The sequence below is a fragment of the Pongo pygmaeus genome, chromosome 8 (assembly GCF_028885625.2).
Source record: "Pongo pygmaeus isolate AG05252 chromosome 8, NHGRI_mPonPyg2-v2.0_pri, whole genome shotgun sequence".
In the NCBI taxonomy this organism is placed as follows: domain Eukaryota; kingdom Metazoa; phylum Chordata; class Mammalia; order Primates; family Hominidae; genus Pongo; species Pongo pygmaeus.
This window is the reverse complement of record NC_072381.2, coordinates 55,719,647-55,826,470: the sequence shown is the minus strand read 5'-3', so window position 1 is coordinate 55,826,470 and position 106,824 is coordinate 55,719,647. Positions and strand designations below refer to the sequence as shown.

At 52.3% G+C, this 106,824-nt stretch overlaps 1 protein-coding gene and 1 pseudogene across 12 annotated transcripts; one reads left to right on the top strand and one right to left on the bottom strand.

Annotated features, from left to right (window-relative positions):
- Positions 1-914: 914 nt before the first annotated feature.
- Positions 915-1,753, bottom strand: LOC129006299 (large ribosomal subunit protein eL8-like; annotated as a pseudogene).
- Positions 1,754-24,694: 22,941 nt separating this feature from the next.
- On the top strand, positions 24,695-106,418 carry LDB3 (LIM domain binding 3). 12 transcript variants are annotated; one of them, XM_063669872.1, is made up of 25 exons: positions 24,740-25,074; positions 26,301-26,446; positions 28,179-28,312; positions 28,631-28,834; positions 29,435-29,606; positions 30,033-30,197; positions 31,346-31,453; positions 32,312-32,492; positions 33,725-33,868; positions 36,843-36,897; positions 38,714-38,829; positions 49,418-49,569; positions 50,127-50,202; positions 55,754-55,776; positions 57,166-57,369; positions 59,382-59,396; positions 62,013-62,182; positions 62,649-62,685; positions 76,613-76,801; positions 79,948-80,093; positions 86,393-86,813; positions 88,006-88,186; positions 88,769-88,889; positions 96,149-96,264; positions 102,899-106,418. In XM_063669872.1, the coding sequence occupies exons 1-25, from the start codon at positions 24,931-24,933 to the stop codon at positions 102,986-102,988; spliced, it is 3,510 nt and encodes a 1,169-aa protein (XP_063525942.1). In that variant the 5' UTR covers positions 24,740-24,930; the 3' UTR covers positions 102,989-106,418. The 12 variants fall into 12 exon arrangements, with proteins under 12 accessions (XP_054291344.1, XP_063525942.1, XP_063525943.1 ...); XM_063669873.1 differs by lacking the exon at positions 76,613-76,801; XM_054435362.2 differs by lacking the exon at positions 59,382-59,396 and having other exon boundaries at positions 102,899-106,417.
- Positions 106,419-106,824: the final 406 nt, after the last annotated feature.

Below are 106,824 nucleotides of genomic sequence, written 5' to 3'. Positions count from 1 at the left end.
TCTATTTTTATAAGAGATATCACTTTCACCAAAATCTCGGATATTAACTTAGAGCAAAGATTTAATAGTTTTAAAAAATCAGCCATAACAAAATAACAAAAACAATAATATAAACAAAACCAAACCTACCAATCAAGAAATTATAGAGTATATTTTCATAATTTCATAGACTGCCCAAGCATTTCAGCAAAGCAAAGCCACACTGAAAAATATTGACAAGTTTGTGTGCATAAAACTGTAAATCTTGTTTATAGGAAAAAATGCAATAAGCAGAGTTAAAATTTAAATGACAAACCAGGAAAAAATATTTGTGATTGTGTATGACAAACAAGAAGTTAATATTACTTGATGGGATCTGAGCTCTGCACTCTTTCTCTAGCACTGGGCAGCTGTTGAAACCTCTGGTCAGTGCTTGCTTTCCTCTGGATTCCTTGGAGTCTTGCCCTGTACTGGTGCAGCTTAGGAGTCAGCCAAGAATTCGAGAGGAGTTATATACAGATTTGGGGGTTCTCCCTCTGTTGGTCTCTTCTTTCTGGAATTTCTCCCCCCCTCCTCAATTTCAGCTGCTCTGGAAGCCCTGATTCTAGCCTGATTCTTCATCCCAGCCTGTTGGCCTCTTTCTTCTGGAGGTGTATCCACACCTCACCCCACTCCCACCTACATCACTCCAGACCCCCAGCACCGCAGAGTCTGGGGAGTAACCTCAGTTACTGATCAAAATCAGTTCTTTAAATGTTTAACAACATTTATTGAATAATCAATCCTTTATTCACAGTTTAAAAGTGTAGCTCTGTCATATTTAGGTGACTAGATGTGCTGATTTGTTTCTGATGTCTGTTCGTTCTGTTCCCTTAATCTGTTTATTTATCCTTCTGCTAGTCTCACAATGTTTTATTACAGTAATTTTCTTGAAGGAAAATTTGTATTATTTTAATTATTTTTATGTACAGAAAACTCAACAGTGTACATTTAACCCAGTTTAGTGGCAAATTCTTTAGCCTTTGCCTTTTTGAGCTTTGCGATGCGAACCACAGACTTGGGACCCAGGACATTGCCGCCGCAGTAACGGCGGATCTCATCGTATCTGTCGTTGTAATTGGTCCTGATAGCTTCCACCAGCTTAGCCAAAGCGCCTTTGCCTTTTGAGTTAACCTGTGTGAAGGCGACAGTGGTGCAGGTCTTCCTGTGGACTAGATGGCCCAGTCTTGCCTTCCCCTTGGTAATGCAGTAAGGGACCCCCATTTTACGACACAGGGCAGGCAAGAAGACAGCCAGCTCAATGGGATCCACGTCGTGTGCAATCACCATCGGCTGGGCTTTCTTGTTCTCCACCAAGGTGGTGACCGTATTAACTCCTGCTTGAAGGACAGATGGTTTCTTAGTGGGGACGTCCCCTTTGCCAACAGCTTTCTTCTCGGCCAGGGCCAACAGCCTCTGCTTCTTCTCTTGCTTTGTCTCTGGTCTGTACTTGTGAGTAGCTGTTTGGTGGTCCAGGGCCTAAGTGAACTGGTTAATCGCAGAAGGCACTTTCAGCTGCTTATAGAGTGATGGCTCTCTGCCTCTGCAACCTGATATAGCGGGGCCATTTCACAAAGCGGGTGAGGTCTCTTCTGGGCTGGATGTCCTGTCCAATGACAAAATTCTTGGGCCTTTTCTCAAACGGGGGATTCACCACTTTCTTGGCCTCCTGCTTCTTCACGACAGCAGAAGCCGGAGCCACCTTCTTCCCTTTGGCCTTCTTTCCTTTCGGCATCTTGGGCGACAGGAGGAGAGACTATTACAGTAATTTTATGGTACTTATTTTATTTGTGTCTGGCAAGACACGGGCCTCTGCTTGTTCTTTTTTTTTTTTTTTTTTTTTTCTTTTTTCCTAAAATTTCTCCAGGGTTTGCATGTATTTAACCCTGAAGATAACGTTTACAATTAACTTCTCAGGTTACAGACACTGTTTGTGCTTATGTTCATACTGCATCAGATGAAAGGTTATTTTGAGAACCTGGATACAGTACCGTGCTTTGGAACTCGTGGGAGAGTACAGGGGACGGGATGGGCGCAGCGAGGTTGCAGGGGGCGTCTACTGCTGTGGTTCCGGCAGCAAAGCCTCTCTAATGGGATCCACCACTTCTCTAAGGCACCTGCCCTCCTCTTTAGCCCGCGGCCGCAGACTCCAAGGCCCCGGGATAGCTGGGGTCAGAGAAATGCAGGGCTCTGGCCAGAGGGGCCCTTGGCAGCGGTCTTCGGTTCCCATGAGGCCCAGGCAGCGGTTCCAGGCCTCCCGCCAGGGCCGCTCTCAGACTGGAGGGCGCGGAGGATACACGGAGCCGTTTGCCTGGGTTCGCGCTTGGCTGTCCTAGCTCACGGGGCGACCTCGGGGACGTCCAGCGTCCGCCCTGTCCCCCTGCGCCGCGTCTGAGCAGCCAGCCCCGGGCCAAAGGGTCGCGTTGGTTGGGGCGTGGGGCAGCTGGAGGGCTGCAGGTCCCCAGCGCCGCCTCCCGGGCGAGGGGCGGAGGCGCGGATCGCCGAAGTCAGCCCGACCCAGGTTCCGCGCCCTGGAGCCGGAATGCGTCCCAGGGCCCGCCGCACCCGGCGCTGGCCGGCGGCCAGTCCCCCAGCCGGTGGCTCCAAGATGCACTTAACGCCGTCTCCTATACCCCAGAATCCTCCTTAGAAACAGGCTCACCTTGCCACCCATTCCCCATCTCCCCACACATCCCTGCAGGGCCAGCCTCAGAGGTGCATGGATTTACTCCGCAGGCGCAGCAGAAACAGAGGTCAAAAAGCTGACATCCTGGAAGGATGCCTTCCTATGTCAGGAACACTCATGTTACCTAAACCCAGCTTCCCAAAAGTTTTATCATCATGGCACAGAGAAACCATGATAGTCTATGTAAAACACTATGGCTAAGCTGATGAGGCTTTGCAGAGGGCCAGGGAGCACAGGCCCAGGGGCTCCAGCTACCTCCAGCCATTCCCAATTCCAGGAGGGCTAAGGAACTCAATTTCTGAGCTCCTGAGCCCACTTGGGAAAGCTCTTGCCTGGACTCAGTGCCTCTTCACCCCACCTGATCACATGCCTCTCCGCAGTCAGGCACGTGATGCCCAGCCCCACTCCCAGTCCTGGGAACCTCTATCTTTGTGTCATCAACAGGTACTGGACTGAGGAGGGAACCCTGCCCCTTCAAGGGCTCAGAGGTGGCCAAGGCTCACAACCAGGTCCCTGGATCCCAGCCTCTTGTGGCACTAACCAGAGGCAGGGGCAGGAAAATCCATGACAGAGAGAAATGCAGTTCAGTTTTCTTCCAGGAGGTTGAAAACAAAATACTCAGAGATCCCCAGGCCTGGACTCTTTCTCACGGGAAAATATCACTTCTGTGCAACAAGTCTAAAGTTCAGAAACCTGAACCCAAGGAAACTGTAGTTCAGGGCTGGGCTACTGGGCAGAGGGGTCGGAAGCTCCAATTTTGCTTTTTAATTAGTCCTGGGATTTGCGGGGGAGGGTGCTGTGCTTAAAAAACCTTTAGGTGTTTGGGCTCCGGGTTCTGTAAAGTCAAATAATATTTTCGTTTGGGGTCCCCTTTGCTTTAATTTGGGCTTTTCCACTCAGTGTAGTCTGAGCTGCTGCAGAGCGCGGCAGTAGCTGTGCCAAGTGGAGGAACCACGCTGCAGAGGGGAGCTGGGGAGGGTGGGAGACTCCAGCCCTCAGAGCAGGGGCCAGATCCCTGACCAGCCCACACCCCGAATCTCACTGCAGGCATCTTGGGAAAATAAACCTCAAGAAGGTCCAACTTTGATGCACAATTATGTTTCTGGAGACACTTCCAGGTCATGGATTACCAGTCAATGAAAATGTCCTCACACTTTCCCCCAGTAACTAACAAAGTGGGCTACAATATAAATAATAAAAACCCAGCCTGTTGATTAGTTAGCCATTTTTAGAAGACAGAGCAAAAAACAGAAATCCTTATCAAAGACTGGCGCTGCGTTAGGCCAGCAATTCTGTTCGTTATGGCTAAATGCTGTCCCCATCTCTGTTTTCACAGCCTATGAAAAAGGGGAAGTTCCAAAAAATACACGGCCTCATATTGTGTCTGTATGGAAGAAACAAACTATTTTTCCTTTGTGCTCACATCACAAAAATCAGTACAGAAGACTTCTGTGACCAAAATGCGTGGGGCTTTCTCCCCATCAATAAGCAAGCAATCAGTTCCGCAGCAGACACCAGCTGGAACCTCCAATTTAATTCCGACACTACCCAACTGGAGATGGCATCAGATCCCACAGTTTGAGGGCTCAGTCCTCAAGACAGCCCCCATTTCCGATGCCAATGGCAAGCCACTGGCTGTTTTACCTGTGCTTCTGACCAACCCATGCTAAATCAGGTTCCCATACCCCCTCTTTGGATTCCATTATTTTGCTAGCACAACTCACAGAATTCAAGGAAACACTTTGCTTACATTTACTCATTTACTATGAGGGATACTACAAGGGATACCTATAAAGAGATGCACAAGCTGAGGCTTGTGGGAAAGGAAGGGGTGCGGAGCTTCCATGCCCTCCGACGCCACCCTCCAGGAACTGCCATGTGTTCAGCTCTCCGGAAGCTATCTGAACCCTGTTCTTTTGGGTTTTTTGGAAGCCATGACTGATTAAACCACTGAACATTGGTGATCAACTTAACCTTCAGCCCCTCTCTCCTCCCCAGAGGTTGGTGGTGGGGCTGAAAATCTCAGTCCTCTAATCCTGCCTTGGTCTTTCTGGTGACCAGCCCCATCCTGAAGCTACGTAGGGGCTGCCAGGCACCAGTCAACTCAGTTGCATACAAATGACACTTATTACTTAGGAGATTCCAAGGATTTTAGGAGTTGTATGCCAGGGAACAGGGACAAAGACCGAATATATATTTCACAATATCACCAAATCTCAGAAACAAAGCTAAGGGGGCCAACGGCAAGTTTGGGCTCCTCCGAGGTGGCCTTGGAGGGCTGTTGAGCAACTCCACCATGTTCTTTCCAGAAGCCTCTTGGCTTCTACTTTAGGGCTTTAGCTGACAACAGGAGAAGTCCCTTTGTACATCTTCTTAATAAGATTCAACCGTGTGAGCCTTTTATTTATAATCATTGAGATAAATAGCAGAAGAAATACTAGTGGGTTGAAAGTGGAACTAGTGTCAACCTAAAATAATCAAAAGGGTCAGAATCTAGTGTTTTTGCTGAGCGCCATGGCACATGCCTGAAATCCCGGCATTTTGGGAGGTCGAGGCAGGTGGACCACCTGAGCTCAGGAGTTTGAGACCAGCCTGGGCAACATGGCAAAACCCCGTCTCTACCAAAAATACAAAAAATTAGCTGGGTGTGGTATGCCTGTAGTCCCAGCTACTCAGGAGGCTCAGGTGGGAGAATCACTTGAACCCGGGAGGTGGAGGCTGCAGTGAGTTGAGATTGCACCACTGAAGAATGAGACCCCATCTCAAAAACAAAAACAAACAAAAAAAACTATTTTTTTTTTTTTTTTTTTTGGTAGAGACGAGGTCACACTATGCTGCCCAGGTTGATCCCAAACTCCTGGCTTTGAGTGATCCTCTTGCCTCAGCATTCCAAAGAACTGGGATTACAGGCATGAGCCACCATGCCTAGCCAGAATCTAATTTAAAGAGAGTTTATTGAATCATAAAGTTTGAGGAAACACCCAGAAACACCAACTCCAAAGGAATGGAGACAGCATTCCAATGTAGGGAAGTTAAGTTTTCCTTTACAGAGACAGAGGCGTTTTTAGCAGGATTACATTTTTCACACAAGGTTGACTCATGCTTACAGCACTTTGCCTGGTAGGCAGTGTTTTTTGTGGGGGAAAGGTACATTTTGCATTTTTTACAGAGGATGCAATAGTCATGTTTTCTCTCATCTCATCTAAGCAAAGCAGAATAATGAAGAAGAAATTATATAACAAGGGTCATTAATTAAGAAGGCAGGTTTTTGTCCCTGATGTCGTTTAATTCTCTCTAGTCATCATACAGAACCAGAAAAATAAGAAATTGAGTAAATCTATAATCTGAGAAACTCATCTATTATGTAATCTGAGAAGCTAATCTATAATCTGAGAAGTTGTAAACATATATGACTCAGATCACAGCCACATCTCTCTCAAGGTTTAAAGTGTTTTCGGGGTTCCAACAACATTTTTGTTTCATTTTGTTTTGTTTTGAGACAGAGTCTCACTCTGTTGCCCAGGCTGGAGTGCAGTGGCGCGATCTTGGCTCACTGCAACCTCCGCCTCTCAGGTTCAAGCTATTCTCCTGCCTCAGCCTCCAGGGTAGCTGGGATTACAGGCACACGCCACTAGGCCTGGCTAATTTTTGTAATTTTGGTACAGATGGGGTTTCACCATGTTGGCCAGGCTGGTCTCGAACTTCTGGCCTCAAGTGATCAACCCACCTCGGCCTCCCAAAGTGCTGGGATTACAGGCGTGAGCCAGCACTCCTGCCCCAACAGCTTTTAAATTATATTTATTTTCACATTTTCTCCCTCCTCTTTTTGCTAAGAACTTTGTAAGAGAGCATTGTAGATGAACTCAATAGTTTGGCTTCTTTTATGCTCAGGAATTTAGTCCCATGTCATTAGAAAGCCTAATTCCTAGGATGTCATAGCCCACTGGGAAGGGAGGAATGGACAAACTATGAAGCTGATGGAGTATTAGCCAAATTTAAAGCAACATGAAGGAAGTGACTTTGTGATCTGAGTCAGGTTACATGAGTATTTCAGTTAATGTCATCTTTCAAGTGGCCATTATTTTAGCCTTTCTAGTCACATTGACTCAATTGTAAAGAAATGTTATTACAGCAGTGTGGACAAAAACAGTACAAAACACAAATGATTATAATTCTCAGAATAAGGAACAGTTTTTGTCACCAAGTTTCCCAAGATCAAAACCAGCTATTTAGCCAGTTGCATGGAGAAGATTTTGGATCCGAAAAGTTTGTTATTTGGGTTTTTTATTAGCCATTAATTTAGTGATATTGTTTGATTTATCAGGGATAGAGACACAGCATTTAGCTTTTATGATAGCTCAGGTTCCCCTTGGATTGCAATAAGTTTGTCTAAAGCTATATAGCTTTGTAATACAGGCTTTCTCATGAGAATACTTTATTTAATCAAAATATTCATGTGGCTATTATTTAGGGCATTTTGTGCATAATTGGCTAGGATCTCTACATGTCAAATGCCACCTTCAATACCCAGTTGGGCAGAAAGATGGCAGCTAAGGGATCATACCAATGGAATACAAAACAAATCCAATGAAACTATAAATGAGGACAGTTTATGGAGTTGAAAGGGTATGAAGTATGTGAGCTCGTGCCCAGGCATAACCCAAAGAACACTGTCCTAACCATCTCAGGGGGTATTACCTTCCGATGAAACAGTTCATTAGGAGGCTCAGCCTTCTTCACATGTGAATCCAAGAGTCTGTATCTTCTAATTCTGCAGTGTAAGGGTTAGTAAGGAGTACCTGATAAGGTCCATACCACTTTGGTTTAACGGAGTTTTTTAAAAAATATCATTTCCAATGGATGAAATCTCCTGGTTGAAGTCCGTGGTGCTTGAAATTGTTGTCTCCCTGGAGCTCACTGTGAAAAGATTCATTTTCCAATTCATAATTTTTAGTTAATTTCATAATAAGGCCATTGTAATGGCAAAATATGCCTCCCTTTATTATTAAAGACAATTTCCTAGAGATAATTCCTTAGGTAATTCCTTAGATAATAACTAGTGTTTACCAAAAGGTGTTGACCTTAGATTAAGCAGAACCAGAGGAAGAGCTTTTGGTCAAGGAATTTTGAAAGCTTCTGTTTATTTTGCCAGTTAGGTTTTGATCATTCTGTTAGTGCATTTCACAAACAGAAATGACTAGAAATTTTTTTCTTTCCTTCCTTCCTTCCTTTCTTTCTTTTTTTTTTTTTTTTTCCTGAGACAAGGTCTCACCCTGTCACCCAGGCTGGAGTTCAGTGATGCAATCTCAGCTCACTGCAGCCTTTGACTCCTGGGTTGAAGCGATCTTCCCACCTCAGCCTACTGAGTAGCTGGGACTATAGGCACACACCACCATGCCTGTCTAATTTTTGTATTTTTTGTAGAGATGAGGTCTCATTATATTGCCCAGGCTTGTCTCAAACTCCTGGGCTCAAACAATCCTCCCACCTCAGCCTCCCAAAGTGCTGGGATTACAGGCCTGAGCCACCACACCTGGCTGGAATAATTTTTTCTAAGATAATTTTATTCACTTCTAAGGCTGCTGTTTTTCAGCATGGAAATTCTTCTACCCAGTGAGGAATTTCCATGCAAATTATTACCAGAATGTGTTTGTGTCCTTGTGATGGTGGCAACCGAATGAAATCTAATTTCCCTACCTGGAAAGGGCCTTAGGGAAAGGAAAATTTCCTTGGGAACTGTGTAATGGCTTCCCTGGGTTACATTTTGGACAAATGTGACAACAATCATGTACTTATGAGCTATAGTCAAAGAAGATTTCCAAATATATTGTTTGTCTGAAGCAACTGTTTTGATTAAGCAGGGCTCCAGTGAGTTAGGTCCTGTCAATGGGTTAAGAATGATGACTGTATCAGCAGGAAGCATAGGCCCGTAGCTCAGCCCGTACCTTACCTCATCTTTGGGAGAGCATGTTCCCCCCCTTTTCTCTTCCAATTTTCCTGCCCAGATTTTGGAGCTCTGGATTGAGTTAATTTTCTGTCAAATTCAGGTGCTTCTTTAAAAGTTAATATAGATTGCTTTTCCTGTTTAGATGCATTTAGAGCAGCTCTTTTTGCCACCTGATCAGCTAGCTGATTTCCTTGGCTTTCTGGTGTATCTGATTTGGAATGGCCTGAATTTGTCATTATGGCCAGTGATTTTGGTAATAATACAGCCTCTAACAATGGTGGAATGAGGCATCCAGTTTTTTTGACCAGAAAATGTTAAAAATTATCTCTGTTTCCATAGCATTCCAAAATCATGAGCTGCTCCAAAGGCATATCTACTGTCTGTATGAATATTAGCAGTTATTCCTTTTGCCAATTAGCAAGCCCTGATCAATGCAATTAATTTTGCTTGTCAAGCCAAGGTGGTTTCTGGAATGTAAGTACTTTCTATTTCTTCAAAGATACTATAACATAACCTGCATAATAAGTCCTAGATTCATCCTTTAAGTAAGAATTACTTGTAAACCAAACATCAGTATTGGTAAGGGGAGCCTTTTGCAGGTCCATCCTAGGAGAGAAAAGTTGATCAGTTAAGGCTATGCAATCATGGGGCATTTCATCTGAAGGTGAGGGAGGAGAGTTGTAGGATTCAGACTGTTGCTCCTAGAGATTGCAATATAAGGTGCAGAAAGAAGAACTTCATAACAAGCCAATCTATTGGTATTAACACTAACAGAATAATGATGAGTGTGGTGTGATTTTCTTTTTTCACAAACCCAATGTTTTAGGAGTGGTGTGAATTTAAGAGTGTTTCCACAGAGAATGGAACAGACAGTGAGCAGAATTCCCATGACCATTTATTCCATTGCTCTTTCTAACTGAGCAGTGGCATCATTGCCCTTATGCAAGGTGGCAATCCTTTAGCCACAGGGTCCAGTTGCTGACTGTAGTATCCTATGGGTCTGTTTTGGTCTCCATGTTTTTGTGTCAGATGGCCTAAAGTGTTTTTTTGATTTTCATGAACAAATAATGAAAATGATATATTGTAATTCAATTTCCTAGAGCTGGGGTATCTATAAGGCTGTTTTTTGTGATTTTTTTTCTTGAGACAGGGTCTTGCTCTGTTGCTCAGGCTAGAGTGCAGTGGTGCAATCACAGCTCACTGCAGCCTCGACCTCCTGGGCTCAAGCAATCCTCCCACCTCAGCCTCCCAAGTAGGTGGGACTACAGGTGTGTGCCACCACCCCTGGCTAATTTTTGTATGTTTTGGAAAGACAAGGTTTCACCATGTTTTCTAGGTTGAGAACTCTTGGCCTCAAGTGATCCACCCATCTCAGTTTCCCAAAGTGTTTTGATTACAGGAATGAGTCACCACACCCGATTGTTATAAGGCTCTTTTTGATCTCTTCCAATGCTAACTGATTTTTCCTCAGTCCATTCCAGGGTGCCTGACTTGTCTTGTTTTAAAGAGTATATAAAGGTTGAATTTTTAGGGAGAAGTTTGGAACTCAATTCCTACAGTATCCTTCTGACCCAGAAATCTCTTTGGTTGTTTTTTAAGTTATGGGGGTAGGGAAAGCCAATGTTTTTTTATACTGCCTGGATGGATGAAAAGACCTTCCTTTGATATTAAATGACCTAAGTATCTTATTTGTTTTTCTCAAAACTGAAATCTTTCTTTTGAGGTCTGCGTCCCTTTAAGCTCATTGTTGTAAAAAGTGCAGCCCATCTTCTATAGAGGCTTTGCCTAGCCTCTGAGCAGAGGAGTAAATCATGTACATATTGTGAAAAGTATGTTGGGCTTTGGATGTATCCCTGGAGCAGGATGTCCATGTGTATTGTTTGTTTTCTCAAGTGAGAATGAAAACAAATTGACTGTCTTTATCCACAGGAGTACTAAAGAACACACTACATAAATCTATCACAGTAAAGAATGTGCCTTTGGTAAGAATGGCATCAACATGTGTGGAGGTTTAGCACTCCTGGATAATGAGGAATGACTATGTTGTTAATTGTTCTCAGATCCTATGCAAACTTCTATCCTCTACCATTTAGTTTCCTTACAGGAAGAATTGGAGTATTACATGTACCTCTTTTTATATAGCCTGGAACTACAGGTTTTATTCCTTTTATAGCTTCTACTTTTAAAGGGTACTGGCCAGATGTGGTGGCTCATGCCTGTGATCCTAATAGTTTGGGAGGCCAAGGCAGGTGCATTGCATGAGCTCAGGAGTTTGAGACCAGCCTGGGCAACATGGTGAAACCCCATCTTTACAAAAAATACAAAAATTTAACTAGGCGTGGTGTTGTGCACCTGTGGTCCCAGCTACTGAAGAAGCTGAAATGGCAGGATTGCTTGAGCCCGGGAGGCAGAGGTTGCAGTGAGCCCAGATCACATCACTGCACTCTAGCCTGGGTGACAGAGTGACATCCTGGTTCAAAAAAAGAACAGTTCACAGTTAAGTTACATAAACATCTGTTAAACTTAACAAAGTCACTCAATCCATATGTGATGAATTTAAAATACTTTAAAAATAAATAAATAGAGGGTATTGCTGAACGTTTGGCAGGCGTTTTGATGGATCTATTTGAACTTTGATTGGGGAAGCCAAGATGATTATTCCAGTATCAGCAGAAGTCTTTAACCACAATTGATCAGGTACTACCTTTAGCAGGTTTTGTAATTTTCATTACTCAATAATTCAGTGTCTACTATGGCAATATAGATTGCAATTAAATTAGATTTTGAAAAATTTTTTTGTCCAGTAACTCAGTTTTATCATCTAATTCTAAATACATTTTCCCTTTTTGGGAGAAAGAAGTGTATTATATAATTCTAAGTCTTTTTCTATAAGATGGATGGGAGCTGATTCAACCAAAAGGAAAACATAAGTCCCTTGTAAGTGACGTAGCTGAAAAGCTACAGGCTGAGATTTATAAGCCAATACAGGAGTATTTGTGACACCCACCATTTGAATTTTTTGTTTACTCCAAGGAATTAATCTTGTAATAAGGTGAGATTTATCACAGATAATGTGGCTCCAGTGTCAACAAAAGCTTGTGTTCATTCTCCATTTAAAATAATTATTTTTCCCAAAGTAGAGCCAGGGTCCTAAGCACAAATATTTAATTTAAATTTCCTGAGAAAACCAATTTCCTGGTCCTGGTGAGAATCAGGAAATTCCTGAACTACGTCTTTAAGTTTTACCTTTGACCATGATTGAGAAACTAGGGTAGGTTCACCCCTACCAGACACTGGCTGTTTGAGAAATGGAGCCAGAACAGTAGAAGCAGAAGGAGGAGGAGGTAGATCTGGGCAAGGTACTAAAGGATAAAGAGAAGGAGGAGATAATAAAGGATAATAAAGAATAAAGAGACAGAGGAGCTGAGGGAGGAGGATAAATTTCAGCAGTCTTTAATTCAGAATTTTTTAAGACAACTTTTTGTTCTCTTGTAAAGAAATGACTTTATTATAACCTCTTTAGAAGCTTCCAAGTATCATTGAAAATAACTCTCCCAATTATTTTGTTTTATCTTATAGCTGGCTTTTTCTAATTGAGCACACAATTAAATTAGTTTAGGCATTTCAAAGGTACTACATTTTGTCCATTGCAAATGTTAGGATTTTCTTGGGTCAAGTAAGACCATTTTTCCAAATATTGACAGGAGGTGGTGCCATAAGTATTGTACATAAATCCAGCTGGAGTTTCTAAAGATGGATTCTTTCTTAAAGAGGACTCAGTTTTAGATGGAAGATGGACCATAATTTGGATTTTCTTTTTAAGTGACCAAAGACTCAAAGAGAAAGATGTCTTATTTTTTAATTTTTAAATTTTATTTATGTATTTATTTTGAGATGAAGTCTCTCTCTGTCACCCAGGTTGGAGTACAGTTGCGCTATCTCAGCTCACTGCAACCTCCACCTCCCAGGTTGAAATGATTCTCCTGCCTCAGCCTCCCAAGTAGCTGGGATTACAGGTGCCCACAAGCATACCTTGCTAATTTTTGTATTTTTGGTAGAGGCAGGGTTTCACCACGATGGCCAGGCTGGTCTCGAACTCCTCATGTTGGGCTCCTTCCCCCTCGGCCTCCCAAAGTGCTGGGATTACAGACATGAGCCACCATGCCCAGCTGGGAAAGGTGTTTTGGATCTGGTATTCTGCTTAACAGGGATTACTCCTCGAGGTGTCACCCATGAGTCACTTCTACTCTCTTATGTGTTTCAGTGAAACCCAGACATTTCTGGAGGCTTAGGGCCCTGGGATACCAACCCTTCATGTATGCCCAACAGGTTAATCAGATTTCCCTGTATGTTCTTCCTTGGGGTTTCCCTGTAGGACCCTTACACAGCAGAAGCTATGACCTCTGACAATCCTGTGTGGCCTCAGTTACCTAAGGTGCCTTTCAGCTGGGAGGAACAGTGGCCATTATTTAGGACTTTCTCAGGTCAAGTAAATCACATCCTCAGACAAAGCCTTTTATGAATTTTTGGTCACTCAAAAAGAAAATCTAAATGTCAATTTTAACCAAGCTCCAAAACCTGGTCAGTTTAAAACCGCACATTGAGCTTAAGCCACAAGCATTCACTTTCTCTTTTTAAAAAGAAACTGCTTTCTATTTAACCAATTTTTTTTTAGACAGAATCTCACTCTGTCACCCAGGCTGGACAGTGGAGTACAGTGTGTCAGCTCCCTGCAATCTCCACCTACTGGGTTCAAGCAATTCTCGTACCTCAGCCTCCCAAGTAGCAGGGACCACAGACATGCACCACCACGTTCAGCTAATGCTTTGTATTTTTAGTGGAGATTGGGTTTCACCATGTTGGCCAAGCTGGTCTTGAACTCCTGGCCTCAAGTGATCCAACCGCCTCAGCTTCCCAAAGTGCTGGGATTACAGGTGTGAGCCACTGCACCCAGCCCCAAATTTTGAATGGGAGAAAAGTCGCAAACTTTAGCAAGCAAAACAGACAAAATCTTAACCTCAAAGGAAAGTAAAACTACAAACTTGCAAATAACAGAATCTCTAGAGAAATAACAGTAAAGTGGCTACCTCAAAGCCAAAAGTTGAGCTTCAATTCTAGCTCTGTTGAGTGTGGAATTGGGTTGCTTGAATAAAGTCTGAATCTCAGCCAGAACTAGGAAGATATGAAACCTGAGATAAGTCTTACCAGAGACCCCCGCCAGCTCTGATGAGGTCAGACGAGTAAAAGCCACTCATGCTGGTACTAAATCTCCGAATGCCAGCAAAGCAACGAGGATCGCAAGAGGCTTGTTTCAGGTCCTATCTGCAGTTGCCAAAATGTCAACTTAAAATAACCAAAAGGATCAGAGTCTAATTTAAAGAGAGTTTATTCAAATACAAAGTTTGAGGATGGCCCACTCAGGCACATCAACTGTGAAGAGATGGAGGCAGTGTTCTGAAGTAGAGAAATTAGGATTTCATTTATAGATGCAGAGACAGAGATGTTTTTAGCAGGATTACAACACTTTTCATATGAAGTTGGCACATACTTCCAGCAATTTGATTGATGATAGGCAATGCATCCTTTTTGGAAAGGGTACATTTAGCATTTTTAATATAACGGGTGTAACAATCAAGGGTTTTCTGTCATCTGGTTTAGGCAAAGTAGGACAACAAAGGGGAAGTTAATCTATAACAAGAGTCATTAATTAAGAAGGCAGGAGGCTTTTGTCCCTGATATAATTTAATTCTCTCTAGTCATTGTACAGAACAAAAAAATAAGAAAACAATTTAATCTATAATCTGAGAAACAGAAGTTGGAACCATATGTGACTGAGATCACATTCACATTTCTCTTAAGGTTTGAAGTGGGTTTTTTTGGGTTCCAACAGCTTTTAAATTATATTTATTTTCACACGAGAAAGCAGGAGGGATGGGACCAGAAACTGCCTTTCAGTGCTATTTCATTTTTAAAGAATGTGCTTGCATCAAGTAGATCACAAATGAAAACCACAACAAACCCAGAAACTCCCTTGTTCTGACAAGAGCTCTCATGCATCAATCTCATCATGTGGTGACTCGCCCCTGTCCCCTGCTGGGGACACAGAGTCCTTGGTGGGGACGCACGGGCAGGAGCAGCTGCTCTTCACACTGGTGTGAAATTGTAGGCTTCTGGTCCTTGGGGAGAAGCTGTGAAGTTTTTGCTACCAGAACTAGGATTCTAGGAGGCTTTTAGATGACCAGGAAGAGGCTGAGACTCCTGGTGGGGACTCCTGCTGGGGAGTTTCTGGACCACAGCCCTCTTGGTATGAAGAGAGCAGAGGACAGGACCAGGCTAGAGTGTCTGTACTCTGGGGCTGGAATTGGGGCCCAGCTCTGGGCCTCCACTCTCAGTGTCAAATGTAGGGGCAGCCTCCAGCGTTGGAAGTCACCCTGCACCCTGGCAGCTGCTTCTTGGTCTCTGTCTCCCATGTCGTGCTCTCTGCCCCACCGTCCTGGGAGGGCCCAGTAGCTTCCCGCCAGGCCTGCAGCAAAGGCTGCTCCTGTCCCTCCAGTGAAACACTGCCCCAAACGTCACTTGCCCACTCAGGCTGTGCCGTGGGGGCAGCTGCCACACTCTGGGGTTCCCTGGTGTCCCAAGGAGTCCCCACCCTCACAGAGTGTTGGTCAGCTCTTCTGGCTCTGAGGAATTGCAGTTTACCTAAGGAAATGGGAAGGCCAGAGTTGCAGCCACGTGCCAGGGCTTAGGGGTCTGGATGGACAGGTGAGGCCTCGAGGACCAGGTAGTTCTTTCAGACTCAGGCTGGCTTGGGGGACCCAGACAGAGTGAACAACTAGGCCTGCAAGGGGCCAGGGACTTGGTGCAGGGCAGAGCCTAGGAAGGAGCAGCTCATAAGACCCCTAGGCAGTTCCTGGGGAGACCCAGAGCCACGATTAGGTTGCTGCCCTAATCGTGGCTCTGAACACCCCTCATCTCATTGTTCATAGCTCTTAACTTTTTCTGTGCCAGGAACCCCTTGGAGTCCTATGCAGCCTATAGAGTCCTTTTCAGAGGTGCTGTTATTTTATTATATTTTTAAATCTTTTTATTGAGACAAGGTCTTGCTCTGTCACCCAGGCTGGGGTGCATTGGCATGATCATGACTCACTGCAGCCTCAACCTCTCAGGCTTGAGCAATCCTCCCACCTCAGCCTCCCAAGTAGCTGGGACCACAGGTGTGTGCCACTATACCCAGATAATTTTCTGTAGAGATGGGGTCTCACTATGTTGCCCAGGCTGGTCTCGAACTCCTGGCCTCAAGTGATCTTCTCACCTCAGCCTCTCAAAGTGCTGGAATTGCAGGCATGTGCCACTGCACCAAACCCCAGAAGTGCTTTTTTTTTTTTTTTGAACTAGAGTATTGCTCTGTTGCCCAGGCTGGGGGGCAATGGTGCAATCTCAGCTCACTGCAACCTCTGCCTCTTGGGTTCAAGCGATTCTCCTGCCTCAGCCTCCCTGGTAGCTGGGATTACAGGCATGCGCCACCACGCCTGGCTAATTTTTGTATTTTTAGTAGAGACAGGGTTTTGCCATGTTGGCTAGGCTGATCTTGAACTCCTGACCTCAGGTGATCTGCCCACCTTGGCCTCCCAAGGTGCTGGGATTACAAGAGTGAGCCACTGTGCTGGGCCTAGGAGTGCTTTTAATGCATAAGATAAAATATATAGGATTGTAAAGTAAGCCAGTGACATTAAACTGTTGTTACCAAAATATTAAACAATAAATTTGTAATCAGGTAAACTATGTGCTTCTTCATTTAATGAACCAACCACAGAATCTGGCGGCAGGTCTACACAGGACTGTGATTTTGAGGTAGTGATGAACAAAACCAATATTGCAAGTTATCTGCAGCAACTCTGCTGTCATATAGAAGGAGTGATGATTCCCAATGGTCACAAAGTCCCAGGAAGACTACTGCAGGGGTTTTGCACTTGTCCATAATGGAGGGAAAACCTACATTTCAGCTAGAGATTACTGCCCTGAATTCTACCCACAGACCCCAGGCCTCCTGGCCCCTCCTATCTCATAGCTTCTGCTCCTATGCCTGTCTGCCCTCGGCACCAGGTGCCTGGATCCTTCATCACCACTGCTTCCCCACACTCTTCAGTGGCTTAGGTCCTGGCAGAGGCCTGAATCCAGCTTGGGCCCCCACGCTGCAGGCCGTAGAAGAGGGGAGAGTTTGCTCCCTGGCCCAGCCACAAAATAACAGCAACATCCAGAGCAGAGATGGAGCTAGGAGCCGGGAGAGCTGGAGCGAATGAGGCGGGGGAATGGGAAACACATGTGGATCCATGTAGGTATGTGGCTGAGGCTGGCTATGGCTTTGTGTTACACTGCATTTTTAAAAAATCCCAGTGTTTAGGCTGTATCCCAGGCCAACTAAATTGGAGTCTCTGGGGGTGGGCTATCATTAATAATCCAGGTGGCATAACTTTTTAAATTCCCAGGTAATCATCTGGGGGGTGTGCTGTACAAAATGGAAGCCCCACGGGCACCAGGATGTTGCCTCTCCTGCTTCAGCAGCCTCTGTAAGATTGGAGCCTGGATTCTGGGTGAGGCATAAGCTGAGTACTCTGCATGCCTTCTTATGAAGCCACTCAGAAGCCCTGAGAGGCAGGTGTTAGTATCTCCATTCTACAGGTGAGGAAACTGAATCTCGGAGCTATGTGGTTTCTTGTCACTTCCCAGTTCCCTGTAGCAAATATTGGCAAGGCTGGGATGCCCGCCGAGGTTGACCTGATCGTGTTGGGCCTGATGGGAGATGGAATTTACACTGTTTTTACAGCTTGGGGAGTTTGCTTGCAATGCTGACATGTCTACAGTCACAAATTCGAATGCAGAGTTTTCTTTTTTTCTTTTTTCTTTTTTTTTTTTTTTTTTTTTGAGACAGAGTCTTACTCTGTTGCCCAGGCTAGAGTGCAGTGACTTGATCTTGGCTCACTGCAACCTCTGCCTCCTGGGTTCAAGCGATTCTCCGGCCTCAGCCTCCCAAGTAGCTAGGACTAGAGGTGCCACCACCATGCCCGGCTAATTTTTGTATTTTTAGTAGAGACAGGGTTTTGCCATGTTGGCCAGGCTGGTCTCAAATTCCTGACCTCAGGCAATCCACTCGCCTCAGCCTCCCAAAGTGTTGGGATTACAGGTGTGAGGCACTGAGTCTGGCCCAAATGCAGGGTTTTCATTCAGACTCTTGCGTGCCACTCATGCACTGCTGAGATCAGTGGGGGGTTGTGGGGCAGTCACAGAACAGACCCAGAGACACATCTCTATGCCAGAATGGGTCTTCACTAAGAACATCTCTGATGTTTCCTGTAGATTTCCATCCTGCTTCATTTGTCTTTTACACTTCTCCTCTCTGCGAGGTCAGAAATTGCCTTGGGCTGTCATAAATCAAAGTGGGTGACTCTCTCCCTCAGACAAATGCCCCACTTTGTAGGGAATGACTCGGACACTTGATTATGATCACCTATAATATTTTGAGAAAGAAAAGTGCGGTTCCAACAAGTTACCAAAAGGACAGGAAAGTATATAATCCATGGGTCTCTGTGTCTCTCTCTGTGTACCCCAAATTAGAGTGCTCCGTGTGCAAACAAGGACATGTCAAAGGTGCTAAGGAAAGAATTTCTTTTTAAAAATCCAGTAGCAAGCCTCGATTTCTGCTGGGTGTGCCCAAAGCATGTGAAATACAGGACCACCCACTGGCTGGGTTTTTTTTTTTTACATCATATGCCTCTCTCAGGAGTGGTAAATTTTCACATAAAAGTTTGTTCTTTTAGCCTTCCTCCTGTTTTCCTCAGCCATTCTGTTTCCTAATTCCTCTCTCTCACCTGATCCCCTCAAAAGAAGCCTCCAGCAAAAGGAGAAACAGGCCACTCTGGGGCATGGCTGTGTCACCCCTCTCCATTCTACATTAGGCTCGCCTGGGGTGGCCGTGGTGTCTTAGGCAAACCGGAGTGTGGCTCGGTGCTGTAGGAGTTTAAAGAATGCATGGCACTCAGATGGATATGATGTTGGAGCCCCCCAGACTAGACTCGCTGAGATGATACATGCAAACTTGGCAGGCCGGACACTGGGGATAGCCCTGAGCCTCCGGGGTCAGCACCCCAGGCCAGGGGATGTGGGTGCCATCAGCGAGAAATCAGGTGGTAGCACAGGTGCTCCTGTCAGGACAGGAAATGGCCTCACCATGCTGTGCAGACTCTATCCATCATCAGCCCTCCTTGGAGCCGTGGCTCTGTCCCTGCCAGTTTCCTTTGGCCAGGATAGGCTGCACAGGGGGGAACGCAGTGGGAGCACTCCTGAGTGGGAATGAGGGGAGGGAGGAGCCATGGAGAGCAGGGTGGGCCACGGGGACTGACAAGACCTCGGAACATTAGCAGGGCCACCGGGTCATTTGGCTGGCTCCCAGCTGGCAGGCCCACACTTAGGAGGCAGGGGTGGTGTCCCCAGGCCAGGGGCAGGTAAAACGGCAAAGCTGCACCTGGGGTTCTACAGTGTAAGGCAGCAGAAAAGTAAGAGTTTTCCAAGTTTCTGTGTTTCTAACTCCTCCCTTCAAGCCATAGCGAAAAAGTTCCCATCCCAAAAGGGTTTGCCGGCTTCCAGAGGAGGGAGGGAGGCCCCAAGTGAGCTGCTGGCCAGAGGCCTACAGGACTGTGCTTGCTAAGACATTTAATATTCCCCTGGCAACAGCTCCTGGGCATTTCCTAGGAGTCTCTGAATAACCAGATAGCCTCTTCCAGCCCCGGGATGAGGAAACCAATCCCCAGAAGTGGACAGGATGGGCATGGCACGGGAGGGGCATAGCAGTGTTGCTTGCTGGGCTGGGCTGGGCTGGGCCAGAGGGCAGGGAGCCCTGTCTGCTCTCTGGACAGTCGGTGCTGTGGCCAGAAATACAGAAATGCAGGGTCCAGGAGCCTCCAGGGCACCTAGCTTTTCTATCAGCTCTTCTTGCAAGGGCTTTCAGAAAATATCTACAGGGGACAGGAATAATGGGGCCCATAGGCCCATAAGTAAAGTCAGCATCTGTCGGGGGTTGTGGGCAGTGGCCAGGACAGCTGGTTGATTCCAGTCCCCCAGAGCGCCGTTATGCGTCTGCCAAGGGCCTGCTATTGAGTCGTTTCTAAATAGCATACTTCCTGTCCCTGCTGCCCCGGCCTGGACCTCGACTCTCTCTGCAGCCCCAGGGCAGCTCTCGGGCCTCCTGCTCTTGTGGCCCTGCTACTCCCCTGAGGATGAGGGGCTAGAAAGCTTTTCCCACCTCCAGCCATGCCAGCGAGGTGTGAAGAGCAGGCGGCAGTCAGTGCAGAGGTGTGGGCTGGGGGGACATGTACTACTGCGCACACTCAGCCCTCTGCGTCTCCCTGGAGCAATGAGGGGCAGAGCAGAGGTGATGGGCCATAGACTCCTAGGCCAGGCTGAGCAGAAGGGTAGCTCAGGCTGATCCAGAGGCTGGCCAGGCAGAGAGCCGCCAAATGCTGCCCAGCCAAGAGCCCCTGTGGGTTACATGGGAGGGCTGACCTGCAGGCCATGGGCCAGGGACACACCATCTACTGGCTACAACGGCAGGTGGGGGTGGGTGGAAGGAAGGACATCACGTCTGTAGTGACAGCTGTCATGTGCTCCATCAACCTTGCCCTGCTCTGCTCTCTGTTGCGGGAACCACATCTCCCCGGTTTCCTTCCCAGGCTTGTGGGTAGGCCTGACCATGGTGGGACTCCTGCGGAAGATGGGAGGCCAGAGTGGGCAGCGAGGGCCCCACGCCCCTGCTCTGCTCACCACACACCTCTCCAGCAGCCAGCCATGCCTCCTCGTGAGTGCCCTGCCTTGGTGGCACCCAGCTGGAGAGGCCCAGCCCCTGGAATCACAGCAGCCCCTTCCTCCTGTGGTCCTTCCAGCCTCGGCCACGGCAGTGTGCTCCACTGGCACTAATCTCTAGGGTGCCTCAGTGTCCCCTCAGATCGGCTCTTCCACCACCTGTTATCAACCCCTGAAGTCCTCCCAAGCATCTACACCATCATCTCTCCCATTCAACATTAGGATGGACACACATCGTGCGTCCACACCTGAGTCATATGTCTGGGAAGTCTGAGTTTCTAACAAGCTGCAGGAAGGGTGCACATCAGCAGCCAGTCCTCCAGCCACACTTTGAGAAGCAAGGACCAGGGAAATTTTGGATTTCCTGATACAATGTGTCAGGTGCTCTACTAGGCAGTGGGTCTCAAAGGTGAACAAAACCGACCTGTTTGCATTCCAAGGAGGGAGACAGACACGATCAGATGACAATCACTGCAAATGACACTATCACTATCCGTGGATGCTCCGAGGGATGGACAGGAGGAGGTGAACAGCTGGGCCCTTGGCAGTCTGGGGGAGGTGGCATTTGAGCTGAGACCCAGAGCAGGGGACAGGGGAAGGTTTCAGGAGCAGTGTGTGAGCAGAGGCTGGGTGACCAGAGAAGCTGTGTGCCTTCGGTGGTCTGAGAGGAGGCCAGCCTGGTCTCCAGGCACGGAGCTAGGCAGGTTCAGTGGCTCCTCCTCTCTCAGCAAGAGAAGACTCACCTGAACTCAGCTCCCCAAGGGATCAGGCCTCCTCTCCCGCAAGGCCTAATCCAGCTTCCAGCAAGGTCTCCAGGTGCTGGCAGCTGGAGCTCTCAGACACCTCCCCAATCAGCTGGCAGCCACACCCAGACTGCCTGGCGCCTGAGCTCGGCTGCTTGTCCCGAAAACAAGGCTACTCTGGAGCATGCATGGAAAAGGGGCAGGAGAAAGGGCAGGTCCCTGGGGACACTGAGCCCCATGCAGTGACAGCAGCCTGGCCCATGCACACATAGAGGAAATGGCGTGCCTCTTCTTGCTGAGCCTCAGTGTATGTGCTTCCCCCTAAAGCCCACTTCTTATCCCCACATACCAGGTGATGTAGTACCTCCCTCCACCCACCGCGCCACGTTTGGGCTCTGTCTCTGTCTTAAGAGCTGTGGAAGCCACCAAAGGGTTAAGTGTGGGATTATCTGGAATTTGTGTTTCCACCTGCCTTTAGGGCTGCAGCAGGAAGCAAGGGCTGGAAGGGAGGAACCAGAGCAAAGTGGGGCCACGGAAGGGGAGATGTGGGTGGCTACCTCAGCCCCACTATCAGCGCAGGGGTCCCTGGGACCATCAGCAAACCCGGCAGCAAGCACTGAGGTCAGCTTGCCCCTGGGAATGGCACCGGGGGAGGAGGAGATGCCCAGGACAGTCTCCGAGGAAGTGGGCACCAGCCAGAGCGGGGACTGGGAGGACTCTGAGGACCCCTTCCACACTTTTCCCTGTGTTGTGATTCTTGGATGGCACAGGCCTATGAGACCGTCAATGATCCCAGGTCTCAAGAGGCCGGGCCCCACCCTGAGCCAAGCTTGCAGAGGAGGAGAAGTGCCGAGGGAAGGTGAGAACAGCCAGGCACCCAGGAAGACAGGAGCCACCTGGTCGGAGGGGAGTGATGGAAGGCCAGGGTCCCCACACATCAGACCACAGCTTCCAGCCAGGACAGCTCGGGCAGCAGTAATCATAGGAGACATCTGGAGGCTGAGGCTGCCCACGCAGCCCTCCTGGCTCCATTGGATGGCAGGCTCCGGGCAGACGAGCTGCCAGGTGGGTGTGGGGTGCAAAGGTTGGGAGCAAGAGTGCCATGGGCAGCCTCCCCAGTGGGACAGAATCACAGGAGTGAGGGGGTTGGGCCCTGAGGAGATCTCAGTGTCACCCGCAAGGGCTGCAGTGTGCGGCCCATGGAGAAAGGACATTGTCAGGTGAGACGTGGGCTTCCAAAGGCCCCAGGTTGGGGGCTCCGAGTCCTCCGATCTTTCCCTGAGGTGCTCCTCTGAGGCCTGTGGCACCCTGGGTACATGGATTCCCGCCTCGTGTGTCCACCTGACAAGCACTTCTCCCCTGGACTCCTGTGCCTGCTCCATCACCTGCACCCTCTCTTAATTAGCAGGTGGGAGAGTGGGGTCCACATTGAATGGGACATTGTGTTGACTCAGAATTGCTCCCAGCTGCGAGGAATTGTTAAACCCCTACATTAAAACGCAAGCAGCTGGCATTGAGCCTAGGGACAGAAAGAAAAGCTGGCTCCTCAGCCTCACCCTGCCCCCAGGGTGGCCTCTGTGAGCCAAAACTCTGAAGTGGAAGAGCCTCAGGAGGAGGGTAGTCTGAGCCATGGGCTGGCAGCTGCAGGAAGTGCAGCTCCCGCTCCCAGTGAGGCTGCTCCCACTTCTCCTGCTCAAACCTGGGGCCCTGGGAGAACTGTTTGTAAAGACTGGGGGAACTTCTGGAAGAGGAGTGATATCTCTGTCCACTCCAGGGCTCCACCACTCTCAGCACTGTGCCAGGACATGGCCCCCACATAGGATGACCGCTGCCCAGTCGGGCTCTCCTAAACACAGCCTCTGTGGCAGGCCTAGCCCAAGCGGCCCTCCCTGGAAGCCGTGTGTTCAGCTTCCCTTCTCTCCAGCTCCTGCTGCCTCCTCTAAGACAGGGCAAGGGGCAGGCCCGGGGTCCCCTCCACTTCTGACATCCAGTCAACTTGGATCAGGCCTGCAGGCCTGGGTGAGTTCCTGGGACGCTCCCAATAAGGTTTTGAAAAATCTTTATACTTTAAAAATTTCTGCCGGGCCCAGTGGCTCACGCCTGTAATCCCAGCACTTTGGGAAGCCGAGGTGGGTGGATCACCTGAGGTCAGGAGTTCGAGACTAGCCTGGCCAAGATGGTGAAATCCTGCCTCTACTAAATATACAAAAATTAGCTGGGTGTGGTGGCAAGTGCCTGTAATCCCAGCTACTCGGGAGGCTGAGGCAGGAGAATTGCTTGGACCTGGGAGGCGGAGGTTGCAGTGAGCTGAGATTGCACCATTGCACTCCAGGCTGGGTGACAGAGCAAGACTCTGTCTCAAAAAAAAAAATAAAAAAATAAGTAAAAACTTTCTTATCAAAAAACAAGCAAAAGCCGCCTCGTGATCTGATCTCACCCTAATGCTACATCCTCTTAGTGTCTCTATCTGTGAAGGGGTGACCAGCCTTGGTTCTATGCAGGGTGGCTGTGAAAATGCCATGGCTCATGGGGGCCAAATATGGTGGTAGGGCCCACTGTGAAAAGGGGGAGGCTGGGCTGCGCAGGCTCAGCTGCCCACAAACAGCTCTGGGGGCTCTTGGGATGGCTGAGGCTGCTCTTGATGAGCTCAGGGAAGAAACACAACAGAGACTGGTCAAAGGAGAGGACACAGCCTTCTGCCCAATGTCCAGGAGCCCGAGCCCAGGAATCTCCCTTGAAACACACACTCTCACACACACTCTCTCACACACACACATGCTCTCACTCACTCACACTCACACACACGCACATGCACACACACTCACGTACACATCGACACCACTGTCAGCTCAGAAATCTCCCTTGAAACACACACACACTCACACACATACACATTCACACCACCATCATCCCAGAAATCTCCCTTGAAACACATACACACTCAAACACACACACACACACTCACACACACACATTCCCACCACCATCCCAGAAATCTCCTTTGAAACACACACACTCACACACCCTCACACACACTCACACACACATGCACTCATTCATGCCACCATCCCAGAAATCTCCCTTGAAACACATACACACTCACATACACATCACCCCATCATCCCAGAAGTCTCCTTTGAAACACACACTTTCACACACTCACACACACACACTCACACACACATTCACGCCACCATCATCCAGAAATCTCCCTTGAAACGCACACACTCACACACACATTCATGCCACCATCATCCCAGAAGTCTCCCTTGAAACACACACACAGACACACACACACACACTCCCACATACGCATTCACGCCACCATCATCAGACCTTCGTAGATAGACACCCAGGGACCTTGGTCCAAGTGAGCTGGAGGCATGGAGCGACTGAGCATGTGCAGCTCCCACACCGCTATATAAAGATGGGGATGGACTCTGGCTATGAGTCACCATAATTGCGACACTCACTCCTTTGCGCTTCACCAGACACAGAGCAACCGCGAGCCCCAAGAGCAGCTCCAGGCTGGATCTGCGCCGGACACAGGAGAAAGCAGCGGGCAGGCTAAGCAGAGGTGCTGAGGATGGAGGAAAGTTGGGAGGCTGAGCACAGCTGAAGTCCTGAGCTCCCTGTGCCCTTGACTTCTCTGCGGGCTCGCGCAAGGACCATCCCAACTCAGGATGAACCCTCCTTCTGGGCCAAGAGTCCCGCCGAGCCCAACCCAGGAGCCCAGCTGCATGGCCACCCCAGCCCCACCCAGCTGGTGGGACAGCTCCCAGAGCAGCATCTCCAGCCTGGGCCAGCTTCCATCCATCAGTCCCACAGTAAGCCTGGGCGAGCATGTGCATGCACAGAGCCTTCCCTGACCCCTTCCTGGTCCCCTCCTGGCCACACGCAGGGGCTTTGACAGGGAGATAGAAAAGGTCTGAACTTTGCTGTGGGGACCTGAGCCATTACTGGACCTCTCTGAGCCCGCCCCTGATAAACAGGCTGATAGAGGAGGGTGCACGCAATGTCCTTCCTCATGGAGCTCATTCAAGGAACAGAAATGCCAGCCCTGAGGACAACGGGCTGGAATGGCCAGACCTGTCCTTGGCTGCACTCATTCCTTTCAGAGGTTGCTCGGATGCCCCATGGAGCCCTCCAGGGAGGAGGGCACATCCTGGGCCTCTGGATCCGCCAAGCCCACAGTGAAGCCTTGGGTGCCTTCTGCCACCTCCATCATCCTAGCCCAGGCCCAGGGCCATATTCCATCAACACCACTGCTACCTGGGGAGGGCCGAGGGAACCCTCAGGACCTGGTGATGCTGGCCCAGGTGCTGGACAGGATGGGAAGGCTCCGGTAGCTATAGGGGCCACTGGGGCAGGACAGAGACCAAGCCACCCTCTCTTCCCCAGAAAGGGGTTAGGGTAGGAGGAGTCTTTAAATCCCTTTGTCCTGACCTGATATGGTCATGACCTCCCTTCAGTGACCCTGGGAGGCCTAAGCTTTCTTTCTAAAGGGAATTCCCTTCATTTTCATGCCAGGCATCAAGGTCAGCTGTACCCAGCTATGCTATAGGGCAATGCAGCTTCTCCTCTAAGGCTCAGTAGGGGACGGGACTCTTGAGAGGGGCTCCACCCAACTCACCACCCCAGCGTCTAGAGGCCTCAAACACTGTCTTGGGCCCTTGGGCTGGAGTCCATACTGCAGGCAGGGATGCACCCAGGAGTTGGCTCTGTCTTCTCCCTAAGGAAAGATAGGGTGACCGGGCCATGTCCCTGCTTGCCAGGCACATGTCTGTCTGTCCTACCAGCCTCCAGCAGGTGATCTGAGCCCACTCCTAGAAGGCCCCTGTGCCATGTTCTAGGAGCTTGGGCTAGACTTTAGAAAGGACCTGCACTTCCATTCTGCTTTTGGCCACTTGCGAGGTGTGTGTGCAACTGGCTTTGCCACTCTGAGCCTCAGTTTTCCCACCTGCCCTGTTGAGAATCCTAACTCTTCCTTCTCAGGACTATTTGAAGGTGAAAAGGGATAACGTGATTCCCTCATTTCTCTGTCTCTCCGCAGGCACCTGGGACTTGGGCTGCTGCCTTGGTCCCCTTCCCCACGGTTGATGTTCCAGACCATGCCCACTATACCCTGGGCACAGTGATCTTGCTGGTGGGACTCACGGGGATGCTGGGCAACCTGACGGTCATCTATACCTTCTGCAGGTGCCTGGTTGGTGGTGCTGGGCCCAGGGCACTGAGGGTGGCAGCCATGCAGACAGGGAAGAAAATGCGGGCAGGAATGTTGGCTCTAGCTCTGGCCAGGGCACTGTTGAGGCTAGGCAAGGAGGGCAGGGCCATGCCTTCCATGATCTCAGGCCCAGACCTTCCTCAAGGTCACGGAAAGGGCCAAAAATGGTCCAGGGAGACTTGACTGACTGGCACTAATTGAGACCCAGGTGCATCCTCTGTGGAGGGTGTGTGTGCCCAGAGTATGTGGGTCTCTGACCATTCTGCCCTGCTCTCAGCGCACCTCTGCCATCACCTGCCCCAGAGAGCATCCTCCCCCTGCCTTGAAGAGCAGCTCTAGGCCAGGCGTGGTGGCTCCCGCCTGTAATCCCAGCACTTTGGGAGGCCAAGGCGAGCAGATCACCTGAGATCAGGAGTTCGAGACCAGCCTGGCCAATGTGGCGAAACCCCATTTCTACTAAAAATACAAAAATTAGCCAGGCATGGTGGTGTGTGCCTATAATCCAAGCTGCTGGGGAGGCTGAGGCAGGAGAATCGCCTAAACCTGGGAGGCAGAGGTTGCAGTGAACCGAGATCATGCCACTGCACTCTAGCCTGGGCAACAGAACAAGACTCCATCTCAAAAAAAAAAAAAAAAAAAAAGAGCAGCCTTGGGGACCAGGATCCTCAAGTCCCTCAAACACCCCTGACACCCACCCCCAGTGTCCCTCTCCATCTGCCCCCTTGCCTGGCTCAGTGGCTGAGACAGGCAGGTGGAGAAGGGAACCCAGGCTGCAGGGCCACACAGCCCCCTGGCTCTCCCACTTGCCAGCTGAAGGACTGGGCACGTCATTTCTCCTCCTTGAGCTCACTTTTCTTTCCTGCAAAACAGAGCTGTGCTTCGTGGAGTCACTGTGTTGATGCAGTAAGTTCATGGATGTGCGTTGCCCCACAGATGAGCCACTTACTGAGTGCTGTGCACCGGAGCAAGTCACTTCATGAGTGGGAGCATCTTGTCTGGAAAATGGGGACAATGACGCCTCCCTCAGGGTAGATGCAAAGATGGATGATGACAGGAGCTGAGGCTGGTGAAAGTGCCTGGCCCAGCCGTGGTGCACAGCCATCAGCTCCTCTGCCATTTGCCATCCCCAAGGGTGAGGACTACAGAGACAGTGTGCAGGGCAGGGCTCAGGCAGGACGTGACACTGGAGGGAGGGTGGGAGGGGGACCCGAGGAAGAGGGAGGCATGAGAAGCCATGGGAAAGTACAGTCAGGGCACGCAGGAGGAGGAGCCTGGGGAGAAACCTCTAGGGAGACCTTGGCCTGGAGGGACTCAAGGAAACCAGTGAATTGGTCAAGAAGATGGTGTGAGTTGTGCAGAGGAATTTAGAGGGCAAGAAGAGGAAACGGAAGTGACCCAAGAACTGGCCTGCGCTGGGCCATGCCTCAGGTTTTGGAGAGAAACTGCCCCCTGCTTCTCTCTGAGGGAGCTGTCTTGGGGTCTTCACTCAGCAGACACTGCTGGGTTCAACAGCTGCTTGGCTGGTCCCTGCCGGACAGTGGGATAGCTCTGTGGCCCGGCAGCTCATGCCTGTTTGCTTGCCCATGTGTGTGTGCATGTGTGAGTGTGTGGCACGTGTGTGCACATGCATACTTTAGGGGTGCGGGAAGCTCTCCATAGCTCTGGAGGTGTCAGGAAGCGCCTCCTAACAGCTTCTGATCCTCCCAGGAGCAGAGGCCTCCGGACACCTGCCAACATGTTCATTATCAACCTTGCGGTCAGCGACTTCCTCATGTCCTTCACCCAGGCCCCTGTCTTCTTCACCAGTAGCCTCTATAAGCAGTGGCTCTTTGGGGAGACAGGTAGATGCTGGGGCTCCTTTTTGCTGGAGGGAGGAGGAGGGTTTTGACCTGGGGATGCCCTCAATGGAGGGTGGCCCAAAGGAGGTGATTTGCTGCTCCTGGGCAGAGAGTGGGTAGCTGCCCTCAGTCCTGTGAGTAAGCAAGAAGGGAAGATGCAGTGTTGGTCCTAAGGCCTCTGCCAGCCTTGGCCAGATGTGTCAGGTGGAGGGGGTGGAGTGCGCTCAGTCCTGCTCTTCCTGTGAGGTGAGGGCCAGAGCGGAGTCTACCCTATCCCCAGACCCTCCTCCCCAGGACTCACAGCAGGGGCTGTGCCCACAGGCTGCGAGTTCTATGCCTTCTGTGGAGCTCTCTTTGGCATTTCCTCCATGATCACCCTGACGGCCATCGCCCTGGACCGCTACCTGGTAATCACACGCCCACTGGCCACCATTGGTGTGGCGTCCAAGAGGCGTGCGGCATTCGTCCTGCTGGGCGTTTGGCTCTATGCCCTGGCCTGGAGTCTGCCACCCTTCTTTGGCTGGAGTAAGTGGGCTGCTGGAACTGGAAGGGGGGCAGATGGGCTGGGAGGGGCCACATTCAAGCGGAAGTAGGTGGACTTGGGTCAGCCAGCTGGCGGGGGCAGGGGTGCCCAGGAGCTACCTGAGCTTCAGGTCAGATGGACATTCAGGGGACGTGACTGGCAGCAAGGGAAACTGACACTGCCCCATCAGGGGCCAAAGGATCTCCTGAGCAACTGATCCCAAAATACAAAGGCTTTCTGGGTGGGACAAAGTGACAGGTACTTCTGTTGCTGTGTCAGACTAGGCAGGGGGCTGGGGTGTGAGGCCTTTGAAGGTGGAAGGGTGGAGAGCAAGGTGGTAGTCCTCCTGGGGCAAGACCAGGCCTCTGGCTGAAGCCTTGGCAAGCACAACCTTGAAGTTATGGTGAGCTTTCTGCTCAAATCTAGCAGGAATGGGAGGCAGTGGGCTTTGCAGGCCATCCCAGTTCCCTCCAGCTTCCTCACTGCACGGGACAGGGCCAGGTCAGGGCCAGGGCTGTGTATGGGGACACACAAAGCTCCTGCCAGATAAGGAGCCCTGGTCAGTGCTGCCCCGAAGGCTGAGCACCTGCCCTGGCTCCCAGGCGCCTACGTGCCCGAGGGGTTGCTGACATCCTGCTCCTGGGACTACATGAGCTTCACGCCGGCCGTGCGTGCCTACACCATGCTTCTCTGCTGCTTCGTGTTCTTCCTCCCTCTGCTTATCATCATCTACTGCTACATCTTCATCTTCAGGGCCATCCGGGAGACAGGACGGTAAGAGCCGAGCATGGAGGGGGGCTACAGGAGGGGAACCGGCCCCTCGGCCAGGCGGCCCCTGCCCCACCACTCACACCTGCACCAGCCTACCAGAGCATGCCCAGTGGGTGAAGGCAGGCTGAGCACGTGCTTATGGAGCAGCGGTGTCTAGGGGAGCCTCAGGAGACAAGGGCTTCTGGGGCGGGCTTTTCAGCATGGCCAAGGGAGCAGAGAAGGCACACAGAATCAAGAGGGAGTGGGGGACGGCTGAGACCTCATGTCACAGAAAGCTTTCTGGAAGTCAGGGCTGCCTGCACTGGAAGGAATGACACTCTCCCGAGTGCCCCGCAAGGATAGTCTAGGGAGGCTCCCCAACAGCAGCCGTGACCCTGGTGCTCACTGCCACCCGACTAGGGTCAGACCTGGACGATGCGTCCTTCCTAGGGCTCTCCAGACCTTCGGGGCCTGCAAGGGCAATGGTGAGTCCCTGTGGCAGCGGCAGCGGCTGCAGAGCGAGTGCAAGATGGCCAAGATCATGCTGCTGGTCATCCTCCTCTTCGTGCTCTCCTGGGCTCCCTATTCCGCTGTGGCCCTGGTGGCCTTTGCTGGGTAAGCAGTGGCTAAAGGGTTGGGGAAGAGGCTGAAGGGGTGGAGGCAGGAGCAAGAAGCCTGGGCAGCTTCTCCTTCCCAGCCCAACCCCAGCCAGCCATCCTCGCACCCTAAGACCAGCTTCACAGCTTATTCTCTCCCTGGGTAAGGTACCCAGCCCTGGGGTGGGTCGGGGGCCACCTAGTTCCTGGAAGCACCAGGGCACATGCAGAGGAGCTCTGGCCCCACAGAGCTTTGGGCGGGCGGCCTGCCAGCCCCCTTTGGAACACACAGTTCCTCTTGAGGTCTCCTCCCTCTCTGCCTGGGCTGTGGTCACATGACCAGAGGTGCTGCCCGTCTCCAGGAATGGGTCCCTGAGAGCTGCCCTTCTAGCCCTTTGTGGCTAGAGTCTGGGGATTGTGACATCTGCAGCAGCACAGATGCAGGCTCAACTTCAGAAGTGTTTTTGAGAAGTGAGGGCTATTAAACCCTGGAAGTGTTTAGATAGGAGACCTTCTTGTGGAGGAATGGCCTGGTCCCCCTAGGGCCCTACTGTGGGGTTTCTCTACAATAGCCAGGGCAAGAGCCAGCATCACAGTTGGGGTGGGGTGTGAGAAGAGCTAGGCAGAGGGTCCGAGGGCCAGAGTCAATGGGGGGAAGTGGGGTATCGCCAGCAGCACAGGCTCCAAGGAACAGTGGACCTGGGAACCTCCACCCCAAATTCGGCACGTCTTCCTTCCAGAGCCGCACCCTCAACCACCCACTGCTCCCTCCTACTCACTCAGATCAGAATTCTCCTGGCATAGGCCAGGCATGGTGGCTCACACCTGTAATCCCAGCACTCTGGGAGGCCAAGGCAAGTGGATTACCTGAGGTCAGGAGTTTGAGATTAGCCTGGCCAAAATGGTGAAACCCTGTCGCTACTAAAAATACAAAAATTAGCCAGGTGTGGTGACGGGCACCTGTAGTCCCAGCTACTCCGGAGGCTGAGGCAGAAGAATTGCTTGAACTCAGGAAGCAGAGGTTGCAGTGAGCTGAGATCACACCACTGCAACTCCAGCCTGGGCGACAGAGCAAAAAAAAAAAAAAAAAAAAAAAATTATCCTGGCATTGCCAATTCTTCCCTATGGGGCTGACTTAGCTTGGGGACCACACCTTCTCTGTCCTAGGTACGCACACGTCCTGACACCCTACATGAGCTCGGTGCCAGCCGTCATCGCCAAGGCCTCTGCAATCCACAACCCCATCATTTACGCCATCACCCACCCCAAGTACAGGTGTGGCTCTTTTCCAGAACCCCACACCTTGGCCTCCAAGGGCCTGGCCTGCAGATGAGGGAAGAGGCCACCACCTTTCCTGTCTCTTGGATGTGTGTTGGATGGGGGCCACCAGCAGCTGGGAGTGGCCTGTGACACTGAGTGGGGTCTGGAGTTGGTGTGCCTCCCTCCCCCGTCCCAGCTTCCCAGGGGGCACAGTGTGGAGGAGATCAGGGTTCCCTGGGCAGTATCCAATCCTAACTATGAGACCTTCAGACCTGGGGTGTAGGGCAGCCAGGACAGCCGTGTGAATTTAAGCATCCCTCCGCCCCACCTTCCCCGATAGTGTCATCCTGAAGAGATCACAGCAGGGAGAGCTCAGCTCTGCTCCCAGGGCCTGGCAGGAGCCCGGGGTGGCTCTGGGCCAGTATGCATGCTGATAGCAACCCGGCAAGGCCGCTTCTCCCTTAGTGCTTCCTTTTGCCTGGTGGTGTCAGTCATTCACCACCATCCCACGGCCAGTGGCAGGCCTGAGCCCGTCCAGTAGAGGCTGCTCCGGAGTGTCCCTTGTCTCCGTTACCAGAGATGTGGCTTCAGCCAGCCACTGAGGGCTGGAACTCACATCCCCAGGCTCTCCCTGCATGCCTACCACCCAGAATCTCTGTCCCTCCCAACCAGCCCTGTGAGCCTGTCAGTCTCCCCACCCAGCGTCTCTTTCTGTCCTCATCACCTGCCATGGTTCCCAGGGTCTGAGCCTCCTCATTTCCCCAGAGGCTCTCAGTCACCACACATTAGGCCTGTACCAGCCTGTGCATCCATCCCCTCCCCTGCATCGGTCTGCCCATCCCCTGGCCCTAATCAGATGTGCGGCCCCTGCAGGGTGGCCATTGCCCAGCACCTGCCCTGCCTGGGGGTGCTGCTGGGTGTATCACGCCGGCACAGTCGCCCCTACCCCAGCTACCGCTCCACCCACCGCTCCACGATGATCAGCCACACCTCCAACCTCAGCTGGATCTCCGGACGGAGGCGCCAGGAGTCCCTGGGCTCGGAGAGTGAGGTGGTAAGGACACTGGGCCCTCTCCAGCTTGCGCCTGGCCATCCCTTCCTCAGGCAACCCTGGGGCTCTGGGGAAAACATAGGCCCTGGCAGGGCTGCCTCTGAGACTCAGGGACCCTGAGGACGCTGGCACCCTGGCAGGAAGAGCCCCTCCCAACACCCCCATGGAGTTCATAATCCTCCCTGATAGGCAGGGGCACTAGGGACAGAGAGGGCATGGTTTGGGGGTTCCCAGGAGCGGGGCCAGGATTGAACACAGGTCTTCCAACTCCAGGCCATCCTTTTCCATGCTGACACTCTCCCTAGAGCCGCAGCCTGCCGAGATCAGCACATCTGGCCCTAGATAGGGCTCCAGAGAGACAAGGCTGGAGTTAGCTTGGAGCTCCTTGCTCCTCAGCATTAAGCCCCCTCCTCCTGGGAGCCTTGAAGAGCTCATGGGATGGGCATGGGCCCTGGAGATGGGAGATGTGGCTTTGAGCCTCAGCTTACCATGTGCTCACTGTGGGAGCCTGGGCAGGTCACTTACCCCCTCTGAGGCTCCACGTCCTCCTCTGAAAGGGAAAACAGGCTTCTCAGATCAACGCTGGCCAGGTGTGCCCAGGGATGGGTGTCAAACTTCCTCGGGGCCAGGTGTGCCCAAGGATGGGTGTCAGCCCTCCTCAGGGCCTGCAGCTCTGCTTCCCCTAGATGTCCCTAGGAAAGCTCCGTGCGCCACCAGCTCCTGTTCCCGCCACACTTGGGCTCCTCCTTAATTCTACCTACAGAGCCCTCTATGGGCCTCAGCAAGACTGCCGCCGACTCCTCCCATTGCTGCAGCAATCTCCTCCCACTGCCCACATCCCTGGGGTTCTCGGTTGAGGGACTGAGAGAGGAGCTGTCAGGGGTCCCTCCTGTAAACCACTGTAGTGAACAGCAAGGAGAACTCTAATCTGTTAATGGAGGCCTAGACCCTCGTGAATACCACCCATCTATTCAAAAATATAAACAGCCACTTGCTTAGCAAGGTGTGCCGATGTGCAGATGGGGAGCAAACCTGCACACACATACACACACCCTAGCACAGGCACGCACAATTTACGGGGTTTATTTGGTGACCAGCAACAGTGCAAATGGTGTCAGGGGCCTCCCGCAATGAATACCTGTTGGGAGGATGGAGGAGGGCCTGGTGGGGTAAGGGCAGGAGCAAAGCTGTGGACTGTCCCTCTCACCTCACAGTCACTCTCTCACCTCCCCCAGGGCTGGACACACATGGAGGCAGCAGCTGTGTGGGGAGCTGCCCAGCAAGCGAATGGGCGGTTCCTCTACGATCAGGGTCTGGAGGACTTGGAAGCCAAGGCACCCCCCAGACCCCAGGGAGAGGAAGCAGAGACTCCAGGGAAGGTGACTGGGCCCGGTACCTGCCAATCCATAAAGGGGTGGGGGTTGCGGGCCAGTAGCCCAGGGAGAGGCCAGGAAAGGGAGACTTGTTCTCATGGGCAGGGGCGATGCCCTCCAGGAATCACCTGCTCCCAGCACCTCCCAGCTTTTCCTTGTCTGCCTGGGGGTCTCTGTGACTCTGAGATGCTCTGAGCAGGGCCTGCATGTGGTCTGCACGTGTGTGTGTGTGTGTGTGTGTGTGTGTGTGTGATCATGCAACTCTGACTCTGCATGGTGCTGTTGGCTGTGCTGTGCCATGATAAGAGTACATGTGTGTGTTGATGAGGGTAGGAGGTCTGCAGCTGGCAGAGCATAGCTCGAGCATGTGTGTGGCCATGCGCCCGGCACATGCTCTGTCACTGTAACACCCAGCGACACGTGACTAAGCATGCCCCAATGTGTCTGCTTTAAGCTGTGCATGTGACTGAGTGTGGGTGGTGTGTACCTCTCTGTGTGACTGCGAGGTTGGACATACCTGGGGAGGAAGGGGCTGTAAGCTGTGGATGTGCTCACCATAAATGCCCTAAGATCAGGATGTCACCTGGAATGTGGCTATTAAAAGAAGGCCAGCTGTCGGCCCAAGTGCCTATGGAACGGAATGTCGATGGCGATTAGAGAAGGCCATATTCTGGAACACTGGAAGTGTTGTGTGCACAGACGCCCAAGCAGCCCTTCGCCCCAGCTGACAGCTCCCCATCTGCCCCTCCTGTCACACCCACACAACACCCCCAGCTCAGCTCCTGGGCTCTCTCCAGCTTCCCTAGCTAGTCCAAGGCCAAAGGCACATTCCTGCCTGCCTTCCTTCCTGAGTGCTGTGCCCCTGTGCATCCAAGAACGAAAGCCCGGGGCTGTACCCGCAGCTGGGGAGCCTCAGCCTCCCTCAGCATTCCCCCCGGGGGCACCGCCTCCTGTCCTGGAGCCCAGGCACTGTGCATGCCATAAATGCCAGGACAAAGGCCTGGCAGTGACCCCCAGGCTGGCCAGGCACTGATGAAAGACACAGTGCCTGTCTTGGAGGGATAGGCTGGGGTGGGGTGCTGAGCAGCCATCAACAATCACCAAACACATGTGATAAGCGCTGCCATCGAGGTGTGAGCACGCAGGGTACTGAAAGCACAGGCAAGTCCCTGAGGTTCCCCAGGAAGGTAGAGGTGAAGCAGGGATCTGCAGGCAGCAGGGGTGGGGAGTGGGGGGAGCACTGAGCTGTCCAGGATGAGGATACAGCCTGTGTGACTGTGCAAACACAGGGGCACAGGGGAGGGAGCTCAATATGTCCTGGAACAGGATGTCTCTCTGTGACCCTGGGAGCAGCCAGAGGGACTCTGGGGATTGGCAGTGGGGGACATAGGAGAAGGGAAGAGGGGCCGGAGGTGGTAGGAGCAGTGGGAAGGCCCCATCAGGGACTGGCTTAGGTGTCTCCAGACCTGACCTGGGGACAGGAAGCCCTGGGAGGCGGTTGGTTAGCTTTGCAGGGTGAAGACCAGAGAAGGAGGTGCTGCAGGGCAGGCAAGGAATGACCCATTTAAGGACAGCAGGAGCAGGGGTGATGCCAGAGTCTCCACATGGGGAGAAGAGGAGAGGATTGGATGGTGGGGGTGAGGATGAGTTCAGTTGTGACCCCGGGAGTCAAGAGCCCTGGGAGCATCCCAGGAGATGCTCTGCAGGCAGCGTTAGGCGTTACCGGCTCCTACTCTGGGATGTGGACTCTGGGAAGGCCCATCCCTGACCCAGGACACAACCTGGCCCTTCCATGCAACCTCCCCCACTGCTTGGTGACCCAGTGTGTGGAGGGTCATCGGGAGACTGCCCCCAGTGAACTGCTCCTCAGCTAAACAGATGTGTGCTGTTTGTTTGCAGACCAAGGGGCTGATCCCCAGCCAGGACCCCAGGATGTAGGACGCCCACTGGCTCTCCCTTTCTTCTGGGACACATCCAGCCCCCCCACGTCTCCCTCACATACACAGACCCAGGATTACGCTGTGAGCCTGAAGGCTTTGGAAGTGGCCCTGTCACCCGTGCTGCATGGGATTCGCAGCCCCAGCCCCATGTCCCCTCTCCACACCTCAAAACTCCTGCCCCACAACGTCCTCCGCACCCACTTTCCAGCTCAGCAGCCACACTCCAGGCTCAGCCTGAGGGGTGTGTGCCCAGGCCCTCCCACTTCCCGAGTTGTCTGCCTCTCCTCAAATGCTGTGTGCTGCAATTGTCCAGGCGATGACAATGGTGACGGCTCCAGAGAACACACCAGCTATTTATGAGTCTCTGCCCCCAGGCTGGGCCTGTTACTGGCATAGGAAGGCCAGCCCCGCATCTCCCACTGCCAACAGCTGAAGCCGAGCACAGACCTCCCCTTGCACACTGGAAAAGTTACTCACCTGTGGCTTCTTCCCCTAGCGTACCGTTCCACTGTGGCCCACATTCTTGTGCACACGGGCATTTGCAGGCACGCTCTCGCGTAGTTACCTATCTGAATGCACACCAAGCACACGCGTGCACACTCTGCGTCTGTGATTCGTTTCATGTAGTGGTCTAAGCTCCTCCCAGGGCTGTGTGGATCTCACAGGGTATAGGAGAATAAAAAGCGGAGAAGGTGTCTTCAGGCAAATATGGTCTCTACGTGTTGGTGCTGCTGTAGGAGAGAGTACCAGGGCCTGGCCTCTGATGCCTCCAGCAACTTCACTTCCTCTCCTCCCTCTGTCCCCACTCTTGGGACTCTCACTCTGAGGCCCACCTCAAACTGCAAGGAGTACAGCAGAGAAGGGACAAAGGCCAAGCTGGCCTCCATCCCCACTCACTCCCCAGTGAGCCATTGAGCTCCGCCCAGACCATGGGTACCAGCTGCTCTCTGACTGGCTTCACGTCTCCCAAGGGAGGCAGATGGAGGGAGGCCGGCCTTTGCCTTTAAGAGCACTCTCCTGCCACCCCTCCCTTTCCCCAGAGGCGAGCTTCATCAGGCAGGAGCCAGAGGCCAGAGAGAGAGCGTGCAGCTCCAGGTAAGGCCTCCCCCAGCTCCCTGGCCCTGGGGGTGGGCGCCTTCCTTCTCCCACACTGGTTATGCCCTGCTCCTGAGTCCTCCCCAGACTGGCAGGATGGACAGACACCCCTAGGAAAGGGAATAAGGCTGGAGTTAGGGATGAATGACATGGGGCTTTTCAGAGAGGGACAGGGAATGGTACGGGGAAGGGACGCTGGCCATGGACTGCTGGCCTCCTGGGCTGGGCTGCGTGATATAGGGTGAAGGAGGTGATTAAGCGGGGGAAAGGACACAGGTCTTTTCCTGGCTTCTTCCACTTGATAGTTTTGTGACTTTGGGCAAGTGACAAAACAACCCCGTAAGATGGGTGATCCTACCTTGTACCTTGCATGTGCCAGGCCCCAGGAGTGAGGCTGGAAGCTGAGAAATGACTCACACCCAGGACTCTACTGACTCCTCAGGGTCCAAGCCAGAGCCCTCCAAGAGGGCCAGCAAGCAGCCAACCCAGTTGCCTCCCCTGAGCCTCAGTTTCTCCAACCAAGGAGCCAGGGTGGGCCTTGATCTATCTCCAGACCACATAGGGCCTGAGGTCTTTCTTGGGGAAGGGGTTGGCCCAAAGACCACACTGGCAGAAGTCCCAAGGTGCTGAGGCCCCCATCCAGAACATGCTGTCTCTGGGGTACAGGCTGAACATGCCACACGTGCTTCCCCCTCCCTGCCCCTCCTGGCCCTGTGTCTAGCAGCTGAGCAAATGGCATCTCCTCCCTTCTCCCTGCCCCCTGCCATTCCTGCGCAAAGGGCACGGGGCCTGGCGTGTGGCACTGGCAGCTGGAGCTTTCCATGCTGCTGTCAAGTTTTCCAGAGCACAAATGAGACAGGAGAGCCAGGAATAACTGGCTGGGCCCCCAGAGGGTCTGGAGGGGATGGGCCTGCCTCAGACCTGCTTTCAGACCCTATGCCAAGGGGTGCAGGCAGAGGGCCAGCTGCCCAGGACCAGTGCTTTGGGAGGCTTCTGTGGCCATTGGGAGCCCATTATCTGGCATGCATCCTGTAGGAATCAGCCCAGGCTCCAGTGTGACCTGGGTCCACTCCTTGTGTGACCTTGGAGAAGTCATTTAACCTCCCTGAGCTTTGTCTCCTGTGGGCCCAGGTGGCAGCTTCTCAGGATCCCAGGGAGTGAAGGGCCCATACTGAGGTTGGCTATGCCCAGAGCTGCTGCTATGATGATCGTTTTTATGGTTGGACAACCCTGGGCCAGTCACAGACCAGCTGGAGGCTCAGCTCAAGCCAAGGAGGTGCCCCACACTGGATAAAGCACAACCCCAGAATCCTGGGCAGGGACCACACGGCAGCAAAGCCTCTGCTCAAGGGAGCTCAACTCCTGGTCTTCTGAGCAAGAGGATGGGTACCACTGGGCAGGAAGCGGGAGTGTCTACGCTCTCCAGAGGACACAGGAGCAAGGAGACCAGAGCATTCTCACCAACCTGGCCAGTCCCCCTTCCTCCCCCCTGGGGGGTGCTGGGTGCCAGACAGCCCTCCCCAGGGGCTATATTAGCTGTGTGAGTCATGGTGGACCGGCTGGGAGGCCGCGGGCAGGCGGGCACAGTGTAGGGTTACAGTCCATTTATGGGCGCAGCTGAGGGCAGATATCAGTGTCGATGGCATTCGCTCCCAGCTATTCTTAGGAGCCTCTCAAGAGCTCCACACAGCCCGGCTGGGCAGCAAGGGACAGAGCAGGCAAGGCCAGGGGGCAGGGGCAGGGGCAGAGGTGTGGACCGGGCAGGCGGAGTGCCTGAGTGCCCTCTCACTCAACCCTCTCTACCCTTTGTCTGCAGAGGCGGCCGCTGACAGCACCAGCATGTCTTACAGTGTGACCCTGACTGGGCCCGGGCCCTGGGGCTTCCGTCTGCAGGGGGGCAAGGACTTCAACATGCCCCTCACTATCTCCCGGGTGAGTGCACCCTGCCACAGCCTGGCACCCGATGGGGCGGGCACGCTCAGAGGAGGGCGTGTGTGTCCGTCTGTCTGTCTGTCCTTTCTGAGCCTCTCAGAAAGCAGAGCATGCCCCATCCCCTGGGACTGGCCTGGTCCTCTGGTCTCAGCCACAGCTGTTTGCTCACCAGAGCCCACTGGCCTGTTATGCATGTGAGACATCATGAGCAGGTGGTGGGTGTTTTTAGCAGAGAAGAAAATGCTGAGTTTTCAGGCAGGCAGGCAGGCAGGCAGGCAGGTAGCTGGACAGACAGTACAGCGCCTTCCTGATCCCTTTACTGTTTGAGTGGGCTCAGGGTGCCCCCAAGCCTTGATCATTTCCCTAGATGTGGGCAGCTACTTTGGGAAGGGAGCATTCCCAGCATGGAGAGGGCAGGTGATGGGCAGTTGGATAGATGGACAGACAGGCATTTGACCTTGGCTGCCCAGCTGTCACAGTGTGGGGCTGGGCTGGACTGAGTACTGGGCACCCGCTCCATCCCAAACTTGAGACACCAAGACCCTGGCTCGTGGGGCTGGGCGCTCCTCCCCATTCACCATGGCTGCTTTGTCTGTCTCACGTCTTGTTCCCCACAAGTGCTGGGGCCTGGTGAGATGGCCCCCTGTCCTGCAGTGTCTGTGATGGGGAGCAGCATGGCCTGATGCAGATGACACAGAACATCAGGGGTTGTCTGAGTAACTCTACCGCCTGGCTGGAGACAGCAACACCAGAGAGGCAGAAAGTTAGCCATGCTCCCGAGGAAGCACTCCAGGAGCAGGGACTGATGGGGGAACAGCCCCTAGACCGTAGTAGGCACTCCGTCAGTTTCTGTCAAACAAAGAGACTCCCCAGCAAGGCACTGGTAGACCCAGGGCTGAAGGCCCCAAGGCTCAGGGTGAACTGTGAGGCATACAGGGCAAGGACAACCCTTCCTGGTGGCTGAGCCCTGGCCGTGCTGTTCTGGGCACAAGGCGGGAGGGGGAGGCCCCCAGGCTGTCACTGGAAGGTGGTGGGTAGGCAGGGGTATCTGGGCTACTGCCCACCAGGGGAACAAGGGGACAGTTTCTTCTCTGGGGCGTTAGGGACTTGCCTTGGGCCTGGGGGCCGGAGGAAGGGGTTGGAGGGGAAGCACTGAAGTGGGCAAGGCCTGAAGGGGCTTGGCAGAGGGGCCAGGGAGCCTGGGCAGTGGGTCAGGAGCCAACGCCCCCACTGGAGGAGTAGTCTCTGTTTTTGTTGCATGGGTACTTGGGGGGACCCCAGAAGTAGAAGCCCCACCCAGGGATGCCGTGAGAGCCTTATAATAGCCATAGAGGCCACATGCTTCCAGAGGGGGTGCTGGCCTGGCTCTGGTGCAGGTAACAGGCCCTGCCCTCCATCCTTCAGTTGGAGATGTGGCTTGTTCTAACCCAGAGACTCCACCCCTCCAGATCTACTGCCGTGGAGACCACAGGGTCCTGGACACCCACAGCCTTGCACACTTTGCATGAGGTGGTGACCTGTGGGCATGTGAGCCCCAGTGGATTTCCCACTGCCCTTTCCCACAGCTCCCCACCCCCATGCTTGCAGGACTCCTTCCTGTATAAGGTGGAGCCTCTGTGTGCTCTCTCATGGGCCCTGTGGCCTCCCCTGCCTGGGACTGAGCCCACATCTCCCCCAGCTCCACCATCTCGAGGCCTCCTGCTGGTGCTCCCTGTCCTATCCCTACGGGTGCAAATTGGCTGCTGGGCTCAGTGGCACTCAGGATAGCCAATGACCTCACCCAGGGTCTATGTGCCACCTGGCCCCGGCCAGCCAGGGGCTTAAATGGCAGCCCAGAAGCCTTAAGCTAGATAGCAGGAGGAATGTCCTTACTCCGGGGAGGGGGTATGCAGGGATATGCTGGATCCAATGACTGGGGGGACTTTTAAAAATAGAACCCGAAGCTCAGGCAGGGCATTGGGGGATGGGCATGATATGGCCTCTCGGCTTCCTTTAGGGGCATACCCCAAATCACCTAAGCCGTGGAGCAGGCTGGACTGAGTACTGGAGCCTTCCCCAGGGCTTGGAGCCTCTTGAGAAATTTTGGTGGTAGGCTGCTGATAGCTTGGGCTTGTGTCCTGATTCAGTGCCGCTGGCAGGGCAGGCCTTGTGGACACAGCCCTGCCATCCCACCGGGGCTGTAGGATTTACTGCTGGGGCTCGCAGGGCCCTTCTGCACCAGAGACATCCCCCTACGGGGGAGGCATGGCCAGAGCTCTCTGGAGGAACCCCACTCCCACCCCAGCCAGGACCTGAGCCTGTGCCATAGGGCACCAGAGGCAAGAGTGTGTGACCCTGTGGGGTGGGCAGGCAGGTGAGGCTGGGATCGTTACCTCACTTCAGAGCCTGGCAAACCGAGGCTCGAGTTTGCTCGCAGGACAGGGATGGCCATGGGTGGATCTCCTGTATCCTGTCACTCCTAACTCCCATGCTGGCCTGCTCGTCCCTCTAATTGGGACTAATAGAGAGGCACTGGGGAGGGCCTGTCTGTCTCCTCTCAGCTGCAGATGTGTGCTGCAGCTCCTCCTGGAAGGACACGGACCACCTGCAGGCTGGATGGTGGCTCCCGGGAGCTCATGGCAGCAACCTTGGGGCAGCAGCAGCCCCTCAAGGCCTCCCTTCAGAGGGTCTCTGCTTGCGAACCCACAGAGAAGGGAGTTCAAGAGGGAGACTGGGAAAGGAGGGTGGCGGGGAAATGCCTTTATTTATCCTGGACAGGTGTGGCTGGGCCTGCAACATGAGCGGCCCTTTCACCCCACCCCAGCCAGTTCTCCAGGAAGTGGGGAAGGGGGAGCAGCCCAGAGAGGGAGCAGCTCCAAAGGCCTCTGCCCTGGCAGCTGGCCAGAGGCTGGAGCCGTGGTCTGGGGTCTCACCTCTTCATGCCTCTCACGCCCCCGCCTTGGGGAAGAGGAGCATGCTTTGTTAGGCTCTGCTGCTCTCAGCTGTGTCGCCTCAGAAGTCTGTTTACCTGCTCAGCCTCAGTTTTTCTCACCCTTAAAATGGGGATGGCAGGCTGGGCGCGGTGCCTCACACCTGTAATCCCAGCACTGTGGGAGGCCGAGGGGGCAGACCACTTGAGGTCAGGAGTTTGAGACCAGCCTGGCCAACATGGTGAAACCCTGTCTCCACTAAAAATACAAAAATTAGCCAGGTGTGGTGGCGCATGCCTGTGATCCCAGCTACTCAAGAGGCTGAGGCAGGAGAATAGCTTGAACCCAGGAGGCAGAGGTTGCAGTGAGCTGAGATCGCACCACTGCACTCCAGTCTGGGGGACAGAGTGAGACTCCATCTTAAAAATAAATAAATAAATAAACAAATAAAATGATGCCTTCCACACCTGTGAAAGCTCTTTCTAACAGGCACTTGTGAAAACTTTCCACCTGTTGTCTACCGGGACTGGTTGTGAGACTGGTGGAGTCGGGGGCTGAGCCTGGGCCCAGGAGGGGCCTGTCTACTGGAAGCCCTCTGTTCCTAGGGTCTCAGCCACCCCCTGCAGGCTTACCTGGAGCACCAGCTCAGAGGCCTCTTCTCTGTGGGTTTCGGTTCCAGTATTTATCAGACTCTCCCAGCTGTGGTGGGAACATGCTGAGGACAGAGGGTCTCTGGGGAGAGGAAGGGGGACAGGCTGAGACTATTCTGGGGTAGCTGTGCCGGCAATTCCTGGAATTTCGGGGCCGCTGGAGCACGCAGTGCTGTTTCTTGGGCAGCTCTTAGCAGTGCTGACAGGCCATGCTGTTTATAGCCGCACTGAAGGTCAGGCAAGCCTCCGAGGGCTTCTGTGGGGCTGGCAGGGGCCTCCCTGCAACATCCATCCATCAACAGGGGAAGATAAACGGCCAGAGGCTCAGAGGCTTACAGCTGGGGAATGCATTCTTAGAGGTCCCCCAGACCAGGTCCTCCCTGCCGCTCAGAACTGCATCTAACTCTGTGAGGGATCCAAAAGGAGAGGACATGAGGCTGGCTGGGTCCTGGGGAATGAATTGGACCCTTGGAGGCCCCCAGGCCAGGACACCGTGCAAAGGAAGCTGCATAAGCAGCCCCAGGGCTCCGGGGCTACAGGTATTGTGGGGTAGCCAGTGTCAGGACTGCAGGGCTGTTTGAGAAAGGCTGGGCCAGGCTCTGCTGGAGGCTAGCTCCCCAATTCCCTGAGTCTCCTTCCCTTTCTACATGGTCCCCTCTCATCCAGAGGCTGCCCCTGACTGCAAAGACCCTCCTCTACACCGAGCCCTCCCACCCCCAAACACAGCTTTGGCACCCCTTTGGGACCAGGCTCCACCTCTGCCCAGGAACCATCCTTGGACACAAGAATGGGCCTTGCTGGGGGCCCTTGAGAGCCAGTGCCCATGAGGGCATTTTACTGGCCACACCCAAGACCCAAATGGAACTGTGGACCTGGACAGGACGAAGAGAGGCAGGAGAGGCTCAAGAGACACTTGAGGAAAGCCAGGGGAGGTGTGGTCAGCTAGAGAGGGGGCAGTGACCCGTGGCTTTGGACACAGAAGGTCATTGATATGCGTGGAGTAATGGGGCCAAAGGCAGACAGCTGTGTGTGAGCAGGTGGGAGGCAGTGGCAGTGGGGGCAGGATGAGCAGGTCACTTCTTGGAGGAGTCTGGAGGTGCAGAAAGGAAACATGACGGGAGCCAGTTGGAGCCACCCAGGCAGGCAGGGAGAGGCTTTTTGAGCATTGAGGGGACTCCGGCTTATTTATCGGCCAGGGTGGAGTTGGGGAGTGGGACCATGGGGAGACAGAAGGTTCCAGTGAGAGGGTGAGCATGAGCTAAAGCCCCAGGGGAGGCCAGATGGGAAGGCAGCGGAGCAGGACAAGACAGTAATTTAATCATACAATGAAAATGCACTTTGTCCCACCTGCCCCAACCCAGGCAGGCAGCCTGGGAGTGTGGGGAGGGGGAGCTGCTGAAACTTGTACCCTTCCTACTTATCTGCCACCTGCCCCAGCCTCCACCCACCACATCTACACTGGCAGATCTAGAAGAGGAGGAAGGCAGGGGCCTGCCTGGTTTGAACACCGGGAGTGAATGATGGCCAGAAACGTCTGCGGAGCCCAGCTGCTCTCTCTGCTGCCAGGGAACTGGGGAAATAGGAGCCGATGGCATGGGTGCGTCTGAAGCCTCACTGGCGCCTTCTTTCCCCTGGGCCCTGGACAGAACTTTCCTCCCCTTCCCCCAACACCCAGGCCCCTCTAGGGACAGCAGGCTGGCTCAGAACTGGTCAGTCAGGGCTGGCTCCTCAAGCTCCACCCTCTGCCAGCTGTGGATCTTGTTTCCTGTGGAGCCCGGGGATACAGCCAGCCAGCCTTGCACCTTCTGGGGGTAGCAGATGGGGTCAGCACTGTGCCTCCTGGATTTGGAGTTTTCCTGAAACTCTCTCAGCTCTGCACCCTCCTTACATAATCCCCTGTTTAACGACATAATCCTCACAACAATCCCGAGAAAGGCATTGTCATTCTCTTGACACTGGAGGGCTTGGAGGCTGGCACCGAAGCCAGGGGCCCGGCCCATACTGGCACCTGTGCTCCTCCTTTGCTGCTTCCCCGCCCCCAGCCCCCAGCACTCACAAGTGGCTCTGGCACCAGCTCTCCCTGGGCTGCCCTTGGAGGTGCCCTAAGACGTTGGCCCAGCAAGGCGGAAGGCTCCTGGGGGCAGGGAGCTGATCTTGGCCTCCAAACACCTGCAGCCTTTCTTGGGGGCTTTGGAGACAGGAGCTCAGTGCCCCATCCTGAGGCCATTCTAGGCTGTGCCCAGGGTTGGGTTTCCAGGGTTTAGAGGGGCCCATTGGCGGGAGAAGACTGAAATGTGAAGTGGGAATGAAACGCTCATTCAAGGGAGGCATTTAAATGCTCAAAGGCGGATAGAAAGATTAAAAAGAAAAAAACCACAGCTCCAAAGATTTAGGTGCTTTGGGCCCTTTCTGAAACACAGAAAGGAAAGAGGAGGATGGAGTCAGACAAGACAGACGAGGAAGCATTGTGCCTGGACTGCACTCTCCATGAGCCCTGGGCTCTGGGCAAGGGTCTGAGGGTGCCCCCCTCCAACCCACCCAGGCAGGCTGCTCCTGAGGTGGGGTGAAGGCATCTGATGGCTCCTGATCATCCACAGGGTCCCTGCCTCCATCCTGCCTGGAGCACCTCCCTAGAGGAGGATATCAGCACCCCCAGCCCCCACCCTGAGGGATGTTGGACCCTACTCGGGGCAGCCAAAGGCCAGGCCAGCTGAGCCCTAACAAGCAGACACAGCTGCAGGGGAGAGGCACAGGGCAGGGGATCCAGCTCAGCCACTGCCCTCTGGTCAGAGGCTTGGCTACTGACCAGACCCCAGGAGGCTGAGCTTTCCCTTGGGAGCAAGCATCCCCTCGGCCCATACCTGAGGATGAGGGAGAGCCAGGCAGGTCCAGGTGAGGGGAAGTGAAGAGACCTGGCAGGGAGGGCTGGTGCCAGCTGACCCATGCCTGTGGGAGAAAGATGTCTCTGAGGCAGCTCCAGAGGGAGGACAGTCAGATAGCCCTGCAGAGGGCCCCTCTGATCTGGCTCTGGCCTCTCTTGGATATCATTCTGTTGCCCTTGCTCATGCTGTCATCATGATCTTCTGGACACAACTCCCATCTTTCCTGTCAGCGTCTCCTCTGTGACCAAGGTCATGGCCCTTCTGCGTGGGGTCTGCAACGACCCAGCCCTGCAGGGGGACGACCCCTTCTCTGTAGGTGGGCATTTGGGGGTGCCCTGCCGTGAGAGAGCCTTGCTGTGGGGGTGTCCTGCTGTGTGGGAGCCCCATGGGCGGTTCACTAGGACAGAACAGACATTACAAAATTCGCCCTGGAAAGAAGCATGCTGGTGCCTGCAACTTTCTTTGAAATGCCCGGCAAATGAGGTGGATTGATGGATGTGGAGGGATGGAGTGTGATAAAGCAAAGCGAGTGAAATGTTATGGTAGAGCCATGGTGGCGGTGTTCAGGTGTGCACTTTAGAATGTTTTCTACTTTTTCTGCCTAGAAATCTGTAAAAATGTCTGTAATAAAATGTTGGGGATCACATAGAGGAGTAGGGAAACTTGATTTTCTGCAGGACAGGCCTGGCTGGGCAGCTCAACTTGCCCCCAGGAGTCCCCTCTCAGTCTAGAAAACTCTTTTGCTTTCCTTCGCTGATGTTAGTTTTTACCCTTTGTTCACCTCTACACTCAAGGCAGCAACACACTCCTGTCATAAATAGAGGCTATGGCAATGAGTTTGGGGGTAAGGGCTATGTGTGTTTTAAGAAATCTCAAGTAGCTCTAAGATGCCCCTGTGGAGCCTGAAGGGCAGGCTGGACTTTGCAAAGCAGATGCTGTGGCTTCCTGGCAGTCCAGGCGTCTGTTTCTGTATTGTCCTGTCCTGTCTCTGCAGATTCCAGGGCAGGGGAAGGGGTGCTGTGGGCACAAGGTGGCCAGTACTTTAAGAGGGCACCACAGGCTGGGTGTGGTGGCTCATGTCTGTAATCCCAGCACTTTGGGAGGCTGAGGCAGGCGAATCACTTGAGGTCAGGAGTTGAATACCAGCCTGGCCAACATGGTAAAACCCCATTTCTACTAAAAATACAAAAATTAGCCGGGCATGGTGGCATGCGCTTGTGGTCCCAGCTACTGGGGAGACTGAGGCAGAAGAATCACTTGAACCCAGGAGGCGCAGGTTACAGTGAGCCGAGATCATGCCATTGCACTCCAGCCTGGGCAACAGAGTAAGAACCTGTCTCAAAAAAATAAAAAACAAAAAACAAAAAAGAAAAAAAAAAAGAGGGCACCATAGCCCCTAGGGCTGAAATGGCAGGTTCACAGCAATTGGAGAGGGCTGTCCTGGTCTTGCTGTTATCACCCACGTGGTGTAGGGCAGTGTTTCTGTGACCTGTAATGTGGTCATGCAGAAACAACTCAGTTCCTGGGCTGCATCTGCAGAGCCCATCTGGGAATGGGCTGGACACTGGTGACTGGTGACTGCAGGGCATCCTGGTTTGGAAGGGACTTCCCTGTGAGGGGACTGGCAGGAGCTTCCACTCATGTCTGTAAGCCCAGGGCCTGGCCAGAGGCCCACCCAGGCTTGGCACCTGGGGCAAGGGACTGTCCCCAGAGCCTCTCTGGGCTCCTTCTAGGATGGTTCTCGGGCCTTGGCCTGAATCTAGCTTCTGCCAACACTAGGAGCTGGCTTGGTCGTTGGATTATAGCCAGGAAGGTGACTGGGATGTGCTCAGAGAAGCCCAGAGGACTGGCAGGTGGGCATGTTTGGGAGGCAAAGCCAAGGAACACTTCCAGCCACAGCTTGTTGGGGGTGGGGTCCAGAGCCTCCTCTTTCCTGTGATGTCCCTGAAGGCCAGGCCTGCATGGCACTCCTCATGTGTCATGGAGGTTGGGGACCTCCAACATGGTGTGGTGGGAGTCAGGTCATAAAGCCTTTCTATGTGATATTAGCAGGGGCCAGCCCCTTCCATGTGTTGTCACAGAGGGTACAGCCAGAGTCTCTGGCATTCCATGAGGTATCTTTAGGGGTGGGGCTGCTAATGTCACTAGGGGCCAGCCATCAAGCCATTTTAGGTGACATTATTAGAACCTCTGGAATTTTGCATCTCATGTGATATCACTGTGGGCAGGGCCGCCACAGCATTCAGTGTGCTATTACTGGAGGCCGGGGGTGCAGAATTTGGCATCGTGCATGATGTCCCCAAGAGTACAGTCTGAGCCATGACGACATCCCAAGTAATGTCCCAGGAGGTGTGGCCTTCCTGAGATCCCATGGGGAATTCCCAGGATGGAGTTGCAGTGGCATTCTTCTGTGTGGTTACACTGAAGATGGGGCCTCCAGACTGTAACATTCTGTGGTATTATCGGGGCTCAGGGTTTGGGAACTGGCCCCCACACATGCACCCTGCCTTCTGGAGGTATGACATCAACTACAGAACCCTAAGCCCTGCCCCATTTCCCAGCTGAGTTTGCTCACCCAGGCAGGGTTGTCGGCTACCTCACTCTCTCCACATCTGCCAGGTAGCACAAAGCACCTGGCACTAAGATGCTTTCGAGTGGGTGCATTTATCCTGCCCTTCAGCCTGGCAGTGTCTCTGGGATGCTGCTGTGTCTTAGCTGCTGCATCTCCCTTTTCTCCTGGAGTCTGAAAAGTGCTCCATAGCTTTGCAGGGTGCAGGGGTTATAAGAGGCTAACCAAGGTTACAAATAGCCTGCAGTTTTTTGTTTGTTTGTTTGTTGTTAGACAGAGTCTCGCTCTGTCACCCAGGCTGGAGTGCAGTGGCATAATCTTAGCTCATTGCAACCTCCACCTCCTTGGTTCAATCAAGAGTTCAAGCAATTCTCCTGCTTCAGCCTCCCGAGTAGCTGGGACTACAGGGACACACCACCATGTCCAGCTAATTTTTTTGTAATTTTGGTACAGACGGAGTTTCACGATGTTGGCCAGGCTGACCTCAGGTGATCTGCCTGCCTCGGCCTCCCAAAGTGCTGGGATTACAAGCATGAGCCACCACACCTGGCCACCTTTTTTTTTTTTTTTTTTTTTTTTAAGACCGAGTCTCCCTCTGTCACCCAGGCTGGAGTGCAGTGGCGCAATCTCAGCTCACGGCAACCTCCACTTCCTGGGTTCAAGCAATTCTCCTGCCTCAGCCTCCCAAGTAGCTGGGACTACAGGCGCCCACCACCACGCATGGCTAATTTTTGTATTTTTAGTAGAGACAGGGTTTCACCATATTGGCCAAGCCTGGCCAATCTCGAACTCCTGACCTTGTGATCCACCCACCTCAGCCTCCCAAAGTGCTGGGATTACAGGCGTGAGCCACCACGCCCAGCAGATGCCTGCAAATTTTTAAGAGATAGGGTCTTCCTCTGTCACCCACGCTGAAGTTCAGTGGTGAGCGATCATAGCTCATTGTAACCTCAAACTCCTAGGCTGGAGTGACCCTCTCACCTGCCTCCTGAGTAGCTAGAACTACAGCCATGCACTACCACACCCTGCCAGATATTTTTATTTTTGTAGAAACAGGGTCTGGGCTCTGTTGCCCGGGCTGGCCTCAAGCAGTTCTCCTACCTCAGCCTCCCAAAGTGCTGGGATTATAGGCATGAGCCACCATGTCCAACAGCCTCCAAACCTTAATGGCTCAGAACAACAAAAGTTTCTCATTCATGCAATGTCCAATACAGTGCTCCTTAATCATCTCTCCTCCTCTCCATGCCCTGCATTCAGTCAGTCAACAAGCAGAGAGTGTGCAGGATCACAAGGATGGTTGCTAGAGGCAGACCTGGAAGGAGCATACATTGCTTCCACCCTCATTCAGTTGGCCAGAGCTAGTCCCAAGGTGCAGTCAGACACAAAGCTCTAAGCAATGTGGTAGTCATGTGCTGGAAAGAGGAACTAGGCTTGGTTAGCAGCTGGTACTGGCTGTAGCAAATGAAAAACAAAATGACGGCTTCTGCTGAGTACTCCCGGGTGACTCTTCCCCAAGGACTGGCCCTTCCTCAGGACCACCTTCCTTATGCTCACCCACCACCTCCGCTATCCAATCAGATCACACCAGGCAGCAAGGCAGCCCAGTCCCAGCTCAGCCAGGGTGACCTCGTGGTGGCCATTGACGGCGTCAACACAGACACCATGACCCACCTGGAAGCCCAGAACAAGATCAAGTCTGCCAGCTACAACTTGAGCCTCACCCTGCAGAAGTAGGTGGGAGCTCTCCAGAGCAGGGGGTGGAGGCTTGGGTGTGGGCATGGGGCAGGGGCCAAAAGAGGGATTGTCCCATAGCAATTGAGTGGGCCCAGCCCTGGGCTACAAAACTGTGCAGGAAGATAAGGACAGCCCTGGGCCAGAGGAATGACCAGGCCCAAGTCAAGCACCTAGAGGCAGACATTACTGCCTCACTTTACAGATAAGGCTGAAAGGGTGGTCCTGGTGCTGCCCGTACGTGGGCCATTGGTCCTGGAAGGCAGGTCTTACCTACTTCCACTTTGCCCAGGCAGCCCCCAGTGACATAGCAGGGGCCCATGGATGCTGACCAAAATGCCCAAGGGCCATGACTTCTCCATCCTCATCGGGCCCAGGGCCTTCTTGGGGAGATCCAGCCCATGGGGTGGACAGTGGATCTGGGGCCCTCTGACTCAGCTATCTCTGAGAGCTGACTCTGGCTCTCTCTTGCCCTCACCTCACCAGCCCCGCCCAGGCAGGAGCTTCTGGCCCCAGGGGCAACTTCCTCACCTGGTCTCATTTCTGGTTTCTGCAGATCAAAGCGTCCCATTCCCATCTCCACGACAGCACCTCCAGTCCAGACCCCTCTGCCGGTGATCCCTCACCAGAAGGTACGTGCTGACTGTGGCAGCGGGGTCCACTCAGCCCTGGTTCCTGGAGTGCTGGCCCTGGCCAGCCTGCCTGGTCTTTGGCTGGCCCAACTGGGATGAGGCCGTGGGATCAGCCCTGCCCTATCCCTGCCCCTGCTGCAGCTGACCCTGGGGAAGTGAGGCAGCCCCTCGGGAGAGACTTTCAAGCCCCTCTTGAACACTGGATATGGGAATGAATGCTTGCCTGGGTGCAAGCCAACTCTGCTATGCCTCGTGGCTGGGCTGATAGGAAGCCAGCTTGGGCAGCAGTGTTCCCAGGAGAGGGGTCACCCTCCTGGCCAGGCAGGGGACGAGTGTCCAGGCTCTGACCCTCATTTGCCAAGGGTGCCGCAGCTGGATGACTGGCTGAGGCCCAGCTTGACGAGGACCTCCAGGTGTGGAGGGGCCTGCTGGTCTCAGGCTTTCCCCCACCCAGATCTCTCTCTCTGGTTGCCACTTCCCCACCTGCCCGTCCCAAGTGCATGCCCCTGTAGCCCTTAGGACATGCTGGCAATGGCAGGCACGGGGGAGAAGGGAGGCCAAGCCCTGGCTCCAGACCTCACCACTGCCTGGGCCCTTCCCAAGGCCCTGCCAAGCAGCTCGACCCCTGAGGGCTCCCTGCTCAACTTCTTCCCCTGTGTGAGCTGATAGTGACCCCACCTGTCCAGTGGGGCAGATTGGGCAGGGGAGTAGGGAGAGGGGAGAAAAAGAAGCTGACAGGGGTGGGGTAGGTCACAGACTGGGGAAGTGGGTGGAGGGCTCCTTGGGAGATGCTTGCAGAGGTAGACTGAGGGGCCCAAATGTGAGCTACCCACTTCCTCAGCTTCCCTCCTCACCTCCCCACCACCTGCCCACAACCAGCCCAGGAACTTCATCTCACTGGCAGTGTGGGGTCAGTGGAGCAGGAGGCTGGGCTGTGCCCACTGGGTACCCACTCTCAGGGGCAGGGGGAACAGACACAGAACGGGCCATCCCCTGACCCCTACACTCACTTCCTCGGGCCCTGGGGGCAGAAAGCTTGGCTTGGCTTCCGTGCAGGGCTTGGCACTCTGCCCAGCTGGATGCCAGCCTCAGGCCAGGCCAGGAGCCACATGCCTCCTGTTCCTCCGCCAGGATCCTCCCCTCCAGGTGCTGCGCCCAGGCGCTCTGGGCTTCAGGCTGCGGGGCTCACACTAACGCATCTGTTGCAGGTCCACGCAGGAGCGCTGGGACGCGTGTGGCTTCTAACCGCTCTCTTCTCTCTCCCCTGCATGGCCTGCCCTGTGCCAGGACCCCGCTCTGGACACGAACGGCAGCCTGGTGGCACCCAGCCCCAGCCCTGAGGCGAGGGCCAGCCCAGGCACCCCAGGCACCCCGGAGCTCAGGCCCACCTTTAGCCCTGCCTTCTCCCGGCCCTCCACCTTCTCCTCACTCGCCGAGGCCTCTGACCCTGGCCCTCCGCAGGCCAGCCTGAGGGCCAAGACCAGCCCAGAGGGGGCCCGGGACCTACTCGGCCCGAAAGCCCTGCCGGGCTCGAGCCAGCCGAGGCAATATAACAACCCCATTGGCCTGTACTCGGCAGAGACCCTGAGGGAGATGGCTCAGATGTACCAGATGAGCCTCCGAGGGAAGGCCTCGGGTGTCGGACTCCCAGGAGGGTAGGTAACGGACATACAGCTCTCCACAGGTGACCTGGGCCACCTGGGTCCTCGGTGCTCGGCAGAGACCTGGTCAGGTGGTCAGAGCGAGGCACTGGCCCCAGTCCAGCCAGCTCCGAGCCCATGAGGCCAGCAATGATCCTGCGGCGTTTGCCATGAGCCGGGCATGCTAGCGATTTATACAACCAGCCACGCTGGGGTGACATGTCGGATTTTGCAGAGGAGGAAACTGAGGCTCAGAGAAGGCTAAGTCACAGTCCGTTTGTCCAGCTACCATGTGGCCGAGCCAGTCCTGAATTCAGGAGACTCTGACTTCCAACACTTTTTCACTAGGCCACTCCCCAGAACAGGACAGCACAGCCTACAGCCTTCAAGAGCTACGCACGGGTCCCCACCCCTCTGGGAGGACAGAGGCAGGAGCACGGGAAAGTTCAAGAGGTGGAAAAGCGAGTTATCTGGGACTAGGAATAGTCTGGGAAGCTGCCTGGAGGAGGGAGCCCCTGAATTGTATACGGAGAGACTCTTTGGCAGTGGCGTGCAGGGAGCAGGTTTGCAGGAGTGACCTTGGCCACAGTGGGGTGGCGAGGAAGCAGGACCCCAAGGAGAAAGGGGCTGTGCAGGAGAACAGCAGCTTCACCCCCAAGGTCTAGCTGGCAGGACTCTGGGAGCACAGCAGTTAAAAGGACATGGGACTGGGGCACTGTGCGCGGGGCAAGGGAACGGAGTCCCCACACTGGGCCTGTGTTAGCTCTGAGCCCTTCACGCTTGTTCTCTCACCCTAACTTCTACTCTCGCCCTGTGCAATTGACATAGCCCTCTCCAGGCAGGGCAGGCTGAGTCAAGGCAGTAGAGCCTAGTGGTTCAGGGTTCCTCCTCCGAATTGTGGAGGAATCACACTGTCCATGTCTCAGGGTTATTGGGAGGATAAAGGACCCAACACTTGTAAAGCTCTGAGCTTTGTCTGTCACCCACTCACTGCATGACACCTGGTATCATCACTGCCTGGAGCCACCCAGAAGAGTCACAGTAGGAATCCGGTCAGTCTGGCCCAAGCCCATGCCCTTGCCTTTGCCCTTGCAGCAGAAGGCACCTGTGCCCCATCAGGTCACTGCTCCCTGTGGCCCTCAGCTTCTCCAGCTCCCCAACTCTTTCTGGAATCCTCAGTGAAGCTGATCTCTGGCACCACATGGCTTGCTTCCCTTACCCAAGGTGACAGAGCCGTATATGCCCCCAGGGTTCCCCAGCAAAGGACTTTTGCCAGAAAACTCAGTGAATAGTAGAACAGAGATGACCTCCTTGTCCTGCATTTGTTGGGCTGGTAGGTCTTCCTGGTCCTTTCCAGGGACTGGCCTCAGGCAGAGAGGTCAGCCTCTGGTGACCTGGGACTCCCAGGAGACCCACCTGCAATGATGATAATGTCTCCCCATACTGACCCTGCACTCTGGCTATGGACCAGCTAACAGTCCACATGCCTTATCTCTCAGCAACTCTCTCTAACACAACTCTCTCTGCAACTCCAGAGGTGGGTGTGATTTTCCCCATCTTATAGCTGGAAAATAGACGCTCAGAGAGAGCAAGTAATTTGCCCAAGGTCACACAGCTAGTAAGTGGCAGACAGAAGTGGCACGCAGGTCTGCCTGACTCCACTTTGCATTGAGACAGGGACTTGCTGCCTGCTCAGGGAAGTGAGGGGCCAGGCCCACCTCTGCTTCCCATAGTGCCTAAGATACTCTGCTGTTGGTGCAGGGGCTGCCCAGACCCTGATGAATGTGTAAACTATTTCTTGGTGCTCAGAGCAGCAGAGTCTGACGTTTCCTCCAAGGGATGGTGGGCTAGGGGAGGATGTGCAGTGGGTGCTTCCTCCAAAGTAAAAGCTGATGCTGCTGTCCCAGGCAATGCCAGCAGGAAGGGCTGGAGCCTCTGACCTGGGCTGGCCTAGGGCAACCTCTGCTGGCCTGAGGCCACCACCTATGCTAAGTGGGTCAGCAACAGGGTCAGCAAGGGCTAATCCCTGTGCTTATCCATGGCACACTTCTCCCATGCTGAGCACCTTAGACTCACGACCCGTTCAGTCTGCACAACCCACCTGTGTGGTAATTCTCAAGAATTAGAATTAGGAAACAAGCTGGGACAAGTGGGTCATTTGCCCGGAGTCACAGTGCTAGGAAGAGGCAGGGTCACAACTTGAACTCTGTCCTGTCTGGCTCCAAAAGGAAGCCTCTTTCGCTGCTCTCTCCTCTGGGCAGCTTGCAGTGCAATTCTTTGGCAGCTCGTATCCTCTTGGAAGGAGGAAAGAGAAACAGATGTGGTGCAAGGGCAGACAGGCATAGGCATCCCCGCAGCCCCCTTCTTCTCCTCCCTTCTGGTGCTGGCACTGAAGGGCAGTGTCCCTCAGGCCACTCAGTGCAAGGGCCCCTGGGCAGGTCTTAACATCTTTGGCTCATCTTCGCCAAGACCCGGGCACTGGCTCCTCTTAGATGTGTCTGCTGCAGCCATCCCAGCCCCAGGTCCTGGGTGGGAGAAGCTGAGCAGGAGGCAGGAATCAATGTCAAAGAAGGAGCAGGCTGCCAAGGCACGGCGGACACAGCTCCTACCCCGCCAGGCCAACACTGCCCTCCGCAGGGGGCTGTGGGCTGGTCAGGGCAAGAGATGACCCTGCAGCTGTCAGCACTGGCCAAAAATGGAGAAGGAATGGAGCTCCGTGCTGGCCCTTTCCTAATATAGCTCCACTTGCAGCTATTTTGAGCCTGGGAGGATAGAGGGAATTTTATCAGTTCTGAGGCAGTGGCGGGCCTGGGGCAGAGCAGGGCCACTGTGCTGCTCCCTGGGACTGGGGACCACTGACTTGATCCTGGCTCCCCAGGGTTTGGCTGCAAATGACCAGGGCCAGGCTGGCTGGGGCCCAAGCTCACCCAGCTAGAGCCCACACTGGGCAGATTCAAGAAGGGGGCAAAGTTTGGGGACAGAGCCCCCCACCTTCCACACTGTCTCCCTCATAGGCCCCAGACAGGGCCGCTGGCCACAGGGTCTGCCACTGCAGGGAATTTGCATTTAAAGAAACACGGGACAGACACTGCTTTCCCTACAGAGACCATGCTCTGGGAGGCTCACTCTCAGGTCAGAGTGAGATGAAGGGGCCTCTCACTTGTGCTGTCCGAGCTGGGCTGCCTCGGCTGGGCGCTTTCCTTCAGAAAGCCTAGAGCTCACACTTCTCCCTGCGCCTCCTCACTCCTCCATCCTGCCTCATTGCTGGCCCAAGGGGCCTTTAGGAGTGGCCCCTGGTGACTGTGCACCCCACTCCCCTAAACCCCAAGAGGAGCAGCCAGAGGTGCCTGCGTCTCTTCTGGGAGGGAAAGGAGGTCAGGTTTGGGGGGGCATAGGTAACCCCACACACACCCTGCCCCCTTACCACTGCAATGCCTGCTCAGGACAGAATTCCAGAGCTGCCCCCACAAAACAGACTCTCAGTTCAGAGCTGCTGACAGGCAGGGAGGCCCCTGGGCCTCAGCCTTTTCCATAGCAGCCACAGCTGGTCCTGTCTCCACCCCTAGCTTCCTCTCTGGGGTCTATAGTCAGGTTTATATGTGGGGGATTCACGTATGCGGTACGAGTGTCCCTGAAGATAGACAAGAAAACCCTTCTTCTGGCAAAGCAGAGGGCACTGGGGACCCCTCAAGAGGGAAACATTGCTGTGTCAGTCTCTGAACCAAACCGAGGGTCCCAGTAGCTGTGATTCCCGGCTCTGAGCTCTCCCTCCTCACTCCTTACTCTCCTCACCCATTGCGGTTTGGGCTGGTTCTGCCTCCACAATGACCAGGCTGATGATGGCCCCGGCGCTCAAACTGCCCCTGGTGGAGCCTCTCTCTGACCACCTTCTTTGCCCTTTTCCTCCCCAGGTGGTAGTCAACTCTCCAGCCAAGTTAGTATCAAAGGACAGCATGTGTGTGCGCTTGCGTGCCAGCCCCAGCATGTGTCTGCGTGTGTCTGGCGTGGATAGGGTGTGCCTGCTGGCATGTGTACACGTATGTGCATATGTATGAGTGGGGTACACTTGTACCCCTGGGTGAGCCTGCATGTGTGTGAAGCTGGAGTAGAAGCATTTGGGGGTGGGAGTGGGGGCTCCATCCGATGGTTCTAATTTCATTCCCAATTTCCTGCTGCAGCAGCTGCTTAAAATGTGCCTGGGGTTGGTGACGGTGGCGGGGGGCGGGGGTCGGCAGCGAGGGGGACACAGGCTATGCTGCCACTGGGCCTGTGTGAGCCTGAAGACCTTTCTGTCCTGGCGACCCCTCAGAAGGGCTGCACTGGATCTTGTCTGCCTGGGGAGCGCACCTATCCATTGGAGGGAAGAGCCTCCTGTGGGTAGAGGATGGCCAGCCACTCAGCAAACTGGACTTGAGGGGGCCTGGGCAGCCGGAGCCCTGCTCTGAGGAAGAAGCACATTCCCTGAAGCATCTGGAAGATCAGAGCCCTGGGCCACCAAGGGGGTGGCCTGTAGGAAGAGCCCCTTCACGGAGAAACCTTGCTCAGAATCCCTGCAGGTGCCAGTGGAGCCGCTTTTCGCCTTTGGGGCATTCTGGACTCAGCTTGGGCTGCTGCTCCTGTCCCCTACCCCCAGCCCCACGCCCGCGCTTCCCCTGCTGTGTGTAGTGGGAGATCTCTCAGTGCCTGGCAGCCCCTGCAGACCCTGGGAGGGAGCTCAGGCTGAGCCAGGCACTGCAGGGGATCTGGGAACGCCAAGATGGGCAAGGAACCCCTTCTATGGCCAGGAGTGGTGGCTCATGCCTGTAATCCCAACACTGTGAGAGGCCAAGGCAGAAGGATCAGCTTGAGGTCAGGAGTTCAAGACCAACCTGGGCAACATCGTGAGACTCTGTCTTTACAGAAAAAAAAAAAAAAAAAAAATAGTGGCATATGCTTGTGGTCCTAGCTACCTCAGGAGGCTGAGGTGAGAGGATCACTTGAGCCCAAGAGGTTGAGACTGCAGTGAGTGGAGATCACACCACTGCACTCCACCATGGGCAACAAAGCGAGACCTTGTACCAAAAGAAAAAAAAAAAAACAAGAAAAAAGAAAACCTTCTGCTGCACTGGGCTTTGGGGGAGGGTACCAAGGATTTTCCTGAATAGACCCAGACCACCCACCATCGGGTGACTTGTGTAGCCTATGGGAGTTCAGGGCCTCGGCTCTGGGAGATCTCTCTCGACACCCACCGCGCCCAGCCCTTGCCTTGGTCACCCATGTAACCACCACCTGTTGCCCTTTTCTCCTCCCCCTCCCTGCCCATACTCCCGCACCCCTCCCCCAGCGCCGACTACCAGGAACGCTTCAACCCCAGTGCCCTGAAGGACTCGGCCCTGTCCACCCACAAGCCCATCGAGGTGAAGGGGCTGGGCGGCAAGGCCACCATCATCCACGCGCAGTACAACACGCCCATCAGCATGTACTCCCAGGATGCCATCATGGACGCCATCGCTGGGCAGGCCCAGGCCCAGGGCAGTGACTTCAGTGGGTAAGCGCCTCCCTCCTCCACCGCCACTCAGCGCCTCCAGAGCCCGAGGGGTCTGAGCCATTGGGCGCCATCGGGACCAGCTTTCTTCCCTCATGTTGGACCTCCTGGAGGCATGGCCCTTGGAGGGGAACCAGCCTTCACCAGGGCCTTCTGGAACGTGGGTATCCTCTCTTCAGGCCCTCTCCATGGTCAGCTATAGGAGAAGGGTGGAGAAATGCAGAAAATGGTGGCTCCTCAAAGTGCTTTTCACAGCCTCTGCATTTTCCCAGGCTCTATGAGGAGGCTGGAAGAAGAGACTTCTACAGTCCTCTTAACAAGGGGACCATTCTGGAGGCCCCCAGGCCTCTCACAGCAAAGCTGTCCTTTAAGGAGGGGAAAGTTACCAGGTTCTTCCAGCGATGAGAATGGATTCAAATACACTGGCTGGGTTTCTGGTTTGGGAAGGGGTCTGCGACCAACCACCCACACTACTGCTGGCAGTCAGTCCCACAGATGGGAGCAATCCCTTCCTCTTTGCCCCAGGAAGCCCGGCCTCAGGGTAGTGGCATTTAAGACATCCTTGGTTCCTGGAATTCACCCATTAGCTATGGTTGGGGAATTTGAGGGTTGGTAAAGAAATAGTTGGCTGAAAATCATTTGTGGATGAAAAATCCTAGCAATGCAAACATTCATGCAGACAGACCTCTCTCTGTGTGTCTCTGTGTCTCCCTCTCTCTGTGTGTCTCTGTGTCTCCCTCTCTCTGTATGTCTCTTTCTGTCTTCCTCCTTGTTGCTTTTTCTGTCTCTCCCTCCCCCGCCCTTGTGTGTGTGTGTGTGTGTGTGTGTGTGTGTGTGTGTGTGAATGTGTCTGTCTATCTGTTCTTTCTTACACACATACACATAGTTCCTCACTGTTTTCTACTTGGGAATACCACTGTGTTGGCTGATTATCAATCTGGGCAACATCTTATCCCTGGGTCAGGATCCCCTAGCAATTCAAGGCAAAAAGTCTTGAAATGACAGCGATGTTTTTTTCCAAAGCCAGGAAAACAGATGTAATAAGAGGGATGGAGGGATTAAAAAGTCTCAGAGAACCCAGTTGCGCTTGGTTGTTCCAGACCCCAGCCCTTGTAGCCATGATATGCATGCGGGTTATAAATGGCAGGCTCCCCAGCCCCAAGGGTGGAACAGTGTGGGCTCCCTGGGCTCTGCTGCAACTGAGGAGCCTGGGGCCCTTTTGGAGATGCAGTACTTCCTCTAGGCCACCAGGGAGCAGAGGTCACCCGTCCTGGAGTTTCAAGTCGAACTCCCAAGGCTCAGAGCTGCTGCTCTTCGCCTAATTCTGGGCAAGGTTGATTGAATTCCATCATTCAAAGCAGAAAACATGACCACGCAAGTTTAAAAACACAAGCATTAGCTTATGTGTACCCAGAAAAACAAGGCTGCCTAAGCCCAAGAGCTAACAGGGATTTCCTGTTAACATTTCTTTGTCACGTGTGTCCTTGGTGTGCTCTTAAAAGTAGTAGCAATCGCCAAAGGAAAGTTCAATGGAGAATAATGAAAGAACTGCTCTTCACTAACTTTCTGTTTTCTGCACGTTGGGAAGACTGCTATCATTTGGTCTCACCACTAGGGCACCCATCAGTTTTGGAACTGATGCACTGTTGATTAATCGAGACTTCACGAAGGACCTTTCCCATCTCCCTCCTATCCCCTCCCATCCCCTCCCTATTCCTCCCCTGGTATGCCTGGAAAGGGTCCTCTTCTCCTCTTCCTTTTAACTCAGCCACGCTGAGCTGACCATGCCGTGGTGCCAGTGAGTAACCCTCTTGGCCATAACGTGCTCCCATTTCTGCTGTTAATTTCCGTGGTTCCTTCCTCAATGACCGTGTTTTTTCTCTTTTTCTTCCTCCTTCACCCACCCCATTCCCATAACTCATTTCTGACCCTAACCTGGCTCTCTTGTGTGCGCTGCCCCTCTGCTATCCCATGATGGACGCGCACTTACGGCTGGGTTTTCCTCTGCTTGGCAGGGCGTCACCGCTGGCGTAAGTAGACCCCGCAGTGTCTGTCCAGTCATCCGTCTGTCTGGTTGTGGGATGGTGTGTGGGTTTGGTGGGATGTGTCTGAGGACCAGTGGTCAGCCCACGTGCTCTGTCCACGCTCCTCCTCACACCCACCTGTCAGCCAAACGACATCCCTTGCAGCCTTTACAGGCAAGTACTTGTCTCTTGGGGTTTGTCCAAATAATGTCACTGTGGTCACAGAAATCACAGAGTAATGACACTCATGCTGCAGGCCCAGGCTGGGGGTGCATACCTGTGTTCTCCTTGCCAAGCTTTGGGGTAGCTCCCCCCGCCTTTCCTATCTGCACTGGGACAGTGTAGACCCGGACATTAGAATCCACACTGGGCCATTATTCAGGGCTAGAAGGTGACAAGGTAACCTCTTGGAGGCCACTCCCCAGAATCCTCATGGGAAATGTATCTGCAGGAGCCAGTGCCTGCCATGACCACCCATGGGAGGGGAAAGATGAATCAGATTGGGGGCTGCACACAGTGAAGCAAATCCAGTGGTGACCTGATGTTGTGGTGACTGTGGAGTGTTTTCTGGGGCAAGAAGAACAAGCTGAAAGTGGGTCCAGAGAGTGGACTCAGGCCAAGGGCCAAGGACTGCAGGACCTGTTCCATCTTCTCTGCATATATTCTCCCTGAGCCTTGGTGTCATGAAAGGCACAGCAGTTTCCTCATCTGACTCCCAGTCTTGGTCACAGCAGCAACAAGAGTCCCTGGTCTTTGCACAGGGTTGTGGGAAATGAAGCCAGAAATGCTCTCTTGAACTCTTGGAGCCAAGAAAGGCACAGGGGAGCTCCTCCTGGGCACATTCCAGGGAAACAGCAGCAAACACCTTCCACCTGCTCTCTGGATTGCAAAGCTCTGTAGAGAGGCTCAAGGGCCTTGCATCCACACATTCCCTCACCCACTGCACAGTTCACACTCCCTCCTTCCCTCCCCTCCCAGTGAGTCAGGAGCCAGGACCAGGGAGACCTGGTTGTGCCTTCCTGTTGCCCATCTCACCCAGACCTTAGGAACCTTTGGGACTCCTCCCTATGCCAGAAATGGTCTGTCCCAGCAACAGCAAGATCCCACCCTCTCCTTTGCTCCCTGGGCAGCTGCAGGCTCCTCCCTGGCTGGACCCTAGAAGCCTCTGCTGGTCTTTCCCAACCGATCCCAACCACAGGCTGCCAGTACCTATAGCTCTCTGGGCCAGGGCAGGGCCTTCAGGGAAGCCAGGGCAGCTCCACCCAACCTCGATCACCGTTCCCCACCTGTGCTCTTGTAGCCCACCCTGAGCCAGACCCAGGGACCAGTCCTGGGAGACAAGGTCAGTTCCCTGTCACACTCCTTGCAGGGAGCGTATAAGACATGGACAATGGGGAGGTTCCTCCCAGCCAGCCAGCCCTCTGGGGGAAAGGGAGAGGCAGGCAGGAGACTGCTGGACAGGGCATCTCTCCAGGCATAGGTCCAGGGCCTCCCACTGGGCAGAAGTAGCCTTCTTGAGCCCTGTGACTGCAGGGACCCTAATGGAAAGGACACAGGGCTAGCAGCCAGGAAACCTAGGTTCTCACCCAATGGGGCCCCTATCTGCTGTAACCTGGAGCTAGCTGGCTGGCCTCTCTGGACCTCAGCTTCAGCATCTGTAAGAGGAGAGGGCTGGGCCAGCAGTCTGTTACTGTTGTGGGCTTCACCTGAGCCCTCCCAGGCCTCCGAGAAGGTGGGCTTGGCGGCTTGGTCCTTCGGCTCTCCGGCCAGGGCGGGTGGGCTGTAAGGCTTTTGACCATGGCCTGCACTGCAGTCTGATTCAGGCTGGGAGGCACTGGACCCAAGGGGCTCTTGGGTCCCTTCTGGCTCTGATGTAGGATTTGTTTGTTCAGCCAAGAGTTTTGGGCACCTATCACGTGCCAGACTCTGGGAGCCTAAGGGAAGGTCACCTGGTCCTCCACAAAGGGCTGCACTTCTCTGGGACAGAGGACCAGTGGCTTCCATGCAGCCCCACTCCCAACTTCCCTAGGCCAGAAATCCCCTGTCCCTACAGGCCATGCCAGGGCCGTGCCTTGCTGCCTTGTTTCTTACCACTTCCCAGCAGAGTCAGCCTACTCGCACTGAGCCCAGGGCCCCCAGTCCTTTTCCAGGGCAGTGACAGCATTGGCAGCTCCTTGTTTGGATCCAAAAGTGTGAGGAGGGCAGGAAATGGATTCTGAGGAATCTTCTGGGTCCCCCAAATGGCCTCTCTCCAGCCAGCCCCAAACTCACGGCCTGCTCAGGGAGGTCAAAGAAGACCTGTTCTGTTTCCTCCCTCCGTAAAGGGGATCTGGGGGTGGAAATGTCTCCGGCCTAGGCCTGGAGTTAGCACTGGGGAAGGGCAGACCTGAGGGATCTGAGCCTCCTGTCTCTCATGAGGGAGGGGAGTCACTGCTTCACTGCAACCAACCTGAGCACTGAGGGCATGGTCATGCCCATATCTCAGGTTCTCAGACAGCAATGGATAAAGGCAAGGTGGGGACAGAACAATAGGGGCCACCAATGGGCATGGAGCAGGGACCCAGCAGGGTGGGAACTGGGCTCCAGCCTAGCCCTCGCCCACGGCCTCTCTCTGCATTGCAGGAGCCTCCCTATTAAGGACCTTGCCGTAGACAGCGCCTCTCCCGTCTACCAGGCTGTGATTAAGAGCCAGAACAAGCCGGAAGACGAGGCTGACGAGTGGGCACGCCGTTCCTCCAACCTGCAGTCTCGCTCCTTCCGCATCCTGGCCCAGATGACGGGGACAGAATTCAGTGAGTGCAGGCTCTCAGGGTGGGTGCAGAGAAGGGAGATGCTGAGGGGCCACCAGGGGCCTGGGCCCAGCACTGCAGAAGCCAGGGAGTCCTGCTACCTGCCCTTGAAGGTGGGCCAGCCTTGATGGTTTGTCAGCAGCTGGCAGGGCTCCTTCTGGGCCTCTCGGGCAGGCAGTCCGGTGAGAGCAGTCTGCTCCAATGCCAACTCCAACAGTGGGCAGCAGGCTTGGTGTGCAACTTCCAGGCGAGATGACTGCCCAGGGCTGGGATGACGCCCTCTCAGGCCACCCCCTGACTCTTTCCCAATGTCCTCTGGGGCCTCTGCCCAGCACACAGTGGACAGGTAAAGGGGCAGTCACCATGTGGGGTCTGGCTGAATCCTGGGGACTCAGTGCCCACTGAGCCCCAGCAACTTTCCTTGCTGTGTCTCCTGTGAGTTCCCTGACCAGTTCCTTTCTACCAACAGTGCAAGACCCTGATGAAGAAGCTCTGCGAAGGTCAAGGTAAGCGCCTGGACTCAGGCTCTGTGGCCTTGCCCTCTAGCCCCATCCCTCCCCGGGCAGCCCCCAGGTCACATCACTCATGGAAGGGACCTCTCAAGTTCACGGATTTGGAAAGCCTGGCCTGCAAAGGGCTCCAGCTGACACTAGCTTGAGGCAGCATCCTGGGTCAGTGAGGCGGGCACCTGAACCCGAGTCTCTGTCCTCCAGGCCCAGGCTACAAGAGCGAAGGCTCTGGGCTCTCCCAGCTTCATCCCTGGGCAGGGGGCAGGGCTGCTTTGGCCTTTGCTGGGCTGTTGAGAATGAGGGCATCTTCCCTGTGAGGACACCCAGCTGGCCACCTTGCCCACCCACTCATCTCAGGGCCTGTCCCCCTATGATTCTGAATGCTAGGCACTGGGAAACAGGCACACAGCGGGCTGTGCTGGACATGAATGCCTGACCCCTGGACTCACCTTGTCCAGACCCACATTGAGGTACCAGTTCTGTAAGTTGCTCAAAGCAAAATAGTTGCTGAAATAAAAGAACAAGCCCTGGACATGAGGATGGGTTTGTGCCAAGCTGGGGGTCTTAGAGCATGGTTTCCCCATCAGTTGCAGGTCTGAGGCCACAGCCACCAACCTACCATTGTGGCCCATCAGGTGCTCATAGCATGAGGTGGGCATGAGGGGGGCATGCCATCCTGGAACTCACTGGAACCCGCTAGGGCCTTCCATGGTAAGGAGTAGGGCTCATTGTGATTGTATGTACACTTCCGGTAGCAAATATGTCATCTGAATGTTCTTCCCGGCGCTGTCTGCCTTGGGCCAGTGCATCCTGTGGCAGCCTCTGTGCAAGGGGCTGGGGCTCAGAGGCACCCTCCCATCCTGGGCCAAGCTTTCTGTACTTGCTAACCAGCAGGCCCAACACTCAGTGGCCATGTGACCTGCGCAGAGTAGGACTCTGGAGCCAGCTTAGACTTGTTGTGGATTTTATTTTTGAACCAACGCTTTTGCCAACTCAAGTTGCTCCCACTTTTTGGCCAGGCATCCAAGCCTAAGGTGGGGTCCTCCCAGGCCTGCTAAGGATGGCATGCAGTCCCAATAACAGTTCTTAACCCTTCAGTGCCTGCAGGGCATCTAGAGAGTCCACGATGAAGCGATGTTTGATTTAGCACAAAAGTTAAGCTCCAGCTACTTTAAGTGCTAGAGCTCTCAGCTCTCCCCTCCCGCTGTGCTCCGCTGTCCCTGCGTGCTGCTCCCATGCTTGTCTTGCCCTCCTCTTAGAAGCCACCCATGTAGCTGCTTCAGTGAGCAATGCAAATGTTCCCAAACATTTGATAAAGGAGCCTTTAAATCACACACCCCAGAGCAAGTGGCTTCAAAATCCCCCTGGGTTCCTTCCAGCAACAGGCCAGCAGGGGGCCTTTTTTCTCCCTCCCCTGAGACCCAGAGTCCTGCCCTCCTGGCTCCCGTCTGGTTCCTTAATGTTCTGCTTCCCTCCGGTATGCAAGGCAGTCAGCTTGTGCCTCATTAACCAGATGTCATCAGAACAGGAAAGAGCACTGTGGAAGTGCATTGCAGCAAACTTTTGTCTTTTCTTTGCCCTGGAATATTTGCAGGCTCTGCAAAGTTATTGAGTGAGGAGAGCACAAAGGCAGTGTTGAAGGTGGTCCCCAGGCCTCGTCCTTGGCCTTCCCCTTCCCTCCTTCAAGGAGCATCTCTTGAAGTTTGTTCTGCCTGGTCTTGAGGGTAATTGAAGGGTGGGAGAGTAGTCCTTCCACCAGTGGCCTAACCCCATGAAAGCTTGGTTCAGCCTCAGCAAAAGGCAGCTTTCGGAGCCTCTCCCCCAGCTACAGCAGGGTTTCATCCTAGGGAAATCTGGGAAGAGGGCCTGGGAAGTGGCTCCAGTTGACTTCCTCCCTCAGTCCCAGGCAACTTCCCTCACCCCATCAGCACCTCTCTGGGGTCTCAGGCCCTGCAGTGGAGGCTCTGAAGCACCCAGCCAGCCTCTGCCCAGGTCTGGAGGGGCTCCTCTCCCTTCTTCTGACTTTAATTTCTGGAGAGTTGTCCTCATGGGCAGAGCCACCCATGTCACTGAATCCCAAGCAGCGATCCCATGGACCCAGAGGCGGGTGCAGTGGGTGTAGCAGTTCTAATCTGTCTGTGATTGAAGCCTAAAGCAGTGTCTGTGATCACTGGTCATGGCTGGGGCCCCAGGCTCACCCACCTCACTATCTGAGCAGAAGGGAACATGCCTTGTCCCACCCTGGTCCAGGCTGGTCAGGGGTCTTGCTCCTCAGAGGCCTGAGCCACACTTCTATCTGTCCCCACTCCCAAGTTCGAAGCTGCACCCCTAGACTCTCCTGGCCCATCTTGTTGGCTGACAGCAGCCACCTTCTCTTTCTCCTCCCAAATCCCAGCGGGGATTCTCAGGGTCTCTCTTGAAGGCTGAGTTTCCCCAGGAAGGCTTCACTGTAAACTGCTTCCAAGTGTCTCACTCCAGCAGAGCCTGGGTTTGCCAAGCCTGTGCATGGTGACACCTACACAGTCTTATGCCCATGCAAAGGTGCTTTCTCCTTCCTGGTGCTGTGTGGTGAGAAAGTTAGTGGGAATGTTGAGTGAGTAGTATCAGGCATTCTGCACCAGGCAGGGGCTCTGGGACCTCAAGGTCAAGTGTGAATCCACATGTCAAGAAGACTTTGCAAACTTTCCCTTCACCTCCATCACTGCTCTGCCTCCAAGGTCCACCCCCAGAGTCCCAGGGCAGCTCACAGCCCTCTTCTCCTCTCAGGTCCTGGCTCCTGATGGTATCTCTGTGTCTGGTAGCATGTAGCTTCCATCTGAGGCTCCAGTGCCAACCTGCTGGCTAGCCCAAGACAGAGTCTAATTTCCAGGGACTCTTTACAGGTGAGGTGGGGGAGGCCTGAACAGCCCAGGCATCAGCTATGAACTTCCCACCCTGGAAGGACCAGGCACCTTAGGAAACTGTCCAGGTAGGCTTGAACATCAGCCTTCTGCCTACTTCCACATGGGAACTACTCTAGTAGGTATAGGTGACGCTGTGGCTCCCCAGTTTCTATCGGAGGTAACTGAAATAGTGCCTCCATCCCACAAACTGAGCCTCTAATCTCAGAGTCGTTGCCACAGCTTCCTTCTGACTTTGGAAAGGCATTCTAGGGCCCTGATCACCCAAAAGGTCAGATCCACATTGGGCAGCCACGTTGGGGATAGGGGTGGGGACAAGGCAGGGCTTGGATCTGCGAGACATCTGGATCCCACTGCTTGGGGAAATCACCCAGGATGTAGCCCAGCATGTAACCCAGACATGCCCCTGATCCCTTATAAGTGCAGCCTCTATGTTTCCCTGATGCCTGCCTGGGTAAAGAGCTCTGCATCTCCCCATCTTTCCAAGCGTTAGGAACAAAGCTGATCTTAGTGAAGAGTCCCTAGAGGAGCTGAAGGTGCATCACATAGTCCTTTCCATCCCAGATCATGTAAAAATCCTTCCATGCCCATTTTCTATCATGCAGCCATTAAGCTTCTTCCAACAAAATGCCAGGGCTCACTGGCTCCCCCTCTTCCCTCCTGCAGCCTCTCAGATGCCCCCTTCCCTCCCTCTGCTGCGCAGTCTCTCAGTTTCGCACCCCCTGCAGCCACCTCGCTTACACGCTGCACAGCATAGGGCCCTCCTGCCAATGGGTGCCCCCGCCAATGGGCCCCTTGTAAGAAAGCAATGAAAAAATTACCTCTCTTTTTTCGATTTTGAGTCCCTGGTGTTCTGCCACCCTAGCGAGTTTGAAAACCACAACTGGAGCACCAGGGATGTTGCCCCAGGTGCCGCTGCCTGAGCAGCCCCTGGGAGGTGGTCTTTCTTGCTCTTGTTCTCCTGTCTCTTTTCCTCTCTCCTGTGCCTTCCTCTCCTGGCTCCTTTCCTTGGCTAGCTGAGGATTTTTAAACAGCTTCAAGTAGAGCATGCTCACTAGATCGGACTCTCCAGGACTGTCCCTGTCCCTGTCACTAAGCACTAATGACAAACTATCACCCAGCCTCCACAGGCCTTGCTAGGACTTGACAATTTACAGGCAAATTGCCTGTGTCTGATCTTGTGCCCCTGTGTTCTGGGTAGTGTCTACGGGATGGTCAGGACTGTTTGTAGTGCTGTCAGCAGGACTCAAGGAGCCCCGCCACATGGCCTTTGCTCGTGCCATCTCCACCCCTTTACCCCAACCTCAGATAGGCAGGTATGTGGCAAAGGAAGAAGACGCTGGCACTTAGATTGTGATTCTGCCCCTGAGTTTCTGTGTGGCTTTAGGTCATTCATGTGACCTCTCTGGGCTTCAGCTTCCTCTTAGTATAAGGAAAGTTCAGACTAGACTGGTGGTTTTCAAATATGTTATATGTTAGCAGTGGGTCCCTTTTGTCAAACAGTCTTAGACAGAGACCCAGTATGCAGGATTCAAGGGGTAGAGAGAGAGAGAGACTGCCAGGTAAAGCAGGTGCAGAACCGAGGACCTCTGTGAGTGTGGGGACATGGGGGCCAGCCCCGATGACTGTTACTGTGCAGAAATAGAAGGCCAGCACTGCCACATCTTCTTTTCAAAGACTTAAAGTTGCTCTTCCTGATTTTTATATGCTAGCAATTCACTTTTTTTTTTTTTTTTTTTTTTTTTTTTTTGAGACAGAGTCTTGCTCTGTCTCCAAGGCTGGAGTGCAGTGGTGCGATCTTGGCTTACTGCAACCTCCACAACCCAGGCTCAAGCAATTCTCCTGCCTCAGCCTCCTGAGTAGCTGGGATTACAGGCATGTGACACCATGCCTGGCTAATTTTGTATGGTTAGTAGAGATGGGGTTTCACCATATTGGCCAGGCTGGTCTTGAACTCCTGACCTCAAGTGATCCACCAGCCTCGGTCTCCCAAAGTCCTGGGATTACAGGCGTGAGCCGCCGTGCCCGGCCAACTTCTTTTTTTCTTTTTCTTTTTCTTTTTTTTTTTTTTTTTGAGACGGAGTCTCACTCTGTCGCCCAGGCTGGAGTGCAGTGGTGCAATCTCAGCTCACTGCAACCTCCGCCTCCCGGGTTCAAGCGATTCTCCTGCCTCAGCCTCCCAAGCAGCTGGGACTACAGGCGCATGCCATCACACCTGGCTAACTTTTGTATTTTTAGTAGAGACGGGGTTTCTCCATATTGGCCAGGCTAGTCTCAAACTCCTGACCTCATGATCTGCCCGCCTCAGCCTCCCAAAGTTCTGGGATTACAGGCATGAGCCACCACGCCCGGCCAACTTCTTAATTAAATTTTTTATTTTGAGATATTTGCAAATTCAGTGCAGTTATAAGAAATAATAGAGATCCCTAGTTCCCTTTACCCAGCTTCTCCCAATGGTAGCATCTTGCAAAATGAAAGCACAATATCACAACGAGGATACTGACACTGATAGAGGCAAAACACAGAACTTCCCATCACCCAGGATGCCCCATGCTGCCTTTTTATAGCCATACCCACTCCCCTCTAGCACCCACCCACCTCCTGAACCTCTGGCAACCACTAATCTGTGATCTGTCCTCCATTTCTATAATTTTGTCCTTTTCAAGAATGTTATATAAATGGAATCATACAGCATGGGACCATTTAAGATTGGCCATTTTTAAATCAGCATAATTCCTGGGGGTCACCCAAGTGGTTGAGTATCCCAATAGTTCATCTATTCCCTTTTATTGCTAAGAAGCATCTCATAGTATGGACTCAGAAATTAATTTTTAAATTGAGTTGGAAGCACCGTACAGGTTAAACATACTGTGTTTGTGGCTGGATGGGGCCCTTTGCCAACCAGTGGGCACCTCTGGTCTGGTGGATGTGATCGGCCCTTCCAGCCTGGAAGGCCTGGATTCTGACGCCTGTGGCACTGGCCTTTCTCAGGTGCTCTCTTCCTCCATTCATTCCCACATTTCTGGCTGCTGCTTGCCTGCTCTGCACTGTGCCCTCAGCTGAGCAGGTGTGGGTTTAGCCCCAAGAGGCCCCACTGGTGGGAAGTGGCCGGAAGTCCTGGCCCTGTATCTGTGACAGTGACCTTGTGAGTATGTGTGGGTATGCACACAAGTGCCCAGGCTGTGCTCAGGCCTGGCGGGCAGGGGCGGGCAGGGGCTGTGTGCAAAGTCTTCTCTCTGGGGACAGTGAAGGCTTTTCGAGGCCAGGGCAGCACAGGGAGGGGGCAGGTCTGCCCACCAAGCCTCATCACGGGGGATAGGCGCTCCTTCTTCTTGATGCCCAGCTAGGGGACAGAGATCATGCGAGGTGCACCTGTCTATTTGGTTCAACCCTGAGAGCTCACAGCCAAAGCAGCCCTGCCCAGCCCTCACTACATGGACCAGGGAGGCCCCCTTTGCTCAGTCTGCCCTCAGGGCCATTAGCCAGGTCCCTTCTCCACGGCCCCCAACTCACTCAAGGCAGGGACTTCAGTCCCTCCATCCTGGTCCCCAAGATTCTGGGTCTTCCCCTAACCCAGGCCTGACCTGGGTTACAATGTACCCCATGGATTGCATAGCTTCTCCAAGCCCATTCCCTCCCTCCCATGCCCTCTGCCCCACCTGTTAGACAGGGGAATGGTGAACACATTCCCTAACTCCTTTCATTCTTCCTCTCTTCTCTCTCTCTTTCTGTCTCTGTCTCTGTCTCTTTCTCTCTCTCTCTGTGCCACAGGGAAAGGTTTGAAACGGAACGTAACAGCCCACGTTTTGCCAAATTGCGCAACTGGCACCATGGCCTTTCAGCCCAAATCCTTAATGTTAAAAGCTAAAAGGCTGCCTGGAATCTCCCCACCCCGACAGGCTGGACTCCCTCCCTCCTTACCCCCACACAGATCTGGCATGTGAGCCCCACGGTGATGCTTGACAATGTATAACTGTGCTGGGGGCACCTCTGATGGCCAACTGCAGCATTTCTGTCCTCTGCCCACCCCAGAGCTGATGCTGGGGCCCAGCCCCCTGCAGCTCTGTACCCACCAAACCTCCCCAGGGCAACCCTTGCCACCCCCCAAATAGCCCATAGCCCAAGCCCCTGCCCTCTGCACAGGGCCTTAGCTGTAGACCAGAGAGGGCAGGAGGGGTTTGCTGGCATAACACCCCAGAACCAAGGGAAATGGATGGGCCGCTGCTCAGTTTCCCACCATCCTCAGCTCCTGGCCTCATCCCCTCCTAGAATGAGTCACCTGTAGATCAGGGTCTGGGGAAGAGGCTGATCCCTGGTGCTGCCCGGCTCCCTCGCTGCCGTCTGGAGCTCAGGGCAGCCCGGAATAGGGCTCTTTGAAGAGGAAGTGGAAGCCCCAGGGTAGATGAGGCAGAGACCCCTCCTGGCAGTGGTGAGGTGGGGGCATGCACCCTCCTTTCTGTACCGTGTGTGCTGGCTCCATAGTTCTCTCTTCTGTACATATAAGCATGCTTGTTCTGAAATAAAGAAGATTTGAAGTGAACCTCACCAAGCCCCAGTCATGCTGTGCCTGTTTGTGTCCCACCCAAGAGGGGCTGTGAGGGCATGATCTGGGACAGAGAGAGGACAGGCACCATCAGAAGAGGGGCAGGGGCTGTGTCCACCGGTCCCAGGACCCAGCGCAGCTCTGGTCCTGCTGCTCTCCTGCCCCACAGGTTCCGAGCCCAGCTGCAACCCAGGGCGGGAGTATGGCTGGTGGGAATCCGTGCTGAGGCCTATTGGGCAACCTTAGTCACCCACAGGACAGTGTGTATGGGAATACTCGAATGCCCCCGCCTCTCCTCCCACACCCTGCGGCAACCAGCAGACTGAGCCATTGTCCTGCCCCGCCCCCATCAGAAGGCACCCGCAAGCTGTTCTCACAGGAAGGAGCTACTTATGCTCGATCCTGGTCCAGAGGCGAGAGAAGGGCTCCAGTGGGCACACCTGGGCTAAGAAGCCGTTCACAAGGGAACTCGGGGGCCAGGGCTGGGGCTCAGGGGAAAAGAGATGGAAGGCAGCCCTGGCAGATTCTTGCTCAAGTGGCAGGAGGCAAGAGGGCTGGGAAGGCTTCCACCTGGGTCTTGCTCCCAGCTCCCACCCACCTGTGGCCTTGTCCTAGTCCTGGGCATTTAGGAAGGGCTAGGAAGGGCAGCGGCAGCCAAAAAGATCCCAGCCAGGCCTCAGGCTCATGTCCTGCTGAGCTGTGAGCCACTAGCTAGCACCCCATTCACCTGACCCAGGCCTGACCACTTAGAAAGTACCCCATGATGGCAAAGCTTCTCCAGGCCAATTCCATGTCCCTGATTGCATGAAATCACAGGCTGAGGACATGAGAGCGGTGGCACTTACATTAGAAGCAGATGCTGAGGCCCAGCCCTCAAGGCTGTCCTGCCTTTTCTGTGGCTGGGCTGGCCAGAGCCCTGCGCCCATTCCTGCTGCCTGAGCAGAGGCCTTCCCTCTGCCTCCAGGAACCTTAGCAATCTCACCAGGAACTGTTGGTGTTTGAGGCCGCTCTCTATTGCCCATCCACCCTGAGATGCTCCCTAGAGCCCCCTGCCAACCTATTCTGGCCTCCCACCTCATCCTGCCTCCAGCAGTCTGATGCCTGGGTCAGGCAGGCTTCATCCCGCTGCCTTCATCTAGGCCTCCTGGAGCACACCCATATTTGGCTGATGTTTTACAGAGGACTTGCAAGGCCCAAGGGTGGGTTAGGGGCAGGGGTCTGCCAGATAGAGAGAGGTCCTGGGCAATGGGTATCCTGAGGCTGGCAAAGGACCTCAGCCAACCACTAAGAGTTGGCGGGCTCTTGGACCCCTGATCCCAGACCCCAGCCTGTCGGAGCTCTCTTGGAGCCACCTAGTTGAAGCCCTGCCTTCCCACCTACCCCAGACCCCTTCACGTAGTGCCCTGGGGAGCTCCAGGCTGGGTTCCATCTAAACCCCTCGGTATAAGCAAGAGAGATGTCCTTATTCAGCATCCGGTGTCTGTGGGCATTTGTAGAGTTGCCTGACTACTATGGGTGCTAAAGGAATTGGAAAGGGCGGATGTGGCTATGTTCCCAATGCAAGGTTGATCATGTATAGTCCAGAGACAGGGAGCATCCTTCCAAGTGGTGGATCAAAGAAGGCATCCTGGAAGAAGAGGTCAGTGTATTTTATCTTCAGGAATGTTTAGAATTAGGGTAGAAGCAGATACAAAAGGCTGGACAGATACTCTAAGCAGAACAAGCAGAGGTGCTGATGAGAAGTGGTGTCCCAGAACCCCAAGTTAATCATTTTAGTTGGAATGCAGAGAATGCAGAGGATGTCATGGTTAGTAGTGGTCTGCATCTAGACTCCCAGGCCATGGGATTTTGAATGCATTCTGAAGGAAAGTGGAACTAGCAAAGGCTGTAGGGCACCTTTCACACTATGGCTGATGAGGTGTTCTTCACCTAGACCACAATGGCAATGTGGGCCCTGGAGTTGCATGGAGCATTCCTGGGGCAAAGTGATGCAGCTCAGGGTTCCCCTGAGCCATAGTCACCAGGCAGCAAGGTGGAACGTAGACTAGGTGGGTGGCAGCATGAATAATTTCAAGACCAACCACCTGACTGGCATTCTATCATCACCCAATCAACAGAGATTTTCATGCTCCACCATCTTAACTAACACAAGTAGCATCATTACCCCCATAGTGGCAACCACCCCTTCAGCACTGTCAGTACCAATCACAAGGCCCCCACCATCACCAACAGTTCTGACCCAAGCCCAGTGACAACAACCCCAAGGCCCAGCATCACCACCACCACCATCCCCATCCTTTCCAGACATAATATCATAGTTATCAATAACAGCATCAACCAAACCCCACCATTCCCACCACCAAGGGCCACCATGGAAGAGCAGGGGCACACAGTCAACATGCTCCACCTTGATGCTGACCAGACTGAGGGAAGAGATAAGCTGAAAAGGGGACGATGGTCAGGCTGTGTTTCTCCTGGCCACGCCAACCCCCCATGGAGCCATGAGCATTTGGGCCTAGTTTGGTTTGATTTGGTTTTTGCTTAGATGTTTAAACTGAATTATGACCAAGGCAGGAGTTAACTGTAGACCTTAGATCAGGCAGGGGTGATCTCACCAGCACTGTCTTTAGGAATGAAGCCAGGGCCAAGTAAGTTCTCCACAGTGCTTGCTCTATGATGCCCCCTTCAGGGTGCTTCTGGGGGCTTGTGGAACTTCAGGCAGGAACTGACCTGGAATAAGAGCCCAAGATCCTTCAAGATACCCTTTGATGCCTCCTCTGCCTTCCCTAGGCCCTGGCTTCTTGGTGTCTTTAGACAGTGTGCTAGAGAGGATGCCACTCAGCAAGAACCCCAAGCAGCAGGCTCCCTTACGTGGATACCCAGGTATACCTGGTGGTGATCATTGTCCTGGTGCTGTGGTCAATGATGAATTTTCCTAGGGCCCACATCCAGCTCCAACTTCATGCCCTGGAATCCGGGGTTCATTTGGAGCTCTGGCTGGGGAGAGCAGCAGGTAAGCTGGCCTAAGAGTGAATTGGAGCCAAGGAGACAGGCAAAGCCAACTTCCTATTCATCCTGCAGAATACTGTCCCCAGCCTGGACACTGTCATTGTCCTTGTCCTGTGCAGTGTCCTCATTTCCCAGCAGCCTACTGGAAGTGTGGTGTAGGGCCATGGAGAGCAGATCAAGGAGATCAGTGTTCTGTGTCAGCCTGAGCCTTCCCAGGCCATACCTGCCCACACTGAGAGGAGGGTCTGAGCAGCCAGCTCAGTGCTGTGGCTACAGAGACTGCAGCTACTTCTCTGAGGCAGTCACATCACCGGCATGGCTTCCAGAAGCGAGGTTCTTTCATAGGTGGGTTCGTGGAAGGGCCAGGGCCAGGCACGGCTGCAGGCCTGCAAGCTGGGCTGCCCAAGAGTGCCTCCCTGAGCATTAAGTCAGGAAAGAGCTGGGCAGGATGTAATCACTGCTCTTGCCCATCCCAAAAGCTTCCCACGCAGTCATGGAGAAGGATGGCACTCTCTCTCCCATGGGGGCAGTCAACCTCAACCTTGCCACTTCTCCAGCTCCATTCTTCCACGACCCTGTCACCATATTTCATGCCCTTTTTATCATATACCTCACCAGATGGAGGAAAGTAATTCAGTAGTGCTTTTGCAAATAGCTGAGGGCCCGCTTGCATTCCTATCTAGGGCAGACCCCTTTAGTGCCAGCTACTCCAAGTGTGGCCTACAGACCAGCAGCATCAGCATCACCTGGAAGCCTGTTAGAAAAGTGGACTCTTGGCCGGGTGCAGTGGCTCACGCCTGTAATCCCAGCACTTTGGGAGGCCAAAGCAGGTGGATCACCTGAGGTGAGGAGTTCGAGACCAGTCTGGCCAACATGGTGAAACCCCAACTCTACTAAAAATACAAAAATTAGCCAGGCATGGTGGCTCATGCCTGTAATCACAGCTACTCGGAAGGCTGAGACAGGAGAATTGTATGAACCCGGAAGGCAGAGGTTGCAGTGAGCCGAGATCGCGACATTGCACTCCAGCCTGGGCAACAGAGCGGGACTCCGTCTCAATTTAAAAAAAAGAAAAAAAAAAGAAAGAAAGAAAGAAATGTGGACTCTCAGCTCTGCCCCAGACCTACTCAACTAGGATCAACTTCATTTTAACAGAATCCCCAGGGGCTTCAAGCACACACGGAAGTTTGCAAAGTGTTATAGTAGTGAGGCCCCAAGCCCTTTTTTGCCATTTTGCAGCTTTGTGATGTTTTACTAGAGACACAATCTTTCTGGACCTCAGATTTCTCATCTACAAAATGAGGGTCACAATCCCAATGGCTCAGGGAGGTTTAAATGATAAAATGGAGTAATAGGGTAATTTCTTTTTTTTTTTTTAAGATGGAATTTCGCTCTTGTTGCCTAGGCTGGAGTACAATGGCACGATCTTGGCTCACCGCAACCTCTGCCTCCCGGGTTCAAGGGTTCAGCCCCCCGAGTAGCTGGGATTACAGGCATGTGCCACCATGCCCAGCTAAATTTTTTTTTTTTTTTTTTTTTGAGACAGAGTCTCACTCTGTCGCCCGGGCTAGAGTGCACTGGTGTGATCTCGGCTCACTGCAAGCTCCATCTCCCGGGTTCACGCCATTCTCCCGCCTCAGCCCCCGAGTAGCTGGGACTACAGGCACCCGCCACCACGCCTGGCTAATTTTGTTTTTGTATTTTTAGTAGAGATGAGGTTTCACTGTGTTAGCCAGGATGGTCTCAATCTCCTGACCTCGTGATCTGCCCACCTCGGCCTCCCAAAGTGCTGGGATTACAGGCGTGAGCCACTGCGCCCGGCCTAATTTTGTTTCTTAGTAGAGACAGGGTTTCTCCATGTTGGTCAGGCTGGTCTCGAACTCCCGACCTCAGGTGATCCACCCGCCTCAGCCTCCCAAAGTGCTGGGATTACAAGCGTAAGCCACCATGCCCGGCTAGGGTAATTTCTTTTACCGTGGTAAGCACTTAGTAATGGAAAGTATTGTTATTCTAATTATTTCCAGTTAAGAATAGTGCCTTTTATTGGGGAAAGATTCTACTTGGCTGATCACAACAAGAGGTTTATTTCTTCCTCCATGAGGTACCGGTTAAGGATTCAAATCACAACATCCCTCAATCAGATCCTGCTATTCTTACTGATAAGTTGTAGGACCTTGAGCAACTGAATTCTCTTTGTTACCATTTCCTCATCTATTAAATAGAGTCCATGATACTCACATCAGAGGGCTGCTGTGAGGAAGTAAAGACATCATTCCTGGCACATAGCATGAGGTCAATAAACAAACTGCATAGTGTAGGGGGGAGTCATTCCCACTTGCAGAAGCTGCATTTATCCAGTTGCTGTTGTTGCAAAAACAAATCAAAGAGTAAAGAATGTGCATTTCTTTGCTTTCCTATAATTGAATTTTTATTCTCTGCCCACCCCATTTTACAGTTAGCAACCCAGCTCTGACTGCTCTTGTCTTCCTAGAGTGGTTCTAGGGAAGAGGTGCTTACAGAATGCCAAGGCACTCAGGGTGGGGGCGTGGGGGCACACCTGGTCCTCTGTCAGGTTCTGCCTGCACTGGCATCTGCTGAGACATCCCCAACCCATCTGGTCCACACTGGCAGTGTGGTCACCTTTCTCTTTCCCAGTTACAAAGTCTTTCAGATCTGCAGGTGCTCAGGACCATGTTCTTGTCACTCTTGGGTGCATGGCAAATCCTCTATGGCACCCAGGCCACACAGAGGCATGGAGATCTTTGGGTTATTTCAGGTCTGCCTGGCCCCTCACCATGGGCATGGAGAACCCTGGGGTCCTGCCGCTTCCCCAGGATTGACCTTGAAAAGGGGCACAGGGGCTTCTATTCTTGAATCCCCTTGCCACAGTGCCCACTTTTGTCCAGGTAACCTTGCTCTGCCTGGCATGGTAGCTTTCAGCCATCTGTCTTGTTGGTGCCCTGAGTCCTTCCAAGCCCAAAGCCTAGGTTCTCACAACTCCAGAGCCTAAGCCCTTGACACTCAAATATCTTCACTCTGCTTTTTTTGCTGTATCATTCCTTCCTAAGGTAGCACATGCCCCTGACTGAATGGGGAAGGGTGAAAACAGGATCAGGGAGGAACCTGGGTGGATAATTTCATCGGCTTTTCTACCACACTGTTTTGCTGAAAAAGAAAAATTAGGAAGTACAGAAAAATTTGAGGGGTGGGGGTGGGAAATTCCTCCCGGATTGAAAAAGTTTTTGATGTTACTAGGACCCTCCTGTGGTCTGAGCCTCTGCTCCTGGGATCCTGGAGGAGCTCCTTCCCTGAGCTGGAAGACACACCCTCTGAGGATCTTATTCTGTTTGCAAGGCAGATGGCGCTTTTTGCCCAGCCTGCCTCTGTTGCAGCCACCTGCCCCCATGCAGAGGGGCCTCACAGGGTCTCTAGTCTCCCTTGACCTGTTGTCTTTTTGGTCCCGCCTCATCAGCACCCCTATTGAGCATGCACCGGTGTGCACCAGCCAGGCCACCACCCCGCTGCTGCCCGCTTCTGCCCAGCCGCCTGCTGCTGCCTCTCCCAGTGCGGCTTCGCCACCCCTGGCCACAGCTGCTGCCCACACTGCCATCGCCTCCGCCTCCGCCACAGCCCCTGCTTCAAGTCCTGCCGAAAGTCCAAGGTAACTGGCCCACAGGTGCCGGGCCTGACCCTGGGGAAGGGAGGCAGGAAACACCCCACTCTGGGTCTACCTGTGGCCAGCTGTGTCCAAGGTAGTTAGGGCCCACAGGCCTGGAGGAAGCCAAAGCCAGCGCTGCTTGGTGCAGAATGTGAAGGGGAAACTGAGAGTGAATTTCAGGGGTGTGCACCACTGTGGCAGGGACTGTCACTCTGCCCCCCAGGGACACATACACCAGTGAGAGAAGTAACAGTCTCTCTCTCTCTCTCTGTCTCTCACAGACACATACACACACTCATACACACAGAGTTAGATAACAAAAGGGGACTGTGTGAAAAGTCTTTGTTCCTGGAACTCAAATTAGGTAGAATGAAAGTCATCCCTGTGGGCTGGAGAAATCAAGGAAGGCTCCATGGAGGAGGGAGCATTGGAGCTGGGCGGGGAAGGCAGGTCAGATTTCATCAGAGAGAGTTTAGCCATGTTAACGCTAGAGGCACCTGGTATAGTAGGATTCATATCTGCTCCACAGCTTACTGTGTGTAACCTTGAAAAAGTGACTGAAGCTCTCTGAACCTCAGTTTCCTCATCTGTTAAGATGTTTACCAAACACCTATTATATAGGATTATGATAGAAAAAATGTCTGTAAAACCCCTAATACATACAAAGGACACAAGTATTGTGAGTTTCTGCATCTGCCCTCCTAGGCACCCAGCAAGGCAGAGACCAAAGGCCAGGGAGAAGAGGGGAGGCAGAGAGGCCAGGCTGACAGGTCACTCTGCAGTGGCCATGTGGCGCATCAGGCTGGATGGGGCCAGCTCTCTGTCTGGGCTTCCAAGAGTTGGCCAATTAGTGTTTGGGGTCAGAGCCCAGGTGTCCCAGCCTCCCACCCTGGCCCCCAGGGTTTGCTGGGGAGGACATGCCTCTTGGATCAGGATGGGTAGGTCCATGGTGCAGCCTGAGGTGGGACTGATGTGAGAAAACTGGCTCGCAGGCCTGTCTGCTGCCCCCATCCCCGGCTTCACGTTAACTGCAGGGTGCCAAGCCCAGCCTTTCCCCAGCCCAACTCAAGCCTGAAGGAGGAGCCTGGCCCTCCAGGGATGGTTTCATCCCAGTTTCCTGGGGGGATTTAGAACACTGCTTCCCCTCTTTATACCAGAATCTCTTCATATAAAGGCCTTGCTACCTGCAGAAAGAAGAGACTTTGAGGAGGGCAAGAAATGTCTCTGTTTTTGAGTGGGAAGAAGCCTTCCAATTTGAATGATGAGGGGCTATAGATGCTGGAGCCCTGCAGGCAGTCTAGCCTCATCCCTGGGGCCCCAACCCTGCTCAAATGCAGGCACCAGCACCAGGCTCAGGTCTCAGTGTCCTGGGCCTGCCCACGGCTGAGCTCCTGGAGCCCTCGGGATGCCCCCCACAGGGGGAGTCCTCCCTTCCTTCCCTTTGCCTTATCAGGAGAGCTGGGGCCTGGGTGGAGCTTGGAGAGGGGCACAGAGGGCTGCCCAGCGGGGAGCAGGGTTGGAGCAGAAGGGGTCACGGGGTTGCACTCTGAGCAAAGCTACCTCCCCTCCTCACACATGGGCTGGGGTGGAGCGGGAGCTGGGGGAGCCCATGGGAGGCAAATGGATTCCCCAGCCTTTCACGGGAGCATGGCTTCAGAATTTTCAATGGATGCCATAAGCCTCTGCTCCCTTTCCCAGCACCAGTCCCTGACTCAGGACCTGTAGCTCCTAGGCTGCAGGCAAAGTGTCCTCCACAAAGGGGCTAAGACCACTGCCCCTTGGCCCGCCCCCATTACTATGGAAGCCCAGCACCCCTTGGACACTGTCTCTTCCTCTTCCATGGAGACCCCTACTCTGCTGGTCTTGGCACAGGAATCTATCCAGAGAAGGGCAGATGGGCCTGGGGAGGGGAGACAATGGCTTCACTCAGCCAGAAACTTGGCAGCTTGACAGGGCAAGTGTGCACAGCCCCCAGGTCTGGGATGCCAGCTCCCTGAGGCTCATTTTATCTCCGCCTTGTCTGGGACAGCCCCTCAGACCTCTCTGGATCCACTCAGAAGCTTGGTGGTGGGTTCTCATGCCAGGGCCACTCCCTTCTCAGAGCCCCAGAGAGGAAGGCACTCCTCATCCTACAGCTCTGCCCAGCAGGGATCGGCAGGCCCCGGGTCCTTGAGGAACAGACAGAAGGAAGGCAGAAAGCCATGTGGGGGTGGCAGGCAGGGCTCACTTCTCCAGCACCTCCAGCAATAACCCATTTGCCCTGGGTGTGGGCATGTGGTCCCCTTTGAGATCTGAAAGACCAGGGATGTGTTCTGCAAGGTGTTCATTAGTTTTAAATGAAGAAAAGCGTTTTACAAACAAATACAATTGGGGAACACTGATCAGACAAGGCTCAACAGGCCGCTGGATTCCAGGAGTTCTCAGAGCCTTCAGCTCTCTGGGAGGAGAGGCCACGATGCACAGACTCTCCTGAGGGTAATGAACTAGGACGCTTTTTAAAAAAAATCTCTTTGACCCCATTGTCCCTGGGTCACACATGGGGAAAGGTGACCCTAGGCCCCTTGACAACTAACCCAGTTGGAGGAGGGCAAGAGGAACTCTATGCAGAAGAGGTGTGTGTTGGGGGAGATGGGGGGCCCTTGGGCAGCAGGCGGGGGAAGTCTCCTGACTTCCCCTGAGCTCTCACTGGAGCATCTGTGCCCAGAAACCTGAGACTTTGCTGTTCCTTCCAGCAACAATAGAAAAGGGTAGGCAGAAGAGACCAGGTGGTCAGGGGCTGAGGTGCCCCACAAGGTCGTTGGGGCAGGTAGTTCAGACCAGTGCCATCTCTCTCCTCTCCCCTACCTCTGCGCTCTTCCACAGTCCCACCTGGGCAGTCTCTCCCCATGAGAGTGAAGGGTCTTCCCGGTGTCCTCCTGGTGGCTTTTCTCCCTCTCTCCAAAGGCGGTGGCACTAGCCACTCAAGGAACATCCTCCTCCCCTCCAAGACCCTCATGGTCCTTCCTTCACAGTTTCTGGCAGCTCCCCAGAAATGTCTCTATCAGGTGTCCTCACAGAGGCTTCTGAAGACCTGGGAGCCAGCCCGCCTTGACTGCAGGCCCCAGTGGGGGCTGTCCTTCTGGGTGTAACCCCTCCCCCCTTGGTTCCAGGCCCCAGGCCTCTTCCTACAGCCCTGCAGTGGCCGCCTCTTCAGCACCTGCCACCCACACCAGCTACAGTGAGGGCCCCGCCGCCCCTGCACCCAAGCCCCGGGTTGTCACCACTGCCAGCATCCGGCCTTCTGTCTACCAGCCAGGTAAGAGGCAGAGCAGGAGGGGAGGCTGTCTAAAGCCATGGGCAGGCTCCAGGAGCCACAGGAGCCAAGAGGTGGCTCTGGGGGCACATCCCCAGAAGAATGGGAAGCAAGGCCTTGCTAATGATGCTCCGCCCTCCGTCCCCTAGTTGTGGGTCAGAATCCTATGGAGCCTGCATCTGGCCTCGGGGAGACAGGTGAGCAAGAAAGCGGTGGATGATTCTAAGGGAGAGCGAAGGAGAAGAGAGAAGTCTTCTCCGGACCAGGCATGGTGGCTCACACTTGGAATCCCAGCACTTTGGGAGGTCGGGGCAGGAGGATCACCTGAGGTCGGGAGTTTGAGACCGGCGGGGCCAACATGGCGAAACCCCATCTCTACTAAAGATTCAAAAATTAGCCGGGCATGGTGGCACACACCTGTAATCCCAGCTACTCGGGAGGCTGAGGCAGGAGAATCGCCGGGAGGCCGAGGTTGCAGTGAGCCAAGACTGCACCATTGCACTCCAGCCTGGGCGACAGAATGAGACTCCGTCTTCTCTGTGTCATGCCAGTGTGCGAGAGTTGGCCGCAGCCATGGGGGGTACAGAACAGCACATAAGGAGCCTAGACTCGGGAGCAGATCCTATCCAGGCGCAGGGAGAAACCCCAGGGAAGTTTTCTCTGCCGCTGGAGCCCAGGGAGATGAGACAAGCACTGAGTCAGGGCAGGCCTTGCTTCGGGGCGCTGGTTCATGAAGCTCGCTGTGACAGCTGGGCTGAGTGTGGGCGGTCGAAGCGGCTTTTGCCCGAGACAGAGGCCGGTGCCACAGCCTGCTCTGCTGTCGAAGGCACAGTGCCTCATCCCTCCAGGCTGCCATGTTCACGGACACCTCGTGTTCTGGGGATGGAATGAAGCACCCAGCACAGCGTCTGTCACACGGGAGGTGCCCTTCTCTGTCCCTACAGAGAAGGGGCAAGGACAGACGGTTCTGAGGTGAAAACTCCGCAGGGCGAGGTGGCATTTTGCAGTAGTGAAAAGCCTTAGATGGAGCAGTGGGAAGCGGCTGCCCCTGCGGAGACTGGGAACACAGGGAGCCGAGGCGGGAGAGGAGTTTGGAGGAGAAGCGGCGGGTGGAGGCGAGGCCTTGCCGGGGCTCAAGGAGGACATTTCCGTCTCTTCCTGGGGAGGCGCTTCTGGCACCTTCCGGGGCGGCCGCCGGCTGTCTTCGCCCAGCCCGCCAGGCGGCGTCAGGGCTCCGGGGGCGCGCCGCCAGCCCGCCCTGCGTCTCCTTCCTCCTCCTTCCCGGGCTGGGGCCCAGGCGAGCGAGACGGGCCGGAGCCGCGGGCCCCCGCGCCGTTCCCAGGCCGCGCAGACATTAACTCATTCCTGCCTGGGGGGAAGGAGGCGGCCGGGCGGGCGCGCGCTGGAGCCGGCCTGCCTCCACCTCCCTCTCCGGGAGGCCCGGCTGCCAAGTGGGGTCCGGGGGCGGCTGGCAGGCGGCCCCGGACGAAGTGGGGCGTGTGGTCCCGAGCCCCCCCTCCGCTCCCCTTCCCTCCAGGCTCTTCGGATCCGGGCGTCAGAGAGGGCGGGGAGCCCGCGCGGAATCCGGAGCGCTCCGGGCCGCCGCGGCCGCAGCCGCAGCCGCAGCTCCCCCCGGGGCCTCCTCCGGGCCGAGGGCGGCGTTCGCAGGCCGGATCTTATCGCTGGCGCCCGAGGTGGGCGGCCGCTCCCCGGAACACCTGAGGCCCGGGAGGGGGCGGGCGGCGGCGGCGCGGAGACCCTGCGCGCGGGCCGGGGACAGCCACGTTGGCCCGCGGGCCGGGCGGCGGCCAGGCGCTCGCGGAGAGCCAGGCCCGGCCCGGAGTGAGTCAGAAATCACCTTGTTTAATTACATATCCGCGAGCCCGCCGAGTGCGATAGGGGACTTTTGAACTTGCCAATTAGAGATGAAATATCACCTTCTAATTTAGACTGGCTTAATTCCGTCACGCAGAAATAGCAACAGCCCGGGGGCTGCGAGATGGGATATCAGGTCTCTCCTGGCGTGACGGCGAGCCAGGCTGAAGGATGCAGAAGCTGAGGGCGGCGAAGCGCCACTGCCTGCTCGCCCCCCGCCGGAGTGGGAGTTGCGACGGGGGAACGGAGCTGCCGGGCCGGGTCACCGAGGCCGGGGAGGTTCCTTCTCTGGGTGGGTTAGCCCCCGGCAAGGAAGCCGTCAAATCGGGGTCCAGATTCTAGCCTGCCTCTGTGAGACCTCTGTGTTGTGGGCTTAGAAAAGGAGGTGGATCCGGGAGTCTAGAAGGCCTTCCGATGGAGGGAAGCGACTGCCAGGCAGGGGGAATAGGGTTAGTATTGCTGGAGGGAGGCAGGAAAGGTGGGACAGGGCCCAATTTACATGAAAGGGGGCGTACTAAAGCCTGTTTTGCTGCCTGGGGAGTTTTTAAGCGGGCATCTGCTGTTGAGTCTGGCAGCCTGAGCTCGTTTCAACTAAGCAGTTCACCAGCTGGATGACTTGGAGGCAGCCATTTAAGCTCTCCAAGTCTCAGTTCCTCATCTGTAAAATGGACTTGCAAATATTATCTGCCTCCTTGGATTGCAGCGAGTAATTACTTGAAATAAGGCACGTAAAGGGTCTGGCATGTGGAAGCAGTCATTTTGGTGAAGGCAGCACCACGCAATAGAAATTTCCTATTAGCCACATTTTTAAAAAATAAAATAAAGCAAGTTAAATTCATTTTAATATATTTTCTTTGACTACATATATTTAAGATATCAGGCCGGACGCAGTGGCTCACGCCAGTAATCCCAGCACTTTGGGAGGACTAGGCGGGCGGATCATAAGGTCAAGAGATCGAGACCATCCAGCCTAACACGGTGAAACCTCGTCTCTACTAAAAAAATACAAAAAATTAGCCGGGCGTGGTGGCGAGCGCCTGTAGTCCCACCTACTCGGGAGGCTATGGCAGGAGAATCGCTTGAACCCAGGAAGCAGAGGTGGCTGTGAAGCCGAGATTGGGCCACTGCACTCCAACTTGGGCGACAGAGCAAGGCTCCGTCTCAAAAAAATATATATATATATAATTTAAACATTTAATCAATATAAAATAATTATTAATGTGTCTTCAAAATCTAGTGTGTGTGTTGCACTAACGGCACTTCTCGGTCGGACTAGCCACATTTCAGCTGCTTATCGGCCACGGAGCACTGTGTATTGGACACCGCAGGATTAGGGCTTGTGGTCTTAATCTTTTTATTTTTTGAGATGGAGTTTCTCTTTTGTTGCCCAGGCTGGAGTACAATGGCACGACTTCGGCTCACTGCAACCTCCGCCTCCCAGGTTCAAGAGATTCTCGTGCCTTAACCTCCCGAGTAGCTGGGTTTACAAGGCGCCCACCACCATGCCCGGCTAGTAGAAGTTTTAGTAGAGACGGGGTTTCACCATGTTGGCCAGGCTGATCTCGAACTCCTAACCTCAAGTGATCCACCGGCTTCGGTCTTCCAAAGTGCTGGGATTACAGGCGTAAGCCACCGCGCCCAGCCAAAATTAATCTTTTTTGGCAGAGAATTGCACTTTACAAAGAAAGGAAAGAAAATGTTGCACAGAACCCCCTTATATGTAACAGAGGGATGAAGCTGCTCTGAAGTTGTGCTAGATCACCTCTCCCTGCTCTCTGTCCCTGGTGGTGTTCCTGGAATCACTTCTTCCCCCAGCATTTTGAGATTCTCTGCAAAGTTGTTAGGGAGGGTGACAATACCTCAAATTTGGGCTGTACACATTTACAAAATCCATTCACTATGTCACTCCAGCAGGTCCCCAGCATGCCCTGTGGGGCAGGCAGGGCGTCAGGCATTCCACCACCACTGAACAGACCTCAGTCTCAGGTTATCTGACTTCAAGATGTTCCATTTCCCTTCCCTCCTCTCCCCCAACCCCAGGCGCTACCAGTCTAACTGGGCTGGGCTTCCCTAGGTGAGCAGCAGGCCATGAGACAGGCTGACAGTACGTCTGACCCTGACACCCAGGTTGCCCCCATCCTTGCCATCCTCACTCACATTTAGTGACACACTATGCCAGGTACTAGGCTATGCTCTTTATATTTCTTACCTTCCCTTAATCCTCATAATAACCTTGTGAGATACTAAGAATTAGTATTGCCAGTTTTAGATGAAGAAATTGAGGCCCAGAGAGGTTAAGGAACTTGCCCAAGGACACATAACCAGGAGGTAGTAGAGCTGGATCCTGCAACCAGGGCTCTTGGCTATGCTATCAAGACTCCACAGCAGGGGGTCTCCTTCATGTTGAAAATGACTCCTCCCTGACATGTTGCACTGAGATTTTCTAGAAATTGGACTCATGTTCTTTACAGAGGCAGCTTGGGATGATAGAATGAATGGTTTTGGAGATGTATTCCCACTTACTAGCTCTGTCTGAGCCTCAGTGACCTCAAGTGTAAAGAGGGAATAATGTGAAGACTGATTCAGATGACAGATGCTATGTGCCCCGTTACCCCTAAAGGGGAGGAAGATTCCTTATGGAGAAGGTATTATCTTTTTTTTTTTTTTTGAGATGGAGTCTCGCTCTGTTGCCCAGGCTGGAATGCAGTGGTACAATCTCGGCTCACTGCAAGCTCCGCCTCCTGGGTTCACGCCATTCTCCTGCCTCAGCTTCCTGAGTAGCTGGGACTACAGGCACCCGCCACCACGCCCAGCTAATTTTTTGTATTTTTTTAGTAGAGATGGGGTTTCACCGTGTTAGCCAGGATGGTCTCGATCTCCTGACCTCGTCATCTGCCCACCTCGGCCTCCCAAAGTGCTGGGATTACAGGCGTGAGCAACCATGCCCAACCGGTATTATCTTTTGAAGGCCTCACTGGCAGGATGGCTCCAGGGCAGGGCTGTGGAGGGTTTTATCTCTTCTTCCTTCAACATGGATGGATCCTATCTACCTGGTCCCTACTCACCCCCAGCACAGGGATTTCCAGCTCACCCAGCTCTGAAGGGTGGGTCACCTGGGAGTGGAAGGTGCAAAGTGGGAGCCATAGGCTGCCCCAGGTGGCCCAGGGGAACCAGGTGGGAAATTGAAACTGGAGGTGAGGCCAGGGTCTTAGGCCCTAAGGAAAACCTTCCTCTCCAGGTTGAGGCTAGAGTATGGGGTGGGGGGCAGAGGCGGGGTGTGGGTGCAGGGACTGCCTCAGTGCAGTCCGTCCTGCCCAGACTGAGCTCAGGAATGGGGAGGGAGGCTGTGCCGACATGCTTCCTAGGGTTGGGAGAATGAGGCCTCTTTGCCGAGGAGCAGACTGAAATGAGGTGAGGCTTCTGGAACCTCACTCGCTGGAAGAGGAGGCCAGCTGGAGCTTGTGTGCAGGGTGCAGCTGGGTCTGCCCTGGCTAGGTGTTGAGGGCCCAGGCCGGAGAGGGCCACAGAGAGGCTGTGGGTAAGCAGTTGCAATGCTTTTTCTGTGCTGTGAGCCCAAAACGTTTTTCTGCTCTCAGGGAGCTGGAGGAGGGGGTGGTAGAAGTGAGGCAGTGCATTCTCTTCCCTGTGCTCTGACTGCCTGGGCAATCTTTAGACAGTCACTCAGACACACTCTCAGCTTCCACCAAAGTGATGTGGGGGTACAGGGGTCCCCCAGGGCAGCCACGGGCCAAGTGAGCAGCTACTTCTAGGCTGTGTCACCCTAGAGTCTCTGCCCAGCACCCTCTGAATGACTCCTTCAAGATCCCCCACCCTAATCAAACCAAGATGGAATTGCCCCCCAATACAAATCAAGCCGAGCTGTTTTTCAAGAAAGTAATTGTAGCTAAACCTGAAACCTGAACCTGAAAACCCAGCTACCAGGTCACCTGTTTTGTCCTTAGGGCTGACCTAGGTCCAGGTTCAGCAAACTTATGCCAAGGGAGGTATTTCAGATGTCAAATCACTGGTCAGAGTGCAACTGAAAGCATCTTGCAGTCAAGGGCGAGCTGACCCACTCCCACCTCTCCCCGCCCAGGTACCCCCACCCCCACTCCGCGTCTTATGCAGGCCTTGGGCAGTCAAGGCCTGGCGGAGCCCCACCCTCCACAGCTGCAGATATTTATAGCCATGTCCCTTTTCCAGCACACAGAGGGCTCTGCCGTGCTTGCTCCCTAGCTTTCTGAACGCCCTGCGAGAATTCCAATCTGGGCCATCAAGAAGTTCAGGAACAAGTCTCCCGAAAAAACTGAAATTGTGCTGCTCTAATGTTAAAGTCACCTTTTGCATTTCTCTGGCTAGGAGTGAGGGGAACTGGGAAGAATGAATTCCTGACACACCTTTCTTTGGGTTTTTTTTGGCTTTTGCAGTGCCTGCATCTACCTACAGCCCGTCCCCAGGGGCCAATTACAGTCCCACTCCCTACACCCCCTCCCCTGCCCCTGCCTACACCCCCTCACCTGTCCCCACCTACACTCCATCCCCAGCACCAGCCTATACCCCCTCACCTGCCCCCAACTATAACCCTGCACCCTCGGTGGCCTACAGCGGGGGCCCTGCGGAGCCTGCCAGCCGTCCCCCCTGGGTGACAGATGACAGCTTCTCCCAGAAGTTTGCCCCGGGCAAGAGCACCACCTCCGTCAGCAAGCAGACCCTGCCCCGGGGGGGCCCAGCCTACACCCCAGCGGGTCACCAGGTGCCACCACTTGCCAGGGGGACCGTCCAGAGGGCTGAGCGATTCCCAGCCAGCAGCCGGACTCCACTCTGCGGCCACTGCAACAATGTCATCCGGTATGGTCCAGCTGTGTCCCTGCACTGGGGCACTGGAAGGGCGTGTGTGTGGGGTGTTTGCCCACAGTCTGAGCCCTGGTTGGGAGAGATGGGTGTAGGAGGCAAGTGTAGGGAGAAAGCCTCGGGTCCTTCTGGCTTGCCCTCTGGTCTGACCTCGCTGAGCCTTAGCTGCCATACCTGTGTGACACCCACTCTCCCAGGGAGCTGGGAGAAATGGCATGAGGTATGTGGGTGAAGCTCCAGCAGGGTGCCTGGTGCCAGGAACTCCCCCTTGGGCTAAGGTTGAGTTCTGGGAATCACCAGGCTTGTCAGTAGGTTTACGGGGCATGTTGTAAGACAGTGTTGGTTTTGACCCAGTTTTCCTTTAGGGTTGCTTCTGGGTCTTTCCACAGACAGGCCTGGGCTGCTCAGGGGGTTGGTGGGCATCTGCCAGACTAAAATGAAAACAAGTGATTTCATACTTAGAAGCCATGGACCATGGGTGCTGTTGTTTGAATACAGTATGTTTGTGTGCATGTGTGGTGTGAGCTTATATACATGAAAAATGCACTTTTATTTAAAACTAAAGTAATACATACTCATTAGTGAAGAATTGGAAAACACAGAAAAGTAAAAATCAGAATATAAAAAAATGTCCTCATAGTCCCACTGTTCTGACTGCTAACCTGGTACTAGACAATACAAGTTTGTATCCTGGTCTACCACTTACTAGCCCTATGGCCTTAAACAAGTTGTTCAAACTCTGTGTGCTTCAATTTCCCTAACTAAAAATGGGTATTATAATAGTACCTAGTGCGTAGGATTGTTGTGAGAATTAAGCAAGTTAATAAATGCAAAAGTCTTCTTGAATGGAGCCTGACACAGAGTAATCACTTAATAAATGTTAGCCATCAGTATCATCATTATTGTATTTCTTACTATCATTATCAGTGGTCAACTGAATTCTATAATATGTTTACCCAGTCCCCTATTGGTAGATGTTTGAGTTGCTTCTTGATTTTCTTTATTGTAAGTGATGCAACAATGAACACCTTTCTGCATGGAGCTTTCTCTGAATTTCACATTACTTCATCAGAACAGTCACAAAAGTCAGAGTTATTGGGTAAAAGTATAAACAGTGTTGGGGTTCTTCAAATATCTAGTTCCAAGTTCTGGGAGCTGCCTTACTGGGTGCCGTTCTCTGCTTCCCCAGGGGCCCATTTCTGGTAGCCATGGGCCGTTCTTGGCACCCTGAAGAGTTCACCTGTGCCTACTGCAAGACTTCCCTGGCAGATGTGTGCTTTGTGGAAGAGCAGAACAACGTTTACTGTGAGCGATGTTATGAGCAATTCTTTGCCCCGCTGTGTGCCAAGTGCAACACCAAAATTATGGGGGTAAGTGGGAGGCCTCCCTTTCCTCTGACCCATGTCTCTTCCCCAGCCCTTCCCCAAGATCGTGGGATCCCATTAGGAAGCCAAGAAGTTGCTGGTAACGGAGAAAGCAACTCCATTTTTATCCTAAAAGGGAATTGGTTTGCCACCAATAAACTTGGGGATAAATGAACTTCATGCAAGAGATGATTGTGTGCCTGTTCCACACAGCTTGACATGGTGGTGGAACTTCTGCAAAGCAAGTGGTTGCTTCACAGCGTGACCTTACCACTCACCAGAATGTGGCCTTAACCCTCAATGCCCCTTTGGTAAATGACAGTAATAAGCAGTACCTCCTCCCAGGTTTAATGGGAGGATTAAGCATCACAGTTTATGTAAGAAAGCACAGAACCTGGCACCCAGCTGGAGAGTGACAACCCCTTCTCTGACGCCCCTGGGTCTTTCTTCAGAGTGACCAAGGCCTGCATCCTGAGCTCTCCTGCCCTGTTCCCTGGTAGGATGCTCGGGCAGTGGCTGGAGCCTGGTGGGGTAGTCAAGCCCGCTCCCTCTCTCCTTTCTGTCCTGAGCTTAGGCTCTTTCCCCCAGGAAGTAATGCATGCCTTGAGACAGACATGGCACACCACCTGCTTCGTCTGTGCAGCCTGCAAAAAGCCTTTCGGGAACAGCCTCTTCCACATGGAAGACGGGGAGCCCTACTGCGAGAAAGGTAGGAACACTTCGATGGCATGTGGGGAGGCCCCGCAGCCTGGGAGAAAGGGGCAGGCACAGGGAACTGACTCCTGCCTAATCCATTCACATCCGACCACCCAGAGGCCTTTATTTCTGGAAGAAACCTTTGTTTTTGCTTTTAATGGCAGAATCATGCTAATATCACACAAAGGAAGTTAACTATCTCCCCTGCCCATATGGTTGCAGCTTTGGGGAGAGTGAGGTGCAGAGTCTATAGCTTATTTTATGCATCAAATATGTGGATCTGGTTAGGCGAGGTGGCTCATACCTTAATCCCAGCACTTTGGGAGGCCGAGGCAGAAGAATTGCTTGAGCCCAGGAGTTTGAGACCAGCAACATAGCAAGACCCAGTCTCTACAAAAAATATAAACATTAGCCAGGTGTGGTGGCACGTGCCTGTAGTCTCAGCTACTCAGGAGGCTGAAGTGGGAGGGTCACTTGAGTCCAGGAGTTCGAGGCTGCAGTAACCTGTGATAGCACCACTGTATTCAGCCTAGGCAACAAAGTAAGATCCTGTATCTCAAAAAAAAAAAAAAAAAAAAAAAAAATTTAGATCACAAGTTGGCATCTTATGACCACTTGGGAAACCTTTCAGGTTATTTTTTATTTGGAGACCACAAGGTCTAGTCTGAAAAGGCCTTGGCTGTGGACTTTGTCCTTCATTCTATTCCTGGTTCCACTTTGGGCTGCTTTGTAACCCTGAGCAAGTTACTAACCTTCTCTGAGCCTTACTTTCCTCATCTGTAAACACCTGCCTTACAGAGCTGTGGTGAGGATTAAACCAGAGAAGGCGTGTAGAACATCAAATATGCGAGACCCCTTCCTCTGCCCCTGTGATATTTATCAAACTTTGATGTTCCTTCAGATTCCTGTAATCTCACGAGTGAATTCACAGTTTCTCTGTACCCTCAAAATGCTATATGTTATCTTAAAATGCCAAGTAAATTATTGTAAATTCAGGAGACAAAGCACTTCATTAGATAGGTGGGAGTCAGTCACTCATTTATTCAGAGACTTCCCCCTTCAGAAAGGATTTGAAGCAGGTTCCAGAAAAGGTAACACAGACATGAAGGCTAAGACAGCAGAACCAGAAAATCAGAGGCGGGAAAAGCAGGCATGCTGATTATGAAGAATAACAGAGCTGCAGGGACTAACTGGGTAGCAAATTTGAGGGCAAAAAGAGAAACACAGTAAGTTAGTTTACTTTAAAATCAGAAAGGAGAAAACACTCAGTTCCTCAAGGGAAAAAGCAAAACAAAATAAAACTTCTTTCCCCTGACTGTAAATTAGAAAATAAACGTCTTGGCTGGGCGCGGTGGCTCACGCCTGTAAACCCAGCACTTTGAGAGGCCAAGGCAGGCAAATCACCTGAGGTCAGGAGTTCAAGACCAGCCTGGCCAAAATGGTGAAACCCCATCTCTACAAAAATACAAAAATTAGCCGGGCATGATGGCGGGCGTCTGTAATCCCAGCTACTCGGGAGGCTGAGGTGGAAGAATCGCTTGAACCCGGGATGCAGAGGTTGCAGTAAGCTGAGATACTGCCATTGCACTCCAGCCTGGGCAACACAGTGAGACTCCATCTGAAAAAAAAAAAAAAAGAAAGAAAGAAAGAAAAGAAACGTCTTGGGTTCTTGTACTAGTGAATGCCCTTCCCAGCTCTGAAGTTAACTGAATGACCTGAAACAAGTCACTTAGTTACTCCGTGCCTCAGTTTCTATATCTGTAAAAGGGAGAAGATAATACCAGTCCTTTCCTTTCTTATGAGCATATGATATTGATTGATAGTTAAAGAAAGAGCTGTTATGCTTATACAACTTGCTGTTTTTCTTCTACTAAAAGCATTATAACTTCTATTATTTGAGATAAGCTGCAATTTGTGTCTGAGGCTTTTGAAAGAATGATAGATTTCCATTATCACTGCTGCCCCTCATCATAGCAACTCCCCCAAAAAGATTCTCAAAAATGATGTTTTGAGTAAGAAGATCCAGGAAGAAGACGGTCTAGTGTTAAGAGAAGACAGTGAGGAAGCAGATTTACCTTCAGACCTATGTGCCTGGAGAAACCCAGTTGATCCTCCCACCCTCAGCCTGTAGCTGGAACTTTAGACATCCGCCACCATGCCTAGCTAATTTTCTTAATTTTTTGTAGAGATGAGGTCTTGCTATGTTGCCTAGGCTGGTCTTGAAATCCAGGGCTCAAGCAATCCTCCTGCCTTGGCCTCCCAAAGTGCTGGGATTACAGGCATGAGCCACCGTGCCTGTTTTTGATTTTGTTCTATTTTTGATTTCGTAAGGAACCTCATACTGTTTTCTATAATGGCTGCACTGTGTTACAAACCCATTAACAGAGAATAAAGGTTCCAATTTCTCTGCAGCCTTGCAAACACTTGTTATTTTCTGTTTTTTAAAAAATAATAGCTATCTTAATGGGTATGAGGTGAAACTTCATTTTTACGTCCCGTCATTTTACTCAACAATTTGGAAGAAGACACAGAAGGGAGTCCTGTCAAATCTGCAGATTGAGCCAGAATGATAGGGTCTAGGCTGAAAAATGCTTCAACTGGCTGCAAAGATAAGCTGACATCCGCATATAAAGAAGAGAGGTAGGAGGGTCAGCCCTTCACAGATGAACCTGCACCTGAGCAGTTCCCAAACCTGGCATCATGGTCATCTAGGGAACTTAACAAACTAGAGAGAAAATAGATTTTTTCAGACCTACCTCAGTGCCACAGAAGCAGCATTTCGTAGGGTGCCCCACCCTACCCAGGTGTTTCAGTTAGGTGTGGGAATCAGAAGTGTTTCTCAAAGTGTGGTCCCAACACCAGCAGCAACATCACCTAAGAACTTGTTAGAAATGCACATCTTCAGGCCCCACCCCAGATCTGGTGAATCAGAAACTCTGGAGGGGAGCCTGGCACCCTGTGTTTCAACAAACCCTCCAAGTGCTTCTGATGTTTGGGAACCATTGCTCTAGAAAAGTACCAAGCCCCTTTTCAACACAGAGCACCCACAATTTGATGGATGGAAATCCTTTTACAATAGCAATAAAATCCATTAAATGTGAGGGTAGTAATTCAGCTTGGGACAAGAGAGAGTCAAAGAAAATTAGAAAGACTTAAAGGGAGAAATAAAGGAAGGAATAAATATATGAGGAGCTAGATTATACTCCTTGTGGAAAAGGCCCATGCACAGACTTTGTTCGGTACCAGCAATGTTCTCCTTTTGCAGAAATAAGTGAAGAAAAATACCAACTTAAAAAAAAAAGTGTTAGTATCAGACCTGTGCTACCAAATTTTAAAACAAAGTGACAATTCTCCAAATCATATGGAATCGAATTTAAAACAGAAAAATGAATCCGTGGGCAAGACAAGACATTCTAGAAGTAAATTCAAGCCTTTGTTTTGTTTTGTTTTGTTTTGTTTTTGAGACGGAGTCTCGCTCTGTCGCCCAGGCTGGAGTGCAGTGGCGCGATCTTGGCTCACTGCAAGCTCCACCTCTGGGGTTCATGCCATTCTCCTGCCTCAGCCTCCCAAGTAGCTGGGACTACAGGCGCCCACCACTGCACCCAGCTAATTTTTTGTATTTTTAGTAGAGATGGGGTTTCACCATGTTAGCCAGGATGGTCTCGATCTCCTGACCTCGTGATCCGCCCACCTCGGCCTCCCAAAGTGCTGGGATTACAGGCGTGAGGTCTTTTTTTTTTTGAGACAGAGTCTCGCTCTGTCGCCCAGGCTGGAGTACAGTGTCGTGCTATCTTGACTCACTGCAACCTCCGCCTTCTGGGTTCAAGCAATTCTCTGTCTCAGCCTCCCAAGTAGCTGGGATTACAGGCTCCCACCAACATGCCTGGCTAATTTTTGTATTATTAGTAGAGATGGGGTTTCACCATCTTGGCCAGGCTGGTCTTGAACTCCTGACCTCGTGATCTACCTGCCTCGGCCTCCCAAAGTGCTGGGATTACAGGCGTGAGCCACCACACCTGGCCAATTCAAGCCATTTTAATAGCTTAATCTGTGAAAAGCCAGTAAGAGAAGGAATCACTATTTAATTAGGTTGTTTGAACCATTTAATTTAATTTTTATATTTATTTAAATATGGAACACAGCCAAGCTTGGTGCTCACGCCTGTAATCATAGTACTTTAGGAGGCCAAGGCAGGAGGACCCCTTGAGCCCAGGAGTTCAAGACCAGCTTGGACAATATAGGGAGACCCCGTCTCCAAAACAAAAAAAAATTAAAGTAGCTGACCATGGTGGTGCACACCTGTGGTCCCAGATGCTCAGGAGCCTGAGGTGGGAGGATAGTTTGAGCCCGGGAAGTTGAGGTTGCAGTGAACTGTGACCACATCATTGCACTCCACCCTGTGTGACAGAGCAAGACTCAATCTAAAAAAAAAGGAGATGATGGATGAATGGATAGGATGCATGGATAAATGGAGGAGGGAAGCCCAGGGAAAGCCTTCAGCAAGGCCATCTCATCACTCTTGGTTGGGGTATGTAGGGCATGAAGACTTCCCTGAAGGATAGCCTAGCACAAAGGATTGCAGAGATTCTCTCAGGTACAGAAAGTGGGGATGGTTTTTCAAGCCCAGGGCCTGGTTTGCACAGGGGCATGGAGGTGTAAGAGAAAGTCCAGGGCACCATGAGACCACCTGGGAGTGATGAGAAAGAAGTCGTAAGTGGGTGCAGGGCTTGTCCTCAGGTGGAGATGGGTCAGCCCATACCAGATAGTAGTAAGTTCTTGCAGAGCACAGAGTGAACTGCAACCTGGGCCGTAACTTTCTAAAGGAAGCAGAATGATGTTTTCTTACTCTGGCAAGGCAATGCATTTCTGCCTACTAAAGAAATTAAGTGTTCCATCAGAGAAGATTGATGGACTGGGATACATAAGAGCATTTGTATGACAAACTACAATTAAGCACAAAAGGGGAAGCTATATATTGGAAAACACATGCAAGAGATAAGTGTAACTGATCAAAGCTCAATGCCAGGCTGATAAGGAGCTGGAGACAGCGTAAAGCCATAGAAGGAGGCTGAATGTTGGAGTCCATCAGGACTGGGGCTACTCCTTATGACTTCTGTGATGGAACCTCTCCAGTCAGTTTCCTCCCCTTTAAAATGGGAATACTAGGCTGGGCGTGGTGGCTCATGCCTGTAATCCCAGCACTTTGGGAGGCCGAGGCGGGTGGATCACTTGAGGTCAGGAGTTCAAGACCAGCCTGGCCAAAATGGTGAAACCCCGTCTCTACTGAAAATACAAAAATTAGCCAGGCGTGGTGGCACATGCCTGCAATCCCAGCTACTTGGGAGGCTGAGGTGGGAGAACTGCTTGAACCCTGGGGGGCAGAGGTTGCAGTGAGCTGAGATTGTGCCACTGCACTCCACCTGGGTGACAGAGTGAGAGTCTGCCTCAAAAAATAAATAGGCTGGGCGTGGTGGCTCACGCCTGTAATCCCAGAACTTTAGGAGGCCGAGGCGGGCAGATCACAGGGTCAAGAGATCGAGACCATCCTGGCCAACATGGTGAGCCCCATCTCTACTAAAAAAAAAAAAAAATAGCTGAGTGTGGTGGTGCGTGCCTGTCCTCCCAGCTACTTGGGAGGCTGAGGCAGAAGAATTGCTTGAACCCGGGAGGCGGAGGTTGCAGTGAGCCAAGATCATGCCACTGCACTCCAACCTGGTGACAGAGTGAGACTCCGTTGAAAAAAAATAAAAAATAAAAATAAATAAATAAAATAAATAAATAGATAAATAAATAGGGAATATTATCTCTTCACAGAGATGTCATGAGGATTAAACAGGAGGCACAATGGCACTCAAATCATTGTTCCTTTCCCTCTTTGCATCAGTTATGAAGACTTTCAAAATAAGAGCCAACATTTTTGAGTGTTTGTGCCAAATACTTCACTTACATTATCTTATCTAATCCACTCAAAACCCCATGAGTTCAGTACAATAATTATTCCCATTATACAGATGAGAAGGTTGAGGCCTTGAGAAGTTACACCACTTGCCCCAGGTTTGAACGTTTCTTAATAGAGTTGGGATTTGAACCCAGCTCTTCCTTTATTCAGAGTCCAATTTTGTAACCCCCATGGCACACTGGCACTCAGTAAGATGTGGTCTAAGATGATGAATGGACATACTATCCACAAGAAGAACAGGAAATCACTTAAGAAAAAGCCAACTGTGGAAGAGTTATGGAGGAATGCGTACACTTCTCAGGAGGGGTGAAAGCTTTGTAAACGGGATGGAGCTTTTCTAGAATAATCTAGAGATGTTCTACAGCCAGTGTAGTAGAACTGTAGCCCCTTTGGGCCTAGAGAGGACAGCTGCCCTGGTGAAGGAGCACAGAACCTGACCCACTGTGCCTCAGCTGTGGGATGCTGGCTGGGCCCTTCACCTCTTTGAGTCTCAATTTTCTCATCCACAAAACAAAACAAAACAAAAAGATAATAATAGTTCAACTTCTGAGGGATTTTGTGACGATCAGTTTCATTCATTGATGAACTGATTGATTGGTTAATGCGTTCATTCCCTATATATGTTTTGGATATTGACTGTGTGTCAGGCATTGTGCTGGGAGTGCAAAGAAAGCTAAGATGTAGTCCCTGACATTGAGATACTTGTAAATAACACCATCCATGTGAAAATGCTTGGTAAATTGCAAAGCATCATATCGATAATATTTAATAGCATTATCTCCTTGGTTGGGGGTAGGGAAGGAGGAGGAGGAGGACATGCCCCAATAAAGTAGTTCAAATACTGTTTATAGTAGTAAAAACTTGTTGTCAACACAAATGCCCCATGGCACAAGAATGGCCAAGCAAAGAAAATTCTATAACTCTTAAATACGTTGGACCCTCATTCTTCCAAACTAAGCATAGATGTTTGGAAATATGGATTGTTTTCTCTTTGGGGCTTGATCTGTTTGGTCTATTGGGGTGACAGAAGCAGAGGAGACAATCTCCCTGCAAAAGGTTGATGACAATTCCAGAAAGTGTTTGCAAATCAAACCAGCACAAGATGGTGTCTAAGCCTGGGTCCGAACAACATCAATGCAATGATTGGAAAATGGAAAACTATCAGTCATGTAACTGAGTATTTCATCTGTGAGATGACAACCAACCAATTAGATTTCACCCCCTGCTCCTGCCCACTGATTTGGGGTTTGTGTTGGCTTTGGGTCCCCTCTGCCCCCCTGGGTGCGTGGTTTTCACTCTGCTTTTCATTTCAGACTACATCAATCTGTTCAGCACCAAGTGCCATGGCTGCGATTTCCCCGTGGAGGCTGGCGACAAGTTTATCGAAGCCCTGGGCCACACTTGGCACGACACCTGCTTCATTTGCGCAGTATGTCTCTAGCTTGGGGCTCTGGCTTTCTGAGAAGAGGCAGGAGGGAGGAAGTGGGAGCCAGATGACCAACCTCTACATACCTTGCCACGCTAGCTTTCTGACATCCTGATCATTTTTAAAAGCTGGCAAACACCATGATGCCTTGATACATCACAGTCGAACTAAGTTTTTTTCCTAATAATTATTTATAAACCAATGTGGCTTTGTTACTTTCCATTTCATTAAGGACAACAGAGTGTCCCAGGGTTTGGCAAACCAGCGGCTTGTCTCACCAGCAGTGTTGTCAGTGGGCAAAAGCAGCAGATGATGCTTGGCTTTGAGAGGGGCAGTTGGCTTCCCATGGTTATATGTCACTTCAGATACGATGGAGTGACTTGAAGGTTTTCCCCTCCGAATTGTTACCCCAAACACTAGATTGGAGCTGACTAATCCTATGAAAAGATGAAAAGCTGAGATAGTGTTTCTCTTGGTAGAACCTTTGGAAAGCAAGACTGAGTACCATTTTATTTTCCTAAGTGGTCCTTTCCTGATATATAGCTGCCAGGAGATAAGCCCTGGATTAACTATTAACTATGTGCTACTTATTTCTGCTGAACAGCCGGGTCACTTTTAGTATGAGACTGGCATTTTCCTTCTGAGGGTTTTGGGTTGGGGTGGGCATATGATGGTGAGCCTACAGACATTTAGACTCTGAAGGAGAGGTAGGAAACAGTCATCCCTGAGAAAGCCCCCTAATTTCAATCTGTCATTGCCTAATCTTGATTTGAGAATTTTTTTTTTTTTTTTTTTTTTTTTGAGATAGAGTTTCTGCTCTTGTTTCCCAGGCTGGAGTACAGTGGCATGATCTCGGTTCATTGCAACCTCCGCTTCCTGGGTTCAAGCGATTCTTCTGCTTCAGCCTCCCGAGTAGCTGGGACTACAGGCACATGCCACCATGCCTGGCTAATTTTGTGTATTTTTAGTAGAGGGGATTTCACCATGTTGGCCAGACTGGTCTCAAACTCCTGACCTCAGGTGATTCACCCACCTCAGCCTCCCAAAGTTGTGGGAATACAGGCATGAGCCACCACGCCTGGCTGATTTGGGAAAATTAAGACACCTCTACTATTTTTTTTTAACCAGAGTGTCTCAAGGTAAATTTTGGAAATGTATGAAATATCTGTACAGTTTTTACTTGAATAATTTTTATAGACTTCTGACATAGGATGACCCTAGTCATAAAGTTTACGGCCATATACTTTTGGTTCCACACTTCGTTTCCCTACCCCACCATCTGTGGGACGCACTGTATTCACTCTGTGTGTTGGTTTGCTAGGGCTGTCTTGACGAATTACTGCAAACTGATGGCTCAAACAACAGAAATGAATGCTTTCACAGTTCAGGAGGCCAGAAGTCCTAAATCAAGGTGCTGACAGGAGGCCATAGTCTCTCTCCGAGCTACTAGCGGTTGCTAGCAATCCTTGGCATTTCTTGGCTTGCAGCTGTGTAACTCCAGTCCCTGCCTCCATTGTCACAAACCTGTCTCCGCTCTGTGTGTGTCTTCACATGACATTCTCCTCTGAGTGTGTCTGTCTCTGTGTGGGTCTCCTTTTTTTTTTGAGATGGAGTTTCACTCTTGTTGCCCAGGCTGGGGTGCAATGGTGCGATCTCGGCTCACTGCAAACTCTGCCTTCTGGCATGTGAATTTTGTGGAATACAATTCAACCCCTTAACACTCTGATTTTCTAGCTCTTTGAACAGATTCTCTAGTTGTCTTTTAGGGTGTTTTAAACACATCCCGTCCAAAAAGAGACAATGATGTAAGTATACTGGCTTTGGGGTTGTCCCCTACAGAGTCATAGCTCCCCTGTGTCAGGCACAGCACAGGGCTCTCTGAACCTTACATTCAAGCCATGGCTTGTCTAGTCCTGAGGCACTGCCTGCACGTCTGGTTACCCAGCTTCTGGAAAGATCCAAGAGACTTGGGGAAGGTCCAGGAAGACAGTGGCACAGAAGGCCTGTTTTCCATGGGCAGGCTGATGAGAGGTCTGTGTCACATGCAGAGGGAATCGTGGCAAAGGTGAGTGTGGGTCTGCTTCTGCAAGCCTCGCAATTTCCGCTGAGTCACAACAGCAAAAGTCCAAGAGAGAGACCAGAAGAAGCCGTAAAGCTTGGGGTGGCTAAGGCTGATATTACAAATAAGTTCCAGAGAGTGAAGTCCAGCCTGTGAGAGGCCCATAGCACTGCCCTTTGGAGGATCAACATGGAGATCGTTCGTTCTCCCTCCAAACCAGCCTGCATGATACTCACTGCTCTGTCAACATATAGCAAAGTGGAACATGGTTCTTTTTTTTTGAGACAAAGTCTTGCTCTGTCGCCAGGCTGGGGTGCAGTGGTGTGATATTGGCTCACTGCAACCTCCGCCTCCCAGGTTCAAGCAATTCTCTGCCTCAGCCTCCTGAGTAGCTGGGATTATAGGCGCCCGCCACCACGCCTGGCTAATTTTTGTATTTTTAGTAGAGACAGGGTTTCACCATCTTGGCCAGGCTGGTCTTGTCTTGAACTCCTGACCTCATGAGCCACCCACCTCAGCCTCCCAAAGTGCTGGGATTACACAGGTGTGAGCCACCACACCCAGCCGGAACATGGTCTTAACATTGGGAAGAAATCTTTTGATTGGAAAACTTTGAGGGACTTGAGGGATTTTTTTTTTTTTTTGGTCCTCTTTCTGTCACTTCATATTTCCAAATCACTTTTGATGAGCATGTATTTTCATGTAACTTCCAAAAAATTAGTAAGAGAAAGATCTGGAGTAGCTCTCCCAGCTGATGTGCTGTTTTCTCACCAGTGAGCTCTCAGGATAGCACATTCTTTAGACTAACTCAGTTTACCAAATATTCCTGGCATTTGGGCAGTACAAGAGTGTTCCAGAACAAGTCTCTACCCTGACAGAATCTAGAATCTTGAGAGGTGAACAAAGCAACAGATGTGAGCAATTCAAAAGTAGAACAGGACAGTATCCCTCAAGTCCAAAGCATATAAAGTAAAGGCTGGGAGCCTGAGAAGTGCAGTGTGGGTCAGGGTGAAAGTTAAGCTTCTGTCTGGCGTCGACACTTGAGTTCCAATGGAAAGGGTCCGACCTTAGTGGAGGAAAAATGTCTTACCCATCCCTCTTTTGCTCTAAGTCTTGCCCTTCCCCACTGGTGTGGGTATCAGGTGGGGATGGGCGGTGATATAACTTTTGTAGGCAGACCTAGGGGCTGCTGCAGCTGGCCTAGTTTATTACCCTAACTCTGCTGGGACTTGCAGTCAGCACTGTCCATGGTCGCCACCCTTTTATAGCCAGGCCCTGATGTCACCCAGCCACAGAGCCTGGGGGTTGGACCATCCCTGTTGCCCCCTGTGCTGGGTAGGCAGAAGGCCTCCTCCACCATGAAGCCACCTTGCACCAAGAAGACACTGGGCACAACTCCCTATGAGGGTTCCCACCCTCAGCCCCATCTCACCTATGAGCCATCTTTGAGGTTCTGTCCCTTTCTCATTTGTTGGTCTTCAGTCCCTGGACACCTTCTCTCCCCAGCCTGACTCATCCCAAAGTTCTCACAAGCAACCAGCATTGTCCCAGTCCAGGTATGGTCTCCCAGCCACAGCTGCAGTCATTGACAGGCTGACTCATTCCAGAGATGCCTTTCTGTCTTCCCTAAAGCCCATTCTCACCAGTTAGATCTTGGGTGTCCATCTTTTTGCATAGTCTTTAAATTGTCACCAGCAGCTTGAGGCCTCCACACGAGCCTGATTATACTCAGCATCACTGCATCCATCTGGGATGTTTTCAAACACTTTTGCAGCTCATTGGCTCCCAGGACCCATTGGAAGCCCTGTGTGATCCTAGGTATAATGTCCCCAACTGGACCATCAGAGCCTTGCACATGGGGCCAGCGTGGTGCCCTTTTCCTTTCCAACTCTCTTGGACTGAATACATGCATATTGCCCCAAGCTCAACTCGGGGGTGATTTCTCTGTCTCCATGGGGGATACCTGTATGTGGAGACTCCACGTGCACTCCTCCTGATGTCAGTGTCCTGGAGATGGCTCCCAATTCTGCCCCCCAGCAGGGATCTTCACTGCCCTCTCCTAGGCTGGGACCCATGCCAGCCAATGTGACTTCCTGGCAGACTCTGACCTACTGGCATATTGCCAACCCAGGGCCCAGCTTACATACTAGTAGTCCAGCAAACTCAGAGGGCTACGTCTGTACAAACCCATGAACCCAGATCAATTTCAAGTAAACACAGCCCCTTTCTTCTATGGGGTACGGGAAAAATTAGCATAGAACTGGAGTCTTACAGACATGGACAGAGATTCCCAGCCTACAACTTACTAGGTCTGTGACTTAAGGAAGACATATGGGCCCTCTGAGCCCCAGTTTTTTCAGCTGTGAAGTGGGAGAAAGGCATACCTACCTTATAAGGTTTTCATGAGAATTAAATGAGCTGCTGTATATAGAGTGTGTGGCATCCTGCTTGGTCCACGGTAGCCCCCACAAATATTAACTAGTTCTCTTCTTTCTGGGATGCCTCCAGCCTCAGACTATATGTTGTCATCATGGGGATATAGAATTTCATCTCTTGGGCTGGGCGTGGTGGCTCACACCTGTAATCCCAGCACTTTGGGAGGCCAAGGCAGGTGGATTGCTTGAGGTCAGGAGTTTGAGACCAGCCTGGCCAACATGGTGAACCCTGTCTCTACTAAACTACAAAAAAAATTAGCTGGGTATGGTGGTGGGCGCCTGTAATCCCAGCTACTAGGGAGGCGGAGACAGGAGAATTGCTTGAACCCGGGAGGCAGAGGTTGCAGTGAGCTGAGATCGCGCCACTGCACTTCAGCCTGGGTGACAGAGTGAGACTCCGTCTCAAAAAGAAAAAAAAAAAAAAGAAAAAAAAAAGAATTTCATCTGTTTTGTTTTTTTGTATATTTCTCTGCATACTTTTCCATATCTACCTTTTTTTTTTTTTTTTTTTTTTTTTTTGAGATGGAGTCTCGCTCTGTCGCCCAGGCTGGGGTACAGTGGCGCGATCTCAGCTCACCGAAACCTCCGTCTCCCGGGTTCAAGTGATTCTCCTGCCTCAGCCTCCTGAGTAGCTGGGATTACCAGTGCGCACCACCACACCCGGCTAATTTTTGTATTTTTAGTAGAGACAAGGTTTCACCATGTTGGTCAGGCTGATCTCAAACTCCTGATCTCATGGTCCTCCTGCCTCAGCCTCCCAAAGTGCTGGGATTACAGGCATGAGCCACCATGCCTGGCCCATCTCTCTTTTTAAATGGTGGCATTCCATTAGAAAAATACACCATGAAAATTTACTGAATCATCTCCCTATTGAGAGAAATTTTAGTAGTTTTCAGTTTCTAGTTGAGCACAGGTTGTTTTCTTGTTCTGCAGAGTTGCTTCTGCAGGATAAAATTCTCTAGCATGGCATTACTGGGTTACAGAGTGGTCACATCTCAATGGTTCTTGTTCAACATGGCCAGATTCCCTATGGAACACTGAGCTCACTCACGTGTCTCTAGCAGTGCACGAGTAGGCCTTGTTCCTTTTTGGCATTGCTGATTTTTGATTGAATACTTTGGTTTTTTTTTAAGCTTTTTGGCTACAGGCATGTTAGGTTAAAGGTGACAGCCCATTGAGGTTTTTTTGTTTTATTTGTCTTGCTAGATTAATATGTGTCTAGTGGTATCTCAGGGCAGTTTTTCTTGTAACTTTTTAAACTAATTTTCTTTTCTTTTTTTTTTTTTGGTAGAGACAGAGGCTCACTATGTTGCCCAGGCTGGTCTCAAACACCTGGCCTCAAACGATCCTCCTGCCTTGGCCTTCCAAAGTGTAGGGATTACAGGCATCAGCTACTGCGCCTGGAGTCAGGGGAGTTTTAATTTGCTTTTTCTTTAATTATTAGTGAGTACAATCTTCTCTGATGTGTTTGTTAGTTTACTAATGATTTTCTTTAGATGTGAATCCTCTCTGTGGTATATTGACTTGTGAACTTGTATTGACTCTTTATACATTTTGAATAGCATGAATTGGTCAGCTTCATAGTGTATATTTTCTCTATTCCATTAAATTTAATTAATTTCATTTGATTTTATTCTGTTCTTCAGGAATCTTAGTTTTTATATAGTCCAACTCATGTACTCTGCTTCCATCGTTAAGAATTCATAGTGGGAGAAATAGGCTGTTGCCTTTTCTCTAGAATGCATGGGGCAAGGCTGTTTGTTTGTTTGTTTGCTTTAGACAGAGTCTTGTTATGTTGCCCAGGCTGGAGTGCAGTGGCACAATCACAGCTCACTGCAACCTCCGTCTCCCGGGTTCAAGAGATTCTTCTGCCTCAACCTCCCGAGTAGCTGGGATTACAGGCGCATGCCAACATGCCCCTGGCTAATTTTTGTATTTTTAGTAGAGATGGAGTTTCGCCATGTTGGCCAGGCTGGTCTCGGACTCCTGACCTCAAGTGATCTGCCGGCCTTGGCCTCCCAAAGTGCTGGGATTACAGGACTGAGCCACCGCACCTGGCCAGGGTGTTTTCTTAAAAAAGTGATTGAAATCTGCTCATGTCCTGCGCCACGTGGGTCTCATGCAGGTCTGTTCTCTGCTCCAGGTCTGCCATGTGAATCTGGAGGGGCAGCCGTTCTACTCCAAGAAGGACAGACCCCTGTGCAAGAAGCATGCACACACCATCAACTTGTAGGCGGCCAAGGCCGCCTGTGCTGACGAGGACCGGAGCTGCTCCTGCTGCTGGCAACAAAGGATTTGGGAGGCTGATGTTTCTTCTGAGGGGAATGGGGAGAGAGAGGAAGCGACTGAGCCCTTTGGAAGTATAATTTTAGGTTTTTTCTTCTGTACACAGATTGTGTATTTGCATAGTTCAGACTAGGAGCCAAATGAAGACTCAAAACCAAGCTAGTTATTAATCCAAGACTGGAATTGTACTTCAGACATTTAGAGCAGAATTCCAAGAACTCAAAAGTGAAAAGCAACAAGCAGCTTTCCCAAAGCGATACACTTGCTGTGGTCACCAGAGGAGGACAGAGCTCAGAGCAGCTGTGGAGAATCTGAAGCATTCTGCGGAGTTCTTAAGCGCTCCCCTGGCAAACAAATTGAAGTGCCAAACAGCACTCGCTGCAGGGTATTTTTAGAGTCATAGCTGAGAGCTTGTTAGCTAAGACCCATTGGGCTTTCCTCACCAAAAAAGGAAGTGTTATTCCATTACTAGCGTCATGGAGCTACCACTGCGCATCAGACTTCAGACCTTGAACAAACTTAAAACCTTCTAATGGGAGCCCGGACGTCCAAAGAGATGTCTTCTGGGAGCCACTGGGCAATTGCCAGGGCTCCAGGAAGGGCTCTGGCTCAGGTTGCAGACAGCTGAGAAAAGATGGCCCTGTCAGCCACCCTCTCTCAGTCTGAAACATCCAACATCCCCAGAAGGCTTAGCTCCTTTTTGAATTGTGATGGGAAAGTAGAATTGGGTTTTTCCAGTTTTGCTCTGTGGTGTGTGAGAGATTTTTTTAAGGCTTTGGGTTGTCTTTGGCCTTTGTTTAGCTTTAAGGGTTCGTTAGCATGAGTGTCCAGTCGTGTGCATGAATTTCACCCCAACCTGTGACTGCTCACTTATGACGTCTCCCCCAGTACCCTCCATCTCAAATAGGCTTGGTGGCCTATGGAACAGAAGAGAGACAGAGAGACAGTGTCTGAAACAGGATGGCAGAATAGGCTCACATGCCCAAACTCTGGGTGGGGAAGAGGAAACTTACTTTCTGCCACCCTCAGTAAGAACACACGAGGAGGCAGGACCTCCCACCTTCAGGTCTGCATCATCCTTTTCAAATGTTCCTTTAAATGCAGCACACTGAGTTTGTACAATTGTGTTAACTGCTGGAAGGAACAGATGCACTGATATATATGCATTTGTTGTTTTGGCCAATATTTTGAAAATGTATGAGCTGAGTTGATCTAGCTATTATTTAAGTATTTATTGAAGTAGAGGGGCCTTCAAACTACTTTATACTAGTGATAGTTTGAGTTAGGTAAGCATCTTAAAGCTATTTGGTGATAAACAAGGCAGCTTAGATTCTGTGGTTGGAAGCAGTGTAGTCGCTTTCCTTTTTAGGAAGCCCTGTTAATATGCTCGTCGAAAACATGGCATTGAAGCAGGCAGTTTGTGTGGATGTTTCTCACTTGAGCACGATATTTAGGCTCTCTTCCAACTCACTCTATTCTGTCCTCACTCCTGTTTTGGATTTTTCTCTTTGCATGTTTGAAATGTTTTATGGGAATGTATTAGAACTCTTTTCTTCTAAGGACTGAGACTTCCGGGGGACTTCCATCTTACCTGAGTGTCTCTTCTCCATGAGGGAGAAGGAAGCAGCTAGCTGTGTCCCTAGCTGCAGGAAGCCCCTATTTTTTCCAAGCACAAAGCCACCAGTCTCCCCCAGGGAGCACCAGGGAGGGACATGGATGTGCTCCTGCCACAGGGCCCTTCCTACCTTTGGATCTGTGAGAAGGTGAATACAAAGCAGCAGGCAGAGTAAAATCTGCTGGGACTGCCTGGAGATTTGTCAGGAGTTGCAGACAAGTACCTTGGAGCATTCTGTTATTTTTGGAAAGTTCAAATATGCAGGGACAAGGAGGTTGCTGACTGTACTGACAGGCTCTAAGTCGTTTTCTCCAAAAACTATCTATTCAATTATCAGGGACTGGTCTTGAGGAAAGAAAAAAAAAAAATGTTCCCAGAATTCAGTTTCCAAAATCTTTTTTTAAAGGTTTTACACACACACATACACACACACACACACGATCATTAAAAAGTGTATGATCATTAAGAAGAAAAGTAAAATATCTCAAAGGACAGTTTCACCACCGTCCTTTATTGAATCAATTTTTCTACATTTCAGAGCACGTGTAGATTCTGAGGGACTCCTATTTGCCAAAAAGACAAAACTAGCAAAAAAAAAAAAAAAAAAAAAAACAACACTTAAAAGGTAGCAGGAAAAGAAGGTAGTTTTGAGTGTGGTTCACTTAGTGTCTGTGAGTCTGGTGTAGTGTCAGGAGTAAGGCTGTGTCTAGCTCAAGTTTACATTGTGGATGTCCTACAACACTAAACAAAATTTTTCATAATCCATGGTGGGGAGCACACTTTGGAGCTACATTTCTTGTCTCCTCATTGTTGACATTAATTTAACATTTATAGGCCAGGCGCAGTGGCTCACGCCTGTTATCCCAGCACTTTGGGAGGCCAAGGCAGGTGGATCACCTGAGGTCAGGAGTTTGAAACCAGCCTGGCCAATATGGTGAAACCCCATCTCTACTAAAAATACACAAAATTAGCCGGGTGTGGTGGCAGGCACCTGTAGTTCCAGCTGCTTGGGAGGCTGAGGCAGGAATCTCCTGAATCCTGGAGGCGGAAGTTGCAGTGAGCCGAGATCATGCCATTGCACTCCAGCCTGGGCAACAAGAGCAAAACTCCGTTGCAAAAAATAAAAAAATAAAAAAATAAATTATAACCACAACTTTTTGCAATGGAGTGACTTATATCTGCAGCTTATATCTGCAGTGTTTGTGTTAGGAACCTAGCTTTTATAATGTTAACTTTTTAACTCAGTATTCTGACTTTGGGATTTTTTGTTTTGTTTTTGGAAAGATTTCAGAAGTGGAATGTAGCCTGTTAAAGGTGTGCACAAAAATATTTTGCATGTGTTTTTTTTTTTTTTGCTTGTGTGAATTCTACTTTTTAGCAAAAATAAAGCCCCCCAAAGGATGTGCAAATACAGATTTTTCTGTGTAAAATTTTTCATGTCACATCAGAAGTAGCTTACTTCTATATGGCCACAAATAAAAGTTGGAGAATTCTGTGGGAATAAACACAACTTGCCTGCCCTGATGCTCAATAGCAGTGTAATCACCATGTTTAAACAGACAAGGATATGTGAATAACACGAATGTTCTGCATACAAAGGGAATTACCAGGCAAATAATAAACTGAAGACCTCGTCTGGCATTATATTTTCATAAAGTTTTGTTAACTTAGCTACTTGGTGGTAAAATATTTCCAATTAATTTATTTCTATTCTGCTCTAAATGGCTTCATTTCTAGAAAAGTTGCCATATTTCCTCTTACATCATTTGTTTTCAAATAAGTCAGAATAAAATCCTCTCATAGAATTTTTTTTTCTTTTTAATAATGAAGACCCTTCTGAGGGTACGTTTAACAAAATCAAACTCATTCTTTTTCCAGGTATTCTGTTTCTAGGAATTACTGAAAAGTAAAGGGAAGTTGTACGTACCGTATTTGATTTTTAGCATCTGAATCAGACTTTGAAAGAGCTGTGCAATTACAAACAGAAATCACATCTCATCATGTTAGTACTTCTTAAAGCTATAACAATTTTAAAAATAGATGATGGAGAAGAAAAGGCTCCTACACTCACTCACACACACACACAAAATACTAATAGCCCAGAAATATGAACCAAAAATTAGAATTTGGTATAATTAACTTGTACATAATTTCTGCCCTCCTAAGGA

Excerpts from the sequence above, each read along its gene's own strand:
- LDB3 (XM_054435360.2), top strand. The coding sequence starts at position 24,931 with ATGAACCCTCCTTCTGGGCCAAGAGTCCCGCCGAGCCCAACCCAGGAG. Across the intron at positions 28,835-29,434 it reads GCCACCCTTCTTTGGCTGGA|GCGCCTACGTGCCCGAGGGG; the intron begins GTAAGTGGGCTG and ends CCTGGCTCCCAG. Across the intron at positions 33,869-36,842 it reads AAGCAGAGACTCCAGGGAAG|AGGCGAGCTTCATCAGGCAG; the intron begins GTGACTGGGCCC and ends CCCTTTCCCCAG.